The following is a 107436-nucleotide window of genomic DNA, read 5'->3' as shown; positions in this document are numbered from 1 at the left end:
ACTGGCCGTCCCTAAGCCTCAGGCTGCCACATTGCTCTGACCATCCTGGCCTCCGGTGTCAAGCCAGGGCAAGCCCCTGTCTCCTCAACCCAATTGGCCACCAAGTCAAGCAGTCCCTCTGGTCCTCAGCTGACCCAAGGGAACCTCTGCCCCTGGCCTGCCCACCGCCCCTCCCAAGCCCCCGGCACTGGGAAGGCACACATCTCTCCTCTGCTCCCCACAGTTCGGCCCTTCCTTCAAAGCATCTCCTAGAGCCCGGGGCTCGTCTGCAGGGTCTGAGGACACCGTTGACGTCACCAGCACCAACTTCCCCCAAGGGCCTGCTTTCCAACTGCGCCCACACACCCTGCTGGCGCTCCCCCAGGACCTGGGATGCACACTGCCTGGGTGGGCATCCAGGTGTTTCCTGAGCTGGAGATGAAGTCTCTGGAAGCAGAGGCCTTTCGCCGGCGCCCCTGGGCCTGGCCCGGCAGGCAGGACGGAGCCCACGGGTTGTTCAGGGGAGCTGAGGCAGTTGGTCCTCCTGCCCCTGTAACAGTGTTAGGGCCTTCGTCTCAGGCCAAAACCCAGGGCCTGGGCACCGAGTGGTGTCCGAAGATGAAGACATTTCCTCACCAGGCTCTAGACTCCTCTCCCTCTAGGCTTCACTTGCCTGAAAGCTCACCAGTGGCTCCCAGGGGCTGACCCAACAAAACCCACATCTGTGCCCCTGGCAGTGAAGAGGCCCTCTAGCTGGCACCTTGCCAGGCTCATCTTCTGCTTCCAACCTGCAACCAGCTCGCCCCTCGAGCCAGTTTCCTGAAGGAGCCCTGGTGGTCTGTGTTAGTCCGGGTAGACTAGAGAAACAATCCATAAAAATCATATGTGTAAAAGAGAGTTTTATATAAAGGGTGATTGTACATTAAGAAAGCATCCCAACCCAGTCCAGTCCAAGCCCATAAGTCCAATAGTAACCCATATGTCCAATATCAATCTATAAGGTCCTCTTCAGACTCATAGAACACATGCAATGATGCAGAGTGTAGGATGATCACAGGCCAGTGGGTAGAAAGTCTTTGAATCCAGTGGTGTTGTAAGCATGTCAGCACAGCAGGGGTCTCCATGTGGCTTCTCCAGCACCCAGGGCTGCATCAGTGTAGGTCCATGTGGCTTCTCCTCAGGGTGTCTCAAAGGAAGTCAGCCTTGTCAGTAGAGTGTCTCCCATGGAGTGAGCAGAAAAAGTCTGTCTCCCCACCTCCAAGCAGGAAATCCCAGAGTTTTCCCAGAATCCTCAGGGGAAGGCCACGCCCACACAGAGGTCTCATTGGCTATCCCCGGATTGACAGACTAGACGCCACCCCTTCACTCTGAATCCTCTCAAATCCCAAATTGACACCAGATTATGTAACGACCACATGGGCCAACCGTCAAAGTGCCCAGCTGCGAATGGAATGGCTGGTGGTTCTAACTCAGCCAGCAGCTCTGCGAGAGAGACCCAGTGACCCAGAAAGAGTACAGTCCAGAAACCCATATCCTTGGCACAAAAAGAACTATTGTGGGTGGGGGCTCCTGGGGGGTACGGTGGGGGAGGGAAGGGACAAGGGGAGTTGATATCAAGGTCAAGAAGAAAGATGTTTTGAAACTGACTGTGGTAGCAATTGTACAGTACTGCTTGATGTGACTGAACTAGGGAATGCCCTGATATCCGTCCGCGCTCCCAGTAAGAGGGTAAGAAGAGAATATCATATCCCACTACCCCCACCCCCCAGGGGATCACTGTGTGTCCGAATCCGCTCAACAGTTTACAGCCACGGTGAGTTCCCAAGGAGAGGCCTGTTATTACCCAGTCTCTTTGTCTCGCACTGCTTCGGACATCCTTTCAGGACGGAGAAGTCCCCAGAGAAGGCCATCATGTCTGGTCCAGCCATGGGTCATCGAAAAGGAAAAAAGGGGGACCCTCCGTGAGATGGATTGACACCGTGGCTGTCACCGTGGGCTGAGAATAACCGCCGAGGTGAGGATGGCGCCGGACCGGGCAGTGCTTGGTACCGTCCTCGTCGTCCGTAAGGTCATTGTGATTCATAACCGGCTCCATGGTGCCTCAGCACAACAGTGCCTTTATCCACACTGTGCCCACTCTCCTGAGCAAGCACTTCCACCCACGAGATCTCCTCGTTCTTCAACAACCAGCGCAAATGCCTCAGACTCTTCCTTGCTCTCAAACTGACCCCTAGGATGGAGACTGTTGCTTTTCTTCCCCTCGGGAAACCTATGTCATGCCATCTTATCTTCCAGGGACGTGTCCAAAATCCTGCCGCGTGTAACGGAAACCAGAAGTCTCTTCCTGCACGTGACTTCTTGAACAGAGCGTTGGTCTTTCCAATGATGCCTAGAGATGTCAGTTACGTGACATACACATTGCCGCTGCTCATCCTTCACCCGTGGCAGACATCACTAATCAATTGTCACTCATCCCCTTGGTGCTCACACACAGCCTTTGAAATCAATCCTACAGTGTCAATCCCCAAGCTCTTTCATGCCATTTTGTTTCATTTTTTATTCTGGCTAACAAATATCTTTTCCTTTTTAAAAAATATTCCACGTATACCATTTTTAAAATAGCAAGGCAACTCACAATTGCCAACTTCCACTCAAAATTATCTCCTAGCTCTTAATGTACCCGCTCAGATTTGAACACCACTGTAATCGGTGTGTAAATGTTCTGGTTTTGTCACGTAGGGTTACTGCATGTAAACATATATCCGTGGAATGAGATAGGCCACATTCTTATCAAGCTCAGTGGCTATCAAGCGCTCTCTCATTTTGATAGCTAGCATTATTTAGCCCTGGTCATCTGGGTTATTTCCAATTACCCTGGCTATCCGCACACTGGAAGTCACCCACCGAAAACCGTGCAGAGGCATGAGCATTAAGTCACCCCAGCAGAATTGGAAGGGGCCCCCTTTGGAGGTGGGGTCTCTGCCTGGACATGAGATTGATCCAGGACCCAAGACTTCCCTTTGCACCTACCCCTGTTGAAAACCCTCAACATTAGGAAATAAGAGAGCCTTGAACTCAGTCAATCCTTACAGGGCCCTGGTGACGGAATGAGTATGTGCTGAGCTGCTCACCTCAAGGTCAGCAGTTTGAAACCACCAGCCACTCCGAAGGAGAATGGTAAGGCTTTTTATTCCCCTGAAGTGTTACATCTCAGAAACCCACCGGGAAAGTTCTACCCTGTCCTAGCGGGTCATCATGAATTATAATTGACGAGCAACAAGTAGTCAATATCCCTGAAGTCTTTAACAGCTGTCTACATGAATTTTAGCCACATTGTTAGCTATAGTCTTGATTTTAGAATTCTTCTCCTTAAAATGTTTCTCTGTGTTGTTTTTCTTATTTATTGGAGTGGGGGGTGCGTATTTACATCATTCATTCAACTAAATCCATTGGGATCCCCGAGTTGGTTCATAAATTCAAGGATTGACTCTTCTACTTTTTTCACTTTGACATGATTTTAAACTCACAGAAAAGGAGTAAACGTAGTCCAGAGAGCCAGAAAGCAGCACCCATCTCCCCTCCCTCCCGAGTTCTCGAATGTTGAATGGAACCCAAACCCATTGCCTGACTCAGAGTCGCCTGACTGACAAGGACTGCCCCGTGGGGTTTCCAAGGCTGTAGCTCATCAGTGACGCAGAGGGTCACACACGTCTACCTCCTAGTAGCTGCTGGTTCGAACTCACGTCCTCCCATGCTCCTCTCTCCGGTGAACATCTTTCATAACTATCCTGCAGATGTCAATAACAGAAAATCAGTCAGGGTGCAGCACACTCAACCAGCCTACAGGCTGAGTTGTCCCCCAAATGCCTTTTTTTCTTGTCTAGGATCCAACTCCATTCCCGCACTGTGTTTCTTGTTTATGCCTCTCGTCTCCTCGGACATGTGCCGTTCCGCAGTCCTCATCTCCCCTCATCTCGCTCCTTCCAAAGAGCACCCAGGCAGGTGGTCCGCAGACCAGCTCCACTGTGGGCTGGTCTACTGTTTCCTCACTCTGGGGAAGAGGGGCCATGTGCCCTTCACGGCGCCCAGTGTCAAGAAGGTCACCGTGTGGAGGTGCCATCTTTTGGATGACACCCTTGGGCATTTGGTCAAGGTGGGAGCTGCCAAGAGTTTGCATGTCCTTGGGTAATTAGTCACTCTTCTGGGGAGGTACCCGAGACCAGGCTCCCGTCTCCCCAGTGCTTCTTCACTGTCTCATTTGAACATCTGCTCGTGGCTATCGCCTGCAACAGTCATTTATCCCTGCATTCCTGAATTAAAATACTATAGGGATTTGCACCATCACACTCCCTGCTATTGCGTCAATTCCAACTCCTAGCAATCTTATAGGACATGGTGGAAGCGTCCGCCAGTTTCTGAGGCTTCATGGGAGCAGAAAGCCTGTCTTTCTCCCTCAGAGCCACAGGTGGTTTCAAACTGCTGAACTTGCGGTTAGCAGGTCAGCACATAACCCCTAACCCACCAGGACTCCGGCAAAGATTGGCCGGGTTCAAGCTTTTCTTGTTTCCATTTGGCAATATGGACAGGTGGCCCAGCCTTTCTTCCATGTTGCCTTTCCATTCTCGGTCCCGTGCTTGGCCATTTGGGCCCCTGGTATGGTAGTTACATAATCTGGTGTCAACTTGTGGAGGGGTGGAGTCTATCCTGTCAATCAGGTCGCAGCTTGATGACCTCATTTGGAGGCTTGAAGGAGATAAATAGCTCACTGGAGGTGGGACACATGCCCGCTCCCTGGGAGACATTCCTGTTGACAAGATTCATGGAGCTATGCTAGAGCCCTGGAGCTGGAGGAGCCACGTATAGATACCTGCCAGCACTGAGATGCCTCCACCGCCACTGGATCCACAAGACCTCCCACCCACTGGCCTGTGATCTTCCTGCATTTGTTATCATTGCATGTGTTGGTTGAGTCTGAAGAGGAATTTATAGACTGGTATCAGACATGTGGGGTAATATCGGACTTAAGGACTTAATCTGGACTGGGATGTTTTCTTAATATACAATTACTCTTTGATATAAAATTCGCTCTTATACACATGAGTGTCTATGAATTTGTTTTTCTAGTCTGCCCAGACAAACACACCTGGGGATTCAAGGTTTTAAACTGTCCCATTCACTGAGGACATGGCTTTATATTTGTAGTATCAGGAAGCTCTCTCTCATAACAATCCCACAAGATGGGGTCCTTTTCCCCTAGAGCAGTCCCTTCCGCCTGTTGGTCTCACACATGGGGACACACATAGATCTCTGTGGGCATGAAATAGATAGAATGGTCGATTTGTTCACTGGCCAACCAGTGAGCTTCCCCGATGCCATCTGACTGAAGCAGGAAGTGGGGTGTGCTGCAGCAGAGGCCAGTGCACGGGGCAAGGCCATTGCAGGGAGAGAGCAGTGTCTTGGGATCCTTTGGGATCTGGGGACCGTACACCACCAAGATCCTGTCTCGGCTGCTCAAGCCTGCTTCTCCTCTCTCCGGCTCTCCTTGTGGGCTGGCTTTTTCTGCATGACCAACCAACAGCCTCCAGGATTGACATTTCCAGAGAAAGAACCCATGACTCGTGGCCATACATGACATTCTGAATCCTGACCGCCCTGTGTGTGTCAGAGGGGAGCAGGGCGGAGTTGGGGGCGAGCACATTGGGAGGCCTTCCTTCCTCAGCTGGAAGGCGCCTCTGCATGGACTCGGGCCTCAAGTTTTCAGTTGGCAGGTGAACAAGTCAACTGTTTACGCCACCCAGGGACCCAGAGAACAAAGGAACCACAATTCCCAGAGAAGTTCTCTGATTGGTCCATTTTTGATCAGGTGCCTACTCCTGTACCAATCAAGTATGCCCAGAAGGCGGAGTCATCTAAGGACCTGACAGTTCCCCCAGGGAGCACGGTGAAGAGTGTGGGCAGTGAGTGGTTCCCAGAAGAGCTGGGGGGAGGGGCGGGGTGTGTTTCTGCACTGTGATGCTCACAGCTGCCAGGGTAGGTGTATTTATCACCACATGGGCCCTCCTTGTCGCTCTTCTTCCAATCTTCTTGAGATACATTGAGGAGAACGGGTGTGACGTACGACCACGTTGCCTTTAGAAGACCGATCTCCACCACACATCAGCTCTCTGCCCCGGCTGCCACCCTATGAGTCACGTTTCTTTTGAAGAGGGTGACACTAGTGAACCCTCATGGCTGTGACACGGGCAGTCCCTGGCTGTGCACAAACATCCATCCCCAAGTGTCTCTTTAACTTGAGTGTGTAGGTAAGTCAGAACAGGTGCACACGGTTCTCACTTCACCTTGTCGGTACAGGAGAAGGGAGCCCTGGTAGCGTAGGGGGTACACAAGGGTCTGCAAAGCAAGGTCGGCAGTTCTAAATGGCCAGCCGCTTCTTCAGAGAGAGACTGGGCTATCTGCCCGCGTAAAGAGTTATCGTCTCAGAAGCCCCTGATGGAAGTTCTACCCGACCCTAGAAGGTCCACGTGAGTCAGAGTCGACTCAAGGACAGGGTGTTGGGTTTGGATTTAGTGTAGGACGAGGAGCCCCGGTGGCATCATGGGTTCCACGTGAGGCCGCCAACCTCAGAGCCAGCCAGTTCAACACCACCTGCTGCTCCTCGGGAGAAAGACAGGGCCATCTACTCTGGTAAAGATCTACAGTCTCAGCACCCCCCAGGGGCTGTCCCATAGGGTTCCTGGGAGCAAGAATCCTCTCAATGGCAGTGAGATTGGTGGTTGTGAATAGTGAGAGAATTCTTGGAGGAAAGCTTCCCCAGCTTAATGAATGAAAACCAGGCAACCATTCAGGAGGCTGAAAGAACACCAGCTAGACTAAATCCCAAGAAGAAGTCACCAAGGCACATAACAGTTAAATTATCCAACTTTGAGGAAAAGGAGAAAATCATGAGAGCAGCTAGGGAAAAACAAGCAATCACATATAAAGGTTCCCAAATAAGAATATGCTCAGACCTATCAGCAGAAACTATGAAGAAGAGGCGAGAGTGGAGTAACATATTCAAAAATTAAGGGAAAACAATGCAAACCGAAGAATTCTCTACCCAGCCAAAACTATCCATCAAGATAGATGGAGAAGTAAGAGTCTTCCCAGACAAGGAAAAACTCACGGAATACATTAGAAGAAAGCCAGCCCTAAACAAGATCCTTGTTGACCCAGTATGAGCAGAAGAACAACACTCATCAAGCATAAATAAGAGACCATCACATAGAACAATCTCACCCAGAGGGAAATAAAGAAAAAACAGACATCAAGATAGCATTGACTTAAATATAGAAATACTGAAAGGCTGCTGAGGTAACCTTTAAAAAAGAAAAAAGGCAAATGGGGCATGGGGAAAAAGCTATGGTATACAAATATCCCTGGGGTGAGGACCAGGTAATATGGCAGGGATCAGACCAAATACAGGGATACACATGGTAGACAACTAAAAAAGGAGGTGGCAAAAGGAAAATAATAATAAAACAAGAAAAGGGTAGTGGGGGCACAGGGCACTAACCCACCCAAGGGGAGGGTATCGTTTGTGTCTCCACAGGGAAAGAGGGACCAGACTTCAACCCAGTGCTCCAAGATGTGAATGCAACATGCCGGTGTTGAGTAGGAAACCAGTGGAGAGGTCTGGGGGGCTGACCCCAACACCAATTACTAAGTGGACACTTGCCCCTCCCCTCAAAACAATTTATTTCAAAGGATGGCGCTGAATCTACAGCTCTGGAAGAGGGACATATCTGATTGGAGCACTTGGGAGTAGATGAAGGGGGAGGAGGAGAGAGTGGAGCACATCATGGTCCATCAGGCCAGGAGGTCGATGTTCCCAATTAGAGCAGCCAGTCAACAGAGAGGACCACATGGCCGGTCCCACTATGAGACACGACGTTCCTCACTGACCCATAGGCCTACAGGGGACAACACTGGAGACACAGAGTGGGAATTTCACCCAATCCGATCCCGCCACACCGAGGCAAAACATTAAGGGGTGCAACAGAACAGCAAGGGAATGGAGTGGCGAGGTCCTCAGGGAATGCTGAAAGTGGAATTTGGGGCCAGGGCATGGTGCCCCAAAGACTGGACTGGAAAACACTCCTAAAGGCCAACAAACAATCCTTGAACTAACTACAAGCTTTTCTTTCTGGTTTTGTTTTGTTTTGTCATTGGTTTTTGTTATTGTTTTGTTGTATATTGCTGCTTGGTTGTGCTCTGTTTTATTTTTGTGCATGTTATTATCTCCGCAGGTCTGTCTAAATAAGATAGGCTGGATGACTAATTGGAAGAGAAAACAACAGGACCGATAGTTCCATCTGGACATGGGAGATGGAGAGGCAGGGGGAAAGGTAGTGGTGTTAATAAACCCAGGGACAAGGGAACAAGTGATCCAAATTGGTGGTGAGGAGGGTGTGGGAGGCCTGGTTGGGCATGATCAAGGATAATGTAACCAAGAGGAATTGCCGAAACCCTGGTTGGGACTGAGCATGAAAGTGGGACAGGAGGGAAGTCAAAGGAAATAGAGGAAAGAGCTGGGAGGCAGAGGGCATTTATAGAGATCTAGATAAAGACATGTACATATGCAAATATATTTATACATGAGGCTGGGGAAATAGATCTATGTGCATATATTTGTAGAGTTAGTATTAAGGTAGTAGAGGGATATTGGACCTCCACTCAAGTACTCCCTCAATGCAAGAATACTTTCTTCTATTAAATTGGCATTCTATGATGCTCACCTTCCCGACACAACTGCTGAAGACAACGTGGGTGAACAACTAAATGTGGTGAAGAAAGCTGATGGTGCCCAGCTATCAAAAGAGATAGCATCTGGGGTCTTAAAGGTTTGAAGGTAAACAAGCGGCCATCTGGCTCAGAAGCAATAAAGCCCACATGGAAGAAGCACACCAGCCTGTGTGACCACGAGGTGCTGAAGGGATCAGTTATCAGTCATCAAAGAACAAAAAAAAACCATATCAGTGTGTGCTTACCTCCTTGATACGACCGCTGAAGACAAATGGGTGCATAAGCAAATGTGGCAAAGAAAGCTGATGGTGCCCAGCTATCAAAAGATATAGCGTCTGGGGTCTTAAAGGCTTGAAGGTAAACAAGCAGCCATCTAGCTCAGAAGCAACAAAGCCCACATGGAAGAAGCACACCAGCCTGTGCAATCACAAGGTGTCAAGGAATCGGGTATCAGGCATCATCAGAACAAAAAATCTTACCATAGTGAATGAGTGGGGGAGTGCATAGTGGAGACCCAAAGCCCATTTGTAGGCCATTGGACATCCCCTTACAGAAGGGTCTTGGGGAGGAGATGAGACAGTCAGGGTGCGATGTAGCAACGATGAAAAAATACAATTTCCTCTAGTTCCTAAATGCTTTCTCCCCCCCCCCTCCCACTGTCATGATCTGAATCCTACCTTGCGAGTCTGACTAGACCAGAGGATGTACACTGGTACAGTTGGGAACTGGAAATACAGGGAATCCAGGGCGGATGAGCCCCTCAGGACCAGTGGTGTGAGTGGTGATACTGGGAGGCTTTAGGGAGAGTGGGTTGGAAAGGGGAACCGATTTCAAAGATCTACATGTGACCTCCTCCCTGGGGGACATACAACAGAAAAGTGGGGGAAGGGAGACATGGGACAGAGCAAGATATGACAAAATAATTTATAAACTATCAAGGGTTCATGAGGGAGGGGGAGTGGGGAGGAAGGAGAAAAATGAGGACCTGATGCCAGGGGCTTAAGTGGAGAGCAAATGTTTTGAGAATGATGAGGACAACGAATGTACAAATGTGCTTGACACAATGGATGCATGTATGGATTGTGATGGGAGTTGTATGATCCCCTAATAAAATGATTTTTAAAAAATAGATTGGTGGTTGTGCTGTGTTGTTTCAGTGAAGAAAAAGGCGGGAAGCCTTTGCCATGATTTCAAGGCTGAGTGGGCAGTAAGTGAAGGTGTTTGGGGGAAGGAATTCGTTGCCCGCAGCAGTTGTTGGTAGGGCAGGACAACTCAATGAAACATGAAAGGGCAAGCATGCCCCATCCAAGGAGCCCTGACAGAGTAGTGGTGACATCGTGGGCTGCTAACCTCAAGGTTAGCGGTTTGAAACTACCAGCCAGCTCCACCAGAGAAGACTCCGCTTGCAACTCCATAGTGAGGGATCGTCTCAGGAGCTCACGGGGGGCAGATCTACCCTGTCCTGTAGGGTCGCTATGAGCTGGTGTTGACTCGAAGCCAGTGAGGTGTTTTGGTTTTGTTTCTAACGCCCTGTCTATCAGTCAGATGCTCACTCATAGCCTGAGGATTGCCGAGAATTCCATGAGGCCCCGACTTCAAAAATATTAAGCTGCCCTCGGAAAGCGTTGCTGGAGAGGGGGTCTTTTTGCTGGGACTTGAGCAGGGAGCTGGAGCAGGGCATGGGCTCCAAAGGGCTGTGGGGTGTCAACAGTGCTGTTTCTCCGTCTGAGGACTGGTGTGTGGTCATGCCCAGCGGTGAGGAGGCAGGATCCAGCTATGGCCTGTGTCCCTCTCTGGAGACAGTGCATTGTGCACCACACTGTGTTGTTGTCGTCATTCCGTGTTCATGGAGGAAGGAAGAGGGGACAGGGGACACTGCTCCAGACTCTCAAATGCATTCCACCCATCCCACCCTCTCAGAGAACAATACTACTCAGCACCTCCGCGCCTTTAAAGACATTTGCACGCAAGCCCATAACCCAGCATAACAAGCCGGCATCTGCTTCTCCAGGTCCCTGGGACCTGTCCTGTGGGGGTCCCCTTTGGGACTGCCCCCTTTGGGAAGCACTGCCCCCTGCAGCCCTCAGGACGGAGCTCAGGGCAGCTGCCTTGGAGACATTGCCCCAAGTGACCGCCGAGAAGATCCCAGGGGAAATCAGGAAGGGCCTGCGGTCACATGTTGATGGTAATACCTTCTAACGCAAAGGACGTCATGGAGCGTCCCACCCATGTTTCCCTGGATACACACAGCATGGCTTGCCGTGTGCCGTCTAAGTCCATCCCAGCGCATCGCACTCCTGGGCAGGTGCCCAGACAGATCTTTCTCCCATGGAGCTGTGGGTGGACTCGAACCACCAACCTTCCAGCTAGCTGCTGCACACAGCCCCGGTCCCCCACCTGGATTCTCACATGATTGAAAACCAAACAAACAAACAGGTCAAACCAGTCACCGACAAGTGACTCCTACTCTTGGCCGCCAGCTGTATGCAGAGAAGACCGGACTCCCTCGGTGCTTTCAAGCCTGGGACCTCTCAGAAGCAGAAAGCCAGGCCTTTCTTCCGCAGTGCCTCTGAGTAGGGCCAAGTCGCCAACCTGAACTGTGCGTGCCACGCAAGAACCACAGCCCGGAACTTGTCTCCTCAGACTTCTACCTGTTCCCCGAATGCAAAGGTTGTGGGGAAGGAACCTAATGTCAGTGTCTGGAGGCACCGAGAGCGCTCAGTCCTCGACACCAAGAGATTTGGGAGACAGCTACTTGGCCCACCAGTTGGAAGAGATCCACACCGGCGCGCATTCCCAGAAATGCCACCCAACAGACTGTGGGAAGCATCGAACAATATCGTGGTTATCTCCTGCAGGTAAAGTTTCACTGGAGATCGTTCGACCACTATCTTGGGGAGATAGTCGATGGGGAGCTGGCCGAGATGCAGGCTGATTCAGAAGAGGATGTGAAATGGGGGCCGACGTCACTGCCGATGTCAGGTGGATAGTAGCTGAAAGCAGAGAAGACCAGAAAGGTGTCTCCTTCGCTGGGCCTCATCACAAATTATGGAAGGCCAGGAACATCTACGTGTGCTCAGAGAGAAACCCTTCCAGATTTTCCATGGAGAGTGCCCCGCTGGGCGTCCCCCCAGAAGACCTCCCCTATCTGTCCTGTCCCCCCTCTTCTCCTGCTACCACCCGGCTTAAGTCGCCCCATCTCCTGCAGTCGCCTCCCAACGCGGCTGCCACATGTGCCTTTGCTCCCCATTCCGGCTCCAGAGCAGTGGTTCTCAACCTGTGGGTCGCGACCCCTTTGGGGATCAAACAATCCTTTCACAGGGGTCAACTAAGACCACAGGAAAACACATATTTCCACTGGTCTTAGGAACCAAGACAGCGCTCCTCTATCTGTCTCCAGGCAGGTCCGCCCACATGCAGATATACCCACTTACGAGTAACCGGTGTGAAGACTGTTACCCATGCTACACCATGCTTCAAGACAACATTTGATTTATTTGTCATTAGAAATAAACATTCCACAATATAGAATGACATACAGTTTTTGTGATTCATCACGATGCTTTAATGATGTTCAGTTTGTAACAATGAAAGTCCATCCTGCCTATCAGATCTTTACGTGACGATTCATCACAGTAGCAAAATGACAGTGATGAAGGAGCAACGACAATCATTCTATGGCTGGGGGTTAGCACAACAGGAGGAACTGTGTGAAAGGGTCACGGCCTGAGGAAGGTTGAGAAGCACTGCTCTAGAGCCACTCTGTTTAAACCTAAGTCCAAGTGCATCTGCTCAGAACCCTCCAACAACTGCCTATCGCCCTTTCTAGAAAGCCCAAGCACCTCCCACAAGGCCCAGCTACACTTCTTCACTTCATCCGGGTCTCTCCCCTCCTCCACCTGACTCCAGCCACCCAAACCAAAACCCAGTCCACTGCCCCAGAGTACATTCTGTCTCTCGGTCCCGTAGGACAGAGTAGGACTTTTGAGACTGTAAATCTTTATGGAAGCAGACAGCCTCTCCTTTCTCCCTCAGACTGGCCGGTGGGTTTGAACAGCCAACCTTGGGATTGGTAACCCAATACTTCACCCACTATGCCATTGGGGCTCTGTCCTCAAGCAATTCTGGACGTTTTAAGAACTTGACTTCTGTTGGGAGTCTGTCTGTCATGGCTCCGGTCAGAATGGTCAGTAGTGGTGGCTGGGCACCATCTAGTGCTTCTGGTCTCCGGGTCAATGAAGCTGTGGTGGGCAGAGACTCTGAGTCCCATAGACTACTCTTTCCTTCTTCCCTGTGTTTCCTGCTTCAGTCCTTCCTTCTTTTCTAACCCTTTTGGACTTTGTCCGTGAGCAAATGTTGCCCTTTTGATCTTACATAGGTGAGAATTCTAAGGCGTGCCTGTCTCCCTAGGGTTGTTGCCCCCCCCACCCCCGCTGCACTTGTCTATTGTTTGGCTGAAAACTGAGCCACGGGGTGAGCTCAGTCCCAGACCTCGGGACTGGCGAGGGCCATGGCTTCAGGGGTCCCCTCAGTCTCCATCTGACCAATAACCCTGGGTTGGTTGGTTTCTATGATTTTTTTGTTTTGTTCCACATTTGTCTCCCAATCTATCCAGGACCTTCTTCTCCTTTTTGTTTTTTAATCATTTTATTGGGGGTTCATACAACTCTTATCACAATCCATCCATCCATCCATTGTGTCAAGCACATTTGTACATTCATTGTCTTCATCATTCTCAAAACATTTTCTTTCTACTTGAGTCCTTGGTATCAGCGCTTCTTCTCCCCTACCCCCCCACCCCACCTCCTCCATGAACCCTTGATAATTTATAACTTTTTTCATGTTTTATATAAACTGCTGTCTCCCTTCACCCACTTTTCTGTGATTCGTCCCCCTGGGGGGTTATATGTAGATCATTGTGATCAGTACCCTGTTTCTCCCCCACCTTCCCTCTACCCTCCTTGTATCTCTACTCTCAATATCGGTCCTGAGGGGTTTATCTGTACTAGATTCCCTGTGTTGTGAGCTTTTATCTGTACCCCTGTACATCCTCTGGTCTAGCCAAATTTGTAAGGTAGAATTGGGGTCATGATAGTGTGTGTGTGGGGGAGCATTAAAGAACTAGAGGAATGTTGTTTCATTGGTGCTATGCTACACCCTGACTGGCTCGTCCCTTCCTGTGACCCTTCTGAGAGGGGATGTCCAATTTTCTATAGATGGGCTTTGGGTCTCCACTCCGCCCTCCCCCTGATTCACAATTATATGAATCCAGGACCTTCTAATGAGATCCCTCTCAGAGCAGTTCCTAATGGTGGCCGGGCACCTTCTAGTTCTGGTCTCAGGGCTGTCTCCATGCATCTCTTTCTCCTGACTCCTTCCCGTGGATGCGGAGAGATGAACTGTTGCACCTTAGATGCCTGTTCGTGAGTTTTTAAGAGTCCAAAAGTAGGAGAGCGCATTGTCTCTGTGGACGATGTTGTGACAATGGACCATGCTGTCCCCCAAGACCATGGTCCTGAGCCCCCGGGCCCACTGACTCATTCCCTCAAGGTCTTTGGCTATGTCTAGGAAGTTCTCACCACCTGGCTCCCTGTATGCTCCACCACATTCATGAAGATATCGACACCCAAGTAAACACACATGTAGAACTAGCCTCTGTCAAGCTATGTGTATCTGCAGGAATTGCCCCACGCTCCCTCCCACAGCCCCTCTGCCGGCACGCCAATCCACGCATCCACATGGAAATCACCATCATTGCAGGATTGCCAACCACACTATGTCTGGGGTGTGGTCGTTATATAATCTGTGGCCAACTTGAGACCATGGAGTTTAGCCTGTTCATCAGGTCGCAGCTTGATGACCTCATTTGGGAGCGCTAAGAAGATAAATAGCTCACTAGAGGCGGGACAGACAGACACTCCCTGCCAGGCATTCCTGTTGACAACACACATGGAGCTACGTTAGAGCCCTGGAGCTGGAGAAGCCACATGGAGACCCATGTCAGCACTGAGATGCTTCCACCGCCACTGGATCCCCAAGACTTTCCACCCACTAGCCTGTGATCTTCCTGCATTTGGCATCAATGCATGTGTTGTCTGAGTCTGAAGAGGAATTTACAGGCTGGTATCGGGCATCTGGGCTAGTATCATAAGGCTCTTCTTTTTTTTTTTTTTTAATTTTAACAATTTATTGGGGATCATACAATTCTTTTCACAGTTCATATATATACATACATCAATTGTATAAAGCACATCTGTACAGTCTTTGCCCTAATCATTTTTTTCTCTTTTCTTCTTTTACATTTTATTAGGGACTCATACAACTCTTACCACAATCCATACATATACATACATCAATTGTATAAAGCACATCCATACATTCCCTGCCCCAATCATTCTCAAGGCATTTGCTCTCCACTTAAGCCCCATAAGGCTCTTCTTATACGCATGTGAGTGCTGATGGATCTAGTTCTCTAGTCCACCCGGACTAACACAGGGGCCTTCTCACCCAGAGGGAAGCAGAGCCTGGTGAGATGGGAGAGGGAGAGAACCCGGGCGGGAACGCCAGAAAGACCGTGCCCAAGGGGCAGAGCAGAGGGAGCAGACCGCTGAGGAAAGCCCCTTCAATTGGCAGGCACCAGGGTGATGTTGGAACCCCCCAAACTGCTCATTAGCTCAGTAATTACATTAATAACCCCCAAAGAATGAGTGTAATGACAACCTAGCGCCAGACCCCGAGCGGTGCTTTCGCCCGGCTGACCTCTGCCAATGTTGCCGAGGCTTCTTAACAACCTCTCAGCATTGCACAGAGAAGCTTCTGGAAGAGCTGCTAGAGCAGCCCTCACGATCAAGCCCCGTGGAGAACCTCCTCCCACCCCGTCTACCTGACAGCCCCAGGGCTGATCGCTCCTGTCCCCCCGCCCCCACCCCCCACCCTGTCCCCTCCCATAATGCACAGCAAGAGCTGGGTCCGCTACCTCCCAGGGACCGATGAGCAGGCAGTTCGGGTGTTGATGCCATTAGAAAGTGGGGTGAAGGGGTGGGGGTGGGGAGAGCTGGTGGATTAGGTCTGCTTTAAGGTCCCAAGTTTCCTTGTGCTCAGCCCCTAAGCTGATGAGAGCTGGCGATTCCAGCCCCCTCAAGACACCACCCAGGGGAGGCCGCCATCGGCGTCTGGACAGATGACAACCAAGGAAGAGCCCGACTTCTTCTTCCCCATTCTGCTCGGTAACACATGAGTCAGAATCGACTCCACCAATGACAACAGGCCTGGTGTTTGGGGTCCCGAGAAGTTACAGCTGTCTGGGACTGTGTTCCCACTGCTGCTGTGTGGTCACACCAGCTCTGCGCGTGGACAGGACAGCACAGAGCCGCTCCCTAGGGTTTCCAAGGCCGCCAACCTTTGCAGGGCCAACTGCCTCCTCTCTGTCTCGAAGAGACTGGTGGGTTTGAGCTGCCGACCTTTCAGTTAACAGCCCAAAGCTCCACTCACTGTGCCACCGGGGCTCCATTCACAGAAGTACAGTATCTAGAGTCTAGAACAGGATGGCCTCCTTATTATGCATGGAAGAGCGGCCTCCGGTGAGCTTAATAGGGTCTGCTCTTGGTTGGTGTCCACAGTGCATGCTGGGCAGACCACCTCTCTGTTTAATCCCTATGTGGCAGATGAGGAAACTGAGGCATGAAGACGGCATTCTGTTAGTAAGGGATGACACCAGTGGACAGAGTGTGCCATCCACGGGCACCAGCAGGGCTCCACGGGCGGACGGGCTTCCTGCCCCCGCACAGAGTGGCCGTCTCGGGAACCCACTGGGGCAGGTCTCCCCTGTCCTGTAGGGTCACTGCGTTGCCGTCCACTCGATGGCAGGGAATTTGGGTTTGAGTATAGGGGAAGCGTCGCTTCTTCGTCAGGAGCAGAGTAGAGACGGGGCTCCTGAGACCGGGCGTGCCTGGGTGCACAACTTAAGGTACTCTAGGCTCCCAGCTGGTCTCAGCTCCAAGGTGCAACCTGAGACTCACCCCAGAGGCGCACACAGGCTCTTCCATGCCCACTTCAGCTCTCCCTCCGTCTCGGGCCACTGTGGCCCTTGTGACGGACCCCCATCCCTCAGAGTATGACTCCCACCTCTAAGGCATGGGTCAGAGAGCACCCCAGAGCTCAGCGAGGTTCCCAGAGAACGTGGCGGCAGCTGAGGGGCTGCCCAGGAGAGGAAGACCGTGGCAGGCTGTGGCCACCATTTCCCAGAATTACAGCAGCGTGGTAGAAGGGGCTGGGTGGCCCCTGCTGTGACCTGTGTGTGTAGCACCCAACACCCCCTCCCTGCAGCCCACCTGTGGATGCGCAGTCCCTCCAGGCCAGAAGGGGAGCTCCGGTCAGGTCACTAATTAACTCACTGGCCGGAGGCAAGTCCCCATCACCTCTCGGCCTGCTTCCTGCTCTGCGCGGGGCAGATAGCCATCCTGCCCCGTGAGCCAGACAGATAAAAGGCCACGTGGCCAATGGCGGAGCGGCCTCGGTGTTTGTGCCGCTGCCCAGTGCTGTCATTACGTGCAGTGGGCTTGGGGAGGGGAGGGCCCCCTGGTCTGACCTGAAATGTCACTCCTGCACAGGATGCCAGGCCCCATCCTCTCCCGAGGGCAGCCCCGGGGGGTGGGCAGGGCCTGCTCCCAAAGGAGAGGGCTGAGCGCTCCGCAAACACGCAGCCATGTGGGTGATGATCTTTGGACGTCAGGGGTGATGGAAACGGCTTCCATCTGTGTACCACACCCTGGTGTCAGCAGGCAGGCTCCTGGGCGGGAGTCCCGCCAGGAAGGCTGGCCCCACACCCTTCACCCTCCCGGCCAGAGGAAAATTCCTGCCCCAGACCCTGGCGGGTCAGAGGCAGGGGAAGCCTGGTTTCAGGGCATGCTGGGTTGCAGGCAGCTCCAGGAAGGCCCCCTCCATTGAGGCCCTGACCACTTGCTGGACAGGGGCTGAGGAGACCAGGTCTCCGCAGGGAGGGGCCCAGAGTGTGTCCGAGGTCTCAAGACTGAAGGGCCGTGAGCCTGGGGTGGGGGTGGGGGCGGAGCGTGGAGGGTGCTTGCCTTTGGAGCAGTTGGGGTTCCAACCTGCCTGCTTCCCAGAGAGCTATGGCCCTCCTGCCTCCTCGGTCACAGCGCTCTGCTAGGAGCAAACACCATGACCTACTGGGGCAGCCCAACTGCTTACGGTGGTGGGGGCAGAAAGGTGCCGAATCAGGACCAGAGGCCCTCTGACACTACCAGCCACTGGCTCTGGCCCCGCAGAACCCCAAACCCCAGATGTGAGACCTGGTCCTGCTGCAACCACACCTGCCCCCATCTTGGGCATCCCCTCTGGAGGCACCACTGACCCCTGAGTGGAAGCCAGATAAGGAGGGCGGGGGTGGCATCTCCCCACTGCAGCAAGGGAAGGGGGTCTCTCTGCCAGAGATCAAACTGGTCAGCAAACAGTTTCGGCTCAGCTTTGAACTTCTGGAAGCTGCACCCTGGGGCCTGCAGGCTGGAGGAAGAACCTCCCTCACACCCTACTGTGTCCATGTCCCAGGTGTCCACTGCCCAAGGCCAGGGTATCCCAGAAGCTCATCAACCCAAGCCCCTCCAGGAAGGAGAATCCAGCAAGGTGCTCTGCCAAGCAGAAAGCGTGGGGGCGCGTCAGGCCCTGCTTGTTTACGGGGTGAGGAAGCTTGGTCCCCTTCTTCCTCGGGGTGGGTGCAGACAAGGACCAGGGCAAATGGCCAGGCAGCTTTTCTCCGCATCTTAGCTAGGCCTCCCTGTCCCCTGGACCGAGTGGCTTTGAGAAGTGGGATTTCCTTTTGAGGACCTGTCCAGGGGCCTGAGGATGCTCTGGGTTTGTAGGCAGCCCCTGGGCATGCAGGGGTGCTGCCACGTCACTGAGGCCTCCCTGTTTTCTGTGGAGGAGGGGGCAGTAGACGCCCAGGAGTCCCTCTGGGAAAGTCACACATCGAGGGCCAGATGGTCTGGTCCCAACACACACCGTGTCCCTGCTGTTTCTACCCGGGGCTTGAAGTCTGTCCTCCACAGCTCCAGCCCTTAGATGGCCAAGCTGGGCATGCCAAGGGGGACCCAGGGCTCAGCTTTGGGACAAGGAGTTAGAGGGGAGCAGGGGCCCTGAGACCCACTGGAGTTGAAGGGCATCATCCAGGTGCTCTGGGGAAGGCAGAGCTTGTGGATCAATCCTGTGCCATGGCTGCCCCCACCCTCACCCCGCAAGGAGCAGGGTTTTATCATCCTGACAGAGCCCTTCCTGGTGAGATGCTTCTGGTTGTCAGCCCACCCCCCACCCCCCAGTCCCTCTGGCGCTTGTAGCTCCGGGCCAGGGTCTCCCAGGGGCAAAAGAGAGAAGGTCCTAGGCTCGCCACCAGGACCAGAACCACCCCAAATTTCCAAGCCTGGCCCCTTGCCGCCCACACCTGTCAGCTCCCCCTCCCCCTAGCCTCACCTTGGAACCCTGCCAGCTAGGATTCTGTAAGAAGATGACATCACCCACTGGGTCAGAATTTAAAAATAATTATAATATTAATAATAAATATGTTAAATTACATCTAAAACAATAAATAGAAAAATAAACTGATAAATAAAATCAAGAGGTACAAAATGTTTCAAATTTCCAACCGAAGGAAAAAAACCAAAATCACCACACACGCACACACCCACGCGCGCATACACACACGGACAGACGGACGGACGGAGGCGGACAAGAGGTGGTGGGGAGCGGGCGATGTCACGGGAAGGTGCGAGATGCAGTGGCGGGGGCCCTTGCGTTCCCATCCCGCTCCCCGCCTGCCCTGCCCTGCGCCCCTACAGAGGCAGGTCGGTGCTGTTGTGCCGGGTCTTCCGGGCGGTGCCGTCGTCCCGGGGCAGGGCCCTCTGCAACTTGCACATGGCCACCGTCTTTTTGAGGTCGATCACGGCGTAGGAGTCGGAGCTGCGGGCGGGGTGCGCGGGGGGCCGGGGCTCCGAGGCGTCCTGGGGCCCCTTGGCGCGGTCCCCGCCCCAGCCCTTCAGCTCCACCTGGATGTAGTTGAGCTGCCTGGGGGGCTCGGGCCCCGGCCGTCGGAAGTCGAAGTTGAAGACCCGCGGGGAGCCCCGACGGCGGGCCAGGGGCGCGGGGAGGCTGCTGTGGCTGCGGGCGGGGGCCCGGGCGCTGGTGGGCTTCTGCAGGGGCGTCTCGTCCTCCTCGCCCTCGGGGAAGCCGTTGGAGGAGGGCGTGCGCCCGTCCCTGGAGTCCCCGTCCTCGGCGGCCTCGTCCCCCAGCAGCTGGCCGTGGCGCTCCCACACGGGCGGCAGCGAGGGCAGGTTCTCGTAGTGCAGCAGGGCCGCGCGGCGCTGGGCCAGCCCGGGCCAGCCCGGCTCCTCGGGGCGCAGTCTCCAGCCGGGGCCCCCGCCCAGGTTCTCGTAGGTGCACTTGGGCAGCGCGGGGCAAGGCGCGGAGCCCTCGTTGTTGTTGTGGTGCGGCGGGTCGTGCAGGCCGGGGCCCAGGCCCTGGCACTTCATCGGGTGGCGCCGCGAAGGCGTGGGGCCCAGCACGAACTTCACGCGGCCCGGCTGCAGGAAGACCTGCGGGCCCCGCGCGGGGAAGGGTGCCCGGCCCTCGGGCAGGGGCTGCAGGCAGTGGCGGCTCCGGCGGGGCTCCTCCTCGCCGGCGGGCGCGTTGACATAAGTGTGCGACTGGCGAGGGCCGGGGAGGGCCAGGGGAGAGACCGGTGAGGAAGAGGGGCCCTGGGGAAGGGCCCTTCCTGGGGGCTGCCTCCCTCTTTGGGGACCCTCTCAGCATGCTCCCCCTCTCGCACGGTCCCCACCCTGCCCCACCACGTGGAAGGGGCAGGAAGCCTGCGCCCTTACCTGCTCATCGGGGGCAATGAGAGCGTGGGTGGGCTCCTCCCCAAGGGAGGGGTGTCGCAGGCTGCCGGTGGAGGGGCGCCGGGGGGCTGAGAAGCGGGGGCCCTCGCTGGGGCAGCTGGGGAAGCCATTGTGGAAACTGGACACGGTGTAGCCTAGAGCTGGGCAGAGGTGGCCCCAGGTCAGTTGCTGTGTCCTTCCACCCTTGGCCTTCCCGCACAGACCCACCTTCTCCCAACAGCCTCGCCCAGCCCGTAGGCCCCTGGGAGACCCACCCTGCCTGTGCTGCAGCCCAGCTCTGCCAGTGGGGCCTCAAAACCCACAGCAGCGAGGGGGTGGGCTCTGCATTTTCATTTATCACATGTCCCCCCACCCCCTCCCTGATACAGAGCCCAAAGAGATAGATGCTCCCCAGCAGACGGCTGGGGCCAGGAATGCCTGGGCCAGAGGCCCCACACATACTGATGACCAAGTGGACAGAAGGAAGGAGCTCTGGCTGATGTTTCCATAGCAACCGGCCTGGCTGCTCCCATTCATGGCCCACCTAAGGTCCAGGCCCCTCCAGCCTCAGCTTGACCGGGCCTGGCTGTTCTAAAGGGCCAGGTCCCCCCAGCAGTCTTCTGAGCCCCGAGCCGCCTGGGCAGGTGAGTGTGTGTGTGCGCGCACGCGCGCGCGTGTCGGGGGGGTCTTGGTGGGGAGCACTCACTGTGAGGCAGCTGGGGGCCCCGGGAGGCGTCGAGCTCTGCAGGGTGGCTGTTGCGGGTGGTGACAAGGGGCTCTTCCGTCACGTTGATGCTGTTACACTGCATCAGGTCCTGAAGGAGATTGAAGATCTCCTCGGCCCGAGAGCACTTGAATGCAAAGATCCCTGAGAGCAGAGGGAGCAGGCGAGCCCCTTACCCTGTGCCTAGGACCCCAGGCACTCACTGAGGCCCAGGCTCAGGAAACAGCCAGAACACCAGCCTCTCCGCCTCCTCCGCGTGCCCCCAGAGTCTCACAGCCAGTCACACCACCCCCAGGACTCAGGGCCAATGTCTTTAGACCTGAGACTTTGGCCACAGTCCCTCGGGGTGAGATCCTTTTTAATACTGATGTGTGGGTACGGGGCTAGAGGAGAGAGCTGAGAAAGTCACGGGGCGGGGGGGGGGGAGGGATGGAATTGAGGATACCCCAGTCTCCCTGCATCCCAAGAGTGAGCCCCAGCCCCACAGAGCACCAGCACTCAGCTCTGGGTACGGAGCTGCAGGGCAAGCACCACCTGGGGCTTCAACTGCAGAGCAGGAGGGGCTGCTGGCAGGGAGGCAGGGCGGCTGCGAGGCCCCTCAAGGCAGCCCATGCGGGAGCCCCTCACTCCAATCAGTTCTCGGGGCCCTGGGCTGGGCCGGGCCCTGAAGCCCTGAGAATCCCCAGGTGTCCCTTGGGCTGCTGGGCCAACCTGGGATTCTGCACGCCGCACAGGGGCAGCTGGCCCTTGAGGAGGCTTCTTGTGGTGCAAGTTTTGTGCTGTGCTCTGTGTGTACATGTACAACAACGGGGAGTTACCAGGTCCTGGGCTTGCGGGAGTGGGCTGGGCAGACAGGGCCAAGGACAGACTGTCCTGGTGAGATGTGGCGGGGATGAGGCTGGCTGGGAAGTCTGATGGACAGGAGAGCCTGGGCAGGGGGCTTGGAGTCCCAGGGGGACAGTCACACGTGGATCTACTAACTGAAGGAAATCAAATCTACCATAGGTGCCCTGGGAGAATGGCCCCCAGACCAGCACTGAGAACCCTGAGGAGCACAGTGTCCCCGAAACACAGGGGGCTCAGCAGGAGGCAGAGCTGTTGGCTTTGGCTAATGTTGGGGCCTAAGGTCGTCCCTGGGGACCTGCAGCCAGACCCCACACTGCCAACACCAGAGAAGCCTTCTTCTTCCCCCTCTGCTCACTCTGTTCCGAGCACCTGCCTTGATTTGGGCACAAGCCCACCACTGTGACCCTGACCTCTGACTACAGAGAGGGGGAGGGCAGGAGGGGAGGACACCTCTCACCCACTGCCCACAGGCGAGGGGAGACAAAGGTGAACTCTTGAGGAGGCAGCAGAGCCTCCAAACCTCTCAGCACACTCTGACTTCCACTCAGGAGCAGTGGGGACCCCTGAAACTGGAGTCGGAGAGCGAGGGGACATGGCCTTTTCCCGCACGCTGTGCAGTCAATGCTTGGCACCTGGACTGAGGAAGAAGTCACTTAGCCCTGGAAGAACTGCTGGGACCCGGGTCCTCTCGGGCAACAGTGGCCAGGTCCCAGGGCTGGGGTGGATGCTAAGTCCATCCTCAAATGCCAACAAGCCAGTCTGCGGGGCGGGGCTGGGCGGTACTCACCCTGGCCTGTCTGGCACCGGCGGCCGCTCTCGAAGGAGAAGAGGTTGGAGTCGTAGCCATAGCGGCGCAGGCAGAGGTAGGGCCAGCGCACAGCCTGGCGCCGGCGCAGGTGCAGCACCAGCTCGCCCTGCGTCAGCTCCATCACCCCAGAGCCCAGCTCCACGCCCTCGTCATCCACGTTCGTCACCTGGTTGGGGGCAGGGGGAGTCCAGAGAGGGTCCACAGCTGAGCCCTCCCCAGTGAGGGCCAGGCTGGCTACTGCAGGGCCCGAGCTGGAGGACTGCAGGTCTCAGGTGGCCAGGTCACGGATGTGAAGGCCTGTGTAAACAGTGCCCCCCACACCCCCCTCGCTTCTCTGGGCAGAGCCCTTCCTGTGGGCCTCCTCCTGTCCTTAGAGGGCGGCTGTGAGTTCGACACCGCTGGCAGGCACTGGGCTCCCTTTGGGTTTCCCACCGCATGGCTTTCCGAGGGCGCCCTCTGCTGGCAGCCCATGGGCTCCTGTGTGGCCACCCCATCCAGGTGCAGCCTGGGGGCTCCTCCTGGGAGGTGGGGCAGGGAAGACGCAGGGGTGCGCTGGGACTGGCCCTCACTACTCGGAGCAACTAGCACACGGGCTCACCCCTGCGGGTGCAGGTTATGCACTGGCCTGCTGACGTGAAAGACAAGGCTCTCGCCTTGGGAACCCACAGGACGCTTCTTAGGGCCACTTTGAGTGGGCACTGACTCTCCTGAGCTTCTGAGCCTCAGCCTCGAGCAGGGCAGTATAGGGGCACCACAGCAGGAAAAGGGGCCGCTTTACATTTGTGTAAACTGGCTGTTCCCCACCACACCCCCTCCCCAGCTGACCCCCTGCCTTTCCTCAGAGCTGACCCTCAAACATAGTCCGGGTGCCTTATTCCAAGCAGTTCCTCACACAGTTCCTGCCGTGTCCCCGGGAGCTGCAGGCAGGGGACAGGCCGCCCGACTGGAGGGTCGAGTTCGCTGGAGGCGTTTCAGAGAAAGGCGGGGACGGCCAGCTACGGACTGAAAGCCCTGGGGAGGGCGTGCGGTGACTCCTTGGCAGCTGGTAGAACCAGTTAGACGTGACAGGCACACACACTGTGCAGCCAGGCTAGGGCAGTCCCCCACTCCTGCAAGCCCACTCTGCAGCGGCCCCTTTCCCTCAGACCCTCTGCAGCTCCGCAGCCCTGACGGGAGAAGTCAGCCCTCCCTCAGGTGCCTGCCGCTTCCCTTCCTCCAGGGAGGCTGAGGCAAGGCAACAGCACGGTCCTGGCACACACACACACACACACACACACACACACACACACACACACGCCAGGCCCCCAGGGGAGGGGAAAGTTGTGGGTACCTTGAACTTGGTGGGGTGGCTGTCCGGGACACTGTCTCTGTTGAGGCAGCTGCAGCAGCTCCCCATGATGTCAGAGCGGCCAGTCTCCCCTGGGGAAAAGCACAGGGGCAGGCAGGTCACCAAGGGCTGCAGCACAGAGCTCTGCTCCGGGAAGTCCAGCGGCGGCGGCAGCGACGGCAGTGACTTGCTGCGCTGTGCATCTGCGGCTCCTCTGCCCCCGGGGCTGTTGCGACACAGTCCCTCCCCTCAAGGAATGCACTTTCTGAATCCCGGGCTGGCTGCACGCTGGTAAGGTTAATTCAGGTTAGAATGGGTGAAGGGCTAATGCGGAGGGAACCCTGCAGGCCACCCTGGGTCTGGACCCTGAGAGGTGGGTGGGGTTCTGACCCATGGAGGCTTGCGGGGCTCTGGGATGCTAAGCGGCTTTCAGCAGTGCAGCCAGACTAAGATGGACTAAGAAGAGAGGCCTGGTGATAAGGCCGGGAAAAGCCCTACGCCAATCATGGGGGGTGGCCAGGACCAGGAAGCGTGGAGTTCTGTGGGACCAGAGGGTCTTCATGCAGTGGGGGCCCAACTTGATGGCAGCCACAGGCCCAATTGGAAACGAAGGCTGAACAGCAGGGCTTCCTAGACAGAGACACTTGTCTAGAGATGCAGGTAGGCATTCCGAAGAAGTGACTTGCATAGGACTTGGGTACCAGCCGGGGGTCCTCACCCAGATTCACCAAAGATGCTCTAAGCCCAGAGTACAGACACTGAGGCGTGTACTTCTCCTCCCTTCCCTCCTTTGGGACCATATTCGTCCCACACCATCCACAGTCTTTCTTCCCCCCTCGTCCCCTTCCCAACCCCCCACCTCTGATGGGTCTGTCCGAGGTTCTTGGCCAATGAGGCAGTGCATCAGGTCACCGAGATACAGCCTGAAGCTTGGAACAGGGCGGGAGTTTCACAACTTGACTTCGACAGACCTTATCACATGGAGAAAATGCAGGGTGTGTGCCCCTTGGTCTGGAGGGGGGACCAGAGGCCTTACATTTAGAGTTTCCCCCTCTAGGGTGCTGACACCCAGATTCTGTAACCTCAAGTTCAGGCCTGTGTCAAGGATGAAGAAGCCCTGTGAATGACCCAGGGGACGGGCACGCAGCGGGCCCGCGACGCTAACCAGAAGTTGAGGGGTCTCTCTGTGAGTGAGATATCCTGGCAGGGCTTCCTTGAGGGAGTCAGGGAGAACCTGCACCTTCTACTCACCCCAATGTGGGCACCCCCCCAGGTCCAGCTTCTTACAGAGCTCTTACCTCACCCAGGCCATCGGGGAGCAGACCAAGGGAGGGGCATGGGGAAGGACCCCACTTTAGTCTCCCAGTCCTTGGTGGGGTGTCATGGCAAGCAGTCTGCCAAGAAGTCACCTGGATCCCTCTGGGACACGTCTGGGCTCACCTGGCAAAGGAGACAGAGACCAAAGATTAGTGGGGCCCTTCTACCCTCACCCCTAATTACTGATGAAACCAGCCTGTTGTCAGTCCTGGCAAGTCTGTTCCAACCTCTAATGGAGCAAGAAAAACCACCGAAGAAAGCAATCAAGGGCAGTGGGATCCGATTCTAAATCTCAAGGGACCAGAGAGAGACCTTCTTCCCCTAGTACCATCTGTGAGTTTGAAGTCTGAGACACCCCAAGACTTTGAAGTCACCCTTTCCCCTCGCCCTCTGGATCCTGTTAAAACCATCACTCAAACCCCACTCCATCTTTGCAGAAGACTGACTGTACCAGGCGTGTCCTCGGCATGATGCAAAGCTGTGTTGGTAAGAGAGCCGGGTCTGTTTGCTGCTGCTAAGTATCCTAGAGCCTGGGTCCCGGTTTCAAGGCCTGGCCCACACCCTCCTCCCCACTTCAAAGTCTCGGTTTTTACACATGAAACCTCTGTAGACTGCGGCGCTTCTATAGGAAGCAACTCCGAAAGGGAGGCGTGGAGGGCAAACATCATGAAAGTGGGCAGCTGTCTGTCTCAGGCCAGGCTCCTTCAATCTTACAGTGGGGAGCTTGTAAGACGTCCTGTCCCCAGAGCTCTGAAGGGCCTCACGGGATAGTACAATACCAACAATCAGTGTGGAAGCAAGGGAGGCCACATGACAAGTCGGACCCTGAGACCCTGGGAACCCTACCCACCTGTTCTAGTCGGACAACATGGGCTCCCAGGGCCGCTTGCACCCAGCAACCTTGGATAACTTCCCCAGGGCAAGCAACTCCCACCCGCTCCGGTCTCCCTTATCCTCTGGGAGGTGGGTGCAAGCTGAGTCAAGTGTGCACGGTCTACAGGCAGGGGCTTGGAGAAAATACTGAGGTTCAAGTCATCAACAGGGAGTAAGGGGTAAAACCAAGGGCATGTCTAAGCTATCGGGGTGTCTCAGTGGAGAGGGGGATGGCATCGGGTGGGGCTGGGTGAAGGGTGGGATTAAAGGGAACGAGGAGGATCGGAGCCCAATGAAGGGGCTCAGGGGCGCGTGAGCAAGGTGCAAGCGTGGGGGCTAGGGAATCGGGGGACCCTCGGGCGGTGGAAGCCCTTGGGGGCGCCCAGGATGGAAGGCTGGGCCTGTGGGTGAACCAGGGGGACTCGCAGCAGTGAGGGGGCTCTGAGGGGTTCTAAGAGATGTGGGTGCAGGGGGGCCGGTGGGAGGGCGGGGCTGCGGCGATTTTCTGGGGCGCGAGAGGACGATTTGGGTTGTAGGGTGGTCTGGGGAAACGTCTAGACTTCGGGAAGGGCTGGGGGAGGTGGGGCCTCGCGTTGCCCCCCCATGCCCGGCCCCGAGGCTCCGCCGCCCGCCGGCCCCGGGCTTCCTACGCTGGGAGTGGACACTGCGGCGCGGCGCGGTCTCGGTGGAGCCGCCTCGTCCCCGCCCCGCCGCGCCCCGACTCACATCGCCCCGCGGCCCGGGCGGCGCCGGGCCCCGCTCCCGGGTCCCGTTGCAGCAGCCGCCGCCCGCCCGGAGCTAAGGCCTCCCCGCCCCGCCCCGCCCCGCAGTCGCGGGGTCGGAGGGCACCCGGCAGCACCAACGAGACGCTGCGGGCTCGCCGACCCGAGCGGGGGCGACAGGCGCGCAGCCTAGAAGGTCCCCTTGGAGGACTTTGCAGTCGGGAACAGGGAGCATGCGCAGGCGCCAGAGGGCGCTCCCGGTTCAAGGCTGAGGCCGCCGGGCGGGAGGGGGCGGGGCCTGGGTAAGGGGGCGGGGCTTGGCGAAAGGGGCGGGGCGGAGACTGAGAGTTTCTCCTGGGAGCGTAAAAGGGATCAATTGCTGTGGCCACGGGGGAGCAAGACAAAGGAGAGGAGAGTGGGCTGGAGAATCAGAGGCGGGAAAGGACAGCGAGGGGAGACCCAGCAAAGCGCCCGGGAGAAGAGGAGGGGCGGGGCCCACTAGCCGGGAACGCCCCCTCCACCCACAAGCCCCACCCCTTCGGAAGGGGCGGGGCTTCGAGACCCGAAGCCGTGTGTGGGGTGGGGGACGCTGGAAAGGCCTAAGCTGGGGCATTTCCATTCAGGGAACGGCCGGCCGTGCACCCAATCTACACGTGGCTCCGCCTCCGCGTCTGCGGGGGGCACGATCGCGGTACCCCATGACCCCAGAGCCCGGGGCGGGAGACCGTGGAGCCTGCACTTTTTCCATCCTGACACCCCACAAATGCTCCCCCCCTTCTGTTTGTATCTGCAAGCCCCTCCCTGACCCGCCCCTCTCTTGCAGCCCGCGGGGGCGGGCCGCGCTACCGGAGCGGGCGGGGCGCTTAGGCTGGGGACTGGTGATGGGCCAGACGGCGAGGTCTATCTGTCCAGGCGGCCCCGGACTCTGGCGCGCGGCGAGGGTGAGACCCCAGGGGAGCCCCCGGGAGCCCCACCCCATCCTTTAAACTTCAAGTTGCCAGACTTGGAACCCCAGTAGACGCGGGAGGCTCGCAGGGTCCTCAGGCCTCGGGTGGGCTCCCGAAAAGTCCAATACAAACTTTGGGCATCTATCGATAGGGGTGGGGGCAGCACACTCCCCAGCTCCTCCCTCCCACGGTGGTGGAGGGCAACCTTCCCGTCTTCCGTCGCTCCTCCTTGACCCGGGTGAATTCAGAAGGGCTAGCGCCTTATGCCAGCTGCACCTGCGTGAGGATTTACAGGCAAGGGGGGTTGTGGGAGGGGTGTGGCGGGCCAGTAAGGGGTGGGGATGGGGTCAAGAGCTAGGTCTGGAATTACCTTGCTCAGTCTGAGGTCGGGAGCGACAAGCAAGAGGACCGCTTTCTGGGCCTTGTTTCTTGGAAACAATTCTGTACAAGCTAGGGGTCATCTGAAAGGGAGGGTGTAAGCCATTTCCTGGGACCCTTCCTCTCGTAGGGCCAGCACCTCTGGATCCCCCAGGGCTCCTGGTTGCTAGTTGCTGGGGAAAGGGCCTCTCCTGTCACAGAGTGTGAAGAGCCCGCCCTGGGCTTCTCCCACAGGAAACCTACCACAGGACAGAGCTGGACAGACGGAAGCAGGTGGGTGTGGAGCCAGGAAGGGAGGCACGGGACATTGAGAGGGCCTACGGGGGATCTCAGGGCTGGAGTGTATGGAAGCCCGGGATTTGGTGGTGGCCCTGGGTTGCGGGAGTCCATCCCAGACTGGGGTCTTCTAATTGCTGCCCTTAGCCAGGGAACCGACCTGCTGGTTTGAACTATAAAACGGGGCTAGGGAAAGGACCTCGGAGGACTACTGTGAGGTGGTAACCTGTCCAACAGAACAGCCCGGCTACTGCGGAAATGTGGCAGGAGAGAGTCCATCTTCTCTCTACCTCCTCATTCGGCTCCCCACCCCTGCTGCAGATGCCGTGGGCGCATCAGGGTTTGCTCAGAGCTGAAGAGATGCACTCCGATTCACCAGGTGAAAGTGCTACAGATGGAAGATGGAAGTGTGCGATTCTCCTGTGCCCCTGAGTTGAGAGACTAGGCAAGCTGAGAGAGGCATGGGGACCATTAGGTGCTACAGCATGAAGAAGCCTACTGAGCTTACTACTGGAGCCCAGGAAAAGGAGGTGTAAGGCAGTCAGGCAGCAGAGACCTTTGCATGGGGAGATGCTCTTCTCAGGAGGCCCAAGACTCCCACTGGCAAGCAGGGCCCAAGAAGACAGCGCTGAGGGAGAGGGCCTGCTGGGTGGCAGATGCCAGACGTGGAATGGTGAGAGTTAGGTGGGAGGAAGGGGCCTGCCAGCATGAAAGGCTCACCAGGAAAGCAAACTGCCCCCACGTGAACTGTGGGCCTCGTTGTACCTCTGCCTGAAGCTTGGGAGACCCCTAAAATTGGAGCTTCAGACTCTGGTGCAGAAAGGCCCGGCCTGGCCACTGACAAGCCAAATCACCTTGCGTGTGTGCTCACAGAGCTGCCGTTTGGCCTTCTGTGAAATGGGGCCATAGGTGCAGGGGGTGGGGAATCATGGGAGGTACTCTTATTGTCATTGCAGAGTTGGCCAGCAATGTCAGTGCCGAACTGGCGCTGGCCCCACACCGGGGGGAAGCCCACCCTCAGGGAGTCAGGCCCACCAGCTGACTCAGACAGTGACTCCGACCACCTGCCACAGGACACCTCTGCTCAGGTAGTACAGGCCCCACCCTTTCCTCTGAGACCTACAGCTTCTTCCTCCCTCCTGCAGCCTCCTCTTTCTCTCAAGCGGGAGGTGGTTTTTGAGTCTGGCCACTCTGCTTCTCAGGGATCCCTGTCCCTGCATCCAGTCCCTCAGGACAGGAGTTTTGCCTCAGGCTCATTCACATAAATACACTCCCCGAAGGGGTCTATCAGGAGCGGAGTGGTTGTGGGTTGGGCTGTGATCCGCAAGGTCAGCAGTTCAAACCAGCTGCTCTGCAGGAGAAAGACAGGGCTTTCTACTCCTGTAGTGAGTCTCAGAAACTCACTGGGGCAGTTCTTCCCTGTCCTGTAGGGTGGCTATGAGTTAGTGTTGACTTGAGGGCAGTTAGTTTGTGGGGAGTCTGTAAGGAGTCCTGGTGCACAGTGAGTTATACGTTGGGTTGCTAACCACAAGGTCAGTAGTTCAAAACCACCAGGCGCTTCGTAGAAGAAAGATGAGGTTTTCTACTCCTATAACAAGTTAGTCTCAGAAACCCACAGAGGCAGTCCCACCCTGTCCTACAGGGCCGCCATGAGTCAGAATAGATTCAATGGCAGTGCGTTTGCTTTGAGGTGTCGGTAACCAGCCCTGGAGGCATAGTGGGTAACAATCTGGCTGCTAAACGCAAGGCCAGCAGTTTGCAACCACCAGCTGCTCCTCAGGAGAAAGATGAGGCCTTCTCTCCTGTAAAGAGTGAGTCTCAGAAACCCACAAGGGGCAGTTCTACCCTGGCCTATAGGGTCCTATGCGTTAGAACCACTTCAACCATTGACAACTCATTAACAATAACCTGAGTCAGAACTGACTCAAAGGCAGTGAGAGGGGGCCTCTAACTGTGGGTTAGACATTGGGCTGCCAACTGCAAGGTCAGCAGTTCAAACCTGCCAGCTCCTGGGAGAACGGAGGCTTTCTGTTTTCCTAAAGACTGAGTCCCAAACCAGACACAGCGGGTTTGCAAAGGGTCAATACCGCCCCCTGGGGGCCACTGGGCAGATCCAGCGGAGCGGCCAATGGAGCTACAGACAGATAACTCGATCCTAGATTATGTGCTATAGTCCATTTTTAACTGGCTGTGGGGTGCAGAATGGTGGCAGTCAGCTAAATCAGTCCGGCAGGGTGGCTCAGTGGACTGGCTTCATGGCAGTGGGGTGCGTTTGGCAGGTTCTGGTGGGCACAGTGGCCACCTTGGGCGGCAGTCCCTGAGGTCTGCAGTTCAGAATAACCAGGTGCTCCGTGGGGGAGACAGCGATTTCGGCTCCTGTGAAGAGTCACGGTCTCGGAAACCCACGGGTGCTTCAACCCTGTCCTATGGGTCTGCATGAGTCAGCATGACTCGGTGGCAGTGGGTATTGTGGAATCGGAGCCAGGGGGGAAGAAGAGGATGGCTTCAAACCTAAGAAAGGAAGTTTTGCCGGGAGGGGGGGGCAGGGTGCTGCTTCCCAACTTCCTCAAACCTCCACTATATTGACGGAGGTCACTGGCAGGCCGGCTTGGGAAAGGGTCTAAACTGGAGGGTGGGTGAGGAGAGGAGGGGAGCAGGGGAAGATGAACTGACCTAGCTCCGCTCCTCACCTTCTCTGCAGGGGCCTGCAGTTCTGAGCTCAGGACACCCTCACCTGGACCCCCTGCCAGCTGTCAGCCAGCCAGCGCTCAGGGCCCTCCTCCAGCAGCTCCCTCCACAGGATGGCGATGTGTGTGCCTCTCTCACCACCTCCCCTTCTCTCTAAACTGTCTCACCAACCTTGGCTCAGAGATAGGAGACAAGGAGCCCAGGGCCTGGCTAACTGGAGGGAATCGCTCAGGTCAGGGGGAACTGCTTCATCTACAGGATGAGTATGACCATCCACACCTGCCCCCCACCCCCCGCCTGTCTTGCACAAACAAGGCAATGTCCACGAACGCCTCCTGAGACCGATAATGCAACATCAGTATTTATTGAGCCCCTACACGTGCCCAGCCAGCAGGCTGACAGTTCCACCGGCGTGGTGGTGGGATAGGAATTAGAGAAAATGCTAGAATGAGAAATGGCAGTGTGCTAGGACTCATTGGGAGCAAGGACCTAAGCAGAAGGTGACAGGACTCAGTGCTATGGGCAACTGGGGTGGGCTTCACTGCTCCCCTTCTCAGTGCCCCCTGCAGCTGTCCCCCATGTCCCTGGGGGCCCCAGTGGTCTTCCATCAAGCCTCTGCCCTGCCTGTGGGGCTGTTTCTGCAGGAGCGCTACTGCCTAGCCCTGGGGGAGGAGGAGCTGGCAGGGCTGAGGCGCTTCTGTGTCCAGCGGAGGCGGGAGGCTCTGGGACAGGGGGTGGCCCGCCCGCTGCCTCCCAAGCTGGAAGGGTGCACCTGTGAGAAGGTATGTGGTCTTGGTGCCCAGTGCCTTCCTTCCACCCACCCTGGGCTTCCTCACCATATGCCAGAGAAGGGGGCTTGGGGGAAAGCCATGGCTCCGGGGTGAGAGCAGCCAAGTTTGAGAATTCTTAATGGAACCCACAGCTGGGCGGGGGGTGGGGGTAAAGGGGGGTGGTGGTGGTGTAGGGAGGTTGGGATTGGGCGACAGGAGCCTATGAGCCGGGTGGGGAGGTGGGCAGGTGACCCAGTTGTGACTCTCCCTGGCAGTGCAGGCAGCAGCTGAGGCCCGGAGAGTACTGTGTGTTCGCGGCCCGGGCCGGGGAGCAGCGCTGCTGGCACCAGCCCTGCTTTGTCTGTCAGGCCTGTGGCCAGGCCCTGATCAACCTCATCTACTTCTACCATGACGGGCGGCTCTACTGCGGCCGTCATCACGCTGAGCTGCTGTGGCCACGCTGCCCAGCTTGCGACCAGGTATTGTCCCAGGGTCCAGGTGGCAGGGGGGCAAGAGGACACCCTCCTGGCATGCAGCCTCTCCCAGAACCTGAGTGGGAGAGGGAGAGTGAAAGATGAGCCCGGGACAGCTGTTTCTATTCTCTGGCTTGAGCTAGACTGGTGGTGGGACCTGCGGCCTTTACCTGGGCCCTCCCTTGCCTCCCTCAGAGTCCCCCACATTCTCTTAGGCTCAAGAGTTCTTGGGAGCAAATTGTCCAGTCTGCCTGGAAATGCTGGCTGCCCAGAGCGGTGCTTGGTCATGCTAGGAGCCCCCTTTAATGCCAGCTGAAGACTGCTCAGAGCCCAGGTGGCCAGAGTCACACCTTGACTGGTGCCACCTGCTAGCTTTGGGGCCGGTGGGGGTGGGGCCTGGCTAAGCCAATCAGCCCTCCCTGTATCCCAGAGTGAGTATGGAGATCAGATGGTAATGTTTACAGAAGAGCTAACTGGGTGTGTAAGGCGTAGCCACTGGATGATTAAATGAGTAAGTGAACGAATGAACGAACAAACGGTCTACCCCGTCTCTCGCTCCCAGCTGATCTTCTCCAGGCGCTGCACGGAGGCAGAGGGGCAGCGCTGGCACAAGAACCACTTCTGTTGCCAGGACTGCGCCGAGCCCCTGGGCGGGGGGCGTTATGCCCTACCGGGGGGCGGCCCCTGCTGCCCCAGCTGCTTCGAGAGCCGCTACTGGGATGCGGGCTCCAGCTCGGCCCAAGCGCTGGAAGGAAGAGCGCCTCTTGGTACGGGAGAAGGTGCCCGGCAGAGGGGAGGGGGCGGTGGCTTAGACTGGCCCAGGAGGGGCTTCTCCCACGCTGACCTGTCCCTCCTGAAGCCCCCGCCCCCCAACGCGCCCGAGTCCCCAGCCTCGCGTCCCGCAGCTCACTGCGCGTCCCTGGCCGGAGCGCTCCGAGGGCTTTCGGAGCCCACCCTGCGCCGCGGTTGGGACTGCGGCGCCGGGCTCGCTCCCGGGCTGGGGCCGCGGGCGCCCTCCGGTGGGCAGAGGCGGGGAGGGCGGGGAGCCCTGGAGCTCTGAGACGCACCCTTCGGCCCCGGTCTACAACAGGGGGCACGGAGCCCGAAGATCGGGCGGAAGGAAGGGGCTGCGCCCTGGCAAGCGCCGGCACCAACCTCCGGGCAGCCCTCGCCGCCGCCGCCAGCTGCAGCGCAGAGACTCCGCGAGGGCGCCCTGGATGCAGGCCCCGGGAGGAGGGGCCAGCCGGGGACGTGGTGGAGACACCCTCTGATCCCAAGGAGGACCTCCCCTGCCCCACCTGCTCCTCCTCCTCGGACTCGGAACCGGACGGCTTTTTCTTGGGCCAGCGTCTTCCGCGGCGGCCCGGAGAGCCCCCCGGAGGCGGTCTCCCTGCTGCTGGGGGCAGCGGTCCCTCCGGGAAGCCATGCGTCCTTTGCTAGCGGTGCAGCCCACATCGACGGGGGTGGAGCGGCCGGCGGGACAGCCAAGCTGCCCCCAGCCCCGATAAGAATCCGAGGCTGAACGCAGCCGGGTGCCCGCCTAGGCGAGGAGGCGAGGCGACGCACTTGTGGGAACTCTCCTCTGACCCCCACACGGCCCAGGACGACGGAGATGGCCCGTACCTCCTCAGCCCCAAAGTGCGCCCCCCTTACTGGCCAGCCCGCCTCCAGCCTCTTCTCCCCGCGCCCTCCCTTCGGCCAATAAAGCCATTCCTCAGCGCCCACGTGTGATTATGGGGGGGGGCGGGGGGCGGGTGGTGGGCCCCGGGCCGCACGCCACCCCGGGCGGAGTTCGCGGGCACCCAGAGCGCGGCCGCAGCACCCCCTACCGGCGGGCGGAAGTGCGGGGCCGGAAGTGCGTAATCCGCCCGCGCCGTGCGTCGCGAGAGCCCGCTGCGGAACGCGAAGGTGCTGCCATGGCTTCCACCGGCGTCGGCGCGAGCGCTGCGGGATCTGCAAACGAGGCGCCCGAGATCCCCGACAACGTGGGCGATTGGCTTCGGGGCGTCTACCGCTTCGCCACCGACAGGAATGATTTCCGGAGGTAACGGGGCGGGGCGTGGGAGGGCGGCGGCGTGTGTGGCGCCCTGGCCGTCAGCTTCCTTCTCGGCCCAGCCTGGCGCCCGTGGCTTCCCGCGGTGGCTCTGGCTGTGCTCTGGTGAGGGCCCTGACGAGGCACGTTTCGGTGCGACAGAAGGGATCTTTCCTGTCGTGGGCCCGCAGCTAGAGACTCACCTTGACAAGGGGGCCAGAAGGCAAAACGTAAACGGCTTTTCCGGCTCTGGACAACGTGGGTGGGCACAGAAACGAAATACTCATGTGGGTCTTGGGCAGACTACCCTGTGACGACCATGGCGCCACCCCGCCCCCGCCAGTTCTGTTTGGTGCCCATAGTGGCGCACACACACCCCAGTTCGACAGCAGCGCATTTGCTTCGGGAAGCTGGTTTTCTTCTCGAGCCGTGTGGAAAGGCTTTTCCTACAGAATGCTTGCAGCTCAAAGACCCGTGGTACAGTGGCCGCAGGGTTAATGGAATACATGCTCTTTTTCAGGAACTTGATCCTCAACTTGGGACTTTTTGCAGCAGGCGTTTGGCTGGCCAGGAACTTGAGCGACATTGATCTAATGGCACCCCAGCCAGGGGTGTAGCCCCCTGGGTAAGCATTCAACCATTGTCCGTGGATCTCAGTGGTCCTGGAGGCCAGGAGAATCAGTCATGGATTTAGGCCACTTTTATTAAGCACAGGGAAGACGTGATGTCAGTTCTTTGATTATTCCTAATTGTGTCTCCAGAGGTTGCTTTGGGTTGGCTTGGCTCTTACCTATTTCCCTCCAGCATTAAGTTAATGCCTCCCCCTGTCATCTCCTTGCAGACACTTGGGACCCTTGTGCTGTACTTGAACCTTCTCCACACAGCCTCCATTTCTGTGCTGCCACAAGATTCGCCTCAAGGGCAACTGAAGTTTGATTTGGATATGCACCCACCCTCCCCTGCCTGGTGTCACTTCCTTTGCCTCCACTCCGAGCTGTGTTCTCCGGTCAGGCAGGAGCTAAAGGGTTGCTCGCCGTTATGTAAACTTGTGTGCATAGCCTCTTCCAAGTGTCTGGAGGGCCGTCTGGACTCGCATTCTGGGGAAAGGCCTAGTGGCATTTCATAAATACTTGAAATAAAGAATGGATACACACACAGCCAGCACCATTTTATTCTTTTAATAAGAAATTTCTGCTTACAAAAACAAGGTGTAAAAAGTCCAGATTTACAAAAATCATAAAAACATGATTCATATATCACACTCAGAAGAGACAGGAACAAGCCCCAAACATGGATTGCAATGGAGGTGGGTGGCTCGCTGCTTTGTAAAATTAAAAGGACAAGGAAACTAAGCACCAGACACTGGCATTAGCATAAGATGCAACATTGAGGAATTCCCGTTTTGAGCAGTCCTGGGGAAGAAGCCGTTTGGTGTTGCATAGCATTTTTGTGCATCAGGTGGGTTGTCCAGGCACCAAGGAGGCAGGGTTTCTGCAGTCCAGTGGGATTTGGGAGCAGGAGGAGGGCAGTGCTGTGCAGTGGAGGCCAGGTGTCTGCCTGGGCAATGGACATGAAAGTGACTTCTGCTGGACAAGGAAAGAGGTGTTTGCTGACCATAAACCTGAGGTTGGTGCACTGTCAATGGCCTCTAGGTTCTTTGGGAATGGAATGTGTAAGGAACTGGCTTGGTTCAACGTGCCAGCGTCTCCGCCCTCCGGTATACATCCGAGTGTGTGCTTGGCTCTATAACATTCCCCGTGGCTTTTTCGAAAAGTAGAACCCCTGTGTTCATGTGCCAAGGCTCCCATGGGAGTGGGAATGTGATTAAAAGAAGTGGATTGGGAAAGGGAGTTGGTATCAACGCACCGCAGCAGCCTGGCAATTGTCTTCGTACAGGTGACGATGGTGTCTTTAGCATTCTGGTCCCTAAAGCTAAATAGTACAGCCCCGTCCTTTTTTGGACCCTGCCAGCTTGAATCTCATGAAGGAAGGTGTTGAAGGATGACCCTCTTAAGTGCGTGCGTGCTGTAAAGCGACGTCATCTTGTTAGTCAAATTCTGATAGGCTAGAGGGCTACGGGCTTATGTGAATTCAGGTGGGTGGCTTAACCTTCTAATCTACAGAGTCTACACTGGACGACAGGTTTCTGCCAACTGTTTCTGCCCTGAAGGAGGAGGATCACTTGCAGGAGAGCAAGTCATGCCCCCCTGCCAGATGGTAACTAAACCCTGGAAGCCACAGAGAGGGTGCCGAGGCCCCCAGACCCGCGCCAGACCAATACTGAGAGTGCCAGCACCTCCAGCTCTGGATCGAGAGGAAATTTACATCCATAAGATCTGCTGTTGGAGCTAATCATCTTGGACTATTCTTTTGGATAGGAAAAACTCCCAAGTTGGAAGCCAGAATCCAGCAAGAGAAGATGATTCATTCAAATTTCACATGAAGATGGCGTGTTTTCGTGTTCAGTAATAATGTCTGCTGCTGGTTAGGTTTTAAACCCAAGGGGTAAAGAGAGTTTCACTTAAGCTGATAGAATTTCAAACTTAAAAAGTGCTGCGAAGTTAGCAAATACAGGTACCAAACCTGCCGCTTTCAAAAAGCTTGATGAATCGCCATTCTGTAAATGAGTGAAAGTGCTGCCATTCACCACCGCCAACGTACAGCATTCTCACCCAGGGAAACCATTTTCACAGCGCCATTTCGTTCTGCCCTGACTAGTTAGCCTGTAGCACTCGGCAGCCGCTGAGGCTGGCTCCGGGGTTTTCAGAAGTCTGCAGAGCATCCAGAGGGGTCGGCTCGCCCCGATGCTGTAGCCACCGGGGATCTGGAACTGTGTGGGGCTGAACCAGTAAGGACACAGGGGTTCAAGCCCAAAAGCAAGCACATGGCTAGTTTAGCCATGGAAGATAGAACGTGAAACTCCCAGCCATTTTCACAAGGCGCTTTCAGCGTGAGTGCTGAATTTAAGACCCTGAACCACCAGGGAGCTGCTGCATCCTTCCCCGATGCAAAAACTCCATGGACAGGGGAGGTGGTGCCCGAGAGGGGAAAACCTCATCTCATTAGGCAGGTTGGAGGCTGAGGGACCCGATTCTCAAGTGTGCTTCTAGTGGTGAGCTTTTCAACAGCCTTTGGTGAGGTCTCTGGAGTAAGGAAAGAGAAGCCTGCCAGGTGAGAAGCAGGCCTGCAGGTGAGAAGGTTCCTCCCCTCTTCCCTTCAGGGAGCAACCGTGTCTGCAGGCTCCCTTCAGTCTGCTACACAGTGAACTGGTTTGCCTTTCAGTCATAAGGTTCACACAAGGGATTGTTTTTACACTGCTTGAAATTTTGTGCGAAAGTGAATGGAAGTACCTATTGGAGAGGGGTTGGTTTTTGTTGGACATTGACTATAATAAGGTACCTGGCTTTAGATCCAAACTAAAAGGCCCTTTTTGAACATTTGTGCTCTCCCTCGGTGCCACACCATCTCCCCCAGAATCCTAACAGGGCGGAGGTGTGCCTGGGCAGGGTGGCTCTCCCAGCCTGACTTAAAAAGGCCCAAGCGGATGCCTGGAACATAAGCAGGGTGTGGTATGAAAGGGCAGGTGCGTTGGCTGCTTGAGAAGCAGTCATCAGAACTTCACAAATACAGAGATTTGGACATTACAGTGAGTTTCAGAGCTTGCTGGTAGGAGAATTTGCACTCACACGGCAGAGAGATGAGATGCTTTTTGAAAGCAGTGCTAGCCAATGCCTTTGAGCACGACACAGACCTATCTGCCACTTGACGTGACAGGACCCTTTCCCTTAATCTTTTCAGTTCCATGCAAACCATAATTGGGTACAAGGCACCAAATTGTCAGAATTGTAAAAAAAATTAGTTCACAAAGCATTATCGGTAAGACAGACAAAACCTCACTTCCTTCCCCGCCAGCCTCCCTCACTCCCCATTCCTGCCCCCATCCTGCCCAATTCTCAGTCGATGTTGGCCTCGGGGGCCACCCCCAACTGGGCAGTTCTTCCCTGGCACTCGGGACAGAGGGCAAGCACAGCCAGAGCAGGGAGTCCATACAATCATTGATGCGAGCAGCCTGGCTGTGAGAAACAAAAAATAAGCTCTGCTATTGAGTCCATAGGACACATTAACATTTCTACAGTTCCCAGTTTTATTCATGATGTTTTCAGAGACGTGGAAATCCTTGCAGTGTGGGACTGGCTGCCCTCAGCTGGGAGGGGCTGGGCCAAAGCTGGCAAGAGCTCTGCCCACCACGATACGCATTTCCATTCCCAGGGCGTTCCTTCTCAATGTTTCTTAAACAGTATGGATGCTCCTCTCAAAAGGAGCCCCCAGGACAAGAGCCACCCATATTGAGGTAAATGTGGATTTCTGAGGCCCCGGTGGAATAAACAATGGCAGCCAGTGACAACGGGCAGCGGGGAGAAGCGGGCCCCTTGGGCCCCGTGCGGAGAGACTGGACCTAACCGGGCAGCATCAGGCCAACCTCCACCTGGATCTGATTTTCTCTTTAGAATGTTTCGAACTAACGTGAAGATGCAACTGAGAAACTCATCTACCTCCAAGATGTCAATAGGTGCGAGGCAAAGGACAGCCGCGGGCTGGGCAAAGAGGACTGCTTCAGGAACCTCGTGCGCTGCCCCGCCTCGGGGCCTGGCTGCTCAGGGCCCACAGCAGTGTGGGCTGGAGTGGAGACTCCACTACTGGTTTCTATGGCAACTTTTGGAACGCCTTTAGTAACTAGCTACATGGGTACTTAGCTCAGTTAAGCACTTGTTTGACACAGTCCTTAATCTGCTTAATAATCCTTATAACATTTGGTATAAAACTATTTTTAAAAATTAAATTTGAAGATCTTTTTATTTTCCATTAAATGTTTATTAATAACTCCCCCCTGGATCAGCCTGAGGGAGGAAGTAGATGCTCTATTAGTTCTCCAGACTGTAAGTCCTTTTTTTCTAAGAATAATAAATATAGAATTCGATGAAAGATGAGGCACGGTTTATATCTCCCTTAGCTTTTACGTTAGCAGTCGTGTCTGCCACCGCAGAAGGTCACTGCCCACCACAGTCACTCCCCCTGTGGCACTAGATTGGGCAGCTTGGCTACAAAGCCTCTGGTGGCATGGGCACTGTGACACTTTAAAACAGTGTCCAGGCCAGAGTAAGCCTGGGCAAAGCTTGTGCACAGAGGCCTGCAGGAGACAATCTAAACCAAACAGCATAAAAAATGCCATACGCTATCGCTTCCAAACAAAAGCTAAATATCACAGAGACCTCACAGTGCTGGATAAAGCAAGTTTAATTTAAAACATAGTCGCTGCCCTTCCTCTATCAGGTTGAGCCTGATGTCTGCTCTCCTCTGGCTCTGCCGGGGTGGCCGGTCCTACAGGAGAGTTTATCTCAAAAGAGGTTGAGAGCCACGGCCACTCTGCTCCGGGGAGGGGCCCTTCAGCTTCACTAAAGACCGCCAGTCTTCATCCTTGTGGCCCTGCTTCCCCACCTCCCTTCCAGTGCCAGCTGAACTTCTGCCTGAGCCCACGTGTGCTCAGGACACTCAGAGGAGGACAACTGGGGGCCCAGCAACAGCCCCCACCCCTGCTCTCGTCCGCCCGCCACCTATGCAAAGGGTCGTGAAGATGCCTGGTGGGAGAGGGCTTCCAGAGTAGCAGCTTCATCCCGCGTACAAGCAGCGCCGACTGAAAACCAGGTGGCCTTTAGGAGCACTGGAGCGGGGGCGCCGCGCTCTTGCTTTGCCCTAGGTTTTGATCTGAATGGGTGGGTGGTGGGGAAATCGGTTTTGGAGAAAAGTGGTCCCGGCTGTCAGCAGTAAACTTTGGGCACGCAGGGGTGGCTTAAAGCTACCCCTGGACAAACAAAAGCTCCCAAGTCTGGTGTTGAGCATAGTTAGAACTAACTCCAGATGTAGCAAAGTCACTGCAGGCCCCCCAGCCGGACTGCCAGCTGACCAGTGCCCACCCTCCCTGACTCGATGTAAACCACACCGGGCCCTTGGCCTAGCCTGCACCAAGTACCAGGACTGCCCTTTGCCCAGCCTGCACCAGATGACACGGAACGGCCCTTCCGCCGAAGGAAGGGCCTTCCAAGCAGTTAGAGGTACGGAATGACGAGGTGGCAGGCGCAGCCAGGCAAGGTCTGACCCTCAAGACCCTCCTCCCACCTTGCATGGGGAGCACTCCACGCATCTCCCTCTTCTTACCCACGAGGGAAGGAAGCATCTGTGTTTTCCACCCTGGCGGGTGACTTCCTTAGACTTCACGGCCCCCTAGTGGCCCAGTGCTACACAACGCACGCTGCAGACCAGGGCCGCCCCTACTGAGCAGCCAGAAGGCCCCTGGGAGCAGGCCAGCCACACCACTGAGGGAAAACCAGCTTCTGGACGCCCCCTTCCTCTACCCAGGCCCCTCGATATTCTGGATCTTCATAGAAGTTACTCCTTTTGATTTGTTTTATGGAAGAGGGAATCTCCAAATCCATTCAAAAGGAGGTGACTAGGGGTTTTCTGAGAGGTCGTGTGCAGGGACCCCACCTGGTGCTCTGTCCCCGCAGTCCGCCTCGCTTCCTCCGGGAGAGAAGCTGTGTGAGCACCAGTAGTTTACCAGCCAGCCAGTGCGGGGCCCTGGCTCCTGCTCAGGGGAATGTCCGTGGCAGGCCCTCCCCACTGTCGCCGGGCTGCACCTGAGCTTGCAGGCGGGTTGCCGAGACCCTTGGGTCGCCCTGCACGGCCCTCTGCGTGTAGAAGAGGATGTAAGCCTGGGTGTTGCACACCTCCTCGACCCCGCACACGTTCAGCTTGGAGTCGTTGCAGTGCACCCAGAAACCTAGGGGCCAAAGAGAGAGACACGTGACGACCCAAGGGGCAGAGGAGTTCTGAAGACGGGCAGCCCTCGGGGTCTGGGCCCGGGGTGAGGCAGGTGAAAGGAACCAGCAGGAGCCCAGGTGGCGTCTCCACCGGACTCACACCCCCTTCCCGCTCACCCCACACCCACGCTGCTTACAGTCATTCTACTCAGGCTCCCTCACTGCCCGTGGGGGCCTTCTACAAAGAGCCTGGAGAGTAAGCTGGGCAACGATGGGCAGAGGGAACCAGACACAGAGGAGGGAGGGTGGGAATTTAAAGGGAACAGGAAATGACTTGTTCACAGGCTCCAGCTGCCCTGCGGACTGAGGGCATACAGGTGTGTACAGTACAGAGCATGCACCTACAGCCCACCTGCCTCAGGGCCAAAGCTGGGGCACCCTCCTCTGGAAGCTGCTTGGGTGGGGTAGGGGGGTGTCCTTGTCACGCCACACCTCCCATGGTGCCCAGGGCATAGCAAATGCTCAGTCACTGACCTCAGCTATGGGAGTAGGCCAGTAAGATTTCTACAATAGCTCCATAAGGTTAAATAAACTTTAACCTGGTGATACTGCAGGCTAGACGCTGGGCTGCTAACCACAAGTTCTACAGTTCAAATCCACCAGCCATTCCATAGAAGAAAAATTAGGCTGTCTACTTCAATAAAGATTTGGAGCCCTGGTGACACAGTAGGGGTAGGCATTGGACAGCTAACCTCAAGGTTGGCCATTCAAAACCACCAGCCGCCCCACAGGAGAAAGAAGAGGCTGGCTGCTCCCATAAAGTTATTGTCTTGGAAACCCAAAGGGGCAGGTCTCCTGTCCTACAGGGTTACTATGAGTTGAAAGTGACTCCATGGCAGTGAGGTTTTTGTTCTTTTGGGGGGTGGGGGTGGGGGTGTTGTTTCCAAGAACGGAGAGTAGCATTAACAACCCAGAGAGACTGAGCAAGTGCCACGTGCGAGGCTCTTGACAGCTCAGGTGCTTAGAATGTGATCTCTCGGGATCTGTATCTAAGTCTTCCCCCGGGGTGCAATGTCTGTCATTTCCCCCGTGGATGACAGTGGGGCTGAAATAAAAGCAGGCAGTGGGATGTGGACAAACCAACCCTTTGCTGGGTCCCCCGCCCCACAGAGTCGAGCGCACGCACCTCCCTCTGTGTTGTAGCAATAGGCTGTGTAGTGTCCTGAGCCAAACCCTTTCCCGTGATGCATGACCACTGCGGAGAGATCATAGGCAAAGGCCTCCTTGTCAAGAGAGGAGAGCATGTCCCTGCAGCAGTAAGGTTCCATGGTTAATACCTGGTCAAAGACGACATGGACCCCAATCTTCTCTCGGTGATTACGGCCAGACCACCTAGGACAGGGATATAACGTGATCACAGGGAGAGGTAGGCGGCACAGGCAGCTGAGAAAATAGAACCTTCCTGCTTTGGCGTTCCCCAGAGTCCACCCGTGACTCTTCCACAATACACGGAAGCTAAACCAGCAAGTTAGGTGGCACTTGGCTTATCGTGCACTGCCTGCTCTGTTCATGGCTCCTCGTAGCCTTTGAGCCCCAGTCAGGCTAGCAAACCTCCCTGCACAGAATGCCCGTGCAGGCTGGCCAGTTGGGAAGAGTTGTGGGCACAGCTGCCCAGTTATGCTGGCTCCCCCCGCCCACTGGCAGAGGCACATACTCCCCATGGAAAGGCAGCACAGTGTCTCGGGAACAGGCTTCTCCCAATACCAAAGAAGAGACGTGTCCTCGCTGAAACCTTGGAAGCTGCCGTTCCCTCAGCTCAGCCTCGTGGACTCCCCACACATGCTCACCTGAATCTTTTAAGGTGCAGCCGGAGGACCTGAGGTAGTCTGTAGATCATTAACTGCTTTCTAGCTTCACTCAGAACCAGGGGTTTGGGATTGGATTTTCGTCGTTTGCCTAGATGGTTTGAGAGAGTATAAGATATAGATGGTCAGGCGACTCCTTTGCTCGCTGTGGGAGAGACAACCCTGCCACGCCATCAGCTTGCTCCTCACCACCCCGCTCAGTCTGGGGCAGCGCGGCACCCATCGGCAGGAGTGACTCGCAGAGTGACCGAGCAGGGCTGGCTAGTGCAGTGACAAGAATGACGGTGTGGCGCACTCATCACAGCTGCCCGGGAGTGCTGTGTGTGTGTGTGTGTGTGTGTGTGTGTCCTTCTCACTGTCTGAGAATGCTGGGAGCCACGCCCAGAGCAGTGAAGTAGGACGAGGAGGGAGCCCGGGTCCCTGGTGGCCATGCCGCCACTATGCCAGGCTCTGCGTGGCCTTCCAGCTTCTTTTATATACCAGAAAAATAACACCGTATCTCACCATAAGTTACTGTTATTGGGGGTGGGGGGCAAGCAACTAGGTCTCATCTCCATACCCACTTTCTAATCTTGGCCATCACCCGCTTCCAGCCCTGGCCCAGGTTCCCAGTGATGCGCTCCTGAGAGCAAGGCTTTGGTTGTGAGACACCACATCTAATGGAAGGCATGGGTGTCGTGCAAGTAGGAGTAGAGGGTTTCGATCTTTATAGATGGGCTTGTAACTTAGATTGTGATAACACCATAATGTAACTTAATGAGCTTTTTAATTTCCCATCATATATTTGTATGCTACTGGGCAAGTTACTTAAACCTCTGAACTGCAGTTTCTTCACCAATAAGATGTGCGTAACACATATAGATCAGGCCTAAGAAGATACTAGGTCTCAAGATGAACAGAAAACAAAGTATTTAAATAGTCCCACTCCCTCCACCAACCCTTCCCCCACCAGCCCCATATGACCTGTTTGTGGCACATTATTTACAAAAGAAACTGCTAGTTCTACCTACATGTATGTTAAAACTGAAAGAAAAAAAAAGTTTCCTGGCTAAAAGCCGGACGTGCAGAGCAAGGCAGTCAGCTCACTGAAGGAGGGCCAGTGCTTGTGCTCCAATCCCGTGTCTAACATCCCGTGGCAGCAAGGGAGCTCTCCTGCTCCCCTCCCTGACTGGGGGGCCGGAGACACACAGCGGGCTCTGAGTGCCAAGATCAAGGTCCCCGGCTGAGGGGCTTGGTGCTGATTCCAAGTCGTAGGTGTTGCGCTCATGAAAAGCAGCAGATCACAGCCAGAGGGCGTATCACAGCCACGTTTCTGTGACAATAGGAAGAGGAGCTTGCTGCCCACAGAAGACGCAGCAGAACGGGGACGCCTTTTCCAGGGCTGGCGACACGAGGTGCAGGGGGGCAGGGACAGGCAGAGCATGTCAGAGGGCCCTGGCCTTCTCTGACACTTCTATTCACTAGCAGATTTTTGAAAATGATTGCAGCGCTGCGCGAGGAGCCCCGGCAGTGCCTGCCACCCCCAGCAGAGGGAGCATGTGAGCTGCAGTGAAGACTACCGGATCTGGCTTTGTTTTCTTAAAGGAAATCCACAAAGAAAAAAGAACTTGATTCAATGGAGATTGATCAGCTCGGTCGCCATTGGATGAAGCCGGCTGCACTGAGAGCAGAAAGGTTCTGAAACTTCACACACAATAAATCAATGGCTCACGGGCTTTCCCGCCCCGTAGTTGCCAGTGCCTAGAGAAATCCTGAAAAACCAGCACATCTGCCCACCAGGGGCACAATCTTTTTTTTTTTTTTTAAGCAATAAATAAATGTATTTCTTGCCTAATCTGTTCTAGCTGAGGTTGCTGGGGTTAAAGCTCTGAGTGCCCCTTTGCCTCCTCTAAATGAAAAGCTTCCGGAGCCACCATTTTAAAACCAGACTCTGCACTAACCCGAACGTTGCATCCACCGCCTGCCCTTGCCAGGACAGCCCTGGTCTACTGTTACCCAAGGACAGCATTTCACGTTTTGTTCTGAAGCCGCCACATGGTATCCAAGCATGCATGACATTTGCTTTGTGTCCTGATTCTTCAAAGAGCAGAGCTGGCGCCCACAATTTACTACTTTGAAAAAGCACTCAAAGGACATTAGAGTGATACCATGTTGCTGTTGTCTCCCAACTATCCAGACGATGGTTTGTAGTTCAAACCATCCGAAGGATGCAACCTACTTTCTAGTCCCTGCACCAGCCATTATATTTTGTACTTTGTAGCCTATAAAGAGCAATCACAAGCTTCCAGGTGTTTGCCCTGCAGTGGCTGCCCATGCTGGCCCTGCAGGGGCACTCCACGTGGCCAGACGGACCTAAGATGGCCACACTGCTTTATGGAAAGTGTTTGCTTTAAAATGAAAGCCCCAGCAGGAAATGCTGCCTTGGGGCTCTCTCATATGACCTTGAACGAGCTTAAGTTGCCACTGAGCCTTGTATTTCAGACTTGCTTTCTTGGTCTCACTATAAAACCAGTTTTGAGCCTCCCATTGGACAGACTTTAACATCCATCAATTCAGCACAAAAGCATTCTGCTACCATAGGCTTCAAATGGATGGCGATGCCACCAGAATTTAGATTAAATCGGGACTGTCAGACCCCGTCTTTCCTCATTTCCGCAGGCCCCTGCAGCCCCAGAACGCTGGAGAGTGAGGCCCTCGGAGTCCCATTCAGGAACCACGTTGTCTAAGACCTCCCCAGTACTTCACGACACATGCCAATCAGGAGGGGTCCAAGGTCCACCCCCTAGGAGTCTTTGTTTGCTTAAATACATAACACCTCCTATTTCTGCTTGTCTTCAGTAGCAGGAGTGAAAAAGACCCTCGTTATTTTGCATACAGGGGCAAAGGCATATTCCAGCAGCACCCCACCCGCCCTCCATGACACTCACTGTTACACTGGTCACAAGCGTAGATTCTCCCCTCCAGGGCCTCTGTCTCTGTGAACTTGGCCAGCATCTCAGTGAGCAGGCACTCTGTCTGATTCAAAGGGACAAGCCCCTTGTCTACGCAGTGGTAGCGTTCCGGGAATTCCAGGGACAGATCCCAGAAGGGCTCGATGGTATTGGATTTGTAGTCGCATGCTATGCATGTGACCTAGAATGAAAAGATGTATTTACAGGTGAGGCAGCTCCCATGCTTCCCACCCATGTTTGCTCCACTTATTCAAGACACATAACCCGAGCAAAACTAGACGTATTGATTAAAAAGGAAATTAACTGCAACATTAAAGTAATAACTCTAACTTTAATGAAAAGAGTAAGACCACACTGCCTCTGGCATGCCTTCTCCACTGTCTGCTGTTGGCGGGAGTTGGGAAGCCACAGCTCACAGAGATGCATTCACAGAGATGAATAACTTCCTATTTCTCCCCTCCCACAGCAGGCTCCACCATTCTCAGCTGCAGCGAGCTAGACTGTAGGTGAGGGTGGAAGTCTTGCAGAGATGGCTGAGGGAGTATTTGCAGGTGAAGGTCTGCTCTCTGCCCCCTTCCCGCCCCACCTCCACCCCTCCACACTCCTGTCCTGACCTCGTGCAGCCCACCTGAACTGGCTTTTTGCCCTTCCTTCTTGCAGCTCCTCTACCCTGCCCCGCCCAAGGCTATAGAGGCCCCAAGCGGTGTGCAGTGAAAGCTTCTCCCAGCAGTGCCCAGTCTGCACAGCCTGGATATCTTTATCCGTTTTTAGTGCAACATGTGTATCATCTTTGTAATCTTTTCACATCTGTGGGAACCCCGCCCAGTGGCACTGTCAGATGCTAACCACAAGATCAGCCTGCAAGCCCCCATCAAGAGTTACAGCCTGGGGGCCCTGGGGAGGGCCTCTGGTTGGAATGGACTTGACAGCAGCAGTGGAGTGGGTTGTTTGTTTGGGGCTTGCCCACTATAACTTTCCCAGATGCACCTTTACAGATGGAGAGCGAGCTGAAGTGACGTCCTCACTTCCCATGCTATATCCCACACCTGGAAGGAAATCCCTCTTCCCATGCCAACCCTTTAAAACCCAGACACAAAACCTCAGTATAGGATGGAGGCTCTGACCAAGCCGCCGTAGTCTGCTATGAAAGTTCTCTGCAGTCTTACAGGTCCTTCTCTATGATCCCTGCTTAGTCCCTGCATGGCCAAAGATCTAGGAAAGGCGGGGGCATGGGCACCAGGAAGGAGGTTTGCTTGCTCAAGCCCTGGCATCCTTCCCGCCATCTCCCTTCCTTGAGTGTACAAAATGTCTGGGAAGCCCTTGGACGGAAGGAGTAAAGGCAACCCCATCACACTACCCCGCAGCGGGGCCACAGTCACACTCCAAACTCTGCTCAAAGGCTGACAAGCCAACCAGAGGCAGGTGGTTGTAACCTTTTTAAAGGGTAAAGGCACCCACTGAAAACAATGTAACCTGACAACTGAAACCTGACAATCTGGACGGAAAGCCAGGGAGCAAGGTCACCACAATGCCATTGCCCGGTCGGTGCACAGTGCAACGAGGAGGCCCACGGCCACCTTCAGCTATGCAAACGGCACACCTATCAGCTGTCCCAGTTATTCTGAGGCCTCCTGGCCATGCGGTGGTGAATCGCTTGGTTGCTGACCGAAAGGCCAGCAGTTCCAACCCACTAGCCCCTCTGCCAAAGTAGTGGGTGCCTGCTCCAGTAAAGATGCCAGCCTGGGAAACATTCTGGGGCAGCTCTACTCTGTCCTGCGGGGTGGCCGGGAGTCCAGGTGGCCTCAGCCAGGGGATGGGTATTTCTGGTTCACCCCAACCTCTCGCGCCCCTGCCCCAGCCCCAGGTGTGTTGGAGAGCCAGGGACCCCCACCTACCTGACTCAGTAGCTGCCCGTGGAATATGGTGTTCACCACCTTTAAGACCTGCTTGGTGAGCTTCCTCTGGGAGAAGGGGTTGAGGATGCGGTGCGCGGTGCCCTCGGCCTCCAGCTCCTGCTGCACCTTGTGCAGCAGCTCACAGAGGAACTCCTGGGCGTCCTGCTGGTCGTAGCCCCTGAAGGCGGGGATCAGGCTCCACACGGAGTGAAGCATGGCGAAGGGCGACACCAGGGCCCACTTCCCAGACCACATGACTCGGAAGAGGGTGTGCAGCTCTCGACAGAGGGACATGTGCTTTGAGCTCGGCTCCTTGTTCTGGATGAGTTCTAGGCTCCTGCTGATGGAGGCCCCTCCATTCAAGTAGAGGGCCTCCCGGTCCCAGGCCTCAGCCCTGGGGCTCCTGGCCTGCACCTCTGGGGCCGAGCTGCTCGCTGGCCTGCCCGAGAGCGGAGCCTTCCCGTTGGTCGCTTTGGGGAACAGTCGCTGGGTTTTGGAAGGGTCCAAGTTCAGAAAGCATTCTCGGAACTTCCGCAGGTGGCTGAGGACCTGGAGGATGGAGTTCATGTAGCAGGTGTTGCCCAGGTTGCGCAGGCCCGTGACGCCGGGCGCCACGGCGCGCTTGCGGTGCGGCTTGAGTTTGGCCCCGGGCGTTTTCCTTGAGGTAGGGAGGGTGGCGGCGCGCCCCTCGGCAGGGGCCTGCGCCCGGGCCGCGTCCCGGGGCGCGTGCAGCAGCAGCCGTGCGCTCTTGCGCGGAGGGGCGCTGGCCAGCTCCTCCAGCAGCCGCCGCTTGACCTCGCGCCGCCGCTGCCGCGCCGCCTCCTTCTTGCGCTCCAGCAACGCCTCCTGCCGCCGCTGCTCCAGCTGCGCCCGGCCGCGCGAGCTCTTCTCAAACCACAGCCGCAGCGTCTTGGCCAGCAGGCGTTGGCGCCGGTACCACAGCGCCGTCAGCATCTGCGGCTGTCCCTGAGGAGTGCGCTGCAGCTGGGCCAGGTCCTCTGCCGACGCCATGGAGCGCAGCGTGCGGCCCCGCCTCACCAGCGGGCCTTGCTTCTGGCCGCGCACCGCCAGGAGGGCGCTTCTCAGCAGCTTCAGGTCCCCCTCCGGGTTATCGTTGAGCACGTAGTCCTGGCACAGGTAGCAGAACACGTAGAGGTCCCGGACTTCCATGGCGAGCGGGTGCCCCGTCTCTTCGAAGTGTTTCAGAGCGTGGTCCTCCATGTAGCGGCCGCAGGCCACGTGGGAGCACTTCAGGCACGCCCACACCGACTCAGTGGTGGAGCAGTGCAGGCAGCACCACTTCTGGGGATTCAGGATGGAGTGGTCCTGGGCCAGCCGCAACCGCCCTACATGTCTGCATCTATCCATGTCTCAGAGGCGGCTCCGCTGCTTCAACCTGGCAGGACAGGGCCACAGACAAGAACAGAGACAGCTGTCAGCACGCAGTCCGTCAATGCCACCGGCCTTCTCCACGCAGGTTGCATTGGCTTTCTATTCAAAATGTCTTCTTTGGAAAGGAGGCTAAAAACAAAAGCAGCGAATCCGCTATCAGTAACGGGGTATAAAAATCAGTCACATTCTTACACAAGGAGGGATTGTGACACATACGTGGGGCCTGTCCCTCACACCAGTTGGAGGCTGTCCATTTCCTATGCCCATTCTCTTTCTGGAATACAGGCTCTTCTCTACGCCAGAGCTGATTGGTCTTCCCTGGGAAAGCACAAAGCACTCCACAGATGGCCTGGGGTGAAAACCTGGGGCCCCGCTGCCCTGGAAGAGCAAGCTCTTTACCCAGTGAGCTCCTACCATCAAGCTCCTGGGCCTGTTGAGAGAGGGGCAGAGGGAGGGAGGGAGGAACTGGGAAGGGCCCAACTTGGGTCGGTTTCAATGTTACTTCAAAGCAAAGATCACAATAGGAGTGTTAGGCAGATAGGCAGGGATGGGATATCCATTGACGCATGCCCAGGAGAGCCAAGCATAGACCAAACGCCTAGGTTTTCCCGCCGGTGGGCACGGATGGGTGTTAAACCTGGAGCAGCCCACCTGGATCAGGTGATTGCAATTCAGTCAACGGGATTAACCTGGGGTGGTTCACCACGCCTCCCCCGGGAATCCTTAAAAAGGCAGGAGCTGGGGGAGAGAAGAGAGAAACAACTGGACTGGGGAGGGAATGGGAGAACTTGAGGCAGGGCTTTTTCGGAGGAAAACGTGGGAGAGAGATCTTTGCGTGACCCCGAGCAGTCTCTGCCAGGCTGCGTGGTGGAAAGGAATCCTATAGGTGTCGCATAAAACCTGAAGCTTCTTTTAACTCATTAAATTCACTTGGATCACGAGCCCGGCTTTGGCGTGAATTCTTTCTCGTGCGGAGCCAAGGACCGAGGTGTAACTCTAGCCCCGAGAGAGACCTTACAGGAGGTCGAGAAGGAGAGATGCCCTCTTCTGTTCAGAGTCTCACTGGTGTTGGCAGGGTAAGGAGCCGTCCGTGAGCCTCCCTCTAAATAACATCTCACCTGTGTCCTTTCGAAGAGGACACTTCCCACTGCTTACGGGAAGGCTGGGCAAGTAAGAAACCTCGGACTCTTAGGGCAGGCGGTGAAGTGTGGGCCCTGGAAGGGCAGTATTTTACCAAACTACCAACATGAAAGAAGAAAGCAGCAACTTGCCCAGCTGATATGTTAGGCTCTTTCTACAGCGGTGAGAAAATCCTGAGCCATTTCCCTCCTTCTTCCCAACATTGCTTCCTCGGTAAGATTTATCAGAGAAACTCGGGGTAATTTCTTCCACAGTAGAAAGTTGGACAACTCTTTTAAAAGATACCTTCTGTATCCTTTGGAACTCTAGTAGGTTTTTTTAAAGTACATTCCAAGATTTCAAGTTTCCTGAAGGTAAACTTCCTGCTACAAAGAATGCCGAAGTTCCCCTTCCTGTCTCCTCCACATTTCTTCCCACTTAGGTGAACAAATCCAGCCCCATGACTAGGGCTCAGCAGGAAACGTCCTGAGTAGTTCCTTTAGTTGGTTTTTCCCGATGCCCTTTTGGGCCTAGTCTTTGTGACCCACAAGTATCTACACCGTGGGGCCAAACCCAAGGTCCTCCTTCCTGTGACTGCCCACTCCAGCTGGCAAGGACCACGTTCCTGGGTAAGGCATCCTCAAACCTTCCAAAAGGAAGCAATGTGGTCTAGCCACACCCACGCTTTTCTGATTTCCTCAGTTAGGGGCTTATTGCGAAGTCCCGGGTCCTTTTTCTGCATGTGGTGAGCCATTTCCTAACTAAAGATCACTTCTTTCACAGAGGAGGTCACTGCTATCTTCCTGTCTTCTGGCCTTCGAATCCCGGGCCTGTGGGCGCTCGGTCACAGTGATCCTCCCACACGACCAAGAATGCGGCCCAAATACCATTGCTGTCTACTTTTCTTAGGATACAGCCACATCAAACACGACATTTCTTTTGTCTACTTATCACCCCCTGGTGACACCGTGGGTTGAGTGTCCGGTGCTGAGGCTCACCCTTCCTAGCTGCTCTGTGGGAGAAAGGTGGGGTTTATCTGCATCCATAAAGGATTATCCTCTCACAAACCCCACACGGGGTAGCTCGGTCCTGCGGGAAGGAATCTGCTCCTTGGCAGTGGGCCGGAATTACGCCCTGGGTGGCACAAATGACTAAATGCTTCTTACCCAGCAGCCATAAGGCTGGCAGCTGAACCCACCGAGAGGCACCTTGGCAGACGAGCCTGCCAACCGCTTTCAAAAGGTCGCCCCTTGCGATCCCTATGGAGCAATTTTACTCTGCACACTGGGAGTCGCCGTGAGTGAGCAGCAACAGCTGATGGCCGAAGTCCACAGTGGTACCGGTCATGCTCAGAGCCAATAACAGGGCCACAGACAAAAGCCAGGGATGAAGGGGAAAGAGAGTCAAGAGACAGGCAATTCCTAAGTTTCTCACCAATGTCTGTTGTATTTTCCAACACAAAGCCCCTGGACCACACACACACCAGCACCTGAATCCCCTAGGGTCCTTGTGACAGGTTTAGATTTCCTGGTATAGTGAACATCTTAGAGCCTGGGTGAGTCTGGCATCTGCGCTGTAAGCCAGTGTCACAGGTGAGTCTTTTTCACCTTAAATCCTCAGGGACACTTCACTATGACACCTCTCAGAAATCAAAGGCAGCTTCTTCCTCACACTTGTCTGTCTATTCAGATCAACACTAGCTGTGCTCGTCTGGGTAAACGAGGGAAATAAATCCACAGAAACTCTTATGTATGAGAGAGTTTTATATAAAGGGTAAGTGTACATTAAGAAAGCATCCATCCCAACCCAATGCTGTCCAAGCGCGTAAGTCCAACCTTAGCCCAGAAGTCTGACACTAATCTACAAAGTCCTCCTCAATCTCATAAAACACACACAACTACGCAGACTGCAAGAGGAAAGCCGAATCAATGAGCATGTAAGCAACTCGGCACTGGCAGGGGTCTCCACAAGGCTGCTCCAGCACCCAGGGCGGCATCAGGGTAGGTCCATGTGGCTTCTCCTCGGGGATGTCTTGCAGGAGATGAGCCTTACCAGCTGCACGCTGGTCCAACCATCAAAGAGCAAGAGACCTGAAAACTCAAAGGCGAGGCTCACTGAGCCATTTATCTCTTTGCTCTTCAGTTAATCCCATATGTGTGTATCGGCCAGGTTAGCACAATAAACCCTGACTATCTCACTAGTCAACAGGAATGTCTATACTGAGGATGCATGTATACTCTTGACACTGTCCAAAATGGGAGACCGACCAACACATAGCTGTCAGATACTTTCCATGTGGCCAGTGAGACGGAGCTGCTAATTTTAATTCATTGAAATGGGCACATGTGGTGACTGGCTGTGGTATTAGGCAGCACAGATATCAACATACCAGGACACATGCTCTTTGGGTCACTCTGCGTTCCTTCAAAAAACAGTCAACAGTCATGAAATCAAACCCAATGAGCCTCTATGTAGCTCAAAACCGGATGTCTGGCCAATCCTCATTTTAGCCAATGGGAGCATTGATGCGTCTGGAGGGATTTAACTGCTCCTGAGAGCTGATCTTATGAAATGGATCTTCCCGAGAGAGAGTATTTCTGTGCATCAGAAAGCAGCAATATACTACCCAGAGCACAGATGCCTATGAAATCAACTGCAGGGCTGGGGGGGGGGGGAATCATATATCTCTATATCTATCTGCTGGAGCAACGGAAAGCTAAAATAGAAAAACCTTAAAGAACCACCCCACACCCTCCCCACTTAGAGCTGTCAAATGGAAAGGGCACTCTGGAAATTTCGGTCTTCCGATTTCATTTTCTGATCTATAAATCTGCTGATCACGCACATCCTGCCCTGCACAGCTCTTTTCCCATTACGAATCTGCCGTGGCAACTCGCTAGCCTGCCAGATGGCACAGTAAACCCATTCAGGAAAACACAGGGCTACTTCGCACCTCACTCCACCAGTTGAAAGCCAGGCAGGCCCCCTTCTCTAGAGGAGAAACATCTGAGTGTGCTCTGGAAATCGCCCAATCGTGGCACAAAAGGAGGGAGCCACCCTAACCAACACACAGAACAGAGGCTCTGGAGAACCCTCCCCACATGCTTTCCCCACCAGGAAGACAATGGATTTACCCAGCTCTCAGGCCAAGGGGCCACCTCAGTTCCCAGAGAGGCCCACCCCCTGCTGGCAGGAAGAGGCATTCTCTTGGATATTTTTCAGTCTGGGACAGCCTTTCCTTCAGAGTCCCAGAGGCCACGGTATCTTTCCAGGCCACACATACATCACCCAGTGGGGCCGGCCAGGGTCCCAGTGTACTAAATAGACAGACTTGGAGTGTGACTGGGAGAAAGCGAGCGTCTTCTCAGGAGCTCCGCGCCCTAAGTAGATGAGCAGTGCTCAATAAACGTTGGCTGGGCTGCCCGGGAGGACTGCACCTGGGAAAGGACACCTGACAGCCTAGAAGCGTCTGTTTGTTAATCACCAGTTCTATTTTTAAAATTTCAATGAACGAGCTAAAACCCATGATTGATATTTAAAACTATTCTCTGATTTCACTCCACATGAAAGTTTACAAAGACACTATCTTTTCAGCTCTTGTCTTCTCTAGTGAGGACTGTCTCGATTTAGTATCACGTTTTAAAAACTGTAGTATCACTTTCTTAAGGCTCCACATGAGGGATGACTGAAGATTATAATCACCTTTCAAAAATCCATAGCTTGAAAACAGGAGTGGTCTTTTAGTTGGGTTATTTCAATTTTTTTCAAACAGAATTTCTTAGACCGTAAAGGCCTAATGGTATTACCACAAATTAAAATCTGGGTGACAGAGGGAGAAGATGTCTCTCTCTCTCTCCCTCCCTCTCATTGATTTCTTCTCAGTTCTTAACTAAGGGCCGTGGAATCATCCTGCCTGGTCTTGGTGAGACCAAGTGGCATAAATTCCAGCTTGAGAGAAAGTAGACACTATGGTAACATGCTGACAGCCTTCATTTACATAAAAGAATACTAATTACGTGGTATCATCCACATCTGCGATTCTGCTCACTGCCATATGCGACAGTGCTGGGTATTTTAACCCTTCAAGTTACTCAGTGTATTAGAAATACATCGAACACAAACCTGTAATGACCGAAGGGCATGGGGAATACATTTTTGTACAAAACAAGTGTGAAAAATGCGTTTGATTTTCTGCTAACATTTTCCTTCCAAAGGATATGGGGAAATAGAATGTCACCAGGCAATTAAGAAAAAGATAATAGGGAGGTAGGAATCACATTAAGATGCAATTACTCACCTAAAGGGGAAGAATGATATACTCTAGAGTATTCTGTAGGATTTTTAGGAGGCTAGGTATAATAAAAGTAGCCTTGTGAATTTTTGCATTATAAAAAAACAAACAAGAAGTAGGGGCAGAGACTGAGGAGGGTGGAGTTCGGGAAAGAAATTACTCTGGAATCTTTTGCCGAGATCCAGTGGCACCGGCACCCTCTCTGTCTGTGGGTGGGCAGGAGATGAGGGCAGCCTGTGGGTCACAGCCGGGCTGAGACTGGAGAGCCTGGCTTTGAGCCCGCGTCTTGGGCGAGAGTTCACTGAGAGCTTAGAGCGAGGCTGGGGTCCCGTGTGAGGGGTGCTGTTCTCTAATCAAGGGCCACAAGAGAGCATAACGTCGGTCTCACCAGAAGGTACAACCTGTGTTCTTCAATGAGAAAGGGAGCTGGGCCTGGCGTGCTCTGTCCGGGGGAGGGGAACAGATTACCCCGCCCACCCTCCAATGCTGGGAAAAGCCAGAGAGTGGACATCTAGCAAGGTACACCAACAGCAACCTCTCACCACAGTAAGAGCCAGAATGGAACCTAAGCCCTCCCGGCCGCTATTTCTGCATGCTCCTGTCTGCCTCCTTCCGCCCCCTCGGAAGGTTTCCAAAGAGGGAGCAGTAACAGCGACACAACTTTGTCCACTTGATCCTATTTTTAGGCCCTTTCTATCTTTCCCAACTCACTCGTAGGCACCTCCATTGCATGGAGACGCTTTTCACAAAGGTCACAATTGCTAAATTTGTCAGCCTTTCCTCAGTCCCCACCCACTCTCTTTCTGTACTTGGCACTACTGAACATGCATTCTCTCCGGAATGGTCGGCCTCTCGGCCCGCTTTCTCATCTGTGACCACACCTCTGATATTTCCAGGTGTGTCTCCCTTCCACCAAACACAAGTGTTCCCCAAGGTTCTGGCCTTGGTTCCCTTCCTGAGGGGAGTTAATCTATTCCGACTCCTTCAGTATCACCTCTCTGCAGGGTAATGCATTTTAATTTCCACAGACGCCTTGCAAAACCGTTTTATTGATCAGTCGTTTACCTCCCATCAAATTCACCCCTTGAAATCCACAACTCGATAGCTTTGATATGTTTACAGAGTCCCACAGCTAATTTTTAATGGATAGAGTCTTCCCATTTCATTGTGGCCACCGGGTTAAATTTTCCCCTGCCTTACATAATATATATGATCCACAAGGTCAGCAGTCCGAAACCCCCAGCCACTCTGTGGGAGAAAGTTGGGGCTTTCTACTCTGTAAAGAGTTACGGTTTCGGAAACCTACTGGGGCAGCGCTACCTTGTCCTGCAGGGTCATTCTGAGTTGGCATGGACTTAGTTTGTCTTTATTGAGCTTGTCTTCCTTTTTTATTTGGGTACATAGTACAAGGGGGCTTCAAAAAGTCTGTGAGAAAGTTCTATCCTTGAAATTTCAATTTCATTTTTTCCATAAATGTTTTGAAGCCCCTGGCGTACAATAACTGTTCCCCTCTGCGAGATCAGCAGCCGGAAATGTCTGGCATTGTGTCTCAGCTGATTGGCTGCAGAGGGGACCAAGCACCAAGCTGCCTGATCCAGTTCGTCAGGTGCGCGAGCTCTGTCAGATACCTGACGGCGGATTAGAGAGGCCATCTGTGGAACAAGCTAAACTAGCTGGCCTTTAAAGCCTCAGCCTTGGGATCCATAAACCTCATACTCCTGTCAGAGGGCTATGCCTGCAACTTAACCGCCTTTCCAGGAGGACAGCAAATTGGAGGTGAGGTGGCCAATGAGACAGCGTTGATTTTTTTAAATTATTTTATTGGGAGTTGGTACAACTCCTATATCCATTGTGTCAAGCACATTTGTACATTTGTTGCCATCATCATTTGCAAAACATTTTCTTTCTACTTCAGCCCTTGTTATCAGCTCCATCTTTCCCCCCCTCCCGCCCCCTCTCCCTTATGAACCCTTGATAATTTATAAATTATAATTATTTTGTCATGTCTTATACTGTCTGATGTCTCTCTTCACCCACTTTTCTGTTGTCCATCCCCTAGGGAGGAGGGTTTATATGTAGATCACTGTGATCGGTTCCTCCTTTCTACCCCAGCTTCCCCTTCCCCTCCTGGTATGGCTACTTTCACCACTGGTTCTGAGGGGTTTATCTGTCCTGGATTCCCTGTTTCTAGTTCCTATCTGTACCAGTGTACATCCTCTGGTCTAGCCGGATTTGTAAGGAAGAATTGGGATCATGATGGTGGGGAGGTAGGGGAGGAAGCATTAAAGAACTAGAGGAAAGTTGTATGTTTCATCATTGCTACCCTGTACCCTGACTAGCTTGGGAGACAGCTTTTATTAAATACAGGGAAATTCTGAAAACATGGGAGACAAAAGTACACAAACACAATCTCTTTCTTAGAAATGCTACCTCAGCCTGGGGAGGCAGAGCGGCAGCAGTGAGTGAGGAGAGGCAGGCGGCTATGTAAGGATGAGACCGTCAGTCTGTCAGTCGGCACCAGCGCTCAGCAGTCCGTGTAGCCTTCAGATCAAAGGGCCGCATGTTGGCACAGTGTGTATGGGGGGCATCCATGGTGCTGGATTTTTGAGCCTGCCCAGCACCTGCCAGACAGCAGTCCCCTCATAGGCCCTGGCAATCAACTCTGTCCACACCTTGTTCAGTTGACCCAACTTCCCTGGGTGGTTACATATGATGTTGTTAACTGGAGACTTAAGAGTGAAGGGGTGGAGTTTAGCCTGTCAGTCAGGTCACAGCTTGAGAACCTCCTTTGGAGGAGCTAAGGAGATAAATAGCTCATTGGAGGCGGGACACTTACTCCCTGCGAGACATTCCTGTGGACAAGACAATGGAGCTATACTAGAGGCCAGGAGCTAAAGGAACCACAATGAGACCCCTGCCAGTTCTGAGATGCTTCCACCACCACTGGATCCACAAGACTTCCAACCCACTGACCTGTGATCTTCCTGCATTCACTGTCGTTGCATGTGTTGCATGAGTCTGAAGAAGACTTTAGATTGGTATTGGACATATGGGCTAATATCGGACTTATGGACTTGATCTGGACTGGGCTGGCTGTTCTCTTAATGTACATTTACTCTTTATATAAAGCTCTTTCCAATACACGAGTGTCTCTGGGCTACGCAGACTAACACATTCCCTGAGAATCCCAGCGCATGGCCGCCCAAACCAGAGGGAAAGAGGCTGCTCAGGGGCCAGCACTGTACTTCAGGGAGGCGAGGTCAGTGCCTTCGCAACCTGACCTTCTCCTGGAAGGTTCGCCATTCTGGTAGGACACGAGGGCCTGCTGACCCCCAGGGCTCAGCTCCATTAAGTGCGGCAGCAAATGCACATCAACACGTGGGCAATGGGCAAGGGACATGCACAGTGCACACGACTCCGTGTGCCTCATCACGCCTGGGAGTACCACACTGGTATTAAGATTTTTCCTGTAGGAAATGAGGAGAGACGTTTGTACAGGGATGAAGATTTCCCTTTTAAAGCTCAGGGTGGTTGTTATTGTTGGTTTGTCTTCAGATTTGTATCTTGTGCTTTTGAAACGGACCCGGGAGTCAGCAGGGTTCATGTCACAAAGCCTGGAATAGCCGGGGCGCATCCCCACACAGGCACTGGGGACGTCTGCATAATACAACCTGGAAGGAGAAAGCAAAGGGCTCCTCCCAAGTGCCCTGTGTCTGCTTCTTCGCTTTGTTTTGCCACACTCTCCCTGACAAGCCAGGAGCAGAGCTTGCTCTAAATGAACCCCTGTTCTACTCCCCTGCCGTATGGAACGTTCTCCTACCAGGCTCCCACCAGCTCAAATACACAAAATCTGACCACTGCAATCATGGTATGTCCCTGGAGTATGCCTCCCAAGTTCACCAAAGCATGTAAGCATGTAGGCATGTGTGTTGTTATTAGGTGCTGTCAGGTCGGTTCTAACTCGTCGTAACCAAAGCACTGCCCAGTCCTGTACCAGCCTCACAATCCTTGTGTCTGAGCCCCGGGTGCAGCCAATCCAGCTCATCAAGGGCCTTCCTCTTGCTTAGTGGGAACTACTGTGCAATTTACAGCGTGTACACACCAGGTACAGATAAGAGCTCACAGCACACAGAATCCAAGTCAGACAAATCCCTCAGGTACATAAATGGGAGTAGCAATACCAGGAGGGTAGGGTGAAGGTAGGGAGAGGAGTGGGAAAGAAACCTTGGGGGAAGAGAGGTAGTAGTGTAAGATATGAAAATAATAATAGTTTCTAATTTATCAAGGGGTCACGAGGGTAGAAGTGGGGAAAGGGGCGTGTAAAAAAGGGAGCTGATACCAAAGGCTCAAATAGAATGTAAATGTTTAGAAAAGGATGATGGCAACATCGGTACAAATGTGCTGGGTACAACAAATGTATGGGTTGTTATAAGAGCTGTCAGAGCCCCCAATACAATGATCTTTAAAAAAGTAAAATGTGTATACACACAAACACATATGCTGTTGATGATGATGTGAGGTCCTGTGGTCAGTCCCAACTCGTTACAATGCCAGTGCACAACAGAACCAGGACACACAGTCCAGTCCCGTGCCGTGCTCCCAGTCGGCCCTGAGTTCCAGCTCACTGGGCAGTCACTCTGTCAATCGACTTTGTTGATGGTCTTCCTCATTTCTGCTGACCCTCTTCAAAGCATGATCATGATGTGCCTGTCCAGGGACAGGTCCCAACTGGTAACATGTCCAAAGAAGATGAGGCAAAGTCTCCACCACAGATGCTTCTAAGGAACATTCTGACTACGCTTCTTCTAAGATGAATTTGTTTGTTCTTCTGGCAGTCCATGGTAGGTTCACTATTCATCACCAACATCGTAATTCAAAGGCATCGATTCACTTTTGGTCCTCCTAATCATGGTGCAGCTTTCTCATGCATCTGAAGCACATGAAAATACCATGGCTGGACTCGGGTACCCCTGAGTCCTCACAGCAACATCCTTAGTTTTCAAAACTCAAAAGATGTCGTTTGCAGATTTGTCCAGTGCGACAAGTCATTCGATATCTTGACTGCTGCTTCCAGGGCACTGACTGTGGAGCCAAAGAAATTGAGTCTCCCGACGACTTCGATCTTGTCTCCATTTATGATGTTGATTACTGGCCCGGCTGTGAAGATTCTTGTCTTCTTCACTTACTTATTGTTTGGCCTTCTTTCTCTTGAGGTGTAATCCATCCTGAAGGCTGTAGTCTTTGATTCCATCACCACGCGCTTCCAGTCCTCCTCACTTTCGGCAAGCAATGTTAGGTTGTTCATGAGCCTTCCTCCAATCCTGATGCCACATTCTTCTTGGTATTGTTTAGCTTCTTGAATTATTTGCTCAGTACACAGACTGGACCCACTGCAAAGAAAGGTGACCCAAAAGAATGCTCCAACTATAGGATGATAACATTGATGTCACGTCGTCTGACAATGGCTGCAGAAGTACACCGAGAGGGCACTGCCATCAAGTTCAGGTCAGATTCAGAAGAGGACGTGGAACAAGGGCTGTCATTGCTGATGTTGGATGGATCTTGGTTCACAAAAGAGAATATCAGAAAGATGCTTACTTGTGTTTCATTGACTATGCAAAGGGATGTGACGGCGTGGACCATGGTAACTGTGGATGACCTTGAGAAGAATGGGAATTCCAGGACACTTCATCGCGCGCATTCAGAACTGGCACAGCCTTAAAGCCTTTGGTCTCTATGGGGCAGAGAGTCTGCTGCCAGTAAGAATGACTCAGTGGCCATGGACTTGGTTTGGCATAACATCTTCTTGGTATCATCTGCCTTCAGCCTGTCAAGATGTATCTGATAGCAACAGTGATCGCCCTCACTGGACATCCTGTTCTGAATCAGACTTGGGCTTCTGGCAGTTCCTTGTCCATGTATTGCTGTGGCTGTTTTGTCTGTTTGTTTTTAAATCATTTTATTGGGGGCGCTATAGCTCTTAAAACATTCCATCCATCAATTGTACAAGCACATTTGTACATATGTTGCCATCATCATTTTCTAAACACTTACTTTCTATGAGCCCTTAGTGTCAGCTCCTCTTTTCCCCTCCCTCCCCCTTCCATCATCATGACCCCTAGATACATTACACATTCTTATTGTTTTCATATCTTACACCGTCCGCTGCAGCTGGTTTTGAATTATCTTTAACAACAGTTTACTTGTGTGTGGGAATAATGAGGCTGTTGGATCACCTTTCTTTAGAATGGACACAAAGTATGTGTGTGTCAAACCATCTTACACAGTACTCTTTGACATCTGTAACTCCCTGTATGTGGATGATATCTCGATACAGCTGTTAAAAAATTACATGCACACACAAACGTGAATGCGTGCCTCTAGTGACATAGAGAATCTAGGTAGTGGCTCCTTACATTACTAGGTGAAAGCGGACAGGAGACTTTGTCACGAATGGATGAGGCTGACGGCTGGCCAATTTTACACCATAAACAGGACACCCAAGCATGCTGTGGTTACCCCTACGATGTGATCCGACCTGAGGTTCCCAGCAGCAGCCCCTATAGAATGTTCTCGCTAAAAGAAGTGAGCCTCAGTCTAAGGAAGCCTCGGAAGCCAACAACCTGGCAACATAAGGCGCAGAAACATGTTATCACAGGCTTCAGCTAACCAACTCAAATGGGGAAAACGCTTTAAAACCAACGATCTGCTTCTTCCATCCATTAGTGACCCATGGGACATATAGTACCCATCTATATTTTCTACCTATGGGGTTTAGTGGAAACCTGCTACCCCCATGTTAGTACATGCTGTCCTCTGGTGAGGTAGGGGCAGCGAACTGGGGGATGGAGTTGGGTTTGTAAATCTGAGTAAAGGGGCCTATCCCACCAACCGCAGCATCAGAGACTGCTTACGACACATGAAGCTCACTAACTGTATAAAACTCCATGTTACTTTTAAAAGACCTCTCTTCAGGTCATTCAAAATGCTTCCCATTACTGAAGACACACACCTTCAACAAAAAACTCGAAGCAGAAACTAATACAGCCGTAAGATGATTAATAAATAAATGGTACGGAAGAAAGGGGCGGGTGTGGATGGGTCTGCTAAGAAACGTTGTAACAAACCTAAAAGAGATGTCAACCAAATGCAATGTGCCCTTTTATGCAAATCCTCATTTGAACAAACCAATGATTAAAAAACACTTTGAATGGTACCGCCATTAAGGGAAATAGTATGGCATTCCCTCATAAAGCTTATAAATGGAAATATCTTACAGTCCAGTATTTCCACTGCTAGTTACATACCCTACTTATACATCCATGGCCGCCAAGTAAAGTCCAATTCATATCAACCTAATAGGGCAGAGCAGAACTGCCTGCGTCTCCAAGGCTGTCCTGTGGAGGGAAGCAGAGTGTCGCGTCGTCCTCCTGACGAGCAGCTGTGGCTTTAGAACTGCAACTGAGCGCTCAGGCAGTGCCAACAGGGTTTCCTGGATTGAAGGAACGACGCAGACAGCCGATGGTCTCGCAGCAGAATCCACAGTGGACACCACCTAATGCCAGCAACAGGTGACTGGATGAACACGATGTGGTCTATACATGCATGCATGGAATACTATGCAGCCATAAAGAAGAGCAACGAGCCCTCAAAACATCGTACAATGGGGATGGATTTGAAAAACATTCATGCTCACTCACTGCCATCGAGTGGATTCCAACTCATAGCAACCCAGTAGGCGGGATCAGCACTGCCCCGTGGGATTCCAAGACTGTAAATCTTTCTGAGAGTAGGAAGCTGCCTTTTTCTCCTGCAGACTGGCTGATGGTTTCAAGCTGCCGACTCTGTGGTTAGCTCAGTGCACAACCTACCACAGCACCAGGGCTCCACAGAAGACACTGCGCAGTGTGAGCTAAGTGCATCACATAGGGACACGTCTTACACAATGACAACTACTTAGGAATAGATGGGTGTGTAGAGAGCTACCAGAGATTGGGGTGAGGAGGGAAGCATTCCTGAGGTAGTAGTCATTCGTTACTTCCAGTGATGGGAAAGGGACCACTGAACACACGTGGGTGAGTGCACACAGCTTGACCAAGTAAATGATGTCACTGGGAAGTGCACGCGAGAAGAGAAAAGGGCGTAACAAACCAAACCCTGCAACAGCAATGACAACCACCACACACACGTATGTATGTGCGTCAACCAACATGCATATAGGCAAGTAGGTGTACCCAGGAGCCCCGGTGATGTAGTGGTTAAGAGTTGGGCTGCTAACTGAAAGTCAGTTGTTTCTAACCACCCGCCGTTCTGGGGGAGAGACACGGGCTTTCTAGCCCCATGAAGAGTTACTGCCTGGAAAACATAGAGGGGCAGTTCTACCCTGACCTAGGTGGTCACCGTGAGTCCACACTGACTCAGTGGCAGTGAGTTTTTGTCTATGTGGGTCCACGTGTGTGCACAGAGAGATGTATCTAGAGGCGTATGTACCTACAGGCGTGTGTGCATGTGTCTATGCATATGACCACACACAGATAACTACATGGGGGCATACCTATGAATACTGTGATATAACCAAGGCTGGTTTTCTAGGATTAAAGGCTGAGGACTAGTCTCATGAGGACTCACTGCACTGGCATTCACAAAGGGAAGGTTTTACATGCCAACGTGGTGAGTAGTGTCTTGAGGGCTACTGTCTCTCCTCATGCAGAGCAACAAGGAAAGGGGGAAACCAAATACTCAGAGAAGAAAGCCGCTACAGGACGGATATCCTTCTACAAGAAGCCCAGCCAACCCCGCCCGGCCTGGAGACCGGAAGACCGAGACGGCGCCTGGATGCCACCATCAACCACTCTGGGCACTCTTACCGAAGTGGGTACTGAGCAGAGTGGCAGGAAAAGGTACAGCAATATGCAAATTCATCAAAGAAAGACCAGACTACTGGGGTGATAGGAACGGAGAGCAACCCCAAGCCTATAGTCCTTAGAGACTCTTCTACTTGGAACTGAAGCCATTGCCAGAAGCCACCGTCCAGCCAGTACCAGAACAGTCACGGCAGCTAGAGGCACAGGCCCGCAGAGCAATATTACACCTAAAGAGCAATCACCCAACGGCAGGGAGTGGCAGGAGCACCAGACAAACAAACAGGGGCCCTGGGTAGAAGTGGGGAGAGTGCTGCTGTACTGGTGTGTCTATGTGCGGGGGTGGGGGTGCAGCATATGGGGGAACACTCTGTGTAAAACTGCTGACGAGGAAAGGACTTTGACCACACGAAAGGAAGGCAAAGGGAGCAAACAAGAATTGCTGGTCAGGCCAGCGGATGGGGATGCGGGGCTCCTGACGCTGAACTGTCCCATTAAAAGTACTGCTCAACCGGTAATGGCTGCTATTGCACAGAATAGTTGTTCCTTTTATTGAGAAGTTTAAGAACTTTTATTAGTAGGAAACATGAAATTCTTGTGATAGAGAACATTGCATGCTTCTTATGCATTGGTTCTCTTCCTGTGTGGTTACACTGTAAACAAATCAGTTTTATGTGAGAAAGAATACTTCTCAAACAACTGCAAAGGAGCTAACAATAGACTCTGATTAAGAGAAAGTAAGAGAAAATCTCAAGAAACAAACCAGCTGCAAATGAAGCTCGTGAGGAGACAGCTTTCATTCTACCACCATGTCCCCGCCACGCCCCCGCAGAAGCGGGGGCAGTCAGGCCTCTCCGCGCCGCAGCCACTGCCCGCCTGGTTCATTCTGGGCTTACAATGTCAGGTTTTCTACAGCCCCTTGGACTTTCTCTCAGTAACTTCATCTGGTCCACAAAAATGTCCCAAGTATCTGTCTTCGGGACAAATTAAAAAATATATATAAATTTATATTAAAATATTTGTATTTAAAAATATAAATTGGTTTGTTTAAACCCAAATCTTTTTGTTTCTTTGGCCCCAGTGAGATAAAGGTTATTTGTAATCTGTGATGCTCAGCAAAGCAAAATTTGACCAGCCAGTCCCAACATAACAGTCCCAAACACCAACCAGCCCATTGTGCAACTGGGGTTGTGGACTGTATTTAGTCCAAACACACTGGACTATACCAAATCACATAGAAATGATTTAGTCCGGGTAAAACAAGTCTCATTGACCCTGTAAAGCGTCTAATAGCACAGTACTACACTACAACTGCTATCACTAGGGAAGCGAGCTACCAAATAAAACATTATCTGGTGTGTTTTCTCCAAGGAAACTCCAGGTTTCAGCTTCAGATGCCAAGCTTCCTTCCCCAGCTGCAGCCCCGGCGGTGACATTGGGCCCCCCTCCTCCCGCTCTCCCCACGTGGCTGCAAGGAGGCTTCCCCACATGGCCATTTGTATGGAAGACACACATGTAAGTCAGGAACTGCCTGCAGAGACAAAAAGAACCATTTCTGTGAATAGAAAATAAGTCTGACTAGAATTGACAAACGGATCCTCAGGCTGAGACGCAAGTGTGAGTTATTTCGGGGACTGTTCTGCGAAGCGGGGACCCCGTCTTCCTGATGCCCCGCTTCTGAAGAGGTCAGTCCTGCGCCTCCTCAGCAGCACTCCCCAGACCAGAGCAGACCTGTCGGCACGGGGCCCTCGAATTTCATGAACGGAGACATAACTTTCAAGCACTATATTTCAAGAGTGGAGAAGGCCCAAAGAAGGGGCCAGATACAGCGGATCGTTTGTTAAATGCATACAAAAGGAGGAAGCTGGGAGCTACAGCGGGAACATTCAGGCACGTTAATGAGGAACAGGTTCAAGACGTTACAAACTGGCCACACGACAGCAAATGCCCAGTTGTTCATAACGAGAAGGGGAACGAGCGAGCCTGGCTTCCTTGTACAACAACCAACAACGCCATGTGGGGAAAAAGCACAGGGCAGGATGGTGGAAAGTACACACATCCCTCCACGAGCACAAACAGCCAGGCATACGACAACAACAAACAGCTACAAGGTTCCACACAACTGCAAACTAGCCAGGGTGTGCGCCGGGGATGGGAAACCGAGCGAGGCAATGACAAGGAGACTCGGTTGTCAGGCTGGCTGGCGTCTGCGGGCCTGGTGGGCACGGGGAGTGGCCACATTGTAAAAGGATATGGCACCGAACATCTCAAGTCTACACCTTGGGGGATGTGGAGCCCCCGTGGCACAGTGGTGAAGCACCTGGCTGCTAACCAAAAGGCTGGTGGTTCAAACCCAGCAGCTGCTAACCCAGGAGGCAGATGGGCAACCTGCCTCCATGAAGATCACGGTCCCGGAATCCAGGTGGGTCGTCTTGCTCTGTCTTGGTTGCAGCTGTGTGTTGGGAGGCCGGCCGACAGCAACAGGGTTTGAACTGAGGCAGCAACAGGATGACTGCAGTTGAGCACAGAGCATGCACGTCCTTTTTGTTAGACTAGGAAATGAGATTTAGGTAGTCCGATGCTATGTGCTGTGTGTGACGAAACTAGGGGATGCGTCCCAGTAGCACTGCTCTTTGGAAACGCGGCCCCCACTCCTTGTCCAGGCAGCTATGCTCCAAAAGGCACCGACCTTGGCGTCGCTGCAGAGCGGCCAGACAGCTCAGCCTGGTGGGTCGAGTGTCAATCATTTGAAATTTCATATCAACCAAGGGAACGAGGTCATTTTGGCCCCGCTTCCCCAGGGGCCCTCATGAAGAACTGTCTATGCGGGTGACTCCTGTGGGCCGACAGTTGCCTTTTCCGATTCTCGGGAGAACATCCTTTCTCTCCTGGAGCTCGCAGCGCTCACTCTGGTTTACTGGTCAGCCTAATCTCTCTCTCAACTCACTCGACCTCTCAGACAGAGTGTGAGTTGTGAGAATGTGAGTGTGTGTGGTACGCACAGAAGGGAATGAGCTCTACCCCACACAATTCCAAGTGCCAAGGGTGGGCCTCAGTCCGCCCGTCTACAATCCCTCCGGCTACAGTGATCCCCACTTGGGTGTGCTGAGGGAGGATCCATCGGCATGGCCGCGGAACAGCACTTGGAAAGTGGCCCACGGCAAACCCACTGCCCCAGTCAGTGCCGCCTCAGAGCAACCATGCGCGGCAGACGAAACCTGTCCCTGGGGGCTTCTGAGACTGTAGGACAGTCTAGGGGGAGCTGGCATCCTCATCTTTCTCCCTGTGGGCAACTGCTGGGTTGGCCCAATGCTTAGCCCATGGAGCCACTACGCACCAGCCTGTCTTCCTCATCATCCATCTCTGAAAGTGGGGGCTGCCGCAGGCTAGCTATTTTTGTTTCTCTAGGCCCTCAACGAGATAGACTGACACCCCAGATCACATGTCAGAACAACTGTGAGGTGGCACAGGGTCGGCAGGGTCCCGTCCGTCGTGCACGGGGTCCCAATAGACGGCACCAAACAACAACAGACTCTGCCGCGAGAGGCGAGCCAACGGGGCAGCTCACGGGACAGAGACTCTGCTTTTATTTCACCCAGCGTTCCATCTCGTAGACCATGCATGAGAAGATATTCTTAAACAGGAGATTAATGGATGTTTTAGATTACAGATTAGAAAAACAGCTCTCTTTTCGAAGCAAACTGCAAGTTTTTCGAATGCTGTGCTATCAATGTTTCTTTCTTGGGCCTCGGAAATGGGGTTTCATAGTGACATTGTGCAAGGACTGTATAAGTCTGGTTCAGATGCTGACAGAAATCTAAAGCACAGCTGGGTTTCAACAGCAGAATAGGCTTCAGCTCACTCTCCCATGGGGGGTGCTCCCTGAATGCTGACAGGCCCGGTAGAATGTGCTGGGTGGCCGAGATAGAAAAGGCGCCTTCTTTCAAATAAGGGCTAGAAGGGATTTCAAAGTCATGGACCAAGCATGAACCCTGGTTTCTCGTATGAAAATATAGCAGGATGACTTCTGGGAACTCAACTACTGTGAGGAGGCAGCAGAGGTGAGGACTGGGCCCCTGGAAGAATGGGCCAGGCTTGCCACAACAGGAGGCCCAGTGCCCACCCAGGCAGCTCCCTCCCACACAGACAGCCCCCCACCCCGATTAGGCTCCCTCTGAACATAGCTCCCTCAGACCGCTGGTGAGCCCCCCGATTTAGAGTCACACGCGGAAATCCCCATCAAAGGCAAACATATCATCTTATAAGGGAAACCCACCCAGCCAGTCAGCCACTATAGCTCAAGGCAGCTTCGTTTAGCATGGCAGGAAGGACAAAGCAGCGCTCAGAGGACCAGGAGGCTGCAAGGTGAATGCTGACAGCGAGAGACACGCAAGTGGGGAGACGTGTGTGTCCCTGTCTGAGACCCTGTGGCAGGAAGACCTAAGCAGCCACGGGGCAATGGATACTCAGGAGGGAGGGAGGAGGTCACACAAAGAAATTGATGCGAACACACAAACACACCTCACTAGCTTCATAACTTCCTCCATGACCCCCACCCATGTGGCCTGTTGTAACTATTCATACTCATTACCGTGTGCCACACTGTGACATCGCCATAAGAGTATATCCAATCGTTTTAATGACTAGTAGAGCTTAAGTAGGCATGAGCATGTAAGAATATGATCGTTTTAGAATCAGACCTTCAGATTTATCAGCCTGATCTTTAAATGTATGATCACCAACAGCCTACAACCTCACTGCCATCGAGTCGATGCGGAATCATAGCGACCCCATAGGGCAGGGTGGAACTGCCCCTGTGGGTTTCCGAGACCATCTCTCTTTACCGGAGTGGAAAACTGCATCTTTCTCCTGCAGAGCCGCTGGTGGTTTTGAACCGCTGACCTTGCGGTATAACCACTGTGCCACCAGGGCTCATCTAATAGCCCAGAGTCGTGAGTAAACAGAGCATAACTAGCTTGTTTGAAGACAGGACAGAGGTCCCCATCAGACCACCTCACTTATCCAAAATGCACTTCACCTGCCACTCACACAAGAACTGAACCAGAGAGAACTAAGCTTCCTTGAGGGAGAAACACATGTAATAATGGCAGAGACAAACTAACAGACATCGCACATGCCGAGAGAACAGCCAGGAATCCTCCAGGGGACCAGCACGCACTTCAGCTTCCAAGTCTACAGGGAAAGACGCGAAGCACCTCAGAGAGCTGCTACGAACTGGACTTCAATGGAAAGGGAGAGAAGGACCACTAGGATGCTGTCCTTGAGCACGTTCAAGAAAGAAGCGGTCATTGCCCGTGTTTATTCAAATGCCATAAACTGCTTCTGAAATGGCTGTTATCGAGTGTTTTTATTCTCTAAAATTGACATTAGAAAGAAAAAAGGCTGTAGTAGATACAAGCAATCATTTGTTGGAAATCCAAAACAAACAGTGACTTATAATTTATCAAGGGTTCATGAAGATGGGAGGCGGTGGGGGAGAGAGCTCAAGTAGAAATGAATGTCTTGAGAATGATAAGGGCAAAGTATGTCCAAATGTGCTTGATGCAACTGATGTCTGCATTGTTCTAAGAGCTTCCAGAGCCCCCAATAAAGTGATTCTGAGAAAAGAAAATCCAAAACAGAACAAAAATGGTGAGCATACTGGCACAGTGTGAAAAATGAAAACAATGCCACAGAATATGTGTGTATATAAAAATATCTACTATAAAATATATTTAATATACTGTGTAATATTAAGTACAATATAATGTAAATATATTAATACAATATATTCTATTATATATATACACACACAGAAAAAAAAAAACCTAACCCACTGCCACTGAAAAAAAAACCTAACCCACTGCCCTAAACCCTATTTAGGGTTTCTGAAGCTGTGCATCTTTTATGGGAACAGAGAGCTTCAACGTTCTCCGTGGATTGCCCAACGGGTTTACCCCACCTACCTCACGGTTACCCGGCAGCTACACACAGCACCAGCAAGGCTCCTTGGATCAGATGGCAAAGGGGAACCAAATCTGCGGGGTGAACTTTGACCAGACACAACAACAGAACCCACACAAATCCTGAGGTCTGGGTGTCAACTGGGTTCTGAGGAGCCCCAGACCTGACAGAGGAGGCCAGGTCAAATTTCTGAGCGCCAGGAAGGACTGCTGAGGTGACGCCTGATGAAGGGTTGCCGGCCACCAGTGCCTATTAGACAATGCTCTTTCCATATGGCCGAGGGAGCTGTGTCCCATGCCCAACTACAGCTGCATGAGCCTGGTGAGCCTGATCAGCCCAGGGCCAGATACTGTTACCGCTAACATCCTCCTGCAGCCTCCACCTGCACTCCTTCCTTGCGCAGAAACCTAAAATTGATTTTCCATGTAGCTTGCCTTCGGGGAGAGAGTGCAATCACCAGCGCGCTCAGGTGCCGGGCGGCTGTATTGCTCACAGTAAATGAATCTCCGCTCTGATTACCTGACCACATAGGCCAGTTCCCAAGAAACTGCTCATCTTATCTCAGCCTCACAAAATCGAGGCGCTGGACTTTCAGAGGTGAGGGCTACATCCTAGTTATGGCATCACCCAGTTAATGTCACCCTGGAGGGTGCTCAGTAAGAAGCTGGCTAGCTGGCATTTTAGAGATTACTCGATGTAGTATCAATCTAAGTAGAATACAACCAGGAGAAATTTGTTGGGGGTAAGAGAGGCTCAGTCTTTTTATAATTAACTTGCCTTCTAAATAATAAATAAGCACTTACTGATGACTTCAATCGTTTCTCTGTTGGTTATTCCCTAATAAACCCCCTTAATTTTGAGTGACATCTCTGGGTTCTGTGTGGGTCATTGCGACTAACCAATTGCGCCAGCAGAGAGGTGGAGTGCCGTGGGGGAGCTGGGCGGAGTGAGCACAGGCTGAAGGAGGGTGGAGCAGGCCCACTGAATTCCCTCTGGCCACTGACCAGGAACGTGAATAGTCACCCTATCACCGCACACTGTGTGTGCGGTTCAAATTTAACATGCTATCATTTGTTTTTCCTTTGGACCCACTTTTTTGTATTTTAGTTTCTATTCTGCTTTCTCTTGGATTGGGGTTTTTATTTTGTTGTCTTTTTTTTGGTATGATATCCTGTATAGGAAATCCAGGAAGGCAAATTGATAGCAACATTTAGAGCAATAGTTCCTTAGGATTATGGCAGGGGTGGTGGGGGGAAAGGGGAGCTAATAATACTGGGGGCGAGGATGAAGAAACTATCCTGACATGGATTGTGGTTGAGTACACAACTCTCCCTCCTCTGGGAGGGGGAAAGAAAGGAAGCTGGAGGAAGGAGGCCTGTCCGGCCCCTGCCCAGTGGCCATAAGAAAGCCAGTTGGGGTCAGATACAGCCCACCCCCATGCCATTTACACACAGATAATACCCCAAATTACGGGGGCTTATTGGGGAATGTAACATCATGCTCATTTATTTTATTATTTACAATACAAGATGTACAGAAACCTCTTCAAGGTCACACAACTGATGCACAGTTGGACTGCGAGATTCAAAAGCTCTCTATTAACCAAATGAAATTGACCACTGTGGGAACCTAAGATTTTTGCCATCTGATGGCTGTGAGATGGTATCTCATTGCTTTAATGTGCATCCATTTTCCTGATGACAAGAACAAGGCTGAAGCTCGTCTCGCGTCTCTCGGCCATTCTGCTGTCGCTCCTGTAAGCTGACTCTGCATCACCTCTGCCTGTTTACTAGTTGAGCTGTTGTCTTGTTCATGTGGAATGCTTGGTGCTGCCCTGGTCCTAAGAGCACCACCTAGTTGGTTCTCCAGCGGAGCAAGCCACCTGCTCTTTTCTCCTGCGGAGCAACTGTTGGCTTCGAACCTCTGACGTTCCAGTTACCAGCAGAGTGCTAACCACTAAGCGCCACGGGCTCCGTATAAAGTGACTGGAGTTCATTACAATCATCTTGATACAAACCCTGAGCCGGGTGTGTGTGTGGTAAACAGCCTAAGTCTGTGGCTTGCATTTTGCCTGAGCGTATTGTGTTACTTATAAGATAGTTAATACACCCACATTAAACAACTTTCATGGTTTATCATTTTGTACTCATAGATTAAGCCTTTTATTACCTCCCAGTAATAGTTTCTTATAAAGATCGCCACACGATACCAGGAGGGTGGAGGAAGATCCAATTACAAGGATCTATCTATATATAGCCCCCTCCCTGGGGGTGGACAACAGAAAAGGAAATGCCAGACAATGTAAGATATGACCAAAAAATAATAATTTATAAATTATCAAGGGTTCATGGAGGGGTGGGGAGTGGGAAGGGAAAAAATGAGGAGCTGATACCAGGGGTTCAAGTAGAAAGCAAATGTTTTGAGAATGATGATGGCAACAAATGTACAAATATGCTCGACACAATGGGTAGATATATAGATTGTGATAAGAGTTGTACGAGTTCCCAATAAAATTATTTTTTTAAAAGATCACCACATATTCCATATCCTCCTCTTAGTTTCTCCTTCTTTCTCTCGTATCCGGGTGAATAGAGACTAATTTGTGTGCCTTGATAGCTGCTTGCAAACTTAAGACCCTAGGCACTACTCAACAAAACAAAAGGCTAAACAGAAACTTTAAAGATATCAATTATCTAGACTGTCCCATGAAACCAGGGCCCTAAACTTCCAAATCAAGAAACTAAATTCCATGAGGTGTTTGAGAATAATGAAACCTATCTGATCAGAACGTTGGTTTTTTAAAAATATATCGAATTTGCCGATGTTATATATTTATGGTTTTTCACAATGAGACTGGTCTTTCATTTTCTTATACTGTTCTTTCTAGTGTTTGTATCAGGATTATATAAACAAAAAATTATATGAGCTCAGAAAACGAGCTGGGCAGCTTTTCCTCCTCCTTTCTTCTCCGAGACACTAGAAGTCTTGCGGGATTTGTCTGTCCCATGAGGGTCAGGCCACACTTCGCTGGAACGCTCTCTTCCAGGCATTCCTTAAGACTGTCCAAATGCTGACTGGAGCTACGTGCACAACCAAAGCACACTTCACTCAGTGCCACCCAGCCAATGCCACCTGGAGAGACCAGGCAAGGCAGCGGGACTGCCCCATAGGATTCCCAAGGCTGGAGACAGGGGCAGACTGCCACATCTTTCTCCTGAAAGGGCTTTCCACTAGCAGCCAAGCACCACCAAGGATCCTTAACAAGACCATATAGCCTACGTCTCTACCTTGGGAAAGTCTGTCTTGGCAATCTCAGATCTACTTTAACCCCTCAAAAAACGTCCATGGTTCTTGACACTTTTGCAAGTATACAAATGACTAAGGGTTGACAAAGGAAAGCAAACTGGCAAGCGGTTCCCATTGGAAAGCAGTAGGAGGCACAGGCCAGGGGCTGTTCTCCCACGTGCGACTTGCACATGCAATGATGGAGAGAGAGAGCTCGTCCAATCAGCATCTCCAGAAGGCTCTTCTTTCTGACCCCTTCACTGCACAGCGACTCTTCCCTCAAAGACAAGGCATCTCCCACAGCCCTCGGCTGATACGTGTGTGTTTGATCCCCAAGCTCCTGAGGGTTAAGGCTGTAACCACATTGTACCATCTCCTCACTCGGAGTTCTTGGTGCAAACTCATGGCCATTGAGTCAGTGCCCACTCACAGCGACCCTGTCGGACAGGATAGAACTAACTGCCCCTGTGACTTTCCGAGACTGTAACTCTTCATGGGAGTAGAAAGCGCCGTCTCTCTGTTGGTATGGAAAGACACTCATAATTTAGTTCCAAATACGGTCCCAACGTCATTGACTCCATGCAGTTTGCAGACTTGTTTTCTAATCCCAGTGGAGCTACTTCACTTGAATAGTGTAAACAAGAATGTTTGCCTTAAGCCAGAGGTTCCCAAACTGATTCAGGGCTATTCAGGGGGGGAAATAATTACTCAGCATCCCCCAGCAATAAAACACTGTGTACTGTAGCGCACAGTCCAGGATAACAATGTGTCTGCTTCTGCGGCTCCCCTGGGTCATCCCAGCACCGCCCCCCCCCCGCCCCCGCCCCCAGGGGCTGTGTAGGCAGAGATCACTGTGGTTGGCAGTTCTGTGATGGCTGCTCACTTCACCTGACGTAAGCCTAGCTCCTGTGTAAGGGCATTCCCCAGGACTGCCACGCTTCTGGCAAAAGCCTCGTCCCAGTGTAAGTAAAACTGGATCCATGCACGCAGGCAGAAATCAAAAGGGAAGTATTTTTAAAGAATTGGCTTCCTAGACAATTCACACACATGGTGTGTTCCTTGCAACGAGAGCAAACAAGCCAACCAGGAAGCCATTTCTGACGGGCCCCACACAGTGCTATTCTCAAGTGTGGGCTTTGGTTTTCTTTTCCACAGGAAATGCAATGCAGCCACGAGGACTGTCGTCTTCACAGATGCCAGCTGCCATGAGCAGGCACTTTGGGTGGCAAGCTTTACTACTAGAATTCAGTCAGCTCCAGCCTCACATCCAGAAGGAACAAAAGCATCCCTACCAGGCGTGCTAGCTTTCACTGGTAGGCCACAAGGACAAGACTCCATGACAGCGGCCTACATGCCCGGCGACAACCTAGGCTCAAAGAAGACCTCGGGGGACAAGATCATCACAGCATGATGATAAGATAAATGTAAGAAACAACAGCCAGACTTCTGTACCCCCAAAAGGACCACCTCATGAAGTCGGCTGACAGTCCATCTGGAAAGTCCAGGCCAGGCAGCTCAGGGTCGGCTTCAATTCTGTCTTGGCAGCATCTCCTAACGAGCTGTTGTTGAATAAGCCTTTCTTAACACACACACACACACACACACACACACACACACACGTGCACGCATGCGCATGTGGCCGATGGTGCTAAAATGAGCACAGACTCAGAAAAGTGTGCGGGTACAGTAGCTGGCTCACTGGGCTATCAGCTAACAGGGTTTTCGCTTCAAAAGGCCCATGTATATGGGCAGCGAACAATGCCGAGACACATTAGCTTATCACTAGAAGGAAATCAAAGAAATCAAACTAAAGGAAACTTGTTTCCATGAGTTCCTCTGCTGTATGGGGCACTCGGGCCTTAAAAGTCTGACCCTACAATTCTTAACGCCATTCCTGTGAGCTCCACACCGTAAGTTACTCTACCATAACACAGAAACCTAAGTTATTCCCAGGAAATGGAAACCGTGGTTTGGCAAGCATCGTAACAACAGCAGTAACTAGCAAAGTAAACCAAGTGTGGGGAATTTTTACTACTTCTCTAGTCATGGAACAATCAGCTACTATGACTCCCATTTTAGAGATGAGGCTCCTGAGGCCCAAAGAGGATTGCTTATCTTCAACTCGCAATATTTTGGTTGTACCCAGGAGATACAAATGTCCTAAACAACTTGAACAGTCACAATTGGGGGCAGGGAGGGCAGGGCAGTGGTGGCGACGTGGGAAGATGCCCTGTTTGGAGCTCAACCACCACTGCTCTCAGCCCCTCTGGCCGTCATCTAAGGGCGGTCTTCAGGTGGGGAGCATGGCGTACTGGGCTGCCATGTCTTGTGGTATCTCTTCCCACAGTCGCACAGACTTCACCATTCCTCTTGGATGACGGAGTGAGCAGAGAGGAGGGTGACCGATACACTCAGCCAGCCTGAAGAAGTATTTATGCCAGTAACACCTCCATGCCGAGAAGAGGCCACAGAAGCCAACTCTGCAGTTCCGTTTTGCTCGGTGGAAGCCGGAAGACACGGGGATGTGACATAGGCTTGTGGGGGAAATCGCATTATCTTTTAGCTCCACTTGTCCAAGACCTTTTTGAAAACCCCTCACAGTGTTTTAAGAAGGAGAACATGCAAGTTAACTGAAGGTTGGCAGAAGGCACGTTTGTGGAAAATGTAACTTGAGTAGAGATGGGGGGGAGTTAATAGGAATCAACAGAGCAGCGAGGTAGCCCGTGAGAAAGCAGCTGTCTTTGGGCTTACAAGGAACACTGAGTCTTTCTTCACAAGGCCGTGGCCACAGGCCCTGGCGTGAAACGCATGACCAGCAACTATGAAACAAACAAAACCATCTCCAATCTACTCTCCCTGCTTCCCTGAGGCACCTCCCTAGCTCACTTATCCTGGACCACTTCCTCTTTGATTGCTGGGACTTGCTTGGAGCTAAAAGACCAAGCTCATGACCATCCAGTCAGTTCTGTCAACTCACAGTGACCCCCCAGGACAAGGAAGAACTGCCATGGTGGGTTTCTGAGACTGTTTTCTTTTCCTTTTTAATAGTTTAATTGAGCTATAATTCAATCGATGATTCATATGAAGAAGGGTTGTGTTGGCATCACCACAATTAGCTTTGGAAAAGGCTCTCCCTTCTTAGACCCATTGCTGTAGATGTCCCCCCCACCCCCACCCACCCCCACCCCCTCCATCTGTGCCCCCAGGCAAATTATCAATCCAGTGGCTGTCTTCATAGATCCACCCACCCTGACTTCCCTGTACAGAAAAGCAAGCAAACAAAGACAAGAGACTGAAAGGGACCCAGCAACAATGACCAAGTAAAACAGGGAACCTCAGCTGAAAAGAAAGTAGAGACCATGCTCCAGGACAGCCTTAGTATCAGAGGGAGCACGTGCAATGACTTCAGCAGCTGTAGTCAGGCTGGAATACAACACTTTGTCTTCAGAGCTCCCTTTTGACTCATTTTAAAATTTATTCTCATTTTCTCACATGCTCTGCTTTCTTTTCTATTGAAACGGTAACTCTTCACAGGAGTCGAAAGCCTTGTCTTTCAAGGACTGACTGGTAGTTTTAGAACTGTTGACCTTGCGATTAGTGGCCCAATGCTTAACTATCACAGCACCAGGGCTCCTGGCATCGTGCTAGACGCCTCGACTTTAAAAAGAGTTCTCCCTTCACGATAGAAAAATATTTCCCTCCCAATCCTATCCAAATACCTTTTTTTCAGCAGTAGTGGGGAAGAAGGGAGCAGCTACAGCGAATGGAAGAAATGATGCCGTGAAAGAGCTGAACATAATATTCCACTGTGTAATACGAGGAGACAGAGTATTACAACGCCATGTGGAAAGCCACGGCGTTAGAACACTAAAATGGAAAATCACACTCAGTGTATCTCAAGCCAAAAGAACTGAAGAAAAACGTCAAGCCTCAAGTTATAATATTAAAGGATTCTAGGGTGGTGGTGGTGGTGGAGGAGGAACTGATACCAAGGGCTCAAGTAGAAAGAAAATGTTTTGGAAATGTTGATGACAACATATGTGCAAGTGTGCTTAACACAACTGAATGATGGACTGTTATAAGATTAGTAAGGTTCCCCCCAAGAAAATGATGAATAAATAAAATAATAAAGGATTCTATGGGCAAAATATGGAATGATGCAGGAAGCATCAAAAGAAGATAGAAGGAATATAGAGTCACTGCACCAAAAAGAGCTGGTCAGCATTCTTCACTGCAAGAGGTGGCACATGCTCAAGAACGCTGGGACTGAAGGAAGACATCACCCTGCACAAAGGCATCAGCGGAAACCAGGGCGCCAGGCACTGAGGGAGCACCAACTGAGATGTTGCACCAAGCTGGTGGAGCACAAGTGGCATGCTCACTAGGCTGGGCCAAGAAATTTGGAAGCGGACTACCTGACCATATGACTGGAGGGGAGTCATACTTTCGCATTCAGAAAAAAAAAAAAAAAGGTAGCCTAACAGAAACCAGAAATTATTCAAAAAACATCACATGCAAATAAAATATTAGAAGATAATTCAAAAACAGCCGCAATCCTCCACTCACAGGGAACTGTCAGAAACTCAGGTTGAATTCAGAAGAGGATGCTGAATGAAGGACACCATTGCAAATGCCAGATGGGTCTTGGCTGCAAGCAGAGGACAGCAGAAAGGTGTGTACTTGTGTTTGACTGACTGTGTAAAGGCACTCGACTGTGGAAAGCATAGCAAACTATGGAGAGCCTTGTGAAAAAATGGGAACTCACAACACTTCATGCTTGTGTAGAACTTGTACACAAATCAAGAGGCAATTATTTGAATAGAACAAAAGAATACACATAAAATCAAGAAAGGTTTGCATCGGGGTTTTATCCTTCTCAATATATTCCTTCAATCCGTATTCTGAGCAAACAATCTGAGAAACTGAAGTGTATGGGGAAGAACACAACATCGGGATGGAAGAAGGCTTGTTAACAATCTGTGATTGTAGAGGACATGGCCTTGCTTGTCGAAAGTGAGGAGGACTTGAAGGACTTGCTGATGAAGGTCAAAGGCTGCAGCCTTCAGTATGGGTTGCAACCATGTTTTAAAAGAAGCGCTTCACAACTGAACCAATAACTACCTACATCACAATAAACAGAGGCAAGGTTGAACTTTTCAAAGATTTCATCTTACATGGATCTACAACCAGTACTGATCGAAGGAGCCGTCTAGGAATCAAAGGACAAACTGTTCTGTCAGACCCTCTTAAAGTGTTTAAAGAGAGAAGATGTCATTTCCAGGACTCGGGGCACCTGACCAAAAGCCATGGTATTTTCAACCTCCTCAGATGCAACTAAAAGTTGGACGATGAATAAGGAAGACCAGAGAAGAACAGACACATGTGACTTGGGGAGCTGGTGAAGCATATTCAAAATACCAAGAACAGCCAGGTGAACAACCAAACCCACCTGGGAAGAAGCACAGCCGGAATGCTCGTTAACAGCAAGGATGGCGAGACTCTGCTTCATGATCTTTGGACATGTTATCAGGAGAGACCAGTCCCTGGACGAGGACATCATGCCCGGCAGAGTGTTAGTAAGAAAAGAGGAAGCCCGGTGGCACGATGGATCGATACAGTGGCTGCGGCCACGGATTCACACGTAATGTGACGGTGACGAGGGCAGGACGCTGAGCCAGGCTCGTTCTGTTGCACAAAGGGCTCTCATGTGTTGGAACCAACTTAAAAACACCGAATAACAACAATCTTATCTCTAATAATATCCGTGCCAGAAACGTCCATGGTTCCCCTACTTAGCATTTTAAAACTTTTTGCCACCTGGCCCTTCCGCTTCCCTGTAACTATTTCTGGGTATTCTCCATAGGATCCCTACTCTGTGGGCAGACACAATCATTCCCTTTCTGTCACCCATTTACTCCCACTGTCTTCCCTCTAGGAATGCCTTGGACAATCCCTTCTCCTGACTCCGTCACTGAGTAACTACTGAACTATCGATTGGGCCCTGGAATCCCTGTGGTGAAATATACAGAGTCCCTGCCTTCAAGGAGCCTACCATCTGGAAAGGCTTTGTCTTCCTTCAGTTCTAGGTCTGCAGCCCATCTGCAGCCTGAGGTCTCCTTGCTATTATAGATTGGACACTTACTCGCCTACCAAGTTGGGGTTTTAATATAATTCATAGATTTTGTCTTCCCAGCCACCTGTTACTCCTGAACAACTACTATTTCTTCTTTATTTCTTCTTATTTCCAATAACAATCGATGTATTTTTAAAATAAAAGACAGTGAAATATTTGTTCGACCCAAACAAGAGTTGAGACCCCAGAGCTTACACTCCAAGCGGTTGGTGAGAAGTGAACACGGAGAACCTGCAGGGGCGGCGAGGACAACTAGCTCAGGGTGCCAAGGCAAATACTAAAAGCTCTACCAAGCAGCAAGGTAAATTACAATTCAACTCTGATTTCCCTGAACATGCTTCCAGCGATATAATGATACTTCCACTTGGCAGTTCATTTTACCACAAGGTAATTTATCTGAACCCAAACAGGAGCCAAACTACCAGTCTACAGAAGTTAGTTTCCCACACACAAATCTTTAGACCAGTGCTCTCAGTGGCCATGTTAAGATGCTCATCTGTTTGGTTCTTGGGAAATACTGCTCTTTATTAAGAGATTTTTTTTCTTTTCTTTTTTTACATTTTATTAGGGGCTCATACAACTCTTATCACAATCCACACATATACATACATCAATTGTATAAAGCACATCCGTACATTCTTTGCCCTAATCATTCTCAAAGCATTTGCTCTCCACTTAAGCCCTCTGCATCAGGTCCTCTTTTTTTTCCCCCTCCCTCCTATTAAGAGATTTTATCTCTCCAGTGTCCTTAGTGTTAAAATGTTCATTCTCTCACAGTGAAAGATAGCAGGTTGTGGTTTGGATTGGAGTGTGTGTCTGTGTTTACATATAGGTATTTTACAAATCCACAAAACTCAAAGATTCTGGGAACCAGGGCTTCAGCCTGTTAAGTTTATGATTCTATGATTCCAAATGTCACAATTCTCTAGAGAAGAACTTCTCATAGTTATTGGGCTCTCATGGTATACTTTTGTACTATTCTTTCATTAAAAGTACGTTCACACTCCTGTCTAAAGAATATTTAAGAGAACATAATTTGCCAACTGGATCTCCATTTACAAACAGCGGCAGATACAGTGGGGATCTCTCCTTGCTCGCCTGGAGCCTGCATCTCTTTCATCAACATGAGCCAATGGCCAGCCATATTGCCTCCTGACCCTGGGAGCCACCTCTGTGTCCACCAGCCATCGTCTTCCTGCTTCATCCCCCTGTTTCATCCTCCTGACTCCTGATCTGCCTTCCTGGGTTTTTGTTTTGTCTGGGTTCTGCTTCATTCAGAACTGGCAAGGACTCCATCAGCTGTTCTGTCTTCCTGTTTTCTGGTTCGGAAAGAGCCGTCAGCTTAGCATCTGCCACGTGGCTGTGCACCAAATTGAGTCAACTGGTCTACAACTGGGTGAGCCACTTCCTTGATATCGACTTCTTTCTTTCTATATATATTACAAAAACTACTTTCAGATGTGCATTTCATTGTCTACTCCTTACAACTCTGTAAAATCGCTATGGTGGGTGTTTTGAATCTGTCATTGACACATAAACAGAGAGGCAGTCAGACACAGTAAGGAAAGTCTGCGCTGGGAGTCCAGCTCTGGATTCGTTAGCTGTAGTCAACCTTGGGCAAATAAATCTCTCTGGGTGTTGGTTTTCTCACTTGTGAAATGGGAACAACACCAGTTTCAACCTGACAGGGTCCTCGTGAGGATGAAATGAGTTCATTCATACAAAACACTCAGCGCGATGCCTGGCCCACAGAGCCCACGAAAGGATCCTCTCGCTATGGAGGAGGGCTGTGACTAACCCGGCTGGAAGGAGCTTGCTCCCTTGCTAAGGTCCTTTCACCAGGCTCCACAAACCCCCTCCCACCTGCTCAAACACCATAAAGTAGAAGCCCAGGCGGGGCTGTCAGCAAAGAGCTGGCCTGCTATTTGCAGAATCGACGGTGCACACGCGCTACAGAGGGTTGATACCAGTCAGAATCATCTCTCGGGACAGGGCTTTTCGGGTCAAAGGATGGCCCTAGGCAGCTGTTAGTGGGCTCTTTAAGTAAAGTCCAACTGCTTGAGTCTGCCCAGCCTGACCCTGCCATTTGAATACCGTGGGTTAGTCTCCTGTTTAAAGCCACCTTCCGTGAACACAACTGGAGACGGGGCACACTGAAGGTTTGAGGGCACACTGCAACCGCCGCTCTCAAGCGTGCTTTCTGAACCGCTACGCTGTGCATTCCCAAGTAGCGGCTGGGGGTGAGCAGCTGCACAGGGAGTACTAGAGCAGAACAGGCGGGAGGAACACTTTGAAGGTGCACTACAGCACAACTTCAAATGATACAGCCCCACTGGGGCCCTGCAGACATCACAGGGGCAGACAGGCCTAGGGAGCACCGACGAACACCGGAAGACTGCCTTCTGAAGAGAGGGTGGCAGCTGCAAACTGTGCCGGGCTCAGCCCACCAAGTCTGTGGGTACACATTGTGCCGGCGTGGGCCACTGGTTGGGAATCCACTGTCTGCATAGCAATGCCTGGTCAGTGGCTGTCACCTTGAGCTACAAAGGACAAGGTGTGGCTTGCTTGACAACTGCCTTCTTCGCCTGGTGATTTATCTGAGTGTGAGAGTGCTAAAGTGACAGCTGGCCGCCAGGCACATTTGCCCATCTGCCCAAAACATAAAAACAGGAAGAACTACACACGGAGGGAATATACAGCGGGCTTAATAAAACTTGTATTGATCCAGATGTTCTGTGGTCTCCTTTTAGTTCTCACTGAACCTGACTGGAGGCCAGACTCTTCCACTTGGGGGGCGGCCACACTAGCCAGGGATTTTGTGGTTGCCGTGGTAAAAGTGCACAGGGACACAGGCGCTGCTTGTTCAACATTTTCGGGTGTACCATTCAGGGCGCCATTCACATGAATCATGTGGAGTGACTCCCGCCCACGTTCACTGCCATGAATTCCCGGCACCCAAGCCAGCAGCTCAGGGCCTGGTCAAGGAAGCTCTCCCCGCACCCCAGCCCCAGTCACCACGAATGAACTAGTGTAAACTAAGAAACATCACCGAGATCTGGTGATTTCACGTGAGTGAGGCAGACACGATGTGTGCTTTTGTGACTGACTTATTTTATACTGTCTTTTAGGGTTCTTTCATGCTGTACATCCCGTATACACGCGCGATAAGCCGACCTGATTACCAACTGAAGCACCTAATTTTAGCACAAAAACTGCATTTAAAATGTGCTGAAACTCTCGGCTTATCCACGAGTCTATGCGGTAGTTGGTTTGTTTTTTTTTCCCTCTTGACTTTCTCCACAGGGCCTGTGCTTCAGGAGATGCTGACCTCAGCCCCAGACCCAAGGTGGGTCCTAACAGGGGAAGCCAGGCTGGAGGCTGAAGGAAGAAGGGGCATGGTCCGTGTGCCCATGGGAGGGCCTCCTTTGCGAGAAGCGGGCCCCCGAGCAGGAAGCAGTCAGGTTGCTCCTGGACGTCACGTGAGGGCAGGTGAGGGAACCACACCTAGGAAGGAACCCTCCTGGAGGCACACTGCGACCTTCACCCTTCTTCTGGAATTTCAGTTATTGAGAACATCAACTTCCTCCTGGTCCAAGCCAAGACAAACATACGAACAAACAGAAACAGAAATTCAGAGGCAGCCTGGACCAAAATGTCAGCCTCCCTGTGACACTGATTATTATCATACCCGAGCTAGAAAGAAATTAAAACAACACAAAATCTCTATGCCCACCATGGCTGAGTAAGTCCAAGGAAGTGCCCTTTGATGTGAGGCTGTTGATCTCTCCAACGGCCCCTATATCACAGCAGCTTCCACATTCTGAGCATCCAGAGAGCTGGAAGCTCATGCTAGGGACTCAGGCAGGCCCGAGTTCACAGCCTTGCTCCCACACGTCATCGGCAGTGTGAAAACACAAATAGAAAACAGAAGGAAGGAGCTTGACATCTTTTTTGCACGTTCCAAACATTGTTTCTTTTGTCACCGCAATAGTTTACATGTTTGCCCATCTTCTGTCCTCAGCCTTCTCCCAACAGGAACATCCCCACCGAGGTTCTAAGAGATTAAATCATCGGCATGGTCAACCAGCAGCTGGGCTGCTAGGATGTCGATGACTCGGGGCTGATGGGTAAGAACTGTAAAAACTATTATTTATGTAAGAGTTCGTTAACAGATGGACTTTATGATATGGGCTATACATATAATGGGATATTATACAGCCACGTGGAGAAATGAAGTCCTCATACGTGCTAGCTATGACAAGGATAAACCTGGAATACGGGACACGAAGGAAACAACTCAGAAAACAGGGCAACAGTTACATGATTCTACTTACATCGGATATCTAAGATAGACAAAGGCACAGAGACAAAGCCAGGGGAAGGGGGAAATAAGACGCTATAAAAGGGTCCCGAGTTTCTGTTTGGGGTGATGAAATACGGATGAAATGATAGTAGCACAACAGGACAAATTTCACTGATACTAATTAATCACACACTGAAAGATGAGGAGCCCTAATGGGCTTGTGGGTTACAAGTTGGGATGTTCCCTGAGGAGTCAGCAGTCCAAAACCAACCAGCCGCTCCTGGGGGCAAGCTAAGGCTGTCTACCCCGGTCAAGAGTTGACATTTCAGAAGCCCACAGGGGCTGCTCTACTCTGTCCTATATAGTTGCCACGAGTCAGAATTGACTGAATGGCAGTGGGTTGGTTTCTAGTTTTAAAGCAGACTAAAATTGCCAAATGTTTGCTGTCTACTAATAAATTTCACTGCAATAAGATCCAGTGGAAGGAGAAGGGTGCTCAGCCCCTGTCTTTCAGGAGGCTTGCTTGTTGCTTCGATGCCGACCAGGTTTCAGAGAATCTTCTAGGGAAAGACAGACTAGGGAAAGGCCTGGTCATCAACTTCCAACCATCAACCAGAAAAAACCCGGGGGACCACGAGGGCGCAATCCCAGAGCAGCATTCCATTCCACCTCTGGCATCCACTCAGCATAATGCCTTGGCGATGCACCTAAATTGTGTACGTATCTCTAGTATTTTTATCAGTATTCCAGTGTGTGGGTATACTCCACAGTGCATACGTGAATAGTTTATTCCTTTATTCTGAGTAGTGTTCTATTATAGGGCATACTACAGCCTATCCATTCATCTGGGGAGGGACATTTGCGTTGTTTCAGCAATAGAAACATCCACACATAGGTCTTGCGTATGCATGCGTTTTCATTTCTTTGGGGTAAATATGGCAGGGATTTCGGGTCCTATGCAAAGCACATGCTTTACAGAGGAAGTTCCCCACCGCAGGCGAGAGTCCCGCTGGTCCACGTCCTCTCCGGACCTGGTGGATTCGGTGTTCTTGTGAGCCTAGCCAGTCTGACAGGTGTGCAGTGGTGTCTCATGGTGGTTGTCCTGGGCACTTCATGCAATGTGAGGCGTTTTCAGGCAGGAGTTCTTCACATACTTGCTCTGCACACTTCCTCCTCCCCTTCGGGGCTGTGGTGACATGAAATACGAGGCTTTATGATGTTGCCCTGCAGAGCCCCCGAGGCTCTGCTGTCGTCCTCAATCTTTGTCCCCCTACTGCTCAGACCCAACAATTACTATTGATCTTTCTTCAAATTCACCGATTCCCTTCTCTGTCGTTTCCATCCTGCTACTAAGTCATCCAATGAATTTTTAATCCGGGTTAATGTCTTTTTCAGGACTGAAATTTCTACTTCGTCCTTCTTCCTTCTGTGTCTACGCGGAGACTTTCCAGCTTCCCGTCCAGCTCAGGAGTACTCACCCTTGAATCTTTTGGAGCACTCTGCAACGGCTGCTTCAGGAGTCTTTGTCAAATAACCCCAAGATCCGTGTCAGCCCAGTGTTGGTTCTACTGGTTGTCTGGCCCACGAATTGAGAGTTTCTTGGGGTTTTGTACGCTGAGTAGTTTTGGATTGTATCCTGGGCATTGTGAATACGATCAAAACTGAGTTCTATTTCAATCCAAGAAGTGTGATGATATGTTTGTGTTAGCAAGCCACCAGCCAGGTCACACTCAGGTCACAAGTTCCAATCAAGTGTCTCTCGGTTGTCTATTAGGTGTCAATTCCAATGCCCAAGGCTTTGCTGAGCTACTCCTATTGGTTTGGCCCAAGTGCTACCCCGTGGCCAGTCTGGAACCTCGGAAGTGGTCCAAGTCATAGTTCAATTCTCAAAGACTTCAGGATACTATTTTGGATCAGACCCATTCATGTCCTGCTTACGGGTGAACTCCAACGTTCATAAACAACTTCATGGGGTCACCTACTCAGGCTCCTCCCTCTCCACTGCATCCCAGGAATTTGGGGGGGTTCTGGCACTCCCAAAGCAGCAGCAAGACAGCGAAAGGAAAAATAGTAATGGGCAGTTTTCACACTCTTTTGAAACTACAGATTCTCCAGTGGGCAAAACAGGTTCCCCTCTCTCAGAATCTTAGTCACCTGTGGATCCTGCTGTTGTCACTGTCACCGCCACCACCATCAATGTAAGACTGCCTGCAGGCTGAGCCCCTGAGCACCGAGGGATCATTCCAAAGAGAGGGTCATCTCTCCCACTCTCCCTAAGCCTGAGTCCCCTCGTCCCTTCAAACCAGGGCCCAGGACTTATTTTGGGGATTCTGTACATGCCTGGTGCCCACGTCTGTTTGGGCTGCCCTGGAGTTCAGGCCAGAGGGTACGAGAAAGAAAGCGGATGCTCAGAGCTGGAGCCAGCTGTTCCCCTGTCTGAGTCCTCACAGGGCTGTCCCAGGTGTTCAGCGGCATGCACAGTGAGAGAGGCTGAAAGGAGGTGCTCACTCCATCTGACCAACAAGCAACAGCTCACTGCCACCGAGTCCATGCCGACTCGCGGCAACCCCACAGGATACGGTAGAACTGCCCCCGGGGGTGTCTGAGACAGGAGCTCTTTATGGGCGTAGGAAGCCCCATCTGTCTCCCGCAGGGGGTTGGTAGTTTCAAACCGCTGACCTCTGAGGTCGCAGACTCGCTCTTTACCACTGGCCCACCAAGGCTCCTCTCGCTGAGGAGAACTGTGGCCGTAGACAACGTCCATGTATTTTATAAGACAATGGAAAACCTGTGACTCCACAGATATTTTTTAAGATGAGGATCAAGCATCTTTCTAAACGGAAAACAAAAAACAAACAATTAATCTGGTCTAAAGGGGAAAACATTAAATACCTCTACAGAAGTTACCAGATTGTGGTAAAAATCATGAACGTTCTACACTAATGAAGAGTGCTTGAGATCTTGCTCTATCCCGTACGGTCTACGGGAGAGATGCCCCTTTATTTTGAGAGCTTCTTCTTCTTCTTCTTCTTCTTCTTCTTCTTCTTCTTCTTTGTGAGAGGGAGAGACCTTGTACCTAATTTTTATGCCAGCATTAGTACTTTTCGTTACAAATGAATGGGAACTCTCGCCTACTCAGCTCTTTTCTTTCTGTTCATTAACGCTGTTGCTGTTCCCCTCTGGGTCAGGGGAAGGGAGATCACACAGGGCTCACAAACAAAGCTTCAAACAGGACAATGGGGGCCGAGGGGCTTAGCCAGAAAAGCAGAGATGGGCAAGAGGTGGATGAAGAGCTGGCCTGGAAAGCAAGCCCTGGAGATGTGCTGCAGAGAAGCAGACCTGAAACCCGACGACGGAGCACAGTTCTACTCTGACACAGCAGAGACAAGAGGGATCATCTGTCTCTATGACCACCACCCCCCAGACCAGCAGATGTAGATGGTACCCTGCTACCTCTACCAAATGTACTGAAGAGAGATCACATTCCAAGGTCCTGGATAGAGTGTGAGAGAGATGAAGAACAAAACTCAAAAGCATAAAAGAAGACGGGTTGCTGGAACCCTTGAGTCATCCTCCAGGTCTGTAACAGAAAGCACCCCTCTATCTCCTGCCATCCACCCGGCTCCATTTTCAGCCCAACACTAGACAGGGCTACGAGGGGAACTAGAGAGGGAAGCAGCCACGGGGACCACAAGGGGAGCACTTACCCAAGGACAAAGTCCAGAAAGGTTCAAAGAGGTGGCGGAATGGGCACAGAAAACACAGGGAGGCAGTGGGATAAGCGTTACTACACGGTGGGTCTGTAATCAGTGGGATGAAACACAATGCACATGAACCGCTGAATGGAAAACTGGTGATGTGCCCTGTGCACAATACAAAGTCGAGCAAGCAAATAAAAAGGACTGTGCGCACAGATCATGGCTTCAGAAGCTATCCTCTTCTCTCACAAGTTTCTCTCTCAGCCTCCAACTCAAGGGACGACCCCTTCCTTGTCGTCCTGTAATACCTTCTTCGCCAATAGTAGGATGGCATGCCTGACTGTAATCCCTGATTTCCTTTCTCCGCCTGATTATCAGCTGGGTAGACCGGGCATTGCCCAGAGAGTTATGGAGATCATCGGTAAGTGAGGACTTGATGGGTGGATCTCCTAAAACCATGCTTAAGGCAAAAGCTCAGGATGACATCTCTCTCAGTAGGAACAGCTGCTATTCGACTCCAGTAGGTTGATGTCAACCAGGAAGTCGGTGGACACTTTAAAGGCTAAGGAAGACTTTGCCCCTTCACAATAGGTGGAGTCAGGATTATCTTTTGTAATGAAAGAGACATTTGCCTGATAATAAGTGACTGAGCGTGTCTGCTCCATCTGCTTTATTCTCAAAAACCAAATCGAGAAGCTCGCATGGTAAAGATCACTGGCGAATGAAGAAAAACTGAATTCATCACGTGTCATAGTGAGCTCACTCTTTGAGGGAGTCTTGACTCTGCAACGGGCCGCGGGTTAGATGTGAGCTGCTGACTGAGGGCTGATGGTCTGAACCCACCAAGCACTCTCCGTGCGACAAGGAGCAGGCAGACTGCTTCCATAACGACGTCCAGGCCAGGAAGTCCTATGGGGGCAGTTCTACAGGGTCACTCTGCGTCAGAAACGACTAAACGGTTGTGCATTTAGGCCTGGTCACAGGTAGAAAGGAAGGTTCAAAAAACACACTGCCATCGAGTCGATTCCAACTCACAGGGAGTCTACAGGACAGAGGAGGGCTCCCGTGTGGGTACCTGTGGCTGGAAATCTTCAAGGGAGCAGAAAGTCGCCTCTTCTTCCCTCAGAGAGGCTGGCGGGTTCAAACAGCCCAACATACCCATGCCACCGCAAGGGTTCGTCTCAGCAGAGAGCAAAGGCAGGGAACACCACACAACTGCTGGCTCTCTAACGATGAGGCCCATGGTGACTTGTCACAGCAGTAAATATGTGTTGAGCACGGATTAGCATGGCATTTCCTGAGGACCGCCAAATCTACAGCTCCATCGTGGGCTTTTCTCCTCGGCCATCTAAAGACAGCATTGCCAAAAGAGAGGGTGTCCCCGGCAAATGTCCTCTTCCCCAGTGTCTCCTCCCCGCTTCACCCACGTCTGATTCTTCCTCATGAACCATGTGTCTATTCGCTCCATCACATCTTTACAAGGATGAGGTATAGCCCTCGGTGATCAGACTCCTTCGCTCTTAGGCATCCTCTCTCCCGCTCTCCCCTCCCTAACTGCTCGTCAGTCACACCGACCTCCCCACTGTTCATCCTCTCCAGACCGCCACAGAGCTCTTCCCTCAGATGCCCACGTGGCCGGCTGGCTTCCCCACTTCATTCAGGTGCGTGCTAAAGTGAAGCCTTCCCGGGCACTCTACAGAAAACCGTGCCCTCCCCGCTTCTCACTGCTCCCTTATTCACCTCCCAGCTTTGCCTTCCTCTGGAAATCACCACTATCTAAATATAGGATATGGATGTGATACTTATCTTGGAAAAAAACAAAAACAAACTGTCTTGTGAACTGGGTGAAAGTGAACAGAGCAGATTGGCTTTCCAGTCAACAGCATGTACCTCTGTGCTGATTCATTTTTACTGGCTTGCTCCCGGGCCAGACTGTAAGTTAGGGGAGGGCAGAGTTCTGCCTATTTTGGACCCAGCTGGAGAAAGCACTGGGAACAGTACTGGCAGAAAACAGGTGCTCTGTGGTTTCTGAGAGCGTGACTCAGACTCTCTCCACCTCCACTGCTTCTGATCTAATAGATACCGTGTCAGTTCCAACCTACATCTCTGTAAATGCCTTTTAGCAGGTCTGCCTGAATTTAGCTTAAAACCCAAATATGGCATTCTCAAGCGGCAAGTGCTCCTGAACCCGGTCCATTAGGTCTCCTGAACACCCCTCCAGCCTGTCCCTCTCTCCTCAGACCACTATCCTCTCCCTGTTCTGAGTGATGTGGAATTCCCCAGCAAACTGTTCTCCCTCCTCAGCTCTGGGCCTAGCGCTGTCTGCACCATTCCCCTGGCCACTTATGCCTGCCTTAGCCTGCTGGACTCTGACTTCGCCTTCCCAGCTCAGCAGAAATATAAAGCCCTTCTTCCTGTGTCTTCTGTGTGTTCTCAGAGCACTCTCTACTTGCCTGCACCCAACATCTAGCACGCTACACTGTAGTCATCTATTTGCTGGACCCTATCACAACCACAGGATCCCTAGTGGCAGAGTGGTTACACCATGGGGCTGCTAGCTGCAAGGTCGGCAGTTTGAAACTACCAGCTGCTCCTCGGGAGAAAGACTGGGCTTTCTACTCCTGTAAATAGTTACAGTCTTAGCCCCTCACAGGGAATGAGTTGGTAGTGGCTCCCTGGAAGTGAGCTCAGTTTGGCTATTACAACCCTAACCAGACTTAGACAGGCACGACACCAGGAGCACTTGAAACAAACTCCAAATCAAACCTGTTAGCACTGAACTGATCCCGAGTCATAGGCCACCCTCTGTGTCACAGAGAACAGCTCTCTGGGGCTTTCTGTGCCATCAGGCCTTTCTTCCAGGGCAGGGCTCCAAAAACCAAACTCACTCCCGTGCAGTCCATGACACTGCCCCCAGCCCTGTGGGTTTCCAAGGCTGTAACTGCTTACGGGGGTAGAAAGCCTTCAACTGCCAACCATGCAGATCACAGCCCACCAGGTTCAATAACCAGGTTCAAACCACAAACCATTGATTCCAACGCATAGCAACACTGTACAGGGTTCCCCAAACGATCAATCTTGACTAGGAGCAGATCGTCTCCTCTTTCTCCCTTGGCGCAGCTGATGGATTTGAACGGTCAGCCCTGCAGTTGGCAGTCCCATGTTTAACCCACAGAGCCACAAGGATACTGTAAGGGACCTCTCCCATTGGAAACAACACAGCAAATGACTCCGTTTCTCCCACAGATCAATGGAAATGAAAAACGGGACAGAGAGGCAGAGCACGGGAGGTGAGAGGGAAAGATGAAGGAGTGATATGATTGGGGGAGTCACTAGATTCTATGATATTTAAGAGATATACCAATTAATGACAAAGTTTGGATTTTATTTAGGTTCCGATTCAAACAAGTGAATAAGAGAGTGAGATAATTGGGAGAATTTGAACAATGACTACTAGAAATGTGATTATGTTAAGGAATTGCTGGGTTTTTATGTGTGTGTACATGACAATTAGGATTTCTAAAAATAATTTTCATCTTTTAGAGCTACATAATTAAGTATTTATAGATGAAATAACATAATGTCTAGAATCTGCTTCAAAATAATCCAAGGGTAGGGGAGGAGGAAGGGAGGGATGTCGACGAAGCCTACAATTGTCCAAAGCAAAGTGTGTGTGCGAACAAGTCAGGCAGGGCTAGCCATTGGCACAGCAATGCATGCCTGGAGAGCAGGCACGTGGAAGCAGCAGTCAAGGCACCAAATGACTGCACACCACCTCTCTAAAGTACTGACATCCAGGGGAGCCAACTCAAGCCCTCAAACGCAAGTGAGAGTTGAATGAGGAAGACCAAAGATGCGTTTCCATTCTGGTTCTGGTGAAGAAAACCGAGAGTACAAAAAAACATGTCTGTCCTGGAAGCAGTACAGCCAAAATGCTCCTTACAGGCAAGGGTGGTGAGACCCTGTCTCACATACTTTGGACATGGGATCAGTCCCTGAAGAAGCACATCGTGCTGGAGGAGGTAGAGGGGTGGTGAGAAGAGGCAGGCCCACAACAAGACGGGTGGACACAGTGGCTGCAACAACGGGCTCAAACAGAAGAACGACTGGGAGGGTGGTGCAGGACCGGGCAGTGTTCCGTTCTGTTGGGCAGAGGGCACGATGAGTCGGAACCAACCTGACGGCCCCTAACCACAACAACAAGGAGTAAAACACAAACACACAAAACCCCACACCCCCCGGCATCAAGTCTGTTCCCATTCATAGTGTCCCTGTAGGACGATGCTGCAATCTTCATGGACGCGCACGAGTACTTAAACACTGCCCTCCAAACCTGCAACATTTCCCGGAGTGTAACTATCCCGTCTGCCCCACAGAGGAAATTACTGCTGACTGAGCACCCTTCCAGGAATATTTCGTGCATTTTGACTACATAATTGATGCGGTAGAGCCTCTGTATACATTTAAATTATATTTATATACTTAGTCTGAAATACAATTTTTAATATAAATTGAATCCTAACCCTACATATTATTCTTCATATTGCCGGGTTTTTTTTAAGCTTAATATACCTTTGACATTTTTCCATATATCTGGCTTTACCTCATTCTTTCAAAAGACTATATTATATTCTATGGTCTGAGCTGCATAATTCATTTCCCAGGCCCTCTGGAGCACAATTCAAACAGTGTGCCATGGAGATTCTTGTATATGCATCATGGCACAAGTGTGTCTGCAGGATCCAGTCTGGAAGATGAACTTCTGGGTCAAAGGATGGATAGACCATGAACCTGCCCACTAAAACATCGTGCTAATTCACACTCCCGCCCTGCAGTATTGGAGAGCGCGTGTCTCCCCACGTCTGCCAAAACTAGGGATCGGCAGATTGTTAAAGATTTTTCAATCTGTCAACTAAAAACTTCTACAGTTGACCCTTGAACAACTCAGGGGTTAAAGGCACCAATTCCCTGTCCCCACATAGCTGGAAATCCACATCTAACTTTTGACACACACAGCCCCAAACTTAACCAGTCTACTGTTAACCAGAATTCTTACTGATCGATGAACATTTGATTGACATATATTCTGTATGTTGTATGTATTCTGTGCCGACATACAAGCTGCATTTTCCATGCAAGATAAAAAATGTATTTCCCAGAGAAGGCAAGGTTTTTGTGCCTGCAGTCTTCGCTGTAGTGACAGCGGCACCTTTTCGTTTGTGACCCCGGATGTGCTCCTCTTGAAGTGGTGGATGACCGCAGCAGCAGACCTGGATCTAGTGTCCGTGCTAAGCCATTCAGCCTTTTCTCGTAAAGCCACGACCGTTCTCTGCTTTGTCGGAGCACATCCTGCATCACTGGCTGCACACCCCACGGGGCTCAGCGTGGGATTGGGACAACCAAGGTGAAAATGGGCGTGAGCCATGGGGATGGCTTCTTACTGCCATCAGCAGTTGACTGGAGAGTAGAACAGCTCACTTGAAGATGACTAGTGTCACAAGGTGTTGAAAACCTGTGTCAGTGGACCCCACAGTCCAAGCCTGTCTTGTGCAAGGATCAACCGTAATGGCATGCGTGTGCGTATACAAGTAAAACTGTGCATAGTAATTTCTTGTATTATTCTTACAAGTTTTTTGTTCTACAGCTGTTATGAGATGGAATCAACTCAAAAGCACACACACACACATATACACACATGTATATATACTGTATACAATATCTGTTACATACACATATACAAGGGGAGGTTTAAAAAGCTCACAGAAAATGAAATGATAAGATTCTGGAATTTTTCCACAAACGTCTTGAAAACCCCTCCTGTGTGCATGTGTGTACTTGCTATCTGTACCTATAGAGGGCCCGGGTAAGTCACAAAGCACTGCTAAAGAATCACAGAAACCTTTGTTAAATAAAAATCTTAAAAGGTGACAAGAATTGTATGAGCCCCAATAAATTGTTAAAATAAAAATAAATAAATTTAAAAAAAGAATTAAAAAAATCTTAAAAGGTGAAGCTGAATGTGGTGAAGAAAGCTGATGGTGCCTGCCTATCAAAAGAGATAGCGTCTGGGGTCATAAAGACTTGAAGGTGAACAAGCAGCCATCTAGCTGGGAAGCAACAAAGCCCACATGGAAGAAGCACACCAGCCTGTGTGATCACGAGGTGTCAAGGGGATCAGGTATCAGGCATCAAAGAACAAAAAATCATCATTGTGAATGAGGGGGAGTGCAGCGTGGAGACCCCTTACAGAAGAGTCGCAGGGAGGAGATGAGCCAGTCGGGGTGCAGGATAGCAACTATGAAGCATTCAACTTTCCTCTAGTTCCTAAATGCTTCCTCCCCCCACTATCATGATCCCAATTCTACCTTACAAATCTGCCTAGACCAGAGGATGTACACTGGTAGAGATAGGAACTGGAAACACAGGGAATCCAGGACAGGTGATCCCTTCAGGACCAGTGGTGAGAGTAGCAATACCGGGAGGGTGGAGGGAAGGTGGGGTAGAAAGGGAGAACTGATTACAAGGATCTACATATAACCTCCTCCCTGGGGAATGGACAACAGAAAAGTGGGTGAAGGGAGACGTTGGACAGCGTAAGATGACAAAATAATAATAATTTATAAAGTATCAAGGGTTCATGAGGAAGGGGGCAGGGAGGGAGTGGGGAAAAATGAGGAGCTGATATCAAGGGCTCAAGTAGAAAGCAAATGTTTTGAGAATGATGAGGACAACAAATGTACAAATATGCTTGATACAATGGATGTGTGTATGGAGTGTGGTAAGAGTTGTACGAGCCCCCAATAAAATGCTTAAAATAAAAAAGGTGAAGCTATTATTTCTCTTTATGTGGCTCCATGCAGGTGTCCACACTGCTGAAGGCCCTGTTTCCATCTCTCTCACACTTCACACTTCCCTCCAACTTGTCACACTCTGTGCATGACACCTCGAAACAGCGGCAGGTTTGGACTCCTCGGGAACTCACACTGTGTTCTTGTGGGGAGCAAACAGAAGTCTGAAAAAACAAGAGCAGGTCTGGAGGGCGGCTACGGTGAGGTTTCTCAGCAACGTTCTCACGGGACAGCCCTTGCTACTAGTCCCCAAGAACGAGCAGGTGCGTGGTCATGATAGAAAACAGTCCTGGCCCTTTTCTCATCGACACAGATTTTAATTTTCTCAAAACATCTTCAAAATAGGCCCCCATGATCACCCTGTGTCCACTGAGAAAACCTATCAAGATTATTCCCGTAGAATCCAAAACCAGTCACCATAATCTCCGAGCTGACTGCTCTCTCTGAATCTCCCTGGACGAGCTGGCTGTCAAAGGCACTGTAATGAGACCAAGAAGAGTGTGTTCCTGAGAGCATTTGACTCAGCTAGCCACTGGTTATGGAGAAATACTTACATAGGTTCCCACTGGAATATCCTGGGCAGGTACGGACTGGAAGCCTCCTACCAATACTTTTACTGACCCTTTTTCCTGGTGTGTGTATACATGTATGTTGTTGGGTTTTTTTTTCATTTATTTGTTCTGATGATGAATACTAATCTCTTTTGCAGTTTTTGTAAACTTCACTTTCATGTCTTTTAAAAATTAATCTACAAAAAACACTTTGTGTGTTAATGAAATTGATTTCAAAAGGGAAGTAAAAATCAAAAAGAAAAATAATCAAAAAGAATGTTTCAAAGATTACAGCTATATAAACACAATAAATTGGTTAGGAAATAAAAGTACATATTCCCCACCAGAAATGCAATTTGGCTTAATGAAGTCGGTTTTCTGTAGTATGATATGGTTATAGGGCATTCAAATATCAAACACTGAAGAAGAAAGAAGATAACGTATCTTCAAACAACCATGAAATCCATGTGCAATCTTGCTTAAATTTACTTATTCCCAAAATTCAGCACTTCTTCCCACCTTTCCCATACTTGGAGCTGAACTCTGTTCACTTAATTCCCTGGCCTTGAAAGGTGTGCTTTCTCTGTATCATGTCACAATCCAGTTGGCAACCATGGCCTGCATGCATGCAGAAATCAGAGGTCAAGGCCCTGGAAAGGACCTCACTGAAGAGAATGGACTCAGATGCCCCTGGCTTCAGAACCTACTCATCCTCCCCATTTCCACTGTGACCTCCTCTCCCCAAATCTAGGCCCTAACACCAGGTGCCTGCATTCCAACTGCCGTCACTACCATTGATCTTGATGCCTCCTCTGAATGTTATCGCTCTATCAAACAAAACCAACATTCTCCTCTGACATTGTGATCCTCTACCTGCAGATCCCACAATAAACAAACACCAAGAAACACTGCCATCGAGTCGATGTCAACTCATGGTGACCCTATATGGAGTTTCCAAGGCTGTAAGTCTTTATAGGAGTAGATAGCACCATCTTTCTCCCTCGGAGCAGCTGGGGGTTTGAACTGTCAACCTTGTGATTAGCAGTCCAACACGTACCAAACAGTGCCACTGTCTATATCACATACATGAGCATAATTGACATCGATCTAGTGTAAGAAGTGTATCTGGACAGACCCAGCGGCCTCTCTTTTGCACTGGACTCTCAAGGGAGGGGAGCTCAGCCCCTGCCCTGCCAGGCGTGTGACATGGAAGAAGTGGCATGGGCTCTTCTGCTGACTGGCCTGCCTGCCTTGAAAGCCAGCGACAACATTGATAGAGACAGTCCTTCTATCATGACTGGGGAAACCTGCAGCTTGGCGGGATGACCTGGGCGGCGACCTTGTGCATCGTCGGAATTGTCTTTGCTCTGAGTAGCAAATGCAAGTCAGATCCGCGTGACCTGAGACAGCCCCTCAAGCAGTGCCAGTCACTGCTAAGCCTAGGACCAGCTTCATGGAGCTCCAAGCCCTGGCATTCTCTCCCATTCCTGGTCCTCCATGGCACCCTCCCTATCTGGGTGGGGGGGTGTCTTCACCTCTAAAATGTTCTTCTCCCGGTATAACTTTTATGCTCCTTTCTAACTAGAGGGGGGTGGGATGGGGAAGCTATCCAATTCCTATCTGTAAATTAAAGTGTTCTCTTGCTTTCCCCCGCAAAAAAAAAAAAAAGTGTATTTGTTTTGGAGACCTATCACAAACCTGCTATTACTTTTTCCTAGATGTGTGATGCTAAATTTGCTCTTTAGGTCTTAGAATTTGTTCCCATGTCATTAAAATGGAGTACAATGCTAATACCTTCCAGTGCAGAGGTGATGATTCAATGGAGCTATTCATGTGAGAATACCTAGTGGATAAAAGTAACCAAGCCCAATGCCATGTTGAGGGGGTTAAAATAAAACCAGATGACTAGCACGAGTTTGCATGAATGTGCTGAATCACAATATAAATAGACTCTGAAAGGGTTTTTAATTAGAGCAATAATCCAGCGTCTAACACGACTGCTGGTATGTTGCATGCACTCAATAAAATGTCAACCTAGAGCTTCCAGGCAGCCAGAACAGAGAATACTCATGTTTACCCTTTCTCTTTCTCAAAACCCCAGGAAAATCACAGAAGATAAAAAAGAATGTGTGTGAGATGGACTGGCACACTGGCTGCAACAATGGGATCGAACAGAAGCATTACTGTGTTAGGAGAGAACCTGAAAGACCAACAAGAAACCTAAGCAGGCAATGAATTCATGATATGGGGGAAGAACCAGTCAGAAAAGGTGGACTTAGAAAACACAACTTGAGGAATGTAATAAAATGTCTTTTGAATTGTACGTATAAAAAACTGTTAACCTAGTGTTGTTTGCTGTCTACATTCTGAATAACAATTTAAAAATAAAAAGGATCCTCACAGAGTCACCCCTCGTCTCTGATGAGCCAAATGACGGTGCCTCTCCCACTTCGGCAGAGGGCTGGGTTCCATTTGCCAGAGTTTGAAACTGGAATGTTGTGGAGCTCAAAACTGAAATAATCTTTAGAGGGTCACTCAACAATATGAATGTCCTGTTTCTTTTTCCATGAGTATTTTGATGGCATTCCCAATAGTCTGCGCTTGGAAATGCCCGAAGGGAGTGAGTGGTAAGTAGGAAAGACAACTAGGCGGTGACAGAAGCCTAATGGTCACACTACTTAACCTTGAAGTCATTTTTAAGTGACTCAATCTAATGAGCCAAGTAATCTCTTTCTGTGTAAAACTCGACTGAACAAATTACAGGGTCTTGGGAGGCAAATCACCAGGCAAGGAAAATCCCTCACATGTAAGAACTACTTTTCCCTTTTCAAATAATAATAAGCAATTAGCATTCGTTAAGTACCCATTCACATTTAATTTTAAATTAAATTTCTTTTTTTCAATTAAATTTCTGAGCAAACTCAACACTAACTTTGAAAGCAAAACAAGATTAAATCAACCACAAAGGGGAGTGAGTCGGCCCATTGTTTTTGCTCTGTTGGGTTCCAGGTAAAGTTTAAAAAATCCCAAACCACTTGACATCATTTCTCTTGAAATCTAAAAATCACAAAGTGTCAAACTGTTGGCATTCGAATCTCAACACTCAGCCAATAAAAAACCCCGCCCATGTTCCAGACCAACCTTGGCCATCAGCTCTGAGATTCGAGGGAGACGGGAGCAGACTCAAAGACTTTTTAAGTCCGCGAGCATACAGGTTAACGACAGCTTTCCTTCTACCCCATTTTGTTATGTTCACGGATTCAGTTCCAGATGCTCAAGTACGACTGTCAAAATTAAAGGCTGTCCTGAAAAGTCTCTGCAAAGTTGGGAGCGACCAATACCAAGGCCGTCCTAAGTTTGGGATCTATCAGTGGGAATTGTCTGTGAGGTTGGATGATGTCCTTCCTGCCTCTGTTCAGTTCAGATTTCCCCAGCTGTTGGTGATCTGTAGCACACTCTCTAACACAATTACGGAAAAGGGACGGCACTTTTACCTCTGACTTCATTAGACGCATGGGGGTCCAGAAGGAGGGGTCATAAGGTGGGCACTATCTATGCAATCATTTAGAGAGGGCACCATGTTTCTGTGGCCGGAGTCATTGCAATGCACCGATGCAGAAACAGAAGGCAGAACGTCTCACTGTAATCTACACCACCCTCACCCCCCATTCAAGGTGACCCATTTGGGCTTGGCCATCCATTGTAAGTCAAAAAGCACTCTTCAATAATCGTCCATACATTTCCTAAATAAGCTACATTGAAATGCTACCCGACTGGCAAATAATGTTTTACCCTCAACAGCTACCACATTTGTCTACTTGTGCCCAAAGGTGACATACTAGTGGTAAAGCAAAACCAACATCTATGATTAGCCACTTGGAATAAATGAGTTGGCACAAGCAAAGCTAAAGGAGAAAACTAAGAACTCTGAATAAATCTCTGATGTCCAGAAAATGGTTAACACCTGGTAATATTAATCATGATGAATTTTTTCAGACTTTGACCCGAGAGCAACAATTTTCACAAAATATTGGGTCTCCGACCCCTTTATGCTTTTACTCCTTATTGAAGACCCTGAAGGGCTTTGTTGGTGTGGGTTATAAACCAAAAACGCACGGCCCTCTACTCAATTTCAACTCCTTGCCGCCCTAAAGGACGGAGCCAGTAAATCCTCACAGGAGTAGAAAGCTTCATCTTTCTCCCAGAGTGGCTGGTGGTTTTGAACTGCCAACCTTGAGGCTAGCAGCTCCCATCATTAACCACTATGCCACCAGAGCCCCTGTTAGAGCTACCCATGTTGAACATACTGTTAAAACAAAAAACTTTTAAAATTTACTTATTTTAAAATAAGTCCATTTCATGTTACACTCAATTATTCTTTTTAATGGTAAAAGCCCTATAATACAAAAAAATTGAAAGCTCAGTGAGAAGAGCCGCCTTGCTTTACATTTTGGCAACTCTTTTAAATGTCTGACTTAAGAACGACAGCTGGGTTTTCAGATCTGCTTCTGCGTTCAGTTGGCTGCGGCATCCCGTGACAAGTAGCTTCTGTAAACTCTACTACACATTTGTGAGAGGCTGAGAGGACAGGGGCGAGTCACATTCTATATTAGGAAGCTAGTTGGAACCTCAAAAAGGACCTCACTTTGAGAGCACTGTTACATACACTATAGCCATAACTTTCATAAAGATTCTCAAGTCAATCAGGAGAAGGGGTGAAAAAGATGGAGAGAAGAAAATATAACCAACTTCATGCAGCTGCCTCTTCCAGGGAGGCCACATGTTCTCAGCATGATGGTTGTTACTTCAAAGGTGGCTCACTCTCTGTACTCAGCCAGATTTCAACAGGAAACAAACCGTTATTTAAGAAACGCAAAGTCGGTGCCATGAACTACACCTCCTTCCAGCTGCTACGTAAACATCGATTGTGGGTGCGCACTGACTTCCAAGGCAATCGCTTCTAAGTGACATTCTAATTATAAGACCCGTAAGTCACCTTTCTCCTGGCTTTTGTCCTCCTGCACAACTTTCTGCTGACTGTCATTCAAATATTACTTAACAAGACAAAAGAGTAATTTCCAATTACCAATCAGTTCCAGCCTGCTACACAGTTCAATCATTCTGGCTGCATGATTCTGTGAACAGTAGCTAAATCGTAATCTCCAAATCAGCACACGCTGACGCCTTCTAAATAGGTGTTGTTCTTTAGCTAGTTCAGGTGATTTCTGTCTACCACAAACAACAGGTAACGAAGCTATATTCATGTAAGGACAGTTAAGGGGGGAAATACTGCCCAACAGTCACCTCAAGTTATCATCTTCCCATACTTAAGGAGAGACATGACTTCAAAGGCTCCTACCCACAGGCAAGCAAAAGCAATTTAGTTCTGGTGACTTCTTGGGGTGACACTTGGCTTTAGTGTGTCCTTCAATTCACAGCCACAAAGCAAACCTTCTCAGTCCTAATTAGCTAAGCTAGTAGACCCCTGGCAACAGCATGGGATCTGGAGCCAGGGGTCCAGGTTGGAATCCCGAAGCAGCCCCTTGCAAGGTGACTCTCAGCAAGTTTCTTAGAAGGTGCCTCACTTTCCTCAGCCGTATAAGGAAGGCGAGACAGTGTCTGCCCCATACATAGTGACGGGAGCACGTTCAGCAGTGCCTGGCGTCATCATAAAATGCAGTCGCTGTGGACTTTCGTTTTTATGGGTGAATCTTCTGAAAGAGCCCCCTGTGGTCCCGGGAAGGCAGTGTCATTAAGAGACAAGCGAGCACAAGGCCCGAGGGAAGCAGGTCCCTCCTTGTTTAGAAAGGTAAGCGTCTGCACCATCTAGCAAACAGCGGACAGGCCAGGGAAAAAATGGCAAGGACATTTTTCAAAACTACAATTTGCGCGGGGGGGGGGGGGGGGGGCAGGGGGAAGGAGGAACAAAACTCAAGAAGACTTATCCTTCAAACAGGTTGGAAGAACCTCCCGGAAGGGAACACTGGACTTCACTAGGTAGAAACAAAAGCACTGTGGCTCCTCCGTGACACGGACAGGGTCACTCACGGGGACAGGCAAGATGAAATCGCTGCAGGCTGGCAGGCAGCAGCACGCACACCACAAAGACAGGCAGGAAGAGGTGAAAATCTGAAACGATTCTCACACACAGCTCCGTGGGACGCTCGGAGAAAAGTACGGCATGAAAAGAAACATTTTTGGGAAGCCATTCTAATAAACCCGTTTTGGATTAAAAAAAAAAAAAGAAACATTTTATATGAAAAAGCACAAACAAGCTCCTAACAACCAGAGTTAACCTGATACCAAGATGTTTAATTCTTGGAGTGTATCAGCGTGAGATTCAGCTGTGAAGGGTTGATATATTAAAATGTAACTGGAATGCATAGGATAATTACAGCTACCATTTTTTAAACACTATGTTCTAGGCATTATCAAATGTTTTCACATGGATTAATTCACCTTTAAGATCACCGAGAGAGGCATTTTACGGTTCCCCAGCTTACACCTGAAGAACTCAAGCACAGAGAGATTACTGTGCCCAAATGTCATGGTTGTGGCGGTTAGTCACAACCACCTTGGATCCAGAGCCTGTGTTTTTAGTCACTAAGCAACAACCAAAAAAGGGTTTGCAAAAAAAGGGTTTGCACAAATGTGTGCCATCTGATTGCACTGCTTATCACTGGGAGCAGGCTAAGATTCAGGTAGATGGTTGGGGTTATCTATAATGTGTGAATAATTGATAAGAATGTATAGGCTGGTCAATCTAAGATCTATTGTTCCCTTCCTCTCCAGAATGAAGAATTAAGAAAATAGAGCATTCAAGGGAACAATTAGACCAAAAGATTACAGTCGTGTAGTCTGAAACAAGAAGAACTGGAAGGTCCCAGCTTCCACTACCAAGCACCATGATAGGTATTCACAACAGAGAGCCCATGGAATGTTCGTAAAAGGCCAACAGATGGCAGAGCCAAATTCAAAAGCATTAAAAACAAAACAGACGTATTGGTCTGACAGGCTGGTAGGACCATCCAAACTATGGCCCTTCAAGCCTGGACTGAACCACCCCCCGGAATCACCTTTCACTTCAGCAAGAAACTGTTCAGTGAGCAGTAACCCCCGCGAGAAACAGGCTCTGCAGAGCAGCCCCTTACACAGGAGGAGAGAGGGGCATTTGTCCCAAAACAAGGCTCAGAAGGCAGGAAGGGGCAAGAAAGGTGAATGGAAATGGGGAGCCCAGGGAAGAAGCAAGAAGAGTGCTGCTCGGTTGAGGGGTTGCAAAACGAAGTAAACGGGAAAGTAATTTGCTCTGTCAACTTCAGCCAAACTGCAATGAAACCATGCCCCCAAAATGCATAAGTTAAAAAAAAGTTTACCTCCTCCACTTAGTCAAACCTGTTATTGGACTTTCTAGAGAATTCTATGTGATTACTGCCTGACGTGTATTGTGAACCTGCTAAAATGAACAGTATCCCCACAGTGAGCACATCAGAGGAGCTGGCTATACATGACGAGAAAGGTAGATCATTTACTCTTGGTGGTTCAAAACAGACAAGTTCTCGATCCTCTCACCAATAAGCTTCCAGGCCTATCCTAGACTTGGTTTTAGTGCAATTGTTGGTCTCCAGGTCCCACCTTGATTTTCTAATAGGGCTCAACCCTTCCTCACTTAAGTGAATTTCATGTCACTGAAAAAGTCACAAGATTATGAGAAGCAAGTGGTGGAAGATCAGAGCACGAAGGCAAAGACAGCAGCTGATGACAGGACATTGCTGACGGGCTCCACATGACTCCACCACCGTGAACACTTTTCATGGTTCTTAACGCTTACCCACTAAACAAGTTTTTCCCATCTTCTTCCATAATATTCCAGGGTCATTGAGGTTTCTTCTTCTCTGTTACGTAGTGGGGAAAACAATCTGTAAAAGAAGATGAACGCAATCTCAAGTTCACCTGTAAACTCAAAATTGATATCAGTTTTACAACGTAGCTCGGTGAACTCTCTGCAGTCCTCAAATCCAAGGTCAAGTAACGATGTTTAAATTAAACTGTGTGTGTGTGTGTTCCCAGTTGAGGGTAATCAAACAAGGGACCGCATGTTTTAGAATCAGGAAAGGTGTGTGACAGGGTTAGATCCTCTCACCATATTGACTCTATCTGTATGTCAGGCAAATCATCATAGATTCATAGAACCTGGCTTCTATGAAAAAGAATGTGGCATCAGGATTGAAGAAAGGCTTATCAGCAACCTGCTAAATGAATGCAGATACACAACCTTGCTTGCTGATGAAGATCAAGGACTGTAGCTTATGGTGTGGGTTATAACTCAATGTACAGAAGACCCAAATCCTCACCACTGGACTAACAGGGAACATCATGACACACGGAGGGTTGACGCTGTCAAGGGTTTTGTCTTGCTTGGATTCACAATCAGTGGATGGTGGAGGCAGAAGCCAAGAGAGCAAAAGATACGTTCTCTTAGGTCAATCTGCTGCACAAGACCTTGGTCGAGTATTGGAAAGTGGGATGTTACTTTGAGGACTTAGGTGCACCTGATGAAAGCAACGGTATTTTCCAATGCTTCACAGGCATGTGAAAGTTGGACACTGATTAAAGAAGACAGAAGGAGAACGGCTGCATTTGAACGGTTGGGCTGGAGAAGAACAGTGAAAGTACCACGGACTGCTAAAAGGACAAACCCATCTGTCTTGGAAGAAGTACAGCCAGAGTGCTCCTTAGAGGCAGGGATGGTGAGACTTCATCTGACATACTTTGGACATGCTGTCAGGAGAGACTAGTCTCTGGAAAAGGACATCACGTTTGGTAAGGTAGAAGGGAATGAAAGAGAGGAAGGCCCTCAAGGAGATGGGCTGACACCATGGGCAACCGTGGGTGCAAGCAGAGGGACAATGGGCAACCATGGGTGCAAGCAGAGGGACAATGGGCAACCGTGGGTGCAAGCAGAAGGCAGGGCCAGGCAGTGCTTCAGTCTGCTGTACGCAAGTCACTCTCGGTCTGAACCTCCTGGATGGCAGCTGATGACCACACAGGTAATCAAAGATTCGGGCACAGAGATCAATTCATAAATGGGAGGATTAAAGGTCTGCTTCCTGAACAAACCTCTGCCTCTGTTCTAGATTTTAAAAATTAGAACAATGTGTTTGCCTAGTTAATTTTCTAACCTGAATCTATGAGAGAGAAGAAAAATTATGGTAACAAATACTCAAGTGGCAAAACTAAAATTATTCTTACTCCAGTGAAATACACAACCATGAATAGATGGCATGAGAGGGCTTTTATGCTGAACAGTTCAAAATTTGGGGGCAAAGAGCAGGCTTCTTATACAAAACATGTCTTACACACAGGAGATTCTATTAGCCAATGGCATTGAGAGTATGTAATTTGGATAAATTGCATACATAGCCATTTTTTAGGTTTCTGACAAGTTACTTAGGAAGCAGGACTCAACAAACATGAAATGGGCTGCTTATGGACAACCAAATAGCTCGAGGAGTGTGGTTCCTTGGTTTGGGGTTCAGGATCATGGTTTCTTTCGTAGGGCGTTCAAGTCAATTGGCCTAATCACAGACGTAATGCTTTCTGTCTACCTCTTAAGGCCACCCAAGGCAGAAAAAAATGACCACTATTAGCCGGGAACAATTGAGTGACGAGCAGAGTTGTCGTGACGAGGAGGACAATATGGAAAGTGTGGCTAAATGGCTTCATGAATGACTGTCTACTGTGGCAGTTACACCATTTCCTGTCAACTTTCGAAGAGGTGGAGTCTAGCCTGTCAATCAGGTCATAGCCAAGAATGCCTCTGTGTGGGCATGGCCTTCTCCTGAAGATTGTGGGAATTTGTCTTCCTCCCTGGAGGTGGGACACACTCTCTGCTTGACATTCCTGCTGACAAGCCCCATGGAGCTATGCTGATGGAGCCAGAGCTCTGGAGCTAAAGGAACCATGTGGAGACCCACGCTGAGATGCTTCCACTGCCACTGGATCCACAAGACTTTCCACCTACTGGTCTGTGATCTTCCTGCATTCGGCATCACTGCATGTGCTGTGTGAGTCTGAGAGGAATTTATAGACTGGTACCAGACAAATGGACTAATATCAGGCTTATGGATTTGATCTGGACTGGGCTAGGATGTTTTCTTAAAATGCAATCACTCTTTATATAAAACTCTTTTTTAAATACACATGAGTGTCTACGAATTTGTTTCTCTAGTCCACCAGGACTAGCACAGCCTCCTTTGCCATGACACATCAGAATTGGATGGCACCTGGCTACCATTATTGAACATTTTCATCGATTCCATTAATCCTGGTCAAAGCGGAGGAAATGTGAAACAGAAATTTCCAATTCTCATGGACGTTAGACTTTCTAGAGCCATGGAAGAGAGATGAAGTCCTGAACTACTGCCATGAGATAAGGTCTGAAAGTTACACCAACAATATGCCCTAAAGTCATCTTGAAACAGAAGAGTCATTTAGCTTAATTCATACAAAAAGGAGTTTCTTGAGTGTTATACTCTTTTTTTAAAGTTTTTATTGTGAATTAGATGGTTTACAGAACAGATATTTTATACTTAAAAATTCATACACATTTTGTTTCCACTACCCACTGCAATCCCCTCATCATACCATCACTTTTCCCCACCTCCTCCCCTTGTTTCCTGTTTCCATTCCCCCTCTGTTCAAACTCTCCCTTTTGATCTCAAATGGTGGATTCTTCTAACACGTGGCTGAGTAAAGGCCTGAAGGGTAACGAAGGGCCATAGGGGTTCCACCAGTCTCTATCCACCCAGCCAGCCTGGTCCCTTTCATGATTTGGGGTTTGTTCCACACTTTCCTCCAACTCCACCCAGGGCCCTGTAAAGAGTAGTTGGTAGTGGATACCCAGGTGCATCTCCCTTTTCTGGTTTCAGGGTCGTGGAGACTAATGTCTGCATGGTCCATTAGTTCCCTGGATGAGTTGTTTCTATATTGTCTTTCATTTTTATCACTGATTTCCTCTGACGAGGGAGAGACCAGTGGTTGTACCTTAGATGGCTGCTCAGGAGCTTGTAAGACCCCAGCGAGCATGATGCTGTTTGAAGGACTGTACAGACAGTTGGAAACAGACAGGCACCTTGGGGGACTTTATGTGAACGGGAGAGGAACAACTCCAGAAAGGAGACAGATTGGTTGGACACCTATGAACGGTCCCACGTCCCTAACTGGCACACACACAAACTGCTGACCTGGTGTATGGTTTGCTGTCTGTTCTCAACAACAAAATGTGGATTAAAGGAAAGCACAAAACAAAACAAAAACCCTTCAGGCTGGTGTGCTGTCGGCTACCCGATCAACAAGATGAAAAGCTCTGTTTTGTCCCCTGGCAGTCTAGCTGCAAGACGAATGGAAAGAAGAATGAGCGAAAGAGAAAGGAAGAGCCCTTATGATTGGACAAAGCTCCTGAGTCAGGGGGACCAGAATAGACTTTAAGGCCGAGGATGCCTCGCTGGAGAAAGGACGTGCACTAACCCAGGGTGAGGCTCAGAGCAGCTGTTTGGCTGCCATTGGTCAGTTACCGTAGGTTTACTTGGACCGTGAATGCTTTGTGGAAGTGGGGTCTTTGTGAAACTAGAGGAGCTTGTCAAGTTGCACATCTGGTTCTATCAAGGCACAAATCAGGGTTATCAGGAAAGAAAGTAGGAGCCCAGGAGGCAGAAGAGGCTGCAAGATTATAAAGCTCAGGAAATACGTATTTCTTGGGAGAGCTTATGATTTGTATGCATCTTAGGTTGGAGCTTTAATGTCCATAAAATATTCCTCTTTCGGATGTACACTGGTACAGATAGGAACTGGAAACACAGGGAATCCAAGACAGATGACCCCTTCAGGACCAGTGGTGAGAGTGGCGATACTGGGAGGGTGGAGGGAAGGAGGGGTAGAAAAGGGGAACCAATTACAAGGATCTACATATAAACCCCTCCCTGGAGGACGGACAACAGAAAAGTGGGTGAAGGGAGACGTCAGACAGTGTAAGATGACAAAATAATAATAACTTATAAATTATCAAGGGTTCATGGTGGGGGTTGGGAGGGAGGGGAAAATGAGTTAATACCAAGGGCTCAAGTAGAAAGGAAATGTTTTGAGAATGATGAGGGCAACAAATGTACAAATGTGCTTGACACAATGGATGGATGGATTATGATAAGAGTTGTATGAGCCCCCAATAAAATAATTTTAAAAAAATCCCTGTTTCCAAAAGACATGACTTTCATCATTAGAACCCCTGAAATTAAAAGCTAATTTCAGCTCCTCTGCATCCAACTTATCTGAACTAATTAACTGTGGCCCCTCTTCAAAGGCTGGCCCCCCATTAGTTCTGCGTGGAGGACATCAGTTACTGCCCAGTCCAGTGCAACTCCTGGTGACCACGTGAGCCAGATTGGAATTGTGTCCTCCCCCACCCCCCACCCCGGGTTTTCAATGGCTGGGTTTTATTTTTGGTTCAAGTAGAGTTAGAACCTGAACACTTGGGCTTACATTTTATTTATCTGGTGCTGCTGCGACAGAAATACCACCAGTAGATGGCTTAACAAAGAGAAATTTGTTTTCTCACAATTTGGGAAGATAGACTTGCAAATCTGGGTACCA

The 107436-nt window shown here is 51.2% G+C and overlaps 4 protein-coding genes across 5 annotated transcripts; 2 read left to right on the top strand and 2 right to left on the bottom strand.

Annotated features, from left to right (window-relative positions):
* Window positions 1-19374: 19374 nt before the first annotated feature.
* On the bottom strand, window positions 19375-25778 carry FRS3 (fibroblast growth factor receptor substrate 3). Its single transcript, XM_075554102.1, has 6 exons — window positions 25643-25778; window positions 24348-24436; window positions 22997-23183; window positions 21346-21507; window positions 20643-20800; window positions 19375-20468 (listed from the first exon to the last, which is right to left on the bottom strand). Exons 2-6 carry the CDS (start codon window positions 24411-24413, stop codon window positions 19599-19601), a joined length of 1443 nt encoding a protein of 480 aa, XP_075410217.1. The 5' UTR covers window positions 24414-24436; window positions 25643-25778; the 3' UTR covers window positions 19375-19598.
* A 2938-nt stretch (window positions 25779-28716) lies between these two features.
* PRICKLE4 (prickle planar cell polarity protein 4) lies at window positions 28717-34530 on the top strand. The gene is made up of 7 exons (XM_075553790.1): window positions 28717-28854; window positions 29814-29945; window positions 31559-31666; window positions 32190-32327; window positions 32591-32794; window positions 33351-33555; window positions 33648-34530. The coding sequence occupies exons 2-7, from the start codon at window positions 29826-29828 to the stop codon at window positions 34226-34228; spliced, it is 1356 nt and encodes a 451-aa protein (XP_075409905.1). The 5' UTR covers window positions 28717-28854; window positions 29814-29825; the 3' UTR covers window positions 34229-34530.
* A 132-nt stretch (window positions 34531-34662) lies between these two features.
* On the top strand, window positions 34663-35977 carry TOMM6 (translocase of outer mitochondrial membrane 6). Its single transcript, XM_075555124.1, has 3 exons — window positions 34663-34832; window positions 35341-35445; window positions 35662-35977. The coding sequence occupies exons 1-2, from the start codon at window positions 34705-34707 to the stop codon at window positions 35435-35437; spliced, it is 225 nt and encodes a 74-aa protein (XP_075411239.1). The 5' UTR covers window positions 34663-34704; the 3' UTR covers window positions 35438-35445; window positions 35662-35977.
* Window positions 35978-36001: 24 nt separating this feature from the next.
* Window positions 36002-102709, bottom strand: USP49 (ubiquitin specific peptidase 49). 2 transcript variants are annotated; one of them, XM_075555123.1, is made up of 6 exons: window positions 102620-102709; window positions 48347-49742; window positions 46428-46632; window positions 43483-43591; window positions 42822-43027; window positions 36002-41655 (listed from the first exon to the last, which is right to left on the bottom strand). In XM_075555123.1, the coding sequence occupies exons 2-6, from the start codon at window positions 49712-49714 to the stop codon at window positions 41465-41467; spliced, it is 2079 nt and encodes a 692-aa protein (XP_075411238.1). In that variant the 5' UTR covers window positions 49715-49742; window positions 102620-102709; the 3' UTR covers window positions 36002-41464. The 2 variants fall into 2 exon arrangements, with proteins under 2 accessions (XP_075411238.1, XP_075411237.1); XM_075555122.1 differs by having other exon boundaries at window positions 41483-41655; window positions 42973-43027.
* Window positions 102710-107436: the final 4727 nt, after the last annotated feature.

This window comes from Tenrec ecaudatus, chromosome 7 (assembly GCF_050624435.1).
Source record: "Tenrec ecaudatus isolate mTenEca1 chromosome 7, mTenEca1.hap1, whole genome shotgun sequence".
Taxonomy (NCBI): domain Eukaryota; kingdom Metazoa; phylum Chordata; class Mammalia; order Afrosoricida; family Tenrecidae; genus Tenrec; species Tenrec ecaudatus.
This window is presented reverse-complemented; position numbering and strand designations above follow the sequence as displayed.

What these genes read in the sequence shown, in the direction of transcription:
- TOMM6 (XM_075555124.1), top strand. Translation starts at nt 34,705, where the DNA reads ATGGCTTCCACCGGCGTCGGCGCGAGCGCTGCGGGATCTGCAAACGAG. An exon ending in GACAGGAATGATTTCCGGAG is followed by an intron (nt 34,833 to 35,340) that starts GTAACGGGGCGG and finishes GCTCTTTTTCAG; the next exon opens with GAACTTGATCCTCAACTTGG.
- FRS3 (XM_075554102.1), bottom strand. Translation starts at nt 24,413, where the DNA reads ATGGGGAGCTGCTGCAGCTGCCTCAACAGAGACAGTGTCCCGGACAGC. An exon ending in GCCACCCCACCAAGTTCAAG is followed by an intron (nt 23,184 to 24,347) that starts GTACCCACAACT and finishes GCCCCCAACCAG; the next exon opens with GTGACGAACGTGGATGACGA. An exon ending in GGGCCCCCAGCTGCCTCACA is followed by an intron (nt 20,801 to 21,345) that starts GTGAGTGCTCCC and finishes ACCTCTGCCCAG; the next exon opens with CTCTAGGCTACACCGTGTCC.
- USP49 (XM_075555123.1), bottom strand. Translation starts at nt 49,714, where the DNA reads ATGGATAGATGCAGACATGTAGGGCGGTTGCGGCTGGCCCAGGACCAC. An exon ending in CGCTTGTGACCAGTGTAACA is followed by an intron (nt 43,592 to 46,427) that starts GTGAGTGTCATG and finishes CAAACCATCTAG; the next exon opens with GCAAACGACGAAAATCCAAT. An exon ending in CTGCACCTTAAAAGATTCAG is followed by an intron (nt 43,028 to 43,482) that starts GTGAGCATGTGT and finishes TCCCTGTCCTAG; the next exon opens with GTGGTCTGGCCGTAATCACC.
- PRICKLE4 (XM_075553790.1), top strand. Translation starts at nt 29,826, where the DNA reads ATGTCAGTGCCGAACTGGCGCTGGCCCCACACCGGGGGGAAGCCCACC. An exon ending in CACAGGACACCTCTGCTCAG is followed by an intron (nt 29,946 to 31,558) that starts GTAGTACAGGCC and finishes CCTTCTCTGCAG; the next exon opens with GGGCCTGCAGTTCTGAGCTC. An exon ending in GGAAGGAAGAGCGCCTCTTG is followed by an intron (nt 33,556 to 33,647) that starts GTACGGGAGAAG and finishes TCCCTCCTGAAG; the next exon opens with CCCCCGCCCCCCAACGCGCC.